Raw genomic sequence first — 144,179 nt, forward strand, 5'->3', positions numbered from 1 at the left:
ATTTTATATGTTTCTATAAGATTCCCCCTCATCCTTCTAAACTCCAGTGAATACAAGCCTAGTCTTTTCAATCTTTCCTCATATGACAGTCCCGCCATCCCAGGGATCAATCTCCTGAACCTACGCTGCACTGCCTCAATCACAAGGATGTCCTTCCTCAAATTAGGAGACCAAAACTGTACACAATACTCCAGATGTGGTCTCACCATAGAGCCCTATTACTCCTCTACTGAAATCCTCTTGATACGAAGGCCAACATTCCATTAGTTCCTTCTTACAGCATGTGAACCGGGAGAGAAACAGGTTGCACGGGACTCCTTGGTGCAGTACCCTCCACCCCAGATCCCCGACGTAGAGGGGGTGAATCCCTACGTAGAGGGACCCCCATGGTGGACCAGGGTGAGGACGTACAGGGTGTGGAGGAGGAGCCCGTACAGGAAGGCGCTAGAAGCGTTATCACGGTTCACCTTCCTACCGACCCACTCACTCCTCACTGGGCCGAATCGCCTATCTCCGCACTGTATCTCTAAACATAAAAACCAAAAGATATTTTATTTTGCAGTGAATTTGCAATGAATTTACCAATCATTCTCATCTCCACAACATCAGAAAAACTTAATGTGTTGAACTGTTCCATGAGTTTTTTGAAAATCAGATCTGTATCACTTCCTTTAATCATCCAGCTAGCAATACTTTTGGGAAGTATCCAACACATAGGCCAAATAGTGTTCATTCTTAAGCTGGCAGGCAACCAATATTGCCAAACATACTGACGCATGTTCCTACAAGTAATCTGTTCCAAATGACAAGCCCTTACTACATAACTTGTATAACCTTCATACTTCAGTGCAGTGACTTGTGCTGATCGCTGTCCATTTAATAGAGATAAACATACATTCTCACTAATGATAAACAGCTTAGACTTGCACAAAAAATGTAAAAAAAATACTGTAGTCGCTGGAAACTTCAAAGTGCTGGAAATACTTAGCAAGTCAGGCGGCATCTGTGAAGAGAGAAATGGTTAATGATCTTCCATTAGAAGTGCTTCGAAAGAGTGTAAGGTGCAGAGAAACGCAGGGGACGGACAAGGACTCGCCGATTGTTTTGTTGAACACTTACGTTCAGTCTGTCGAGGCCTACTAGATCTCATGGTTGCCAACCATTTCAACTCCCCTTCCCGACCCGAAACGTCCCCCATTCTTTCTCTCCAGAGATGCTGCCTGTCCCTCTGAGTTACTCCAGCTGCTTGTGTCAATCTTCGGATAGTAGGGGGATACGGGCCAAATGCAGGAAAGGTGGGACTAAAGTAGATGTGACATGTTGGTCAGCATGGGCAAGTTGGTATGAAGAGGCTGTTTCCACACTGTGTAACTCTACGATTCTATGAATCTATGTGGAGTTGCAGGAAAGGTGAATACTGGCAGCTGTTGTCAAATGTCTCCAGTTCAGGTTGGAAAAGGCAGTGAAGAAAATCATCAGCGTGCTGGAAGAGATGGGGGAGCGGACTTTAATAGATTAGATTAGATTAGATTAGATAGCGTTTATTGTCATTCAGACCGAAGTCTGAACGAAATTGCAGCAGTCATACATACAATACAATACAATAAAAAACAACAATAAACACATATTAACATCCACCACAGTGAGTCCACCCAACATCTCCTCACTGTGATGGAGGCAAAAGTCTTTAGGTCTGCAGTCTCTTCCCTCCTCTTCTCCCTCTGCGCTGAGGCGATCCCCCACCGGGCGATGTTAAAACTGTCCCGCGGCTCAATCACCGCGCCCCGGGGTGGTCGAAGCTGCCGCCCACCAGTCCTGCTGACGCAGCTGCTGGCCCGCGGCCGAACCCCGGACTCAGGCCACCACCGCCAGAACACCGTCCCAGCCACCCTCACGTGAGTATCGTGCCGTCTTCAGCCTCGGGCTGGGCCGCCCACGACATGGGCGCCGTACCTCCCTCGGGCTGGGCCGCCCCGACATGGGCGCCGTACCTCCCTCGGGCTGGGCCGCCCCCGACATGGGCGCCGTACCTCCCTCGGGGTGGGCCGCCCCCGACATGGGCGCCGTACCTCCCTCGGGCTGGGCCGCCCCGACTTGGGCGTCGCTTCTTCCCCGGGCCGGGCCGCCCCGACATGGGCGCCGCTCCACCTTCGGGCTGGGCCGCCCCGACATGGGCGCCGCTCCTCCCTCGGGCTGGGAACGCCATACCTCCCCGAGCTCGGCCACTCCGACGGGAGCACCGTTCCTTCCTCGGGCCAGGCCGCCCTCCCGGGAGCGTCACAGCCCCTCACGGAAGCACTGTTCCAGCCCCGAGCTGGGCCGCCCTCACGGGAGCGAGCTCAGGGCGAGTCCTGGCGGGCTCTGCCTCCTGAGCCTCGTGGTCGCCAGCTCCGCCATTAGGCCTCAGCGCAGACGGAGGCAGAGAAGGGGAATACGACAAAAAAGTCGCATTTCCCCGCAGGGAGAGACAGCAAGCCCCGTTTCAACCCCCGCCCCCCAAACACAAACTAAAAACCAAAACTAGACTAACCAAAAACGAAATAAACAACACAAAAAACACAAAACAAACAAACAAACAAACAGGACTGCCGGTGAGCCGCTGCAGCCAGAGCCGCGCCGCCACTCCGAAGTAAGATCTGGAACTCCGTGAAGGTGCTGGATTCCTGAGCAAAACACAAAAAGCTGGAGTAACTCAGCAGGTCAGGCAGCATCTGTGGAGGGAATGGATAGGCGATGTTTCAGATTGGAAACCCCACGCGAACTCCACAGATTACTTCCCTGATTCTGTAGAAAACGTAGTGTGGATCCAAAGATAGACACAACAACATGCTGGAGTCATTCAGCAGGTCAGGCAGCATCTCCGGAGAAAATGGATGGGTGATGTTTTTGGTCGGGGCCCTTCTTCAAACTTTGTGGGGATGGGGGAGGGGTGGAGGGGGGTGGGTGGCAACAGATGCCCTCATGCAGGGAGGTTCCCTGATAGGCTGATAATTGGCTTGGGATGGTGTGATCCCAAGAGGGATACATCATTGCTAACTGTGGAACTTGTAGTGGAAGGGTGGCGGGGGAAAGGGGGAACAGAAGGAAGAACAGAGGGGGGAGGGTGGAGGAAGCGAGGGGAGGGGGTAGGGGAGTACTGAGGAACTATGTCGATTCCAATGCCGACAGCTTTTACACTGCAAATGTAAACACAGGTGAAAGGAAAATTGTTCAATGTTGGGATGTTTAGCCTGGCAAAGAAATGCTATTTCTTATTTCAAGTACATGCCGATTTTTGCTCAGGTGTGATTGATGAATTGCCTGTTGAATCCAGAATGTCAACTCCAAAAGATTGCGAGGAGCCCGGTTAAATAATGAGCTGCTGCTGTTTGACCTCCCACCAAATATCGAAGGCATCGCGGAGAAGGTGCTCCCCTGGTTGACGATTTAGTTTAGTTTAGTTTAGACACACAGCACGGAAACAGTCCCTTCGGCCCACTGAGAGTCACTTGCCCCACCGAGAAAACCCACGCGTCACAGGGTGAACGTATAAATTCTGTACAGACAGCACCTGTAGTCAGGACCGGACACGGGTCTCTGGCGCTGTAAAGAGGCAACTCTGCCGCTGCACCACCGTGCTGCCCCCTGATATGACAACTCTCTCGCAGTGCCACTGTGACAATAGACAATAGACAATAGGTGCAGGAGTAGGCCATTTGGCCCTTCGAGCCAGCACCGCCATTCAATGTGATCATGGCTGATCATCCCCAATCAGTACCCCGTTCCTGCCTGCTCCCCATATCCCCTGACTCCGCTATTTTGAAGAGCTCTATCCAGCTCTCTCTTGAAAGCATCCAGAGAACCTCCCTCCACCGCCCTCTGAGGCAGAGAATTCCACAGACTCACCACTCTCTGTGAGAAAAAGTGTTTCCTCGTCTCTGTTCTAAATGGCTTACTCCTTATTCTTAAACTGCGGCCCCTGGTTCTAGACTCCCCCCAACATCGGGAACATGTTTCCTGCCTCTAGTGCGTCCAAGTATGGCCCAAGTGTGCCAAATTGGTCAACATGAACAAAGGGCCTGTTTCCGTGCTGCACTGCTGTGACACTGGATTCTAATGCTGGGACTGTGGACAGTCTGGGACTGTGATTCTAAGATCTGGAGCCGTGTGAGATTGGCCACACCCAATCACTCAGTCATTAACAAGTAAATACACTTTGACGGAACAGTCCGTGCCACCTTGCAACGCCCTGCTGAAGATCAAGAGCAGACTGATTCACCCTAATTGTTCATCCTGGATTTCGCCAACGTTTTGTGAACAGGACATATTGGGCAATTTTTCAACATTGTCAGTGGATGCCAAATTGTAAGTGTACAGGAAATAAATTAGCAGGAGTTGCGGACAAGTTTTCAGAACGACAGCTGGAAGCTTGCCTGGTCTCAGAACCCTTGCTGGATCCAGTAACTTTTCTTGACATCGCACGCAGTGAATCACCGAACTGGATGAAGATAGGCTTATAGAGTCATACAGCGTGGAAACAGGCCCTTCGGCCCATCGTGCCCACTCTGACCAACATGCCCCATCTACAGTAGTCCCACCTGCCTGCATTTGGCCCATATCCCTCTAAACCCGTCCTATCCATGCACCTGTCTAAATGTTTCTTAAACATTGCAATAGTCCCTGCCTCAACTACCTCCTCCGGCAGTACACTGCAAGGGCCAGGAAGCGAGCGGGTAAGATCATCTCTGACCCCTCTCACCCTGGCCACAAACTCTTTGAAGCACTTCCCTCTGGAAGGCGACTCCAGTCTGCCAAATCCGCCACAGCCAGGCATAAATGCTGCTTTTATTCCACGAGCAGTAGCTCTTCTCAACAGCCAAAAGCCTGTAGCCCCTTTTAACTCTGGTACTTTATTTCCACATACTTAAATTATAATGTTTTAATTTTAATTGTCTGCTATATGTCGTGTTTTTATCCCTTTACGAGCAAAGCACCAAGGCAAATTCCTCGCTTGTATACATGGCTCATAAATGTTTACTCATTCTTTATCCATTCAGTCATTAGTTGAGACCTCAAGATGGATCCACAGAGCTGCAAGTGGTTGCAAGTGCCTTATCTTGTAGAGGGTGATCGGTTTGCAAGTGCAGGTTTGTAGGTGATTGGCTTCGGTACAATTGTCCCCTTGTGGGGTTGTATAATAGTAGGATAGAACTCGTCTACGGGTGATCACTGGTGACGTGGACTTGGTGGGTTGAAGGGCATGTCTCCACATGGTATCTCTAAACTAAGCTAAACTGTAAGGAAGTGTACAGCCCAAATACAATGCTCCAATTACATGATTATCCAATGTATTGTAGATGCATCTGCCATTGCACCACAAATTGGATAGGGGGGGGGTGGGTGGTTGCAGAGGGTGATCAGTTTGCCAGTGTGTGGGTGAAACATAGGAACATAGAAAACAGGTGCAGGAGTAGGCCATTTGGCCCCTCGAGCCGATACCGCCATTCAAGGTGATCATGGCTGATCATCCAAAATCAGTACCTCATTCCTGCTCTCTCCCCATATCCCTTCATTCCATTAGCCCGAAGAGCTCTATCTAACACTCTCTTGAAAACATCCAGTGAATTGGCCTCCACTGCCTTCTGTGGCAGAGAATTCCACAGATTCAAAACCCTCTGGGAGAATAAGCTTTTCTACATCTCAGTGCTACATGGCCTACCCCTTATTCTTAAACTGTGACCCCCTGGTTCTGGACTCCCCCAACATCGGGAGCATTTTTCGTGCTGGTGGAAACGAGTGCGTGTCAGACTGAAAGACTGTTAAGTTGTGGGAGGAGACGAGTTTCTCGCTGAGGTGCCTGCGTGCTGTGGGTCGAGGTGTTCTGGTGAATGTCACACCATGCACTTGTTTTTGACACCGCTTCCTCTCGTGCCTTCTGCCGTAAGCGATAGCCCCCTCTTCCCCTTGCCACAGACCACTACCCTTCGCGATAGCCCCCTCTTCCCCTTGCCACAGACCACTACCCTTCGGAAGTGAGCCTCATCCTCCACAATTCTGAGGCCACAAGTCAGCCAAGAAAAGCTCCCTCCTCTCTTGTAATACGAAGGAACTTCAGTTGCTGATTTATACCAAAGGTAGACACAAAGTGCTGGAGTAACCCAGCGGGTCAGGCAGCATCTCTGGAGAAAATGGATAGGTGACGTTTTAGGTTGAGATACCTCCTCAGAACCTTTCAGTCATCATCTTCCCAGCTGTTATCAGGCAACTGAACCATCCTACCATCAACTAAAGAGCAGTCCTGAGCTACTATCTACCTCATTGGAGACACTCGGACTATCTTTGATCAGACTGTACTGGACTTTATCTTGTACTAAACATTATTCATAGTATTCCTTTTATCATGTGTCTGTACACTGTGGACGGCTCGATTGTAATCAAGTATTGACTTTCTGCTAACCGGTTAGCACGCAACAAAAGCTTTTCACTGTACCTCAGTACACATGACAATAAACTAAACTCAATTCAACCTATCCATTTTCTCCAGAGATAATGCCTGACACGGTGAGTTACTCCAGCACCTTATGTCTATCTCCATCCTCCCATGACATATGATGAAAGAATGGGTCGACTGGGCTTGTATTTACTGGAATTTAGAAGGATGAGAGGGTATCTTATAGAACATATAAAACCCTTAAAGGATTGGACAGGCAAGATGCAGGAAAAATGTTCCCGATGTTGGAGGAGTCCAGAACCAGGGGTCACAGTTTAAGAATAAGGGGTAGGCCATGTAGCACTGAGATGAGGAAAAACATTTTCACCCAGAGAGTTGTGAATCTGTAGAATTCTCTGCCACAGAAGGCAGTGGAGGCCAATTCACTGGATGTTTTCAAGAGAGTGTTAGATTTAGCTCGTTGAGCTGTAGGAATCAAGCGGTATGGGGGGAAAAGCAGGAACGGTACTGATTTTAGATGATCAGCCATGATCATATTGAATGGCGGTGCAGGCTTGAAGGGCCGAATGGCCTATTCCTGCAACTATTTTTCAATGTTTCTCCCTTTTTCTCAATGATAATCTTGCTGCCCTCGTTCGGTAGCCTTGGCTATTGTTAATGTGCAATTCTAATGGGCTGAACAGCTGTTTTCAGAGCAGGTAAATTCCAGCAGTTCTGAAGAAGGGTCTCGACCTGAAACATCGCCTATTCCTTTTCCCTGGAGATGCTGTCTGACCCGCTGAGTTACTCCAGCTTTTTGTGTCTATCTTTGGTGTAAACCAGCATCTGCAGTTCCTTCCTACAAATCCTGTCAATGGTTATTTGATTTATGCTAAATCTCCTTGTGCTAAAATGGCAGTTTCCTCTATTTTATATTGAATGATTACCCAGTCTTTGGAAGGCCTAGTCAATGAACGTTGGAACATTTCCGTCACTTCACATTTTCCTTTATCCTTAACCTTCACAATTTACATTTCTTAGAACTACAACAGCTCGTACATTGGAATGAAACTAGTACTTTCCCCTCTTGTTAACCCTTCACATGTTCTCTCCACCAGTAACGAATAGTCTCGCAACTGAGATAGACACGTAAATGCTGAACTGGGCGGGTCAGGCAGCATCTCGGGAGAAAAGGAATAGGTGACGTCCATGGTCAAGCCCCTTCTTCAGACTGAGAGTCAGGAGAGAGGGAAACTAGAAGCATGAAAGCATACAAAGAACATACAAAGAATGAAAGGTATGCAAATCAAAGCCAGCGACGATGATCGAGGATAAGGTGGAGCCCACAATGGTCCATTGTTGGCTGTGGGAAAGGTGATAACGAGCGGATACAAACAGTGAAATTAAGCAGGACATGAGTGAAACTGGTAGGATGACTAGGGTGGGGGAGGGACGGAGATAGAGGGGATGCTAGGGTTACTTGAAGTTAGAGAAATCAATATTCATACCACTGGGATATAAGCTGCCCAAGCGAAATATACATACTTGTTGCATTCATTTGCTCTTTGTACCTTTTTATATCTCTAGTTTCCCTCTCCCCTGATGCTCTGAGCCTCAACCCAAAACGTCACCTATTCCTTTTCTCCAGAGATGCTGCCCGACTTGTTGAGCTACTCCAGCATTTTGTGTCTATCATTTGGTGCAAACCAGCATCTGCAGTTCCTTCCAGCACTTGTAGTATACAAACCTGCACGTCTTTGGAATGTGGGAGGAAACCAGAGCACCCGGAGAAAACCCACAGGGTCACAGGCGTGCAAACTCCGTACGGACAAAGCACCAGTAGTCAGGATCAAACCCGGGTCTCTGGCGCTGTGAGGTTGCAGCTCTACCGCTGCGCCAACGTGCCTCTTCATTGTAGCTAATCTCCCTTATTCATGGTGCCTTAGATTCATAGAGTCATGGAGCATGGAAACAGGCCCCCTCATCCCTGCTGACCAAGATGTCCCATATGCAGTTCCTTCCTACACATTCAGGCTAACACTTACATTGGGCAAAAGAAAGAAACATTGCCAAGTTATCATCCTTGCCTTCCATCACCCTCAATAAAGCCACTTGCATGGCAGTCCATGCACTGACTTGCGATCTAAATAGGTCAGCCCAATGAAACTCATTTTGTTGCTGAAGTGGGTGCTAAATAAGAACATGAGCTGGGTTAACGAATAACCCATGTTTATCTCCTAGTTACCCATTCTACCCACATCCTACCCTTGAGTAGACAAGGCACGCTCTGTCACCTCATCACATCAACCCTGGATCATCAGAACACAAAGTGGTGGAGTAGCTCAGCCTGTCAGGCAGCATTGCTGGAAGGAATGGGCAGGCGACCTTCCATTCCCGCCATAGATGTTGACTGATCTAGCCAAGTTCCTCCAACACTTTGTGTTTTGCCCAAGACTCCAGTGTCTGCAGTTCCTAGAGAACTCTCTCCGACCCCGGGAGAGCAGAGCGGGACCGGCCATTTGGGGAAGGGTGGGGGGCACTGAGAGAACAAAGGGGGATCCACCATGGGGGGGGGGGGGGGGGTCGATGAGAACTTAGAAGGACCATCGGGATTATAAGGAATACTTTTGTAACTTTGTCAGCACCCAATAGTTTACTTTAGTTTAGTTTATTGTTTACTGAGGTACAGTGAAAAGCTTGAGTTGCCTGCTGCTCCCCATCAGCAGAAAGACAATACATGATTACAATCAATCCATGATAAGGGAATAACGTTCAGTGCAAGGTAAAGTCAGCAAAGTCCGATCGAGGATAGTCCGAGGGTCACCAATGAGGTAGATAGTAGTTCAGCACTACTCTCTAGTTGTGGTGGGATGATTCAGCTGCCTGATAACAGCGTGACTCTTTGCATACTTTGTGTATTGTATACAAAACAATGATTTCACTGTTCTTACGATGCATGTGACAATAAAGTGTGATCATCATCATCATCATAGTGTCTCCAAGCCTGGATGGTCACTTGATTTAGTCTGTTTGAACTGTTTTGACTATTTTACTGTTGTAATGTTCTTTTTACAAACCATGTTCTCGGGGTATCTAAATCTAAAACTAAATTTTATTAGTTATTTAAGTTATGACATCGGATGGTAGCTGCATTCCAAATCTCGTTGCACTTATCTTCAATGACAATAAAATATATTATTATTATTATTATTATTGGGTTACCTTGGAGGTGGCTGCTGCAGTTCTCCACCTTTCCAACTGTTATAGGGTGAGCTAAATGTATCCCCTTCCGTGAACAGTACAAGAACCTTAGTGATAATGCCATTGCCGTTCATGTCTTAGCTTTAGCAAGCTGTAACCCATGTGAATCCCTCCAAGATACCATGCTGGCTGCCCGACACCATTCAGAATCACCGACTTAATGTGTTGGCACTTGCAATTAAAAATGTACACTCTGGAAACTGTTTCTTGATGTTTAATCTTGAAATGCATACAGAAGCTGAAATGGAAATGCAATAGATCTTCAGCATTGATTGGTCAGTTAATGATCATGATGAGAAACAATGACAAATGATTTCTGTTATCTGAAGTGCCCTAATCCTATCCCCCTCTCTCCATCCCTCCCCCACCCTAGTCGCCCTGCTAGTTTCACTGTTCATACCCCTTCATAATCACCTCCTCCACGGCCACATTGGACCATTGTGGGCTCCTTGGTCATCAGTGCCGGCTTCGCTTTGCTCTGAACCTTTTCAAACCTCTAATTTCCCTCTCTTTTTCGACCCGAAACGTCACCTATTCCTTTTCTCCAGAGTTGCTGCCTGACCCGCTGACTTACTCAGGCTGTATAATGTTCCAGTGAAGTAATTGAAAACACAGAACTACACTTGTTTTGTCTTTTGATTTTGACTTGTTTAACTTCGTAACCTGCTTCCAGCAATGAAACATTCATTTATAATTCAACATGGGCATTTGATACATTCCAGACACACTGAGAACATAGAAAACAGCACTGGACCAGGTCTGTTGGCCAAGTGTCTGTGCCTACCCTGAAGCCAGATTGAAGTATTCCCACCTGTTGGGACATAGTCCATATCCCTCTATTCCCTGTATGCCTGTCTAAACCACTCTTAAACTTTGTTTTTGTACTTTCTTCAAACACCTCCCCTGGCCGTGCACTCCAGGCACCCACCACTCTCTGTAAAATGTTGGTCTTGTAAATTTCCTTTAAACTCCCCCCCCCCCCATCTCATCTTAACACCCCCCCCCCTCCCACACCTCATCTTAACCAAATGCCTTCTTGCATTGGGCATTTGCACTGTGGGAATATGGCAGGCAGCATCAATGCAAAACATGGATAGGTAACGTTTCGGGTCGGGATCCTTCTTCAGACTGATTGTAGGGGGTCGGAAAGAAGAGCTGCAAAAGAGGAGTGGCGGGATAGAAACATAGAAACATAGAAAATAGGTGCAGGAGTAGGCCATTCGGCCATTCGAGCCTGCACCGCCATTCGATATGATCATGGCTGATCATCCAACTCAGTATCCCATCCCTGCCTTCTCTCCATACCCCCTGATCCCTTTAGCCACAAGGGCCACATCTAACTCCCTCTTAAATATAGCCAATGAACTGGCCTCAACTACCTTCTGTGGCAGAGAATAGTAAGATTAAACGAGAACTTACCAGTTTGAAGTTTGATCTTTATTTTATGAGTAGTAACGTTGAGGGAATACGTGAAGAACCCCGCCAGGACGCATGCGTGTCATTCTTCAAAGCAGCGGTGTGAAATCACAGATAACTGTAATGAATAAACATAGTAAGATTAGAGAAGAGATACCAGTTCAGGATATGATCAAGGGTGGGAGCGGAGGGCACGTATTCCCTCAACGTTACTCCTCATAAAATAAGGATCAAACTTCAAACTGGTAAGTTCTCATTTAATCTTACTATTTTACTTCGGAGTCACGTGAGTGACTACGTGAAGATTTTAAAGCTCTGTGATTTCATGCCGTGGAACGAGTCCATGCATCACATCTGCCTTGATTATGCGGAGAATAGAGTTAACATCATTAGACATCAATACGATATTGAAACCCAACGGTAAAAATATTAACACCAATTATTGCCCCTATTTATGGGGTAAATTATTTTACAGAACTTAAAGTTGTTTCTGCAAATGTTCCAGGTTCAATGACTGGTTTGTTATAAAGTCGTTGGAAAGTTTCCTCCGTTGACCATCCTGCTGTCTTGAGGATTTGGTCCATAGGTACATCCAACTTCATAGCTGCCGATGTAGCTGCAGCCCTGGTGGAGTGAGATTTAAAATGCTAGTGTCCACTCCAGCCTTTGTTAGGACCTGTTTTAGCCATCTAGAGATGGTCTGGTCTGTCACTGTTTTGAGTGGCTGTTAGTAGCTGATTAAAGTGACATTTCTTCCCTCTGATGATCTTAGTATTCTTCATATATGATAGTAAGTGTGTTACAATACAGAGACGACCATCTGTAGGGTAGGCCCTGAATTCTGTTTTTTTAGGCCTGCTGACCCCTGTCTGTTCTGTATGACTATTACATTGATGTGAAAAGTTAAATTTCCAGATGAAATAATCATGTTGTCCAACCTTATCTTCTGTAGTGACTGGACCCTTTGTGCCGTGACCAAGGCCATCATGATGACTGTTTTCATAGTCAGTTTCTGTAGGGACAGAGCTGTAGCTGAAGACCAGTTTGTTAACATGGTCAGTACAATGCTCACATCCCATATTTGGGAGTACCTGGTTCTTGGGGATTAATATTAAAATGCCCCTCATGAGTTTGGTTACCAGGGTGTGTCCCAACAGAATGCCACTCTGTTCCTTGCCACAGGTATGTTGACAGAGCACTTCTGGCACAGTTGATGGTACTATGACTGAGCCTCTCATCATAATGGAGGCTTGCCAGGAATTCCAGAACAGACAGGATGTTCATAGATCTGTGGGTGATGATTATTGTTGTGACAGTACTTCCCATTCTTGATGACACCAAGTACTGATTTAGGTGGACTGTCTGTGGCCCGCTGAAATAATTCCGCATTCGGTCCGTCAGTCCCAGGTGTAGAAGAGGTGCTTTCAACTCTAAAAATTAATAGGTTAATATATAATTGTGACATAGGTAACTCCCCTTGTAGCGGGAAGAACCAGTAAGTTAGGTCTATGATGGATGGTGATGTATGGTTCTAAAACCATGTTGATATCACCAGGACCCATGGTTGAGTAGGCCAATCAGGTATTATCAAAATACGAGACGCGGAGTCTATAGTTTCTTCCTAAATACCCGACTGATGAGGCAGAAGGAGGGATGCATAAATGATCCCCCAAGCAGCGAAGATACATCTGAACCACTGCCCCAGGTTCTGGTTCCCAAGAACATAATTTGATAACTGGTAAGAGTATGGATGTGAACAGGTCGTTATCTGGTGTTCCATACCGTGCTGTTCCAGCAATACATATTTTATCCAACATCCATACAGTGTTTCTAGTCTTAGCGTGACCTGTTGTCTGCCACTAAATTCAGTTCTCTGGTAAGTTGGTAGCTGATATCCAAATATCTATCTGGATACACTATTACCAAATAGTGTTGGCCAGATAGTCACATGATGTCGATATGTTTCTACCCATATGGTTGACATATGCTACCCCGGTGGTGTAGTCAATTAGTAGTCTAACATACTGGTGATATAACCCAGAACAATATGACTTAAGCCATGTCATGCACTCACTTCCCCAGGTATTTATGCCCAACGTTAGTAATGATGCCTCCTGTGCATTCCATCTCCCCCACAGCTGGAGATGGAATTAGTAGCATCCCAATCTAAGGCCCATCAGTATGTGGTTCCATAGACGGGTAACTGTTAATGTTTGGATTGGAACAATGCCTAATGTTATGTTTCCACCATTTTTGTACCATAGTGGCCTCTGCTGGTAGCTTCATTGGTCTGTCAGAATGAACCCCCCCCATAAATTTTTGAGTGACGCATGTTTGCGCTCAGTAATTTGATTATGTAAAGGTCCGATTTATGTGGCTGGTACACAGCCACTAATGCCAATTATTCTACTACCAGTCTGATGGATGGTTTCGTTTCCTGCAAGCCTCCATTAAGGTTGTTCCCTTCTTACGGCAAGTCACTGCCATGTGAACTGTGTTAAGGGTGAACCGCAGATGATCTGTTGTGTTAAATACATCTGTGGGCACCTCCAATGAGTACTATATAGCAAGCATATATTAATACGATGCTTGCCATGTAGTACCCTAGGATCAATACCTTTGCAGCAACAAAGGTTCCCATCTAGTAATGAATATAAAGACGAATGTATTCAAATTAGTCAAATCTATGATGAAGTGGCAACCACCTCTATATTATGATAAGGATTTTTAGGACACGAATTCCTGTGATTCGTGTTGGATGTCCTTCATCACTCCTTTTTTATTTGGGCACTGTAGTTCAGTATGCGCTTTTGTTTCTTTTCCTGTAAGCATGAACATTCAGTTCGGTACATGCTGAACTGGAGGATAATGTTATGAATAATTCTAAGGTATACCCCTATACTTCTGAAATTTAAGTGTCGGTAGTAATAATTCTCTGCATCCAGATAGAACTGTTATCTCCCACCAACCTCGTAAGGAGCCAAACCCACCTTCCTCCATGGTTACTATTAGTAGGTTTGTTACTATTTCGGCATCCTCCGTGGTCGTTGAGGTGCCGGTGTCTGTGATGAGGGTTAGCGCATTTTCCAGGAAGTAGTTTTTAGACGTTGCTTAATGTGCCCCAGAGTTTCCCTCTATGTGAAGTTCTTACCTGTTAAGATAAGATGCCTCCAAATTTTTATATTGGAGGTTAGGAGGTTCCAGTTTGCATATAAGGCCAGTGTATCCTGGTGATCTAGTGTCATGTCTTTTTGTTTATAGTGCGGTCGACCCCGACCCGCTGTTTAAGACTTTAGAACTTTCTTTCGTTTCAATTCCCTGCCCTACCATGTTTTCAATTACACTGGTTGATACTGGGAACATTCAGTGTTTTGCAGTTCCCTGATGGTAAGAGTCTTCCAATAGGTTATCTGCACCCTATGTGTACTAGGGGTATGTTCTGCTCCCCTGTTCAAGTGCAGCGCAGAATTGACCCCCTATACTCCCCTCTGATGAGGGAGAACACTGTGCAGCCCTACAAGAGGTACTGCTGTAGGACTTACTAGCTGTCCCTCTGTGACTAGTCTCCATGTCATGGAGCCTGCCACTTACCTGCTCCAACAGCCGCTCCAGCTGGCTCCGATGCTCTCGGGCACCCAAACGGCTCCAATGCACATGGTCACTGGCCATCGCGGCTGCTCCTGAAGCCGCTACTCCTGAGGCTGCTACTGCTCCAGTTCCTGCAGCCACTCCATCCGGCTCCAATGCTCACGGGCACTGGCCGTCGCGGCTGCTCCTGAAGCCTCTCCTGCTCCAGCTCCTGCAGCCAGCCCAGGATTGACGCTCGGTGTTCCCCTCTGATGAGGGAGAAACACTGTGCAGCCCTACAAGAGGTACTGCTGTGGGGCTTACTACCTGCCCACTGTGGCTAGCCTCCATCTCCTGCCACTTTGGGGTATTTCCTCCAGCAGCCGTTCCAACTGGCTCTTATGCTCTCGGGCATAGGCCACTCCCGGCTGCTGTTGATCCATCCTGCAGCCGCTCCAACCGGCTCCCGTGCTCTCGGGCACTGGTCGCTCGCGGCTGCTTTGTTCCTCCTGCAGCCGCTCCAACCGACCCCCATGCACACGGGCACCGGTCACTCGCGGCTGCATTGTTCCCCGCTCCCAGCCGCTCCAACCGGCTCCCGTGCGCACGGGCACCGGCCGCTTGCGGCTGCTCCTAAAGCCGCTCAAACCGACCCCCATGCACACGGGCACTGGCCGCTCACGGCTATTCAGAGTCGGACTCCTCGGAGTCAACGACTCTGTTAGTTGCTTACCTCTACCGACTGGCCGGGGCCGGCGCGGGAGCGAAGTCGGGCAGAGCTCTTCCCATTACGGGAGATTAGCGTGCCTTTGGCTGCTGCTGCCGGCTGCCCGCAACTCCGCGGTTCTCCCCCGCCAGCTTTCCCGCAGCCTTCATGGATCCGGTCCATGTCTCCACCTAAAAGGTAAGTGGAAGGAACGCAGAGTCTCCTTACCTGCTGTTCCCGGCTTTCAAATTTTGTCGCTAAGGGAACGACGTTCCCCCCCTGCTGTGACTCGTTGCAATGCGTGTAGCGATATGACACGCATGCGTCCTGGCGGGGTTCTTACGTAGTCACTCACGTGACTCCGAAGTAAAATCCACAGATTCACCACTCTGTGTAAAAAATGTTTTTCTCATCTTAGTCACCATTTAGTCTTATCCTTAAACTGTGACCCTAGTTCTGGACTTCCCCAACATCGGGAATAATTTTCCTGCATCTAGCCTGTCCAAACCCTTAAGAATTTTGTAAGTTTCTATAAGATCCCCCCTCAATCTTCTAAATTCTAGCGAGTACAAGCCAAGTCTATCCAGTCTTTCTTCATATGAAAGTCCTGCCATCACAGGAATCAGTCTGGTGAACCTTCTCTGTACTCCCTCTATGGCAAGAATGTTTTTCCTCAGATTAGGAAACCAAAACTGTACACAATACTCCAGGTGTGGTCTCACCAAGACCCTGTACAACTGCAGTAGAACCTCCCTGCTCTTATACTCAAATCCTTTTGTTATGAATGCTAACATACCATTTGCTTTCTTCACTGCCTGCTGCACCTGCATTCCTACTTTCAATGACTGGTGTACCATGACACCCAGGTCTCGTTGCATCTCCCCTTTTCCTAATCGGCCACCATTCAGATAATAGTCTACTTTCCTGTTTTTGCCACCAAAGTGGATAACCTCACATTTATCCACATTATACTGCATCTGCCATGCATTTGCCCACTCACACAACCTATCCAAGTCACCTTGCAGCCTCCTAGCATCCTCCTCACACCTAACACTGCCCCCCAGCTTTGTGTCATCCGCAAACTTGGAGATGTTGCATTCAATTCCCTCATCCAGATCATTAATATATATTGTAAATAGCTGGGGTCCCAGCACTGAGCCTTGCGGTACCCCACTAGTCACTGCCTGCCATTCTGAAAAGGACCCGTTTACTCCTACTCTTTGCTTCCTGTCTGCCAGCCAGTTCTCTATCCACATCAATACTGAACCCCCAATACCGTGTGCTTTAAGTTTGTATACTAATCTCTTATGTGGAACCTTGTTGAAAGTCTTCTGAAAGTCCAGATATAACACATCCACTGGTTCTCCCTTATCCACTCTACTAGTTACATAGAGCATGGCCGGTAATAGGTGAAGACAGTCGAGAGGGTTTGTAGAGATGGGCAGATTGTTGGACAAAGGCCAGAGATGAAAAGGCTGCTATAATCCCAAAAAAGGATAAAGAGTTGTGAATTGTTAAGATCTGGGATAGAAAAGTTATGGACTGGTGCAAGCACAGCCAGGGGATGGGGGGAGGGAAAGAATGGTCAGAGGAGGTCTTGGAGGAGAAAGAGAAAGGGGAAGGGAGCTGTTTGTGGGTTAGAAATTGTCTTTCTTCTCTGAGTTATGTATCCAGCGCCCTGACAGATGAAGGCAAACATGCTGTATGCTTTCTTTACCATGCTATCCAGTCAGGGTTCTTTCAGGTACTTGTGGACTTGCACTCCAAGATCCCTCTGTGCATCAATGCTCCTAAGGGTCCTGTCATTTTCTATATACTTTCCTCTTGTATTTGACCTCTCAATATTCAACATTTCATTTAGTTTAGTTAAATTTAGTTAAATTTAGAGAAGTAGGCCCTTCGGTCCACTGAGTCTGCGCTGACCAGCAGTTCCCCTTACACCAGTGCTATCCTGAACACTAGGGACAATTTACATAAGCCAATTCGTTTAGTTTAGTTACAAACCTGCATGTCTTTGCAACTGGGATGAAACCAGAGCACCCGGAGAAAACCCACGTGGTCACAGGGAAACCGTACAGACTGCACCCATAGTCAGGATTGAACCCAGGTCTCTGGCACTGTAAGGCCACTCTACTGCTGCGCCACTTTTGATGATGAGTTACCTTTGTATTCCTTGACACGCTTCATTCTATTCAAGACCTCTTATTCTATAGTGAGCCCTCTTCGCTTTTTCATTAAACAAGTGTTTTGAAAGAATGGGGTTATTTGCAGGTGTCAGTCTTCCTAGTCGTCAGTTGAAACGCTCCATACTTTGAGGTGGAGGATAGTATAGGACCAGCCCAACGTAATAATTCGAGCAGGTGCAGACTTGATGGGCTGAATGGCCTCTGCCAGTGCTGTGACCATTCTGTATTCAATCCTCACCCACCTATCTCACTGACTCCTCTACACCCCAGCTCCACACTGCTCTACTGCCTGAATAATCTGTTTCTCCAACTAACCCACATTCGTGGCTCCTGCCCAAAAATAAAATCGACTCCTACCAAAATATTTTCTTCCCTTGTACCAAATCTATTTAGTTTAATTTAATTTAGAGATACAGCTTGGAAACAAGCCCTTCAGCCCACCGAGTCCACGCCGACCAGCAATCGCCCCTACACTAATTCAAAGGTTTCAAAGGTCTTTTATTGTCACATACCAATTAAGGAGGAGGACCCGGAAGAAACAGGGAGTACATACAAACTCTACTGAAACAGCACCTGGGGACAGGAACGAACCCAAATCTCTGGCACCGCGAGGCAGCAGCTCCACCCGCTGTGCCACTGAGCTGCCTTTCTATTCCTCAAGATTATGCATCTCTCACAGCCCCCACTCCACAATAAACCCTAGTAACTGGTCCCAGCCTGTTTGTTACCTACCCAACTCTTTGGAGATATCTTGATCCTCTTGCTTTGAGCTTTAAAGTCCATGCTCCCCCCCCAACGCTCACCCAGGGGTCCTTCTTCCCACTCCGGTCCTTCCCTTTGAGTCTTAGACCCAATGTTGTGGACATGGAGAGGATGTTCCCAACAGTGGAAGAGTCTAGGATCAGAGGGCACAGCCTCCGAGTAAAAGGAAGTACCTTTAGAAAGGAGATGAGGAGGAATTCCTTTAATCAGAGGGTGGTGAATCTGTGGAATTCTTTCCCACAGAAGGTTGTGGAGGCCAAGTCATTGGGTATTTTTAAGGCAGAGACTGGCATATTCTTGATTAGTACTGGTGTTAGGGGTTATAGGGTGAAGGCAGGAGAATGGGGTTAAGAGGGAAAGAAAGATCAGCCATAATTGAATGGCGGAGTAGACCTGATGGGCCGAATGGTCTAATTATGTTCCTAGAACTTATGAATATGCTCCAAGTTGCTCTCCCCTCTCTTTCATCTCTTCCTCCCAAGTACCCCAGTTTTCCCACTGGTACTTCCTCTCACCGTCGGTGTAAGACACGTGGACAACTGAACTCTTGAAATCCCTGGTCCCTGCCCTTACATCCTGAATTCTCCCATTCCCTCGGTGCTCCAAATCCTCAATCTATCTCAGGTCCATCTTTCTCTGGATTCTCTCTCTCCCGTCTCCTTCCCTTGTTGTCCCTTGTCTCAGGGATCGTCCCTGAAGATTCGCCGATCCTTGGCACTCTTCGTCTGACCCCCTGCATTCCCGCGTCACATTCCGACGGTCCAGTTAATACAAAAAGCCCTGCCTCTTCTCGGTAGCGTCCCGGCCAACTAGGCACCTGTGGCAGCAATAGACCGCTTTCAGGCGCGCTTGGAACACTGGGCTATTACCTCCTCCATACCTTTCGGAGAGCAGCGAAAGGAGGAAGAAAGAGAGAGAGTGAGAGAGGCAGATAGAGGAAGAAGAAAAAGGGTGGGCGGACTGAGAGAGAACAAAACATTCAGGAAGAGGTCAGAGAGAGACAGACACAGAGAGAGAGATAGAGAGAGGGGTAAAGAACAGCAAGCGAGCGTTTTGATCTCCAGGCGAAGTGGTGGCGCTGGGGAGATTGAACATTGACATCCATCCTCTCCTGCATATCTGCCCAAAGCCGCTGGCGAGATTGAAGTTGCTGGAGTATTAAAGGAAGGTTGAGGACTTGCAGGGCGAGGGGATAATCGGAGAATCAGGGAGCTGAGAGAGAGAGAGGAGAGAGGAGAGAGGAGAGAGAGGAGAGGGGGGAAAAAGGAACCAGCGTCTTATGGTCGAGGAACGTCAGCAATCGACCGTGCCTGCTGGCTGCTGCAAGATGACCACAGGTCAGGAGCAGAAGCGGCCGGAGAAAGATGGCAGAATTGCAGAATTGGAGCCGGGCGCGGAGGATCTGACACCCAACTTGGACAGAGGGGTGCTGAAGGTAACGAATATGCACCGCGGTTTAATGACGTTTCAAAAAGTAAACTTTATTCTGAAGGAAAATACATCCGAAACATAAAACTGTGCAAAAAAACCCCACTACTTTTCATATATTGTCAGTGGCTATACGTGTTTTATTTCCAAAAGTAAACTTCATTCAAAATAATACATGTGGTACTAAATCTGCAAATAAAAACTTTTCATACATTGTTCGTGCCTATATATAGTATCTTTATTTCCAAAATTAAACTTTATTCAGAATTTATATTTATATATATATATATATTGTTATCTTGTTTTATATATATCCCTGATATATTAATTGTAGACGCTGAGAATGTCTAATTTGCACTGTTCTCTTGTTTTATATATATATATATCTTGTTATGTGTCTTAAATATATATATATATTTACGACATATAACAAGATATATATATATAAAACAAGAGAACAGAGAAATATATGCATATATATATATTTCTTTCTTTCTTTTTAAATCTTTTAAAATCTTTTTATTGTTTTTTTTCCAAAAATACTAAAATAAAACATAAAGAAATAAAATTATGTTTTATTTTTGTATTTCTTATATATCTATATATTTCTTATATAGATATATAACTATTCTTCTATATATAACAAGAACAGTGCAAAAACTCTTCATACATTCTCAGCGTCTATTCATTAATTAGAGTCATATTCAGTAGTGTTCGCCCCCTATCATTGAACCAAGCACCTTTCCTTCCCCTGTTTGACGGGTGCTGCAGATCGTGTCAAATGGCAACACCGCGCAAACACAGCGAGCTCACCCTTCACCTGCAACTCGACTAATGTTAAAGGATGCGAACTCTCCACATGCCGCTCCGAGATATTGACGACCAGAGAGATATTTCTCTCAAACTGCCTTTCTACCCCACCTCCCCTCCCGCTCAAACCGTTTGTATCCTCCATGCCTCGGGTGCATTGGGAATGTATTTATGCATACTTGCTTGTTTTGGTTGTGTAACTCTGTTTTTAAGATTACAATCGGCCATACTTTTACATCACATGTAACTAAACACAAGTTGACTAAACTTACACGAGTCGGCAGGACAAACTGTGAAGTGCAGAAAGCGTTTGCATTCCCCAATGTTATTTGGGGATGTTGTTTTCATTCACTTTACCAGGCGCCTTCAATTGGAGTTGTGTGATCGATCCATAGTCAAACTCCAATCACCGGCTGGAACTTCCACGGTGCTTGTACTATCTACAGCGTTGTAGATATGGGTTGGTGGGGTTAATGTCAGCATCGGCTGCCGCTGGTGCACCGTTTCCACTCAGGGACAGCAGCAACTTGTGATGCCGCCCCGGCGATCAAAACATACCAGAGGTCATTACTCATCAGTAACGCGGGCAGGCAGCGAGGGCTCGTCCCCACAAACAAACACGCCACAACGCTCGCCATTGCAAATCAAGACACTCTGACAACTGTGTCGGAAGGGACTGCAGATGCTGGTTTAAACCGAAGATAGAGACAAAATGCTGGAGTAACTCAGCGGGACGGGCAGCGTGTATGACTCTGAAATAGGATCTCGACCCGAAACGCCGCATATTCCTTCTCTCCAGAGATGCTGCCTGACCCGCTAAGTTACTTTTGTGTCTATCTTCACTCTGACAACTGATATTTATGCCCCGATTCTACTACCTGAACACAAAATGTTGACTTTAAAATCTTACTGCTGGACTTAATTGAGAGTCTCACTTCTTGGAAGCAGCAATGTTTACATATTCAGTTGTGCTGCTGCAAGTAGGAAAATCATCGTTCTATCTGGGACATGTGACAATAAAACACGACTCTTAAAAATCAGAGGGGGGGGGGGGGACAATTTGAAATTTCAGCATCAAGGCTGAGCTGTAACTGCCCCACTCCTCCCTTCCCCTCCCCTCACCCCCTGCCTCCCCCCCATCACCCCCTCCCCTCACCCCCCCTCCCCTCACCCCCCGCCCCCTTCCCCTCCCCTCACTCCCCTCACCCCCCCTCCCCTCACCCTCCCCCCCATCACCCCCCCTCCCCTCACCCCCCACCCTCACCCCCCCTCCCCTCACCCGCCCACCCCTCATCCCCCCCCACCCCTTACCCTCCCCTCCCCTTACCCTCCCCTCACCTCGCCTCCCCTCACCTCGCCTCACCTCGCCTCCCCTCAACCACCCCTCCCCTCAACCCCCCCTCCCTCAACCACCCCTCCCCTCACCCACCACTCCCCTCACTGCCCCTCCCCTTAACCCCCCCCACCCCCTCCCCTCCCCAGTCCAGTCACACACCCCCCCTCAAATTGTTCCAATCGCTCCAAGTCACACTTCCTCGCACAGGGTTAAACGTAGAGGGTTGCAGGTTGAAGGGAATTAGTCAATCAGAAAGGTCAGATGTCAACACAGCAAAAGGGTATGTTTGCTCGCCGAGACCAAGCGCAGGTTCGGTGATCGATTCGCTGACAACCTCTGATCTTCCAGTTGCTAAACACTTTAACGCTCCCCTTCCATTCCCACGCTGACCTTTCTGTCAGAGTGAGGCCCAGCGCAAATTGGAGGAACATCACCTCATATTTCGCTCGGGTAGCTTACACTCCAGCAGTATGAACATTGACTTCTCTAACTTCAAGTAACCCTTGTTTTTTCTCTCTCTTCATCCCATCCCCCTTCCCAGTTCTCCGATCAGTCTTACTGTCTCCGACTTCGTTTTATCTCTGTTTGCTTTGTTGTCAACTTCTCCCAGCTAACACTGATCTATTCTACATTTTCCTTGATCTCCATTCCCTTTGTCCTGTTTTCACACCTTACACTTCCTTATCTATGTATGTTCCTCTTCAGTCTGAAGAAGGGTCTCGACCCGAAACGTCACCCATTCCTTCTCTCTAAAGATGGTGCCTGTCCCGCTGAGTTACTCCAGCATTTTGTGTCTATAAAAGGGTGTGTTTGTTGATATTCCCCGACAAAGGCGGAGTTAGTTAATTGAGTCAATAGCAAGGGTTAAGAGTGTTTAATTCTCATATGTACTGACATGGGAGCACTAGAGTTCTTACTTGCAGTAGGTTAACCAGCCTGTTCAAACATAGTGTACTCACAGACAATATACAATAAACCAAAGAAAAATCAATAAATTAGTAATCCCATTAATAGAGCAGCCAAAAAATTGTCCATAGTTAAGGTTAGTGTAAGTAGGAACTGCAGATGCTGGTTTACACCATAGATAGACACAAAATGCTGGAGTAACTCAGCGGTTCAGGCAGCATCTTCAGAGAAAAGACCCTTCTTCAGACCTGAGAATTACTCTGAAGAAGGGTCTTGACCTGAAACATCACCTATTCCTTTTCTCCGGGGATGCTGCCTGATCCACTGAGTTATTCCAGCCATTTGTATCGATCTTTGAGGTTAGTCTGTTGTGTTCAAGAGCCTGATGGTTGTTGGGAAGAAGCTGCTCTTGAAACTGGTGGTCACAGTTTTCAGTCGCTAGGATTGTTCCCCCCCATCTTTACACATTGTTTCTCTTGAGATCAAACCTTGCCTAGTCAACAATGGACCTACCAGCCCTTGCCTGAGATTATTTATGGCTGGCTCTGTTTTGTCCTGGTCTTTTCTTGCTTGCAGCATCTCTGGAGAAAAAGGATGGGTGACGTTTCGTGTCAGAACACTTATTCAGACAGGATTGTGGCTGAGTTACTGCAGCACTTTGTGTCTATCTTTGGTAATTTTTCAGAATTGTTGTTTGGTCACAATTAGTGGCTGTAATGTTCTGTACTTCCAGTGTGGGTATGTGTACATTATTGGGTCCTCTCCAGTTAATATAACAGTTTCATTGTGAAATATGCCTCGTTGTTATTGCACATTTAAAATTTTAAAAGCAAGTTACTAATATTTCCTCAGATTGTAGATAGTTTGTATATTGTCTACAGCACTGAAAGGTACCCTTCCATCATTATCCTGTATCTGTGCACTCTGGACGCCTTCATTGTATTTATATATCGTCTTTTCCTTGACTGGATGACATGCAAACAAAAGGTTTTCACTGTATCTCGGTACATGTGTGTGTACTAAACGAAACTAAACCATGTTCAAGGTGACCATCCATTATTCTTTTACGCTAATTCCAATTTATTTTGCCACATTTCCATCAAATACCCCCCCCCCCCCCCCCCATATTCATATTCTAGCATTCACCTACACACTGGGGATAGTTTAGTGGCTAATTAACCTACTGACCAACATATCTTTGGGATCTGAGTGTAAACCAGGGCACCTACTGAGAATATGCAAACTCTAGGATAGCCAGCACCAGCGGTTACAAGCCGAGTGTGAAAGGGGACTCAAGAGGGAGGAGGGCCGCCAAGAGCAACCTATGTGGGGGGCTGCTGAGAACGATGGGGGGGGGGGGGGGGCCCAGCGGGGGAGCCGCAGAGACCGATTGGGGGTTCCGCCAGAAGGTCGCCAAGATTGAAGGGGGATTCGGTGGGGGGGCTGCCTGCCCCCAGGTGCGGTGGCAGACCTGGTTTGCCACTACGAGACGAAGATAAGACTATTTGATAAACCTTTTGTAACATTGCCGGCGCCAGAAACGTGGCGACTCTTTGTGCATGGCCTAGCTGAGGCCTGCCTTTTGATTTTACCCGATTGGATGCAGAACAATGAATTTCACAGTACCTAGGTACATGTGACAATAAAGTGTAATTGAAGCATCATTGAATGAAATTGAACCTTGGCCACTGGTTCTATGAGGCAACAATTCTCCTAGCTTTTAGTTTAATTTAGTTTAGGTTAGAGATACAGTGCGGAAACAGGCCCTTCGGCCCATCGAGCCCGCTCCGGCCAGCGATCCCCTTACACTAGCACAATATATAACCATATAACAATTACAGCACGGAAATAGGCCATCTCGACCCTTCTAGTCCGTGCCGAACACTTATTCTCCCCTAGTCCCATCTACCTGCACTCAGACCATAACCCTCCATTGCTTTCCATCCATATACCTATCCAATTTATTTTTAAATGATAAAATCGAACCTGCCTCCACCACTTCCATTGGAAGCTCATTCTGGGACAATTTACAATCTTTGCTAAAGTCGATTGTTCTACAAACCTGTCTTTAGAGGTTGGGAAGAAACGCGATCTCCCGGAGAAAACCCATGCAGGTCACGGGGAGAACGCACAACTGAGGTCAGGATCGAACCCGTGTCTCTGGCGCTGTAAGGCAGCAACTCTACCACTGCGCCACCGTGCCGCCCTGATGCTGTATCACTCCGATTTGTATCTTGCTATGTGACCGAGCAAGGAGGCAGTTACTTCTTTTAATCTCCCTGGGAAATGTGCCCCATTCCCAAAGGTACTTGAATAATGCAGCACACAACATCCAATGTCCGACTGGTTTGCTTTTCCATGCTCCCGGCCAAGCATGTGAGCACCACATTCTATAACAAAGGTACACCCATTTTAAATGTGACTGCCTATTGTTCTTGTTATGTATCAGTTGCATTCTAAGAAATGATTTGACTTCGAACAATATTTTCCTTCATAGCTTTCTTTTGTAAGTTTTCATGTATGTAATCATGTATTGTCTTTCCGCTGACTGGTTAGCATGCAAAAAAAAGCTTTTCACTGTACCTCGGTACACGTGACAATAAACTAAACTGAACTGCACTGAGCTGAACTGATCTGCTGGTCCGCACAGACTCAGTGGGCCGAAGGGCCTGTTTCCGCAGTGTGTCTCTAAACTATAAACTAAAACAGCCTGGTATAAATCGCAAAAAAACAGCATCCATTCTCCTTACTTGCATTGCAGGCAAATTAAAATTGGGTGGCTTGTAGGACTTATTCTTTCTGCGTCATTAGTACTTTGTGCCATTGTAATTGGTGCAAGAGTTCACAATGCATTTGCTTAATTGTTAATCTCATCTCTTTTTGGACTTTTGTTCCCAAGGTTTTGTTGTTGGAGTTAATGAAAGATTAGACCTGTGTTAGACAGGTATTGCCTTGTTTTGTGGATTGTGGATTTCATAGACTGCATGAATTTCCATGGACCCTGACATCCATTGAATAATTGTTCAAAAGGATATTGTTTTGACGGAGAAATGGGAGGGTACTTTGGAATTGGCAAAAAGCAATGAGACGGAGATGTATAGATAATGTTAATATTTGCAACATACTACACACAGGGCGGCACGATGGCATAGTGGTAGAATGGTAGAGCTACAGCCTTACAGCACCAGAGACCCCGGTTTGATCCTGACTACAGGTGCTGTCTGGACGGAATTTGTACGTTCTCCCCATGACCTGAGTGGGTTTTCTCCGCGATCTCCGGTTTCCTCCCACACTCCAAAGACGTACAGGTTTGTAGGGTTCATTGTCTTGGTGTAAAATGTAAAAATTGTCCCTAGTGTGTGTAGGATAGTGTTAGTGTGCAGAGATCGCTGGTTGGGCCGAAGGGCTTGTTTCCGCGCTGTGTCTCTAAACTGAACTGAACTAAACAATGACAAAGTTGTAAAGAATGTAAACAAGAACAGAGCCACCATGAACTGCAGATGCTGGAATCTTGACTGAAACAAAAGTGCTGGAGTAACTCAGTAGATCAGGCAGCATCTGTGGAAGGAATGGATCGGTGACATTTCTGGTTGGGACCCTTCTTCAGACTGATTATAGTAGGTTTAGGTTTAATATTGGAATAGGAAAGAGAGGGGGAAGGGGTGTGTTACTTACAACCGAGAGTTGGTGTTAGGTAAATACATAATCTTGATTTTACTTCGGAGTCACGTGAGTGACTACGTGAAGAACCCGCTCAGCACGCATGCGCGGCATTACGCCAGCAGTGCAACAAGCGGCTACAGCGGGAGTCATGCGCTCCCGCTGCAATTTAAAAGACGGACCGTCAGGTAAGTGAACTGAGGTCGGCTTTACTTACCAAAGAAGAGCCGGCTGATTTCTCTTTCAGAATGAGTACACCAAAGAAAAGGCTCTCAAAGAAATCTGTCCCCCGTTCGACTCCACCAGAGGAGCGTTCCATCAGGGGGGGGGGGCAGCAACAGGCGGTAGGAATGCTAACCGAGCGCTCCGCTATCCGCGACTCCGTGCCGAGCCCAGCCCCGCTAGCGCCTGAGCAGCGGGCTGGAGGTAAAGCTACTAGGAAAAGCGTCCGGCCGGTGGTTTCCGACACGTCGGATGGGGACGTCTCTCCACCCGGGCGGGGGAGAGACAGCCGCCTGAGCCACATGGAGCGGCTCCTGGAGCAGGTGCTCCAGCGAGGTGCGCCCCAGGAGGGGCGCTCTCGCAGAGGGAGGTCAGGCACTCCCTCCACAGTGCCTTGTGCACTGTCCATTGCTTCCTCCTTACCCGAGGGTAGCTTTGGTGACCAGGACTGGGCTGGTCAAGAAGAGGGGACGATGGCTGAAGATCTCGGGAGTATGCAAGGGGTGCAGGAACAGGAAGAGCTGCTTGGTGTAGTGGACCGCTACGTGGCAACCCCACGTGCAGGAAGACCGTTAGAAGCCAAACTAGCGGCCAGCATCAACCACCTCTCCAACAGGGCTCTACAGGAGCAGGTGGTCAATGATGCTTTAGAAACATATACAGCGCCTGAGAACTGTGAGTCCCTCAAAGTGCCAGCTGTAAACAGCCAAATCTGGGGGCACGTTGGGACAAACATCCGACACCACGAGCTAAAACTGCAGCGGATCCTCAGGCTCCTGACGTCAGCCATCACTTCGTTTGCTCGTTCCGTGGACAACACCGAGATGACCACCACTCAACAGGACACTCTCGCGCTGTTGTGTAATACGCAATTTGAGATTAACAATCTGCGTAAAGAAATAATAAAACCTGCCATCAATCCTAAATTTACGGGGTTGTGCAAAACCCCAGCCTCTGAGCCAGACATACTGCTCTTTGGCAATGACCTCCCTAAGCGAATGAAGGATATGGCCGAGGCCTCAAAAACTTTTGGTCTCATGAAGGCAGGGCACGGGATGAGCAAACCTAGAGCAATAAACACCAAGTGGCAGCACCCCGTCGCGTCCACCAGTCGACGTCCACCAGTCGACGTCCACCATGTAGGACTGGTGAAAGCTCGGGATCCGCATTCTATCACCGTAAGTCTTTTTTAGACCAGGGCCCAGAGCGGACCCCATGGAAAATGCGCCACCCCCCAACGTCAACGCCACATCAGACAACACGCAAGCCTCGTGGGACCGGCGGGAACCAGAGGAAATACCCATAACCATGGAGGTAGGTGGGTCTGGTTCCTACCAGCATATAGAAAGAAGGGGCTTAATACTAACAGGGGGGAGATTACACCAGTTTAAAGAAGCATGGGAGTCTATCATGAGTGATCAGTATACTCAATGGCATTAGTGGATACAAAATACAATTCATAACAGGTAAATTGCCACCAGTTCAACATTTACCCCAAAGGGTATTTTCCCTCTCAGTGAAAGAAAAACGAGAGGGACAAGTTGAACTGATGAGACTAATTACAAAGGGTATCATTGAAAAAACAAAACATGAACCCTTGGAATTTGTATCAAATATATTCACTAAAACCAAAAAAGATGGTGGATGTCGCATCATCATTGACTTAACATCACTAAATATGTTTGTTAAGTATATACAGTTCAAAATGGAAACGTTTGTTACTGCCAAACAACTAATTTCCAAAGGATACTACATGGCAAGCATTGATCTTAAAGATGCTTACTATTCAGTACCTATTCACAAGGATCATCGCAGATACCTGATGTTTACCTGGATGGGGCAATAATGGCAGTTTAAAGCGTTACCCAATGGATTAACATCAGCTCCAAGATTATTCACCAAGATACTAAAACCAGCCTTGGCAATATTAAGAAGACAAAAACATATTGTCATGGCATATCTTGATGATATCTTAATAGTAGGCAAAACCATGGAATTGACTATGTCAGCTGTATCAGCTACCAAACAGTTGTTCGAAACCTTGGGATTTGTCGTACATCCAGATAAATCTAAGTTGAAGCCATCCACAACTATGGACTACTTGGGCTTCACAATTAATTCAGTCCATATGACTGTAACTTTGCCAAGAGACAAAACAGTTGCATTGGCACAATCATGCAACAATCTAATGGTCAACGAACGACCAACTATTCGACAAGTAGCAAGAGTAATTGGGAAAATGGTAGCAGCATTTCCGGCTACGCAATTCGGACCTTTGCACTATCAAAACTTACAAAGAGCAAAGGTACAGGCACTAAAACGACATACAGGTCATTATGATCGTGTCATGAAGTTACCCACTGAAGCAATATCAGAACTACAGTGGTGGGCAAAAAACGTTTGGCATAGTTTCAGCCCTATTATCATCACTAACCCTACGCTAGTTATCCAAACAGATGCCAGTGCTCAAGGCTGGGGAGCAACTAACGCCATATCCAGCACAGGTGGTAGATGGACTAACCCTGAGTCGTCATTAGTACTTACACTGGGCATAAATTATCTAGAGATGTTGGTGCCTTCTATGGTTTAAAAGCATATGCATCAAATATGCATCACTTGCATGTTCGGTTACAAATAGATAATACTACGGTGGTGGCCTACATTAACCATATGGGCGGCATAAAATCGTTATCATGCGACAAGTTGGTTAACACAATTTGGCAATGGTGTGTCGAAAGACATATTTGGCTATCAGCAACTTATCTACCAGGTAAGCTAAATACAGTGGCAGACACCAGGTCACGTAAATTTAATGACAACATCGAATGGATGTTAAACCCCAAAATAATTGCAAAAATTGTCAAGCAATATGGCACGCCAGATATCGATTTATTCGCATCAAGGCTAAATCACCAGGTACCTATGTATGTCGCCTGGGAACCAGACCCTGAGGCAGCAGCGGTAGATGCGTTCGCGCTGGATTGGGGAAATTTCTTCTTCTATGCATTTCCTCCCTTCTGCCTCATTAGTCGGGTACTACGCAAAATACAAATGGACTCTGCTTCAGGTATTTTGATAGTACCCGACTGGTTCCCGATACTCCATGACATGGTTGTTGGAACTCCGATGACATTTCCCAGTGACCCAGAATTATTAAAACACCCAGTGTCAGGCATAAGCCACCCATGCCATGAAAAAATCAAATTCCTGGGTTGCAGATTCTGAACAGACCATTGCTGGGACTGGGATTATCAGAACAAACTGTCGACACCATGTCAGCATCCCTCCGGACATCCACTAAAAAACAGTACTTGACCAATATAAAAAAATGGGAAAAGTGCTGCCTGGATACAGGGACCACCTACACAACTGCATCAGCCAACGTACTGGAATTCCTGGCCAAACTTCACTACGAAGAAGGACTCAGCTACAGTGCCATCAACACAGTGAGAAGTGCCCTGTCTGCCTACTTAACACTAGCACCAGGACAACAGGCCATGGGATCTCACCCACTGGTGGTAAAATTAATGAAATGCATTTACAATACCAACCCCCCTAGACCAAGGTACACCCATATATGGGATGTCAGTGAGGTCCTGACTTACCTCAGGGGATGGCCACCAGCCAGATCCCTCAGCCTGGAACAATTGACACTCAAAACGCTCATGTTAATGGCACTTGTATCCACACAGAGGGTCCAGTCTCTACCTCGGTTACGACTGGACAACATGATTACAGCTCCAGACCAGATCTCGTATATGATCCAGGGACTGATCAAACAGAGCAGGCCAGGAACGCCAAGTCCAGTCGTGGTCTTCCGGGCTTACCCACCAGAACCACGGTTATGTGTCATGACCCACCTACTATCTTATATAGACACAACTAACAATATTCGAGGGAGTGAAAACGCCTTGTTTGTCAGTCATAAAAAACCTCATGCTCGGGTGACGAGCCAAACCATTTCGAGATGGCTCAAGCAGGTGCTAAAAGCTGCGGGGATTGACACTAACTTGTATAAATCTCACTCCACCAGGGCAGCATCCGCGTCAACGGCGGAAAGAATGAACGTGCCGATGGACCATATCCTGGCTACAGCAGGATGGGCAAGGGAAACCATGTTCAGGACTTTTTATCACAAGCCGTTGGCAAAACCTGTGTTATATGCAGAAACAATTTTACAGTCTGCAAATATTTAATTTAAGCCCGGGGGAGCAATTTTCTTTTTTGTTGTTATTGTCAATAAATACCGTTTTGTTTTTCATAAACAGATTCATTGGTTGATTACGATAACACACTTCCTCCCTCAAAGACTTCGGCAGTGATGTAGTAATTACTGTTACACGGTTTGAAATCACAGAGCTTTGAAATCTTCACGTAGTCACTCACGTGACTCCGAAGTAAAATAGTAAGATTAAACGAGAACTTACCAGTTTGAAGTTTGTATTTTATGAGGAGTTACGATGAGGGATTACGTGCCCTCCACTCCCACCCTCAATAATATGGGTCAAATTCATAAACTGATGTCTCCTTGTCTTTACTATGTTTACTTCAATAACTGTGTCTATCTGTGATTCCACACCGCTGCTTTGAAGTATGCCACGCATGCGCGCTGAGCGGGTTCTTCACGTAATCCCTCATCGTAACTCCTCATAAAATACAGATCAAACTTCAAACTGGTAAGTTCTCGTTTAATCTTACTATTAGATAGCACTTAGGCCATTATGTTCCTTGTGGTCTCCATATCACAAACAGTTTACCGAGACACAGAAACAAGTACAGAAAGGATATATATAAGAATTCTACCAATGTTGGGAAGGATTAAGCAGACTTGGACATTTCCAATAGGGGTTTTTAAGAGATATGAAGGACATTTATATGGTAAATGTAGAGAATAATTTCACCTCAAAGTTTGCATATGTTTAACACAGAGAGAGGATAAATATAAAGGGAACTGAAGGGGGATTTCTTCACATATATAGTATATGTGGAAAGGTTGAAACGGATGGTGTGTGTGTGCATTTAAGAGGCAGCTCGACAGATATGTGTGGGGACAGAGGGATGTTAGCACAGACTGGGAGAAATAACTGGAGTGAGGACGATTACACGTAAATACCAGTGTGAACCATAGGTTTATGGTGAGGGGGGAAAGATATAATAGGAATTCGAGTGGTGACGTTTTCACACAAACGGTGGTGGGTGCATGGAATTAGTTAGCGGGAGACAGGAAACAAGTTAGGTGAGAGGGAACCGAGAGATATGAGAAGTAACATACAACAAATTAATGAAAGGAAGGCAAAAAGACAGCAACAATGGTCAAGGAAAGGTGGAGCCCACAATGGTCCATTGTTGGCTGTGGGAGAGGTAATAACGAGTAATCCAGACAGCAGCAGGACGACTGGTTCAGAGGGGTGTGGGCCAAGCGCAGGCAAGCGGGACTAATGTAGATGGGACATGTTGGTTGGGGTGGGCAAGTTGGGTCGAAGGGCCTGTTTCCACACTGTATGAATCTAGGACTCTATGAGGCAGTTGGTTAGATTAGAAACCGACTTGTACGTTATGCAATATTGCATTGAGAACCACCTGTGATGTTATCTCAGTTCCAACTCCTCCAGTACACAGAGTACATTGTGGTTTCCTGTCTATACACGGCAATGTCCATTTCCTGTTTATACTTGTTATCTGCTCAGAATACATCTGTACTCTGGCAATTGCTATTGGGAATGGCCATTAGCAACGCTTGAGTTTTATGAGCAAAGATCTCTCTAGGTGCCTTTTCTTGTGGAGAAATACTTGCAAACAGAAGATGGTAGTAGTTAAGGCTGTTCAATGCGAAAACAGCATTTAAAAGACTTAAGATAGACACAAAGTGTTGGAGTAGCTCAGCGGGTCAGGCAGCATCTCTGGAGACCCTTCTTCTGAGAGTCAGGGGGGAGGGAAACTAGAGGTATGAAAGGGTTCAGAACAAATCAGAGCCTGGCACTGATGACCAAGGACAGGTGGAGCCCACAATGGTCCATTGTTGGCCGTGGAAGAGGTGATGACGAAGGGATACGAACAGTGAAACTAGCAGGACGGCCGGTACAGAGGAGAGACGGAGAGAGAGGGAATGCAAGAATGCAAGAATCCATATTCATACCGCTGGGTTGTAGGCTGTCTGTGCAGAGTTTGTACATACTCCCCGTGACTGCATGGGGTTTTTTCCGGCTGCTCCGGTTTCCTCCCACATTCCAAAGATGTGCATTTATGTAGATTAAACATGTCGGAAGGAACTGCAGATGCTAGCTTATACCGAAGACACAAAATGCTGGAGTAACTCAGTGGGTCAGGCAGCATCTCTGGAGAAAAGGAATAGGTGACGTTTCGGGTTGGAACCCTGCTTCGGAGTCTGAAGAAGGGTTCCGACTCAAAACGTCACCCATTCCTTTTCTCCAGAGATGCTACCTCACCTTCTGAGTTACACCAGCATGTTGCTTCTTCTACCTTCAGGTTTATAGATTATTTGGCTTCTGTGAACTGCCTCTAGTGTGTAGGACATAGAACTAGGGTGATCAATTGTCGGCACGGACTCGATGGGCCAAAGGGTCTGTTTCTACGCTGTATCTCCAAACTAGACCAAGTGTGCTTTATATTTGGGAGACAAGTCTTGAAGAAGCTCCACAGTCATGCCTTCCATCCAATTGACTGAAATATCTACAGATAAGGAGGTTTGTGGGGACTTAGTCAATGTAAAAACATATTTCTTGCTGAGGAACATGTTCACCTACACATTGTTCTAACTATTTGTGAAACCGCTCAACAGATCCCTAAATGCTTTTAACCGTAAATGTATTAAAAAAGAATCAGTGCTATTTACCTGGCACTTTTTGGAAAGCTGCTTTTATGATAATGAAGAAAATATGTCACTGAGGTCGATATCCAAAGGCGAGGTGTGGGAGCATCAAAACAGTAGAAGGGTTCCAACCCGAAAACGTCACCTATTCTTCTCCAGCATTTCAATATATCTCTGCACATGTGACAATGGTAATACTAAATTCAGACTATACACAAAAAACATAAATTCTGCAGAAATTACACAACTTCAGTAAGGCAGTAAAATAAAGACAACAAAGGCAAAGAAGAAATCAAGACGTTGATGCAAACCACACTTAGAAAAAAACAGCAAGTCTATGGTTGTGCAAGCGGTGATCTGTAGCGTGCCGTTAGAAACATAGAAAATAGGTTGCAGGAGTAGGCCATTCGGCCCTTCGAGCCAGCACCTTGTATCTTGTACCTTGTACCTTCCGAAGAGTCCACCAGGGACTATACTGGAAGTTGGACAATTTTATACTGGATATATATATTTTTTTTTACATTTATCAAGCCAATTAATCAATTTAAGCCTACAAAAATTCAGCACATAAATGAGATTAATTAAACAAGCGTGTTATTTTAAAAACACAAAAAGCAAATACGCGAGATGCCTGTAATTAATTTTATGTTCTTTTAACTTTGATCATCCCTTTGCCTTCACTTTTTGGAAGGAAACAGTAAACATTCATATCTTTCCTTGTATCTTCGACCATATCATGCAACATCTGATCACATCACCCAACATCCTCACGACGTTCAGAAAACATTTGGACAAGTACATGGATAGAATATGTTTAGAGAGACACAAAAGGCTGGAGGAACTCAGCAGGTTAGGCTGCATCTCTGGAGAAAAGGAACAGGTGACATTTCGGGTCAGGACCCTTTTGCAGACTGAGTGGCAGGGGAGAGGGAACTGGGAGATACAGTATGAAAACGTACATGGAACAAATGAATGAAAGGTATGAGAGCAAAGAGTCAGATCAAAGGTACAATGATCAAGGATAGGTGGAGCCCACAACGGTCCCTTGTTGGCTGTGGGAAAGGTGAAGATGAGTAATGCAAACAATGAAATTCAGCAGGACGACAGGTTTAAAGGGGTATGGGCAAAATACAGGCTAGTGCGTTTGATGTAGATGGGGCATGTTGGTGGCCGTGGGCAAGTTGGGCTGAAGGGCCTGTCTCCATGCTGTATTGACAATGACTATGACATACTGCTCTATTTGGCCAAAGTTTTGAATATTTAAATTCTCTACATTTCAGATATTTTAAAAAGATTTCAGTGACGTAAGAATTCTGTTCTAACGCGCACTTGTTGGGTCAGTTTCAGTTCCAGTTCCAGTGACATCTGACGCATGCAAATTTAACGGTGGTAGGTAGGTGGGGGATTCAGCCGCAGTCAGCATGGAACGTGGCTTGTTGTGAGTATTCTGGGAGGCACAAGAGACTGCAGATGCTGGAATCTGGAACAAATTATTGGAGGAAATCAGTGGCCCGGGCAGCATCTGTGGAGGGAAAGGAACGGTCGATGTTCGGGTCGATAAGATACGTTACGATAGAACTTTATTTATCCCAGGAGAGAAATTGGTCAAATTTCATCAGGGTCGAGACACTGCATCAGCACTGAGAGTGTGGAGGGGAGATAACCAGTATGGAGAAGTGAGGGGTGGGGGGGAAGAGGCAGGAGCTGGGAGAAGGTAGGTGGTTCAGAAGAAGGGGTTCTAGTGGCCATTTGGCTTGTTTTGTGTGTCATTAATGATGGCGTGTGTCTTTACATTTTACACTGCCCGTTATATTGTGGGTGGGATTCATGACGTAATTTAACATAGAAAATAGGTGCAGTAGGAGGCCATTCGGCCCTTCGAGCCTACACTCGGCCCTTCGAGCCAGCACGTGTTGAGGGCGTGTTTGGAGCTAAGTTTCTCGCGCAGAAGCTTAGTTTTTAGTTTAGTTTAGGACCAGGTAGGGGAAGGTTTACCCTTTGACCATGCGAAGCGTAACGGAGACACGAGGGGTTTTCTAACCTTTAAAGCGATGAGTTGGAGTTCGATGGAGATTATACTGTATGTCGGAAGAATTTTGGATGTACCCTATTGTTTTTCATCAACAATAAATAATTTATTAATCAAAGGACTGTGTTTTGAAGATTTATCTGTGAAGAAGCTCTGAAGGTCCCCGACGGTGAGCTTGCATGCATACGAAGACATTCCCCTTAACCATGTAGTCCATTTAGCAGCTAGAGGGAGTCATCTCTTGAACGATATAAAAATCCCCCGCTACAGGAGTCCATCCTGAGATGTTACCTATTCATTTTTTTAAGATCAGAGAGGTCCATGACGTCAGTTAGTCGTGAAACTACCACCCTAGTCGTACTAGTTTCACTGTGTTCCTGTTGAGTTTCATTGTCTGTTTAACACCATCCACAGATTCACAACCCTCTGTGTGAAAAAGGTTTTCCTCATCTCCGTTCTAAATGGTTTACCCCTTATTCTTAAACTGTGGCCCCAGGTTCTGGACTCCCCCAACATTGGGAACAAGTGGGTAGTGTGTGGGTGATAAAATAATTGGAACCATTTTGGGGGGGGTGGGGGGGGGTAAAGAAACTGGGTAACAGGGAGTTGGGGTGAAGATGGTATTGGAAAGAAAAGAAGAGAGATGCAGGATAGAAACAGGCCCTTCAGCCCACTAGTCCAACCCAACCCTCTACACTATTGCAGAAATTGCAGAGCCCAGACCATCACGCAAACCAACCTCCCTTCCATTGACTCTATCTACACTTCACGCTGCCTCGGCAAGGCCACCAGCATAATCAAGGACCAGTCTCACCCCGGTCACTCCCTCTTCTCCCCTCAGGCAAAAGGAACAGGTTTGATAACGCACACCTCCAGATTCAGGGACAATTACATCCCATTTGTTATCAGGCAACTGAACCATCCTACCACCAACTAGAGATCGGTCCTGACCTCCCATCTACCTCATTGGAGACCCTTTGACTATCTTTAATTGGACTTTACTGGGCTTTATCTTGGACTAAACGTTATTACGTTGATCCAGTATCTGTACACTGTGGATGGCTTGATATTAATCATGTAAAGTCTTTCCACTGACTGGATAGCGTACAGCTTTTCATCGTACCTTGGTACATCTGACAATAATAAACAAGACTAAACCAAACACTGACCCAACATTAATCCCACAATCCCATCAACGAATATGAGTGAGTGTGTGAGAGGCTCTGGGTGGATCAGAACAAGAGAAGAAGGAACAGAGGGGGTGCAGCTCATCCGAAATTGGAGAATTCGACCTTTGGGCTGCAGACTACGTGGGCGGAATAGGAGATGCCGTTTCTATAGCTTACCTGTAGCCTCACCCTGGTGGGGCCTGGATCACCGCTCTGTTGCACTATTGCACGGATGCAGTGGAAGTAGGACCTACAGTACATTACATGATGACCAGGACCTTACTACTCTTCCGTGGTCACGTGACCAACTTCTCCATGATCATGTGACCGGTGGCTCGCCGTCACGTGACCTGCTTCCCCTTGATCACGTGGTTGACTTCTCTGTGATCATGTGACTGATGTCTCCTTGATCATGTGACTGGACTGGAGTCTCGCGGTTACGTGACTGGCATCACCTTGATCGCTTGGCCGACTTCTCTGTGATCACACATAGATGCATAGGCAATAGGTGCAGGAGTAGGCCATTCGGCCCTTCGAGCCAGCACCGCCATTCAACGTGATCATGGCTGATCATCCACAATCAGTACCACGTTCCTGCCTTCACCCCATATCCCTTGATTCCTTTAGCCCTTAGAGCTCTATCTAACTCTCTTTTGCATGCATCCAGTGAATCGGCTTCCACTGCCTTCTGAGGCAGAGAATTCCACAAATTCACAACTCTCCATTCTTAAACTGCGGCCCCTGGTTCATGTGACTGACGTCTCCACGATCACCTCTGTGATCGCGTGACTGGCATCTCTGTGATCATGTGACAGACCTCTCTGCGATCACGTGATCAAACATGTGACCACATGACCAACTTACCTGCGACATGACCAGCCTCTCTGTGACCACGTGAGCAGCTTCATGTGATGACTACGTCCTTGTTACTCCTCGGCGTGGAGTGAGAGGAGAATCATGAACGTGTGTTGTGCCTGTCCCCCAGCTGTGTTGATTCTATACATTCATGACTAGTTCCTGCTGCTAATGAGCCTTGAACTTCCCCAGTTTTCTTTTTTAACTGTGAACTGTTTCATCCAGGAAGGATGGTCGGGGAAACCTCCAGTGAATTGTTTGAAGAAATGCCATGAATAAAGGTTCCGGGACGTTCCACGTTTTTCCAGTGCGTGGATGGAGGCTGGGGAATATCGGAATTAGATTCCAAAATTATCTGATACAAAATGCCTTTTGCTGCCCTTTGTTTGTGCTTAATTTTCAAGTAATTACGAAACAGAAAATTGAACAGCGTCTAATTAACATTGTTTGATTTGTTATTACCTTCTCCCAGCTACCAACAATCTATTCTACATCTTTCTTGATCCGCATCCACTTTGTTCCTGTTTTCACACCTTACATTTCCTTATCTATGTATCTCCCTCTTCCTGGACTTTAGTCTGAAGAAGGGTCTTGACCCAAAATGTCACCCACTCCTTCTCCCCAGAGATGCTGCCTGTCCCGCTGAGCATTTTGTGTCTATTCTAAATTTCCACCCTCTGTGAAATACACTGTGATGTTTTGTTTAAATACTGTCCCCTTGAATTCTCTGGGCGTATGAAATGATTGTGTGATCCCCTGTTTTAACATTAAGAAATTTAGGTTAAAGGGGCGGTCCCACTTGGGCGACCTAATTGGCGAGTTTAGAAGAGTTTGAAAAAATGTCATGTTGAAAACCTCCTTCGACTATGTAGAAGACCTCCTTTGACCTCCTTCGATTATGTTGAAGACCAGCTTCGACTAGCTACGACTAACTTCGGGAAAATTGGACACCGAATAGTGGAGAGTAGGACGACCTCCTTCGATCTCCTTCGACCTCCCTTCGACCTCCCTTTGACTATGATGAAGACAATCTTCGACTACCTTCGACTACCCTCGATTACCTACGACCTAGGAGTAACAAAAATATCGATTTTTTCCATGGCAACCTTTTTTTAACATATCGAAAAAAACGCTGCGACTAGCTACGACTAACTTCGGGAAAATTGGACACTAGCTGCGGCCTCGAGTACGCGGAGACCACTCTCGAGCATGAAGGAGTTACGAAGACCTCCTACGACCTCGTGTCGACCATGCTACGAGTATGAGTCGAGGGCAAACTCGCCACAACTCGTGGATTAGGTCGCCCAAGTGGGACAGGCCCTTAACTAATTTATATTTGGATGCCCTCGTTGTGTACAGCTCATTGCCTGACAGTGAACTTGAGCAACTGCAGCAGGGTAAATATTTATGCCAACAAATACTCTCTCCTGAGTTTATTTGGTGGGTATCATTTCAGTGACTAATTTGTCAATGCGTGCAAAACCACTGTTCCCATAAATGTTTGTATATGTGGCTCAGGATCTTTAACAGACCAAACCAGAAGGACTGCAGTTTGTAGGTTGATTGTCCTCTGCATATTGCATAGTGTAGAGAGTGGATGTGAACATGGGACTACATAGAACTGTTATGAATGGGTAATTAATGGCTAGCATGAATTGTGTGGGCCGAAGGGCTTCTCTCCATGCTGTATCTCTATGTCTAAAACCATGGCCAGGAATGAGGTGCACATGAGGAGCTCTGCTCCTGGCCAGCATTGTTGTCCATGTAATGCGTGCCTATCTCAAAGTCAACAGTGAATGTTGAGGGCCTTGGGAAAATGTCTAATGGTGGACCACTGATGAATGATTTGCCGGGCTATGATCTTGGGGCATCAACTTCATCCCGAACCACAAATTGCACAAACTGCAGGGGCACGGCCGTGTTTAAGGTTGGGCGCAGCGGTAGAGTTGCTACCCGGATTCCATCTTGACCACGGGTGCTGGCGGTACGGAATTTGCACGTTCTCTCCGTGACCTGCGTGGGTCTTTCTCAGGGATCTCCGGTTTCCTCCCACACTCTACAGACGTACAGGTTTGCCGGCTAATTGGCTTTGGCAAAATCGTAAATTGTCCCTAGTGTGTAGGATAGCGTCAGCATGGCTGGTCGTCACGGACTCGGAGGGCCGAAGGGCCTGTTTCCGTGCTGTATCTCCAAACTAAACTAAAGGTTTCTCTTCACTAACAGCGCGGAGGAGCATAATTCTTGATTTTCTTGGCAGTACTACACCACAACATGTTTTCCTCGCACAGGGCGGTTTTATTTAGAGTTTGCAATGTCATTGTTGTCCTTGTCAGTGTAGGCTGTTGAAGGCTGGCAGCACAATCTCCATTTGGCTTACTGTTATCACAGGCAGCTCGGAAGGTCGTGTAAGTTCCCTGGGATCGAGGGTAAAGCTGCTGAAACAGGCGACGTCTGCCTTCAGTCAGAGCTGTGTGGGACGGAACTGCAGACGCTGGTTTACACCGAAGATGGACACAAAAATGCTGGAGTAACTCAGCGGGTCATGCAGTGGAGAGATGGAATGGGTGACGATTCGGGCCGAGACCCTTCTTCAGACTGAGAGTCAGGGGAGAGGGTGTCTAGAGATGTGGAAGGGTAAGGTGTGAAAAGGACAGATCAAAGCAGACAACGATATGGACGATGTGGATATAGAATGGTCCATTGTTGGTCGAGAGGGAGGTCACAAGGAGGCACACAAACAGAAAAACTAATCAGAGGGACCGTGAAACTAGTCGGAGAACTAGAGTGGGGGGTTCACTGACCTTCTGATCACTTGTATGCCTCCTTGTCACCTTCCCCTCAGCTAACAATGAACGATTTTGTTCAGCCACAGCCCTCTCCACAGTCAAAACAAGATTCTCAAGTCTTAAGTCACAGGTATGCAAAGATTCAGATGAGGGGGCAAGATATTAAGGGAGGCAGAAGAAGTCTCTCTAAGTTAATGCCAGCATTGCGGATGAGATAAACTATATGCTGTACTGTTTACTGGAGACAGGACCTTTATTGATGTGTTTGACAGTCCCCATTTATGCAGCAAAGGATCACACAGATCGGAACCTCACTTCCGTACATTTGCATATCTGTAAAGATCTATTGGACTTTATGTCAGTCGTCCAATATAAATTCCAATCTGGGGACTCTTTGTCAAATCTGTCTTAAGACTAAGTAAACCCTTTAATCAATGAAGGCTTTGTGGTGTTTACCAGCAGAGGGAGAGTGCAGGACACCATTCTAGAGGCAGATTCATTTATGAATGTGGTCATAGGGATTTATAAAAGCAAGGACAGAATGTACGTTTGCAAATCAGGCTCTAAGTTAGGTCAATGTTTGCCGGTTTTCTTATCTTATTTGAGAACTAACTTGCCGTTATGTGTAAGGATAAAGAGGGTGGCGCAGCGGTGGAGTTGCTGCCTTGCAACGCTTGCAGCGCAGGAGACCCGGGTTCGATCCCGACTAAGGGTGCTGTCTGTACGGAGTATGTTCTCTGTACCCCTGTATCTCCGGGATCTCCGGCTTCCTCCCACTGTCCACAGGCGTACAGTCACGTAGGCGAACACTTTACACCTTACACAGGCATAGGGTGATTGGCCTGGTGTAAGTGTAAATTGTCCCTAGTGTGAGTAGGGTAATGTGCTGGGATCGCTGGTCGGCGCGGATACGGTGGGCTGAAGGGCCTGTCTCCGCGCTGTATCTAAACTAAACTAAACTAAATCAGATGGGGTTGGGGGGGGGGGGGGGAAGGGGAGGTGGTCTTATCTTCCGCGCCCTCAAGGTCGGCTGTGGGAGGCGGCCCCCCCCCCCCCCCACGTGAAACAAGCGCTGAAGATGGCCGGGCAACGTGAGGGACGACGGGTTTGCGGGACGACTGGAACGGAGGCAACGGCTGCAACGGGCCTTTGAGGACAACTGTAGCTGGGACGGTACAATGGAGTCAAAATGATGCCTCTTGCATAGAGACTCAGTGGGCTGTGCTGTACATTCAGTACTAACCGGGGGGTTGGGCTTTTATGTATGGTGATAGTCTTGCTGATCTGTATACAAATAAAAATGTCACTGCACCTTGCTATACATGATAATAAAGATATCATTGAACCATAGGGAAATAAGAATATTGGCCACCATCTGTGAATATTTAACACACCTGGCAATTCTTACACCTGTAAGGGCCAGACTTAAAACTAGCATAAGATAGACACAAAAAGCTGGAGTAACTCAGCTGGTCAGGCAGCATCTCTGGAGAGAAGGAATGGGTGACGTTTCGGGGTCGAGACCCCGAAACGTCACCCATTCCTTCTCTCCAGAGATGCTGCCTGACCAGCTGAGTTACTCCAGCTTTTTGTGTCTATCTTCGGTTTAAACCAGCATCCGCAGTTCCTTCTTACACATTACAACTAGCATAGTTGCACATGACCGAGTCAAGCATATTATGCACTGATCTGGGAAATCCTATCTATAGTGTGTGGGATGGAACTGCAGATGCTGGTTTACACCAAAGATAGACACAAAATAGAAACATAGAAATTAGGTGCAGGAGTAAGCCATTCGGCCCTTCGAGCCTGCACCGCCATTCAATATGATCATGGCTGATCATCCAACTCAGTATCCCGTACCTGCCTTCTCTCCATACCCTCTGATCCCCTTAGCCACAAGGGCCACATCTAACTCCCTCTTAAACATAGCCAATGAACTGGCCTCGACTACCCTCTGTGGCAGGGAGTTCCAGAGATTCACCACTCTCTGTGTGAAAAAAGTTCTTCTCATCTCGGTTTTAATGCTGGGGTAACTCAGCGGGTCAGACAGTATCTCTGGAGAAAAAGGAATAGGTGACATTTCGGGTCGAGGTCCTTCTTCTGACTGAGAGTCGGTTTCAGAAGGGAAACTAGAGATATAACGAGCTAGAAAGAACAAATGAATGAAAGTTATGCAAAAGGGCACATCAAAGCCAGCAACGAAGATCAAGGAAAGGTGGAGCCCACAATGGTCCATGGGTGGGTTTTCTCCGGGTTCTCCGGTTTCCTCCCATACTCCAAAGACGTACATGTTGGTAGGCTAATTGGCTTGGTAAAATTATAAATTGTGCTTAGTGTGTGTTGGATAGTGTTCATGTGCGGGGATCGCTGGGTTGGCGCGGACCCGGTGGGCCGAAGGGCCTGTTTTCGTGCGGTATCTCCGAGCTAAACTAAGTAACGAAGATTAACAGGGAACCTTCGCCTCCAAACAATAGACGTCGTCCTCTGAGGTTTGCAATCGTGAGAGAATTGTTTGTGTTCTGGAGCAAGGTGCCTGAACACCGACAGTGAAACTGACACCAACTGTGCGACATGGACAAACATGGGCTGGGGTGGCCGTGTGGGTTCGTGGAACTAAACCGGAGACTTGCAGCGATGATTCACAAATATTGCTTCAATCCCACTGTGGTCTCTGCGGAATTTAATTAATCAAATAGATCTGGAATTTTTTTTAAAAGCTTCAGCAATGTGACCTTCAAGGTAATTCTTCACCAGGCTTCTCAATGTCATCAAGGATCTGAGCCAATTTGGAGAGCAGCCCATTGACAAGTCACATACACAGCCGTATATCATTCAGCCGAGAGTGTGAAATTCGGTCTCTGATAATGGCAGTTCACAGTGCGACGCTGTCCACCATTGACTTTGTTTAGTTTAGAAATGCAACATAAAATACAGGCCTTTCGGCGCGCCCACTCCACGCCGGTCATCCACCGTCCGTCCGTTCACACTAGTTTAGTTTAGTTTAGTTTAGTTTAGAGGTACAGCGTGGAAACAGGCCCATCGACCCTCCGAGTCCGCACTGACCAGCGATCCCCGTACACTAGCATTAAGCTACACACTAGGGACAACTTGCTACTGAAACCACAATCAACTCTGTAATTCTTTGGAGTGTGGGAGGAAACCGGAGCACCGGGAGAAAACCCACGTGGTCACGGGGAGATCGTGCAAACTCCGTACCGACAGCACTCATAGTGAGGATGGAACGTAGGTCTCTGGCGCAGTAAGGCGCGCCACCGTGTCACCCTATTTCTATGAAATCCCACTTTCGCACCCACTCCCAACATACTAAGGGGGCCATTTGCAGAGGCCAATTAACCAACAAACCCGCACGTCTTTGGGAAGTGGGAGGAAACGGGAGCACCCGGAGGAAATCCATCTGATCACAGGGAGAACGTGCAAACTCCGCACAAACAGCAACTGAGGTCAGGATTGAACTCGGGTCTCTGGTGCTGCAAGTAAAGGCAGCAGCTCAGCCAACCATCCCCATGGTGAAGCGCATGGTTCGCCATTGAGCTCCAAAGATAGACACAAAGTGCTGGAGTAACTCAGCCGGGTCAGGCAGCATCTCTGGAGAAAATGGACAGGTGACGTTTCAGGTCAGAACTTCTTCAGACGAAAGGTCCAGACCCGTGGTTCTAACCTGAAACGTCACTTATTCCGTTCTCCAGAGATGCTGCCTGACCCGCTGAGTTACTCCAGCACTTTGCGTCTAATCTTTGGTGTAAACCAGCATCCGCAGGTCCTTGTTTCTGACATTGGACCCCATGTGGGCAGATTAGACCGTACGTTAAAATATACTGGGATCCCAGTGCAGAGGTCACCCCTAGCCTTTCTCATTGCATTCACAACATATACGCTGAACATGGTATCATCAGTGTTCTTGCTCTCTTTGCCACAGCATGTTCAGCATAAATGTTGTGGATGATGGAAATGATGGGAATGTTTTCAGGGCCAGCATAGACTCTGTGGGCCAAATGGTCTCCTTCTGCGAAAGAAAATGGATAAAGCTTTGCTGTTGTGTAGCCATTTTGCACAGGGTCTTTGTTACTCTTTTTGCCACATCTTTAGATTTCCATTGATTCATGTTTCCCATTGTCTTCCTAGATTGTCAAGAAGGCAGGAACCGATGGTGAGACTCCCATGATCGGTGACAAAGTATTTGTCCATTACACTGGCACCCTGCCGGATGGAAGAAAATTTGATTCAAGTAAAGACAGAAATGAGCAGTTTGTTTTTGATCTGGGGAAAGGTAAGTGATTTCGCAAATCGGTCCTTGCTGGAAAAAGCAAAATGTAGATTCAAGAGTGCAAGCATTATTTAATTTTTGCCGTTTATAGTCTGATGCAAAGCTTGCGTCTGCCCAGCTTCACACAGTAGCAAACAAAGTGCTGGAGGAACTCAGCAAGTCAGGCAGCATCTGGGGAGGGAATAGACAGGTATGAGGGATATGGGCCAAGCTCAGGCAAGTGGGACTAGTGTAGATGGGACATGTTGGTCGGGGTGGGCAAGTTGGACCGCAGCGCGTGTTTCTACGCTATATGACTAATAAAGCAGATGAAGGTAGAATATGGACATACGCTATCATAGCTGTCAATGAAACAGGGCATAAAGAATGATGCAAATGCAGCTCCACTTTCCTATTTGGCAGAGTTTTTAAATGGGCGGGATTTAAAAACAAAAGCAGGCTAGGATTACAGCATTGGAAAAGGAAATAATTATGATTGTGAAGAGGCAAGTGTGTTAGCGGTATCTACAAATGAGGCCATTTGGGCTGTGGTCCATCACACTGTTAGGGATGCACTATGACCCATGAACAGTCAAATGTCAGCACTAAGATGCCGGCAAAAAAAAAAGTGATTTAGAAGCTGCTACTTAATCGTGCCTCAGTGTCCAACAAGTGGGAGATTCTCAAAGAGCCACCAGAACAAGTATGGACACCAGCAAAATCAAGGACCAGTCTTGCCCCGGCCACTCCCTCTTCTCCCCTCTCCCATCAGGCAAAAGGTTCGGAAGTTTGAAAACACACACCTCCAGATTCAGGGACAATTGCTTCCCAGCTGTTATCAGGCAACTGAACCATCGTATCACCAACTAGAGAGTTGTCCTGAGCTACCATCTACCTCTCCGGAGACCCTCGGACTATCTTTACTCGGACTTTACTGGACTTTATCTTGCACTGCACATTATTCCCTTTATTCTGGATCCGCACACTGTGGATGGCTCAATTGTAATCATGCAATCTTTCCGCGGACTGGATAGCACGCAACAAAAATCCTTTTCACCGAACCTTGGTACGCATGATAATAAGCTAAAGTATACTGTAAGCTAAACTAAACTAAACTAGACTCAACTACACCAAACTAGTGCTGGTGTAAGTGTAGGCTCGAAGGGCCGAATGGCCTACTCCTGCACCTATTTTCTATGTATCTATGTAACTAGGATGGAAAGCATGGAAAAAGAGGGTAAACATTGGAAGGGACATTGGAAATTTACTTGAGGGAATTAATGTCAATGATTCAGTACGTTCTGCGCATATTGAATGAAGTTCAGGGATTTGATTCTCTTCCCAGTCTAAGACCCAGCATAGCCACTGATAAGTCATCTATGTGAGTGCAGAATGATGGCAACAATAAATGCGATACTCTCCAAAGGATTTACTTGCTGACAGACGTGTTTCTGCATGGAAGTGCGTTGCACGGCCAAGCTACAGATAGCTGCACAGATCTGGGATAACCTGACTCCTTGGGCAGTTACCAACTCACCATCTAGTTTCTTTGGCGGCTATTATCCCAACATCTAGTTTTTCTTTTGTGCGTCATTGAGCACTTAAGACCATTTGACCTATAACGCCCAATGCCAGACCATTGATCACGCTATCCATTTCCTCTGTTCCTTCCGTATAATCTTACAAAGAGTTCTGTTTCAATATTTCCCTTTTGGATGTTGCAACTGAATTTGATTCCTAGATCCCTTCAGGCATTCCAGATCAAGACTATTTGTTGAAAAAATTAGGTCCAAGTTGCTGTTATCCTGTGGGCAATCTTCTTAACTCTGTGATTTCTGATTTCACCCTGCCACTGGAAGGAGTTTTCTCTCTTGTCAATTCCTTGATATAATCAAATTCTTACATTGCGGGGACAATCGCAATGTTTAAGAAGCAATTTGGCAGGTACGTGGATTGGACAGGTTTAGAGGGATACGGGCCAAACGCAGGCAAGCGGGACTAGTGTAGATGGGACATGTTGGTCGGTGTGGGTAAGTTGGGCCAAAGGGCCTGTTTCCACACTGTGTGATTGTATGTCTATGTGTGTGCTTGTGTTTACACGAAAGCAAGTGTGGATTTTCATATTCAGCGATTTGTTCTCCCTCTAACCCCATCTCTCTCCTCATCTCCATTCCATGCAGTGTTTCACCTCATCTTCTACCTGTGCATGGTGCAGTCCTCCAGACTCAATATCACATTCTCTAACTTTAGATATCATCATCCTTGTTCCTATCTATGGAGTTGGGCCGAAGGTCCTGTTTCCACACTGTGTGACTCTATGACTCTCTGTAGAAACATAGAAACATAGAAAATAGGTGCAGGAGTAGGCCATTCGGCCCTTCGAGCCTGCACCGCCATTCAATATGATCATGGCTGATCATCCAACTCAGTATCCTGTACCTGCCTTCTCTCCATACCCCCTGATCCCTTTATCCACAAGGGCCACATCTAACTCCCTCTTAAATATAGCCAATGAACTCAACTACCTCAACTACCTTCTGTGGCAGAGAGTTCCAGAGACTCACCACTCTCTGTGTGAAAAATGTTTTTCTCATCTCGGTCCTAAAGGATTTCCCCTTTATTCTTAAACTGTGACCCCTTGTTCTGGACTTCCCCAACATCGGGAACAATCTTCCTGCATCTAGCTTGTCCAACCGCTTAAGAATTTTGTAAGTTTCTATAAGATCCCCCCTCAATCTTCTAAATTCTAGCGAGTACAAGCCGAGTCTATCCTGTCTTCCTTCATATGAAAGTCCTGACATCCCAGGAATCAGTCTGGCGAACCTTCTCTGTACTCCCTCTATGGCAAGAATGTCTTTCCTCAGATTAGGAGTCCAAAACTGTACGCAATACTCCAGGTGTGGTCTCACCAAGACCCTGTACAACTCTATGACTCATTGACTCTACCTTTTCCATGATGCAAAATGCGTTTCCACTCTGGGTGGAGGTCAGAAGGTCCTTGAAAACTACGCCACTGATTCCCACCATGACCTTCAACTCCCCTTGTGATTCTTTGCGTTTTCTTTCAATAGGAACAATTTACGATAGCCAATTAATCTGCCAACATTCCTTTACAATGTGTGAGGAAACCAGAGAAACCCACAGCATCACAGGGAGAACATGTAAACTCTGCACATAAAACATGCAAGGTCAGGATTGAACCAGGGACTCTGGAGCAGCAGTGCTCACCACTGTGCCACTGTGTCACTTTGTACACTGACTCCTCAAGGCCTCTATGTTCCATTCTATGTTGTGGGGATCAAGCACCTAATGTGCAACTGTTCGACTTGGACCTCAGATGCTGTCTGTGTGGAGTTTGCACGTTCTCCCTGTGACCGCGTGGGTTTCCTTTGAGTGCTCTGGTTTCCTCTGTAAATTGCCCTTCGTGTATCGGGAGTGATTGAAAAAGTGGTTTAAGATAGAACTAGTTTAGAGATGCAATGCGGAACCAGGCCCTTCGTCCCACTGAGCCTGCGCCAACCAGCGATCCCTGCACACCAACGCTATCCTACACACCCTAAGGACAATTTACAATTTTGCTGAAGCCAATTAGCCTACAAACCTGCACGTCTTTCGAGTGTGGGAGGAAACCGGAGCACCTGGAGAAAACCCAAGCAGTCACCGGGATAACGTGTAAACTCCGTACCTGAGACACCACCCGTAGTCAGGATCGAACCCAGGAACGATTTACATTTATTTACATTGATACCGAGCCAATTAACCTTCAAATCTGTTCAAGAAGGAACTGCAGATGCTGGAAATCGAAGGTACACAAAAATGCTGGAGAAACTCAGCGGGTGCAGCAGCATCTATGGAGGGAAGGAAATAGGTGACGTTTCGGGCCGAAACCCTTCTTCAGGTTTCGGCCCGAAACGTCACCTATTTCCTTTGCTCCATAGATGCTGCTGCACCCGCTGAGTTTCTCCAGCATTTTTGTGAACCTTCAAATCTGTATGTCTTTGGAGTGTGGGAGGATTCCGAAGATCTCGGAGGAAACCTACGCAGGTCACGGGGAGAACGTACAAACTCCGTACAGACAGCACCCGTAGTCAGTATCGAACCCGGGTCTCTGGCGCCATAAGGCAGCAACTCTACCGCTGCGCCACCGTGCTGCCCAAGTATGGAGATCAAAATCGCCTCCTGAAATATATGACTTTGTTTCAGAAAGAAAACGCTCTGTGAAGAAATAGAATGAAATTGGTGGAAGTTCAGACTTGGGAGCAGTGTTCAACAATATCATGGCATCTAAAACACTTTAAATTCAGACCGTATGCTGCCCATTCACTGCTGTTGAATTGAACAAAAAAACTCACTGTTTAAACATTATTAACTCCATGCTCCAGTTTGAAATGCTGGAATCATGTAACGTCCAGAGGTCACCAACACCATAAAAGCCGATTTTCATTCAATTTGTTTTGCTTCATTTGATATAATTGGGGGAAAAAATAAATACTGGGATCAATGGTGCCTGACAACGTCCTGGCTACGATACTGTAGATGATATGCAGCCCACAACTCACCGCACTTGTAATCAGTCTCTCCTGTAATGCGGAAACTTTGCCAGGCCTGTCCTGACCACAAGGCCCAGGAGAATTCCAACATGGACAATAACTTGGTGGTGTAGCGGTAGAGTTGCTGCCTTACAGCGCCAGGGACCCAGGTTTGATCCTGACTACCTCCAGGTGCGGTCTGTACGGAGTTTGTACACTCTCCCTGTGACCGCGTGGATTTTGTGTACAGATTTATAGGATAATAATTGGCTTCGATAGAAGTGTAAACTGTCCCTAGTGGGTAGGATAATGTTAGAGGGTGGGGATCGCTGGTCGGCACGGACTTGGTGGGCCGAAGGGCCTGTTTACACAGTGTATCTCCTAGAGTCATAGACATAGAAACATAGAAAATAGGTGCAGGAGTAGGCCATTCGGCCCTTTGAGCCTGCACCACCATTCAATATGATCATGGCTGATCATCCAACTCAGTATCCAGTACCTGCCTTCGATCCATACCCCCTGATCCCTTTAGCCACAAGGGCCACATCCAACTCCCTCTTAAATATAGCCAATGAACTGGCCTCAACTACCTTCTGTGGCAGAGAATTCCACAGATTCATCATTCTCTGTGTAATAAATGATTTTCTCATCTCGGTCCCAAAAGACTTCCCTCTTATCCTTAAACTGTGACCCCTAGTTCTGGACTTCCCCAACATCGGGAATAATCTTCCTGCATCTAGCCTGTCCAACCCCTTAAGAATTTTGTAAGTTTCTATAAGATCCCCCCTCAATCTTCTAAATTCTAGCGAGTACAAGCCGAGTCTATCCGAGTCATAGCGTCATAGAGTGATCTAGTGGCGGCGCGGCTCTGGCTGCAGCGGCTCTCCGGCAGTCCTGTTTGTTTTGTGTTTTTTGGGTTGTTTATTTTCGTTTTGGTTAGTCTAGTTTTGGTTTTTAGTTTGTGTTTTGGGGGGGGGGGGGGGGGTTGAAACGGGGCTTGCTGTCTCTCCCTGCGGGGGAATGCGACTTTTTTGTCGTATTCCCCTTCTCTGCCTCCGTCTGCGCTGAGGCCTAATGGCGGAGCTGGCGACCTCGAGGCTCAGGAGGCAGAGCCCGCCAGGACTCGCACTGAGCTCGCTCCCGTGAGGACGGCCCGGCTCGGGGCTGGAACAGGGCTTTCGTGAGGGGCTGTGACGGCACGGCCCGAGGACAGGAACGGTGCTCCCCGTCGGAGTGGCCGAGCTTCGGGGCAGGTACGGCGCTTCCCAGCACGAGGGAGAAGCGGCGCCGTTCGGTGCGGCCAAGAATGAGGCGATAGGAGAGGTGCCCGGTCGGCGGCGGACAGTATGAGGGAGGAGAGGTGTGTGCCGTCGGGTCGGCCAAGCATGAGGGAGGAGAGCAGGCGAACGGTAGGGGGCAGGCCTGGCGAGATGGGAGGAGCGGCGCACGGCGTGGGGCGGACCAGCCTGAGGGAGGAGCGGTGCCCCGGTCGGGGCGGCCTGCGCGAGGAGGAGCGGCGGCCTGGCGCTGAGGCTGAGACGGTGCAAGTACTCAACGTGAGGGCGATCCGGCTCGGGGCTGGAACGATGCTCGGGGGCTGGGACGGCCAGTTATGGAGGCAGGTGGGCCTGAGACCGGGGGTTCGGCGCGGGCCAGAGGCTGCGGCAAGCAGGTCTGGTGAGCGGCAGCTTCGACTACCCCGGGCCGCGGTGTTTGAGCCGCAGGACAGGTTTTAACATCGCCCGGGGGGTATCGCCTCAGCGCAGAAGGAGAAGAGGAGGGAAGAGACTGCAGCCCTAAGACTTTTGCCTCCATCACAGTGAAGAGATGTTGGGTGGACTCACTGTGGTGGATGTTAATATGTGTTTATTGTTGTTTTTTATTGTATTGTATTATATGTATGACTGCTTAAATTTCGTTCAGACTTCGGTCTGGATGACAATAAAAGGCTATTCTATTCTATTCTATTCTATTCTACAGTGTGGAAACAGGCCCTTCGGCCCAACATGTCCCAGCTACACTAGTCCCACTAGCCCGCGCTTGGTCCATATCCTACCAAACCTGTCCTATGCATGTATCTCTAAGTTAAACTAAACTAACCGTGCTTTCGAAATTATATATTTAAAAAGAGTGCAGACAAAAATATACATTTCATTTTACAGGCCAGGTGTTAAAAGCATGGGACCTGGGTGTGGCCTCGATGAAGAAAGGGGAGATCTGTCAATTGATTTGTAAACCAAACTATGCCTATGGAACCGCTGGAAGTCCGCCTGAAGTCCCTTCAAACTCAACGTTACTCTTTGAGGTAGGTCTGCCTTGTTCTTCAACTTGCATCTCAGGGTGGATATGAGCTTGCTACAATACCTTACAAGGCAGCACGGGCCACAGTGGTAGAGTTGCTGCCTCACAGCGCCAGAGACCCAGGTTCGATCCTGACCACGGGTACTGTCTGTACGGAGTTTGTACGTTCTCCCCTTGACCTGCGTGGGTTTTCTCCAGGGATCTCCGGTTTCCCCCCCACACTCCAAAGATGTACAGGTTTGTCGGCTGATTGGCTTTGGTAAAATTGTAAATTATCCCTGATGTGCAGGATCGTGTTAGTGTACGGGGATCGCTGGTCGACATGGACTCGGTGGGCCGAAGGGCCTGTTTACACGCTGTATCTCTAAGTTAGAGATAACTTAATTAAACTAAATTAAACAAGCTTGTTCTTGAACTTGCATCTCAGGATTAATATGAGCTTGCTGCAATACCTTACAATGTAGCACAATGGCGCAGTGGTAGATTGGTTGGGCAAGGCCCAGAGATCAAAAGACCAAATGTTTGAGATAAGATTAGAAGAGGCGTGAAATGTGAAGACAGTGGAAGGAATACAGGTGGATGTGTCTGAAGAAGGGTTCCGACCCAAAACGTCACCCATTCTTTTTCTCCAGAGATGGTGCCTGACCCATTGTGACTTCAGTACTTTGTGTCTATCTTGGGTATAAACCAGCATCTGCAGTTCCTTCCTCCACTTATAGGTGGAAGGAGACAAGGGGAAGTGGCAAGGGATAAATGGGTGCGCATTCAGGTGGGGCATTGGGAAGGGAGGGGGAGAAAATAATGGGGAGTAAAGGAGTTGGGGGGGGGGATTGTTTGCAGGTTATTATAAGTGATAGGAGAAGAATTAGGCCATTTGGCCCATCAAATCTACTCCACCATTCAATCATATCAGGTATATCTCTCCCCCTAACCCCATTCTCTTGCCTTCTCCCCTATAACCCCTGACACCCGTAGTAATGAAGAATCTATCTATCTTTGCCTTCAGGTTGTTGATCTAAAATCGGAGAATTAACAAACCCCTCCATCCTGCCCCCACTTTTTTCCCCTTCACTTCCCACTAGGGATTGGTTTAGATGGGGCACCTTGGTTGGCATGGACAACTTGGGCCGAAGGGCCTGTTTCTGTGCAGTGCGACTCTATAATGAAGGAAGGCAGAGAGAACGGGGAGCGAAAGGGGAGAATTAGGATGAGAGGAAAAGCTGATAGAAGACAGAATTTACCTGCGTCTTGGAGTATGAAGGTTATGGGGGGGAGGGGGAGAGTTAATTTCCACAGCGTGTGGGGAGTCTGGCCCGGATCAGCACGGCCTGGGCTGCACAAAGTAGTAAACTTGGCTTGGTCGCCAGGGGTAAAGTTGCGGGGAGGGCAGGAGCGTTGGGAAGGAGGGGGTCGGGGATCAGGCCAGCAACTCACTCACTCACTCACTCACGGCTGCCGTGGCGCTCTGGGTGCGGAGCCACCGCATTATGGCCGGGGAGGGAACGGACAGCGGAACCGGCCGCCTCCTCGCCGCCTTCTGCCGGCCCACCCGCCAGCCACAGTGTCCTTCGGCACAGGCGCAACCGGTGGAGGTGGTGGGGATGCGTCTTCATTGCCGGGAAATACGGTAACTTTTGTTTCATAATAATGGTTCAATGGTTCAGGGGACCTCATTGAAACTTACCGAAGAGTGAAAGGCCTGGATAGAGTGGATGTGGAGAGGATGTTATCACTAGTGGGAGAGTCTTGGACCAGAGGCCAACGTCTCAGAATAAAAGGACGTGCCTTTAGAAAGGAGATGAAGAGGGATTTCTTTAGTCCAACAGTGATGAATCTGTGGAATTCATTGCCACATAGGGGTTTTTATCTTTAAAGTGGAAATTCTTGATTAGTTAGGGTGTCGGGTTATGGGGGGAAGGCAGGAGAATGGGGTTGAGAGGGAAAGATAGATCAGGCATGACTGAATGGCGGAGTAGACTTGATGGGCCGAATGGCCCAATTCTGCTCCTCGAACTTGTGAACATGAAAGTCCTTTTGCATAGCTCACACATGCAAGAATGACAATTTACTGGTCAAATTTACAAAAGTCTAAAGCCCGGTCCAAGTACTCGATGTACTACGATGCAGGTAAATCCCAGGCTGCTGCAAGGATTGTTATCCATGTTTGCTTCTTAATATTGAAGATACCTTTCCCAAAAATGAATACATTTGAAAGGCCTGGATTGAGTGAATGCGGAGAGGATGTTTCCACTAGTGGGAGCATCTAGGACCAGAGGGCACAGCCTCAGAAATAAAAGGATGTGCCTTCACAAAGGAGATGAGAAGGAATTTCTTGAGTCAGAGGGTGGTGCATCTGTGGAATTCATTGTCCACTGAACAGCACGGTGGCGCAGCGGTGGAGTTGCTGCCTTACAGCGCCAGAGACCCGGGTTCAATCCAGACAACGGGTGCTGTCTGTGCAGAGTTTGCACGTTCTCTCTGTGACGGCGTGGATTTTCTCTGGGTGCTCCGGATTCATAGAAACATAGAAACATAGAAAGTAGGTGCGAGAGTAGACCACCAGGTCCGTCGAGCCCGCACCGCCATTCGCTCATGGCTGAACACTAAACAGACACACTTACCCACAAACAGTAGACACAAGACACAGAACACAAGACACTACCCTCCCCTTTATACCGCTATCACCCCTCTCCACCCCAAGAACCGCGTGATCTCCTGGGGGAGGCAAAAAAACGGATAAAAACCCAGGTCCAATTCGGGGAAAAAAATCCGGGAAATTCCTCTCCGACCCCAATCGCTGGTTCTGTCCGATGAAGTCATCCCACATTTCAAAAACATGCGGGTTTGTAGGTTAATAGGCCTCTATAAATTGCCCCTCGTGTGTAGGTGTTCAGCCCACCAGGTCCCCACCGGCCGACAATCACATTTACACTAGTTCTATGTCCTACACACATGTGGCAACAAAGTATTCATTCATTCATTTATACAAGGCCGGAGAATGGGGTTGAGAGGGAAAGATAGATCAGCCATGACTGAATGGTAGAGAAGACTGGATGGGCCGAATGGCCTAAATCACTTGTGAACTTATGAAATCTGGCATGCACCCTTGATTTCATCCTATCACATACTCAAATAATTCCCCTTGTAAACACCCATGTTCTTCTCAACAACCTGTTTTCGTAGCAGCATGTTCCAAATTCCAATCACACTTCAGGGTAAAGAAATTCAGCATGAGTTATTGACATTATTAATAATAACTAGCTCTTGTGACGTTAGTTGTGCCTACGCCCACAGTGGAAATATATTCACCGTGGCCAACCTACCAAATCCTCAGCTTGGTCCCTGAGGTTTTGCAATTAAGTCTATTGAGATGAATCCTATGGTATTCAGCTTGAATCGTTGAACATCGCTGCCCAATTGTTGAAAGACCATTTAAAAAAGCAAATAAGCAAGTATTACCAGAAAGATTAAATCAAAGATGAAACAAATCTGCGGCACGGTGGCGCATCAGCCGAGTTGCTGCCTTACAGCGCCAGAGACCTGGGTTCGATCCTGACTATGGGTCGTGTCTGTGCAGAGTTTGTACTTTCTCCCCGTGACTGCGTTGGTTTTCTCCGGGTGATTTTAGACATTACTTTAGAGATACAGCGCGGATTCGCGTGGATTTTCTCCGAGATCTTCGGCTTCCCCCCCCACACTCCAAAGACGTACAGGTTTGTAGGCTAATTGGCATTGGTATAAAAGTAAAATTGTCCCGAGTGTGTGTAGGATCGTATTAATGTGCGGACTTGGTGGGCCGAAGGGCCTGTTTCCGCGCTGTATCTCTCAACTCAGCTAAACTAAACTAAAATAATACACTGTCCTTGAATAAGTCCTTAATTGAGCATCATCGTGGGTCTGCTTCAGTCCATCAATCATTCAATGATTCAATGATCCGTTATTGTCACATGTACCTCAGTACAATGAAATGCTTTGTTTTGTATACAACCCGATAAAACCGTACAGCAGACCTCACCTATGCAGTGCACAAGTGTCGCCATGTTTCTGGTGCCGACATAGTTACAAACGTTCACCGATCAGTCCCATCGTCTGCTTGCCGCTGCACGTGGCATCAGTCCCAACACCCCCTCCCGCTGGGTCCCCCTTTGTTCCCAGCAGCCCCAGCCAGGTCCCCCCTTCGTTCTGTGCGGCGAGGGTCCCCCAATGCTCTCGATGGTACACCTCGCTCTAACGGCGGTCCACCTCTCTTACAAAGGTCCACATCTCTCCCTCGATGGTCCACCAATCTCTCGATGATGCACCTCTTCCTCAATCATCTACCTCTCTCTCGATGGTCCACCTCTTCCTCGATGGTCCACCTCTCTCTCGCCATTCCACCTCGCCCGCGGGTCCCTCCTCGTTCTCGGCGGGTGGGGTGGGGGTCCCGTCGATGCCTGTGGCTCGGGACCGAGTTCGGAGCCCGCGGTGGACGAGTCAAGCCGCGTCTAACGGCGGGTCCTGCATCTTCGGACCCTGGCGGCAGGCGAGTCCCAGATCCGCGGTGGACAACCTGGGCCTGCTGGTGGGCTTGGCCGCAGCTTACCGGGACACTACCAGCGTGCAGCTTGTGTGGCTATGTCCGAGAAATGTTTCAAAATAAGGTCATAAGATTGATAAGTGGCAGGGAAGACAGAGAGAACATTGCACAGGAAAATACACGTTTATAGGGGATTTATTTGTTGTTTTTTAGTCGAATGAAAGGCATAAATTCAGACCAGATGGATAGTTGAAGGAAGAAAGATCACAGGTGCAGAGAATTAGGTTAGAAGTCAGAAGCTGTTTCTTTTCCAGACGTTTGTGGAGCAAGGTGCTGGCCGGTTCCAGGATTACTGACTCGGTTGCTGAGAATGGCAAACGTAACTATCGGTACATGTAACCCTTGTTATAAAAGAAGATAGACACAAAAAGCTGGAGTAACGACAGCCTCTCTGGAGAAAAGGAATAGGTGATGTTCCTTTTTCTCCACAGATGCTGCCTGTCCTGCTGAGTTACTCCAGCTTTTTGGGCCTAACTTCAGTTGAAACCAGCATCTGCAGTTCCTACTTACACCCGCATTAAAAAGGACTATGGAGGGGTGGGAGATTACAACCTTCACGTGGTCCGCCCTGTTTTGACAAATGCAATCAACGTGGCGTCGACGATCAAATAGAACAAATTGCCCTACAACTTTAGGCAGTGCACGCCATACGCAAGAAGAAGTGGGACTATGGAGGGGGGAAATGGTCATAAGGAACAGGAGTAGAATTAGGCCATTTGGCCCATCAAGTCTACTCCGCCATTCAATCTTTCCCTCCTAATCCCAATCTCCTGCCGTCTTCCCATAACCTCTGACACCCATACTAAACAAGAATCTATCTATCTCTTAAAGGTCCACATCTCTCCCTCGATGGTCCACCTCTTCCTCGAAAAATATCCACTGACATGGCCTCCACACCCTTCTGTGGCAGTGAATTCCACAGATTCACCACCCTCTGACTAAAGAAGTAAAGGTGTCCGTTAGTGGTGATTGTACGCTATACCCAGTACAGCGGGCAAGTTGGGCCGAAAGGCCTGTTTCCACGCTGTGAGACTCTATGACTCTATTGGAAGAACAGCCAATAAACATATACTAAACACAATAAACTGGAGAGGACACAAAATACATTATACTATAACACTATAAATAATTTAAAAAACTTAACATAATGTTACTTTGGTCACTCCGTGAAAGAATGAACAATGAACCTGTGTTCCCGATACCATGAGGGGCCACACGGTGGCGCAGCGATAGAGTTGCTGCCTTACAGCATGGGTGTCGTCTGTACAGAGTTTGTACATTCTCCCTGTGACTGCGTGGGTTTTCTCCGGGTGGTCCGGTTTCCTCCCACACTCCAAAGACGTACAGGTTTGTAGGTTATTTGGCTACAGACATTGTAAGTTGTCCTTAGTGTGTAGGATAGTGCCAGTTTATGGGGTGATTGTTGGTCAGCACGGACTCAGTGGGCCGAAGGGCCTATTTCCGCGCTGTATCTCTAAAGCCTAAAGAAGTTGCTGTCAAATCTTGCTTTGTTTCAACTTTAATGGAGATTTCTCTTTATTCCAGATTGAACTAATAGACTTCAAGGGGGAGGATTTAACGGACTGTGTGGATGGGGGGATCATCCGTAGGATTAAAAAGAAAGGCCAAGGGTATTCCACCCCTAATGAAGGAGCTACAGTGGAAGGTAAGGTCTAAGCCATCGTGCTGAGTGATAACAATCCAATGGTTCCATGGTGTTTATTGTCACATGTGCGAAGTGCCAACGCAGTGAAATAAGTTTTCATAGAAACAGTTCCTTAGAATATTGCTTCACACCCGATCCTCGATTAGTAAGTGTACAGATATAGTCTACTGAGCCCGCATGCAGGTGCCGTTTTCAAAGTCCACGTTCCAGTTCCAGGCGAGTCCCAGGCTGCTGCCGGGCCTCCAGCCATCTCCTTCCTTTGACACCACGTTCCTCTCCTCCACCCACCTTTGTTCCCTGGGGTTGGAGGGGGGGGCGGGGGAGTGCCTCCAGCAGCTGACCACGAGGACACAGTAGGCCAGATCCCGGTTCCCTTTTTTCGAAGGGCGGTCACGGTGGTGCAACGGTAGATTTGCTGCCTTACAGTGCTTGCAGCGCCAGAGACCCAGGTTCGATCCCGACTACGGGTGCTGTCCGTACGGAGTTTCTACGTTCTCCCCATGACCTGCGTGGGTTTTCTCCGAGATCTTTGGTTTCCTCCCACACTCCAAAGACGTACAGGTTTGTAGGCTAATTGGCTTGGGTTTGTATACTTGGTATAAGTGTAAATTGTCCGGAATGTGTGTCGGCTTGTGTTAATGTATGGGCATCGCTGGTCGGCACAGACTCGATGAGTCGAATGGCCTGTTTCTGCACTTTATCGGAACACTAAGCTAAACTTAGGTATGTTGCAAAACCTACCTTCAGCGTCGCTGCAGATCTGTAGCTGCCCGTGTACGCGATTTTGGCGCCTTTGAGAGGGGGGCGGGTTTAAAACGCGATTTTCTCTCAGCTATTCAAATCGAGGTTGTTCAGCCTACTTAGTTGCTGACGAAAAATCGCTGCGAGGTTCGTTCGCTGCAGCTATTGTTAAACTTAAATGGTTAATTTAATTGTTATAGTAAGTTAAAAATCATCTTCTAAACCCGCGACCGCCGACAACGGGACAGATCTCATGCAGGGGACAACGGAAGGTAGGTTGTTTATTTTTTCATTTAAAAAGCGCTTCTTAAGATCCCTTTATACAAAGTTTTATGTTGCGAGTAGCTAATTTGGGGCCCCATTAAATGCCGCAGTATTTTTCTGGGCATATGGGGTACAAATCCACCGCAATGGGAACTTTCCAAACCAGCGCGTTCCACAGAGTTCCACAGGATCCCACTCGAAAGCTGATTTAAATGGCCATTAATTTACAGCAATTGAACACTAAATTCCTTCCATTTGGCCTATTAATTAATGTTAATGAGATTTAAAAATCATGTTTTATTTTGAATTCTTTGTGAATGTTATTTGAACACTTAGGCTATTTAAAAATGTTAACCTTTTCTTAAGAAATGGATAGATGTTTAGATCTAGTAATTGAAGTTTGGAATTAGCTACAATTGGGTAACTAACTAATTATATGCTTTAATTTCAGGTCATCCAAGTAAGATTGTTTCATATTTGTTTCAGAATGCTTCAATCTATAATAACTGAACATTTCTTTCAGTTCTCTTAATTTTTAATAAGGTTATGGCCATTTCACTGTCCTCGATCACAGCTTTTGTGTTAAGTCAATGGAAAAGCAATAGGGAACAAGATGCTCATTTCCGAGTATGAAAATGGCCATAACTTTTTTAATACTGAAGATATGAAAGTGAATTAGGTGTCAAATTAAACTTATTTTTGTGCTTCATCTGATGGGATAAATTGCAGACTTGATTTTTATAATCTCAAAATGTTGTAACATTGCTACTAAACTAAACTAAACTTTCTGAATACTTTACTGGGACATATGACAAGTCACAGTGATACTCTTTGTTTTGCACACACAAGGTATGCAAAGAGTCACCACAGGGCGGTGACAAAGGTTACAAAGTTACATGCCGGGTCCCCCTTTTGTTCTAGCCCCCCTCGTCGGCGTTTCCCCGTCGCTGGGTCCCCTCTCCTCTCCCCTACCGGCCTCGCTCTTCATCGCCGGCTCCATCCACAGGGACGGGTCCTCATCTCGGTCGTCTTTGGCTCTGGTCTTCGGGTGATGAGCAGGGGCTGGCATGGCGGCTTCTCCCACACAGCCCGGCGGTCCACCAGGTCCAAGGAGCAGGGGAACGGCTCGGCAGCTTTTTCCTGCAGGGCCCCTCCATTCGTCTGTGGGGGACCGGCTCAGCGGGCTCGCCCTGAAGCCACAATCCGCCGGGTTCTGAGTTCACCCATGCAATGGGCACAGCCTCCTGGGAAGATGAGCCGCGCGCGATTTTGTAAGGGTTGTGCGTGGCTTTTTGGTTTAGTATAGAGATACAGCACGGAAACAGGTCCTTCCAAGTATACAAACCCAAACTAATTAACTTGGATACCTGTACGTCTTTGGAGTGTGGGAGGAAACCGAAGGTCTCGGAGAAAATCCACGCAGTGAACGTACAAACTCTGTACAGACAGCACCCATAGTCGGAACCGAACCCGGGTCTCTGGCGCTGCAAGCAATGTAAGGCAGCAACTCTACCGCTGCGCCACCGTGCCACCCACCTGTGCCAGCGGGTCGGGCAGCATCTCTAGCGAACATTGACAGATGATGTTTCGGGTCAAGAGCCTTCTTCAGACTTGTTTCCACATGTCCTTCCTCTTTCTCTGATACTGAACAGTTTACACACACAAATCAAACACAGAAAAGTGAATAAACATGATGAAAACCAGATACTAATGTAAAAGGGCTCATATTGCATGTACTTCTATCACAGGAAAGATGTGGAGGCATTGTAGACGGTGCAGAGGCGGCTTACCAGAATGGTGCCTGGACTAGAGGGTTTCAGCTACAGGGAGAAGTTGGATAGACTTGGATTGTTTTCTCGGGAACATGGGAGATTGGAGGAAGATTTAATAGAAGTATATGACGCTATGAGAGACATAGATAGACAGTCAGAACCTTTTTCCCAGCAATCATCCATTCACTAGTTCTGTCCTACACACTAGGGACAATTTACAGTAGCCAATTAACCTAAAAACCTGTATGTCTTTGGAGTGTGGGAGGAAACCGGAGCACCCGGAGAAAACCCACACGGTCACAGGGAGAACGTGCAAACTCCGCACAGACAGCACCCCTAGTCAGGATTGAACTTGGGTCTTTGGCGCCGTAAGGCAGCAACTCCACCGTGTATCTGACCATTCGGACATCCCGAAGGTGCAGCATTTGACTCACCAAGTGATGTTTGTCATTCTCTGGGGCCCTTGATCTTGTGTTCCCGTTCCACTCGCCCATTTTACTCTTTCCTCTCCTGCTCTCCGGCGCCCCAGTTCCCGCTCTCCCTCGAAGGTTATTTGGTTCATTGGATTATACCGTGGAACATCAAATAAAACTGGGCACAGAGTGTTGGAGTAACTCAGCGGGTCAGGCAGCATCTCTAGAGAACATGCATAGGTGATCTTTCAGGTCAAGACCATTCTTCAGACTCTTGTTTTCACATAGTAAAAAAACACAGTTGGTCTAATAATAGAAATAACATCCAATAGTCTGGAAAATCCACTCGTTCGGTATCACCAAATTCTGCAGCGTGCCAGAATATTGGAGTTTTACTTGTATCAGAAGGGTGCTGGGATCTTTTATAATGTACGCGAATGATTTGGATATATGGGCACAACGGGGCAAAGGTTGATGGTAGAACCGCAGATGAATTACATAGTTGAGAAAGCAAACGTATGCTGAGTGCCACAGCGGTAGATGCGGGTTCGATCCCAACAACGGGTGCTGTCTGAACAGGGTTTGCACGTTCTCCCCATTACCTGTGTGGGGTTTTCTCAGAGATCTTCGATTTCCTCCCATACTCCAAAGAAAACGTACAGGTTTTTGTAGGTTAATTATCTTGGTATAAATGTAAGACTGTCCCTAGTGTGTGTAGGATAGAGTTAACGTGCGGTGATCACTGGACGGCATGGACTCGATGGGCTGAAGGGCCTGTTTCCGCGCTGTATCTCTAAACTAAACTAAACTAAAAGGGTTCAGATGAAAGGCAGCGTGTAATTCAAAATCGCGTAAGTCTGATCGCTTAATAAAAGGGAACTGCAGATGCTTGTTTATATAAGATAGATGCAACTCAACGGGTCAGGCAGCAACTCTGAAGAAAGGGACTAGGTGACATTTCGACTTGACTCTGAAGAAGGGTTCCGACCCGAAATGTCACCCATCCTCTTTCTCAAGAGATGCTGCCTGAACTGCTGAGTTACTCCAGCATTGTGTGTCTCTCCACTTCCGTGTTCAGTTACATGTTCGCCCGAGTAAAAGTCTGGCTGAAACTTTCTGAACACAAGGATAACAACACCCCCCTGTTTTAATTACACTTCTGCATCGTAAATCTGTGGCTCCTTGAATGATAGATGGTTTGCTTTTGAATTAACATTAAGCGATATAAACAATGGAAGTTAAAACAGGACTTCTGTTGTTTCTTTGAAGGATATTATTTTTTTGCCTACTGCACAGCAGTGGGTGATTTAAGTCAGAATGTACAGAATGTTCTGTTTGGGCTCTTTATTCCAGACTCCTTGCCAATCTTCCTCAGTACAGTATGTTCTGGCCAGCATACGTACCTCCAGGCAAAACTTAAACAAACTTGCTGAGATGGGGATAAGAAAACATGTAAAAATAAAAGCTGTGTTCTAATTTCTTCTTTACTAAATATGTCTCTGTATATTTTTTTCACAGTTTAGGTGAGATACATTCAATGTACTCATTTCTCCATTCTTTTATCTTCAAACTTTCAACAAATGTTTAGTTTAGATGTAGAGCAAGAGAACAGGCCCTTCAGCCCATCGAGTCCATGTTGACCCATGATCACCTGCACACTAGTTCTATCCTACACACTAGGAACAATTTACAGAAGTCAATTAACCTACAAACCTGTACGTCTTAGAATAAAGGGGAGGCCATTTAAGACTGAGGTGAGAAAAGAATGTTTTCACCCAGAGAGTTGTGAATTTGTGGAATTCCCTGCCACAGAGGGCAGTGGAGGCCAAATCACTGGATGGATTTAAGAGAGAGTTAGATAGAGATTTAGGGGCTAGTGGAATCAAGGGATATGGGGAGAAGGCAGGCACGGGTTATTGATTGGGGACGATCAGCCATGATCGCAATGAATGGCGATGCTGGCTCGAAGGGCCGAATGGCCTCCTCCTGCACCTATTTTCTATGTTTCTAAGTGGAAGGAAACAGGAGCACCCGGGGTCACTGGGAGAATGTACAAACTCCGTACAGGCAATACCCGTAGTCAGGATCAAACCCTGGTCTCTGGGTCTATAAGGCAGCAACTCTATCACTGCGCCACCGTGCCATTAGAGCACCTGTTCATAGACACAAAATGCTGGAGTAACTCAGCGGGTCAGGTAGTATCTCTGGAGAAAAGAAATAGGAGACGTTTCGGGTCGAGACCCTTCTTAAGATTGTTCTTCAGATTACCTGTTCAGCTAGTTCCGTGTTATCCCACACTCTCATCCACTCAAGAGTTAAAGGAGTCGAATGTCGTAAATCATAACAATGAAATGTTCACTTGCTGTAGCAGCACAACAGGTTTGTAAGCACAGTGCTGAATAGAGAATATAATAAGCAAACTGGAAAAAAATTACTCAATATAATACAAAAACAAGACAAAGCTCAAAGGCATTAGTTCACCCCAGGCAGTTCATTGTTCGGAGCTTAGTTAGAGTTCCTAGTGTTCAATTGCCTTATGGTTGTTGGGAAGAAGCTGTTCCTGCCAACACGCTGAGGGCATTTTGTACAGAGGCACGGTGGTGCAACAGTAGAGTCACTGCCTTACAGCGCCAGAGACATGGTTTGATCCTGACTACAGGTGCTGCCCTGTATGGAGTTTGTGCATTCTCCCTGTGACCGAGTGGGATTTCTCCAGGTGCTCTGTCACTCCAAAGACCTACAGGTTTGTAGGTTAATTGGCTTCGGTAAATTGGCCTTCTAGGGTGTAGGATAGTGTTAATGTAGAGGGTGAACGCTGGATGGCCCGGACTCGGTAGGCCAAAGTGCTTGTTTCCGCGCTGTATCTCTACAGCCTATCGTAAATTAACCTACAAACCTGCACATCCTTGGGATGGGAAGAAATTGGAGCACCCGGAGAAAACCCACATGGTCACAGGGAGAATGTACAAATTCCATACAGACAGCACCTTATACTCAGGATCAAACTCGGGTCCCTGGTGCTGTAAGACAGCAACTACCACTGCACCACTATACTGCCTAGCATCAGTCCTTATCTAAACTAGTCCAATTCACTTGAATTTGGTCCACAGCATTTTTTGCCTTGGCAATTAAAGTGCTGGACTTGGCATATGTTCATCGGGGTTCCCAAATGCTCACAAATAATAGAGGCCATCTGTGTTGTCTATTGTTTTAGTTTAGATTGCAATACAACATGGAAACAGGCCCTTCGGCCCACCAAGCCCATACTGACCATCAGTCACCCATTCGCACGAGTTCTATGTTATCACGCTTTCATATCCACTCCCTACACATTAGGGGCACTTTACACTTTACCTTCAAAGCTGCACATCTTTGGGAGCTTGGAAGGAAAGCAGAGCACCCAGAGGAAACCCACGCGGTTACAGGGATTATGTGCAAACTCCGCACAAACAGCACCCGCGGTCAGGATCGAACCGGGGTCTCTGGCGTCGTGAGGCAGCAGCTCAGCCAGCTGTGCCACCCCTATCTGAAGCCTTGTGTCTCAGGCTCTTTTACTATAACGTGCTTGTGACCCACTTCTGTACAGAAGGAACTTCCAGTTGCTATTAAAACAGCAGGAAAATTAATTTTAATGCCATATTAAAGTTTAACTAGTGACCTTCAGGAGAACCTGAGGGGCAACTGTTTTTACACAGAGGGTGGTAGGTATATGGAATGAACTGCTAGAGGATTTAATAGGCACCAGAGGGGCAATGTCTTTATACAGAACTGTGGTGCCGACTACTCACCTCACCGTCGCGGGGCTGGCCGAGTCCGGAGTGGGTGGAGCTGTGGTGGACGCTGCTGCGGCCCGACCCCCGGAGTTTCGGTGGCTGCAACTGCGGGTCTGGCGGACAGTGACACCGGGAGCCCGCGGGTCCCTGGAGGGAGACCGCTTTTCCGGGCTCCCGCAACGGCGACTTCTCCCGCCCGAGTTGCGGGGTTGAAGAGCTCCTGGAGCGGGGCCTTACACCATCGCCCCGCGCGGCTTGGAATGGTCGCGGGACTGCGAGCGCGCGCCGGGGGCTCTAACACCAAGACCCGGTGTGCGACCTTGCATCACCCGGCGTGGCTTTAATGGCCACGGGACAATTCGCCATCGCCCGCCGGGGGCTTTGACTTTGACTCTGACATCGGGGGGGGGAGTGCAGTGGAGAGAAAAACATTTTTGGCCTTCCATCACAGCAATGTGATGGATGTTTATGTAAATTATGTTGTGTCTTGGGTCTATTTGTTTGTAGAAACGACATTTCGTTTGGACCTCAAGGGGTCCAAATGACAATAAATTGAATTGAATTGAATTGAATTGAAGGGACATGGAACGAGGTAGTTGAGGCAGGTACTTTCACAATATTTAAAATACATTTGGACAGGTACATGGATAGGATAGGGTTGGAAGGATATGTAGCAATGTTACAAAATTTTGAGATTTTAAAAATCAAGTCTGTAATTTATCCCATCAGATAAAGCATAAAAATAAGTTTAATTTGACACCTAATTCACTTTCATATCTCAAGTATTAAAAAAGTTATGGCCATTTTCATACTCGGAAATGAGCATCTTGTTCCCTATTGATTTTCTATGGACATAACAAAAAAGTTGTGATCGTGAACAGTCAAAAGCCCATAACTTTCTTAAAAATTAAGAGAACTGAATGAAATTTTCAGTTATCATAGATTGAAGCATTCTGAAACAAATATAAAATAATCTTACTTGGATGACCTGAAATTAAAGCATATAATTAGTTAGTTACCTAATTGTAGCTAATTTCAGACTTCAATTACTAGATCTAAACATCTATCCATTTCTTAATAAATGATTAACATTTTTAAATAGCCTAAATGTCCAAATAATATTCACAAATAATTCACAATAAAACATGATTTTTAAATCTCATTTACATTAATTTATAGGCCAAATGGAAGTGTTCAATTGCTGTAAATAAATGCCCATTTTAAATCAGCTTTCCAGTGGGTCCCTGTGGAACGCGCTGGTTTAGAACGTTCACATTGCGGTAGATTTGTGCCCCAAATGCCCAGAAAAATACTGCGCGATATAATGGGCCCAAAATGAGCTACTCGCAATATTAAACTTTGTATAAAGGGATCTTTAGAAGCCCTTTTTAATGTAAAAATATACAACCTACCTTCTATGGTTTGCTTTATGAGACCCTGCGGTTGCTGGCGGTCGCGGGTTTAGAGATTGATTTTTAAACTGCTATAACTATTTTACGAGGCCTTTAAACCTAATAATAGCTTTTGCGACGGGGTCTTCCAGCGATTTTTCGTTAATAATTAACTAGGCTGAACATCTTCGATTTGAACAGCCTAGAGAAAATCGCGTTTTAAACCCGCCCCCTCTAAACGGCGCCAAAATCGCGCACACCCTCAGCGACAGATTTTCAAAGACGCTTCAGGTAGGCTTTGCAACATACCTAGGATATGGGCCAAACACAAGCAGGTGGGACTAGAGTAGATGTGCATGTTGGTTGGGATTGGCAAGTTGGGCCGAAGGGCCTGTTTCCATGCTGGATGACTCTTTAACTATTGATTAGTACGGGTGTCAGGGGCTATGGGGAGAAGGCAGGAGAATGGTGTTTGGAGGGAGAGATAGATCAGCCATGATTGAATGGCGGCGTGCACTTAATGGGCAGATTCAGCCCCCATTGTCAGGGTCGCTGGCGTTGTAAGGCAGCAACTCTACCATTGCGCCACAGATTCACCACTCGCTGGCTAAAGACATTTGCTCCTCATCTCCATTCCAGAACCATTAGAGGCTGGTCCTTGAAGACTTCCCTGGTCCTTCCAGCGAAGCCCCTCTGCCGACATGAGTTTTCAATGCCCACACGTTGGGCAAGGTACAAGCCTGCTCTTTCTGTCCCTCTGGGCTGAAGGAAGCGTGCAGGAGTCTAATCTTGTTGGGTGGCATCACCAACGCAGCAGAGAACTGATCTCAACACCAAGGGAAATGCAGTGGTACAGCTGGAATTCCTGCTGTCTCACTGCTCCAAAAAACCCACCAGAGGCGATGGAATATTAAGAGACCAATATTTTGACAGGTGATACGACGCCTTGAAACACGTACGAAGCCATTCTGTCGCACACAAAGCCAATTTTCAACTCCAATGGCACCATTTTCTTTGGAGATGAAGAAGTATACCGCAGCCTTATGCCCCTGGCCCACTTAGGAAACCTGAACGGAAACCTCTGGAGACTTTGTGCCCCACCCAAGGTTTCCGTGCGGTTCCCGGAGGTTCCTGGAGGTTTTTGTCAGTCTCCCTACCTGCTTCCACTACCTGCAACCTCCGGCAACCACCTGAAACCTCCGGGAACCGCACGGAAACCTTGGGTGGGGCGCAAAGTCTCCAGAGGTTTCCGTTCAGGTTCCCTAAGTGGGACAGGGGCATTAAGCTTTTCTGAGATATTCAAGGAAATAAATTGTGTGGCAAAATGTTCTTTGGATCGAACAAGAGGGAAGCAATGCTCCGACTATTGCTCAGAGGTTTCTCGTGATGATCAATAATTGGAATGGCATCTTTACAAAAAGCATTTGTTGAGTGGAGATGAGTGGTGGCACTAGATCGTGTATTTATATGGGCCCACACGATAGAACAAATAGATCCCCTTGGCTGGACACAGCAAGTATACAGAAACAGGAGAATGCTACTCAGCCCTTCAAGCCTGCTCAATAAGATTTAAATTAGTTTAGTTCCGTTCAGTTAAGTTCCATTTAGTTTAGTTTAGTTTACTTCAGTTCAGTTTAGTTTAGTTTAGTTTAGCTTAGAGATACAGTGTGGAAACATGCCTTTCGGCCCACCAAGTCCGCGATGACCAGCGATCACCCCCTACACACACACCGGGGACAATTTACAATCTTTACCGAAGCTAATGAACCTACAAATCTATCCATCTTTGGAGTGTGGGAGGAAACTGGAACACCTGGAGAAAACCCACGTGGTCACGGGGAGAACGTACAAACTGCATATAGACAGCAACCGCAGTCAGAATTTGAACCTGGGTCTGTGATGATGTAACAGAGAGTGGTGAACCTCTGGAATTCTCTGCCACAGAAGGTAGTTGAGGCCAGTTCATTGGCTATATTTAAGAGGGAGTTAGATGTGGCCCTTGTGGCTAAAGGGATCAGGGGGTATGGAGAGAAGGCAGGTACAGGATACTGAGTTGGATGATCAGCCATGATCATATTGAATGGCGGTGCAGGCTCGAAGGGCCGAATGGCCTACTCCTGCACCTATTTTCTATGTAAGGCAGCAGCTTTACCTGCTGCACCACCGTGGCACTAGACACTAGGTATTTGGGCACAACCCCTACAAGTTTCATCAAAGCAGACCGCATGCTCTTTAGAAAGGCATGTTTCTTCTTGAATGGCCACAACCTCAGCATTGCCCATAGCCACTTTCCATTCTGCATGTGCAGGCATCCTTCTACATTAACATAGCATTAACAAACATTACAGAGCAGCTGGAAGGAAAATTGCCCAACGCAGTAAGGAATTGATCCGTGTTATTGATCACAAGTGAAATTTATTGTGTGGCACACATCAACTGTGCATGAGACAAGAGCATTTCCTCGGCAATGTGTTCCATTGTGTTTCAGTTTAGTTTTCGGTAGTTTTAGAGACACTGCACGGGAAGAAGCCCTTCGGTCCACTGAGTCCACACTGACCATTGATCACCCGTTCACACTGGCTCCATGTTATCCTAATCTCTCAGCCACTCCCTGCACACTGGGGGCAATTTGCAGAGGCCAATGAGCCGACAAAGCCGCTCATCTTTGGGGGTGTGGAATGAAACAGAAGCACCCAGAGGAAACCCACGCAGCCACTGGGGGAACGTGCAAACTCCACACAGACAGCACCCCGTGTCGGGATGGAAGATGACTGGTGCTGTGAGGCAGCAGCCTTCTCTGCGGCATCTCTGAGCCACCTCTTGTAGTTGCTGGGCCCTATCTCCACAATTTGGTTGCTGCTATTTCCACATAACAATAGTGACACCTCGTTAAAAGGAATCATAGATTTGGACCTGCTTCAGCTCACTTTGGCCTACTTTAGCCTGGTCGAAGGTCCTACCAGCTTGTGAAGGTACACAAAAATGCTGGAGAAACTCAGCGGGTGCAGCAGCATCTATGGAGCTATTTCCTTCAATCCATAGATGCTGCTGCACCCGCTGAATTTCTCCAGCATTTTTGTGTACCTTCGATTTTCCAGCATCTGCAGTTCCTTCTTAAACACTACCAGCTTGCGGGCCAGACTTGCAGCCACCGTCTGTGCTCAGAATGGTTGGGTACTGAAGATATGCCAAGATTAAAGTTTTTTATTGCAAAGTGCGAACAGCAGGGAAGTTACAAGAATGATCCCAGCAATAGGGCAGCACGTTGGAGCAGCAACATAGTTGCCGCCTTACAGCACCGGAGGCCCGGGTTCAATCCTGCCTATGGGTGCTGTCTGTACGGAGTTTGTACGTCTCCGGGTGTTCCGGTTTCCTCCCACACGCAAAGGACGTGCAAGTTTGTAGGTTAATTGTCGCCGGTAAAACTGTAAATTGTCCCTCGTGTGTGTAGGCTAATGCTGGTGTACGGGGTGATCGCTGGTCAGTGCCGACTTGATGGGCCGAACGGCCTGTTTCCGCTCTGTATCTTTAAAGTCTAATGTCTACAGATAAATAAACGTCAAATTCAAGGGAAAGTGCAGGGAAAGCACGGTATTTATTTGGACCCGTTTCAGCTCACATTTGGCCTCGTCGAGGTCTTAGTAGCCTGTAAGCCAGACTTGTAGTCTCCGCCTGTGCCCAGGATGGGCGGGTGCTGAAGATATTCCAAGATTAAAGATTGTTATTGCAAAGTGCTAACAGAAGAGAAGTTGCAACAGCAATCACAGCATGTTGCATAATATCATGGCTCAGGGATCACACACATGAAGTGGAAGAGAATGCCATTTTATATGCCTGTGAATGTGACATTGGGAGCATCCAAGTGTGGGTATTGAGGTTTGAGCATCCCTGGGCCACGATCACTGTACAGAAGGGGCATTGGATATGGTATTGACAACCTCAAGTACACGGTATCCCCCTGTACGCAGCAGAGAGAGCGCGTCCCTTTCCAAATAATCCATCATAGGCTGGGGATCCACAAACATGTCTTCATCAATGGACCGGTGGTGGATGGAGTCACTGACTTCAAGTTCCTGGGCTTTTTTCTTTTTTCTCATATCTCTATTTATTTAGTTATTTGTATGGCGGGGCATACAAGACATCACAAACTACAGAGGCTGTGCCACAACGACAGAAGACCTGAGTGCGCCGCTGGCAGAGAAGCTAAATTGCTTCTTTTCCCGCTTTGAAACATCACAACAGCAGCACCCATCTGCTACAGCCCTGCTCCCACCCTCACCTGGCTCCTGTACTACTCCACTCACTGTAAGGGAGAACGATGTCAGACGGGTGCTCCTGGCAGTGAACCCCAAGAAGGCTGCCGGCCCGGATGGAGTGCCTGGTAGGGTGCTTAAAGCGTGTGCCCACCAGCTCACTGGCATCTTCACCAGAATCTTCAACCTCTCCCTGGACCAGGCAGTTATCCCGTCCTGCCTAAAATCAGCCACAATCGTCCCAGTGCCGAAGAAGTCTCCCATCACCAGCCTAAATGATTACCGTCCCGTGGCCCTCACTCCGGTAATCACGAAGTGCTTCGAGAGATTGGTCCTCCAGCACATCAAGGACTATCTCCCTCCAGACTTCGACCCCCACCAATTCGCCTATCGCCCAAACAGATCCACAGAAGACGCCATCACCGTAGCTCTCCACTCTGTGCTGAGCCACCTGGAGCAGGGGCAGAGCTACGTCCGGATGCTCTTTGTGGATTACAGCTCAGCTTTCAATACTATCATTCCGGACATTCTCATCGACAAACTGGTCACTCTCGGCCTCCCCACTCTCACATGTGCCTGGATAAAGGACTTCCTCACCAACCGGCCCCAGACTGTGAGACTCGGCCCCCATCTCTCCTCCACTCGCATGTTGAGTACCGGCTCCCCACAGGGCTGTGTGCTAAGCCCCCTCCTATACTGTCTCTACACCCACAACTGTAGTCCGGCCCACAACAACAACCGCATCGTCAAGTTTGCCGACGACACTACAGTAGTCGGACTCATCTCAAGGGGAGACGAGGCAGCCTATAGAGAGGAAGTCCTGAAGTTGACAGCCTGGTGCTCAGAAAACAACTTGGCTCTGAACACCAAGAAAACAAAAGAGCTCATTGTCGACTTCAGGAGGCACAGCACTGACTTAGTCCCCCTATACATCAACGGCGAGTGTGTGGAGAGGGTCTACACCTTCCGGTTTCTCGGCGTCCTCATCTCCGCTGACATCTCCTGGACAGACAACATCACAGCGTTAATCAAGAAGGCTCAGCAGCGGCTGCACTTCCTGAGGGTCCTCAGGAACCACAACCTGGACTCCAACCTGCTGCTGACCTTCTACCGCTCGTCCATCGAGAGCCTGCTGACATGCTGCATTACAGCATGGTACGGCAGCTGCACCATGGCAGACAGGGAGAGGCTTCAGAGGGTAGTTAGGGCAGCACAGAAGATCATTGGCTGCCCTCTCCCCTCCCTGAAGGACATTTACACCTCCTGCTGCCTCAGCAGAGCGAAGAACATCATCAAGGACAGCTCCCATCCTGCATTTGGCCTGTTCGACCTGCTGCCCTCAGGGAGGCGCTATAGGTGCATCAGAACAAGGACAAACAGACTCAAGAACAGTTGCTTTCCAAAAGCCATAACCTCCCTGAACTCACATATGCACTGACTTCACAGCCAAACCCCCGGACTTCCATCTATCCACCTACTGTAATTTGTACTGTAACTGTAATTTTTAATATGTGCAATAACCCATACTGTATATAGGAATCCTATTTATTCACTCTATTCACCCATTGTCTTTTTATAGATATGTCTATAGCGCCGCAGAACTGTGCACCTTACCCACCCCCCACCCCCCCCCCCCCCCCCACCCCTTTTGTTTTGTTTTTTTGTTTTTTGAACTAATTACATGTCTGCACTGAGTACGAGCTGCTTTTAATCTCATTGTACATGTGTATAGTGACAATAAAATGGCATTCTATTCTATTCTATTCTATTCTATTCTATTTATTTGTTTATTTATTTATTTATTGTTATTAGAAGCAATTGTACAAAGATAAAACATTATACAATTATTGTACAGCTTCATTTTTAACATAAACTATAAAAATGCAAAAAAAGAAAAGAAAAAGAAAACAAGAAAGGAAAAATAAAAAGTGAAATGATAGATCTAAAAAAGAACGAAAGAAAGACCCCTAAACTACCAAAGTTGTGTGGCAGAAAGATATAGAAATAAGAAAAAAGAAAAAGAAAGGTGGAGATATACCTTGCCCCTCGTCCCCCTGCGCACCTCACCCAACCCAACGTCGGATTTAAATTTAAATTTAAATTTGTGTTGCACCAATGCTATTGTTGTAAGAATTCGGTGAAGGGGGTCCATGTCTTGAGAAATTGATCTGGTTTTTCCGCCAAGACAAGCCTAATGTTTTCTAAATGTAGTGTCTCGGACATGTTTGTGATCTACATCTTCACTGTAGGGACTGTTGTACATATCTTTTAGTTATGAGATACAGCGCAGAAACAGGCCCTTCGGCCCACCGAGTCTGCACCCACCTGTGATCCCAGCACACTAACACTATCCTACACACATCAGGGACGATTTACACTTATATCAAGCCAATGTACCTACATACCTGTACGTCTTTGGAGTGTGGGAGGAAACCGAAGATCTTGGTGAAAAGCCACGCGGTCACGGGGAGATGGTACAAACTACGTACAGACAGCATCCGTAGTCGGGATCGAACCCGGGCCTCTGGCACGGCAAGCGCTGTAAGGCAACAACTCTACTGCTGCGCCACCATAACAGGACATATCTCTGAAGATCTGTCCTGGACCCAGCACTTTGATGCAAGCACAAAGGAAGCCCATCAACGCCTCTACTTCGTCAGAAGATTGCGGAGATTCGGTATGTCGGTGAACACTCTCTTAAACTTCTACAGGTGTATGGTACGGAACATATTGACTGGTCGCATCACGGTCTGGTTCGGCAACTCGAACGCCCAAGAACGAAGGAGATTACAAAAGGAAGTCTATCGTGGGTAGACCTCCCCATCATCGAAGGGATATAGAGGAGGCGTTGCCTCAAAAGGGCAGCCAGTATCATCAAGGACCCACAACACCCTGACAAATTTCTCATTTGAAGAAGGGACAGGTGTCTGAAACATCCAGGTTCAGAAGCAGCTTCTTCTCAACAGCCATCTGAACACTACGGACTCCAACTAGTCAAGTCAAGTCAAGTTTATTCGTCACATACACATACGAGATGAGCAGTGAAATGAAAAGTGGCAATGCTCGCGGACTTTGTGCAAAAAGACAAACAAACAAACAACCAAACAAACTACAAACAGAATGGAACAGAATCACATATTCTTTTACATATTAAATATTGTGGGCGGAAGGAAAAAGGGAAAAAAACAGCGATTTTAAAAAAAAGCAGTAGAGTGGTTCAGTAAAGTTAGTCCCTGGTGAGATAGGAGTTTACAGTCCTAATGGTCTCTGGGAAGAAACTCCTTCTCAACCTCTCCGTTCTCACAGCATGGCAACGAACTGACTGGGTTGCATGAGGGACATTGGGCTTTGATTATTTTTGCACCACATTTGTTTTTTATTATATTATCTATTGGGAACAGTGCGTATACAAACCTGGTATTCTGCTGCTGCCGGTAGGAATTTCATTATTCAGCTTTGGGACATATGACATTTAAAATACTCTTGCTTCTCTCTTGACACTTGACAGGGAAAGAGGGAAGGATTTAATGTTTCAAGACAAGTAAAGAGTCAAGTCAAGAGTGTTTAATTGTCATATGTACCGACAACGGAACAATGAAATTCTTACTTGCTGCAACTTAGTAGGCTCATAAAAGCAATAAAAGAACAGATAAACATAGAATGATGCAAAGGACATTAACAACCATTCATTGGTGCTTACACATTCTCTCCAATCTTCCAGACACTTTAACGGCCCAACTTTAAATGCTGGGCCCAGTAAGTAGAGCCGGGGAGAGGGGAGGGGAGGGGAGGGGGGAACTTACCTTCCCGTTCTCAAGGTCGGCTGTGGGAGGCGCTCCCCTCCCCCTTCTCCCCCTACCCCTTCTCCCCTGGGGAACGAGGGCTGAAGAGGGCTGCGTGAGGAGAGGGATGACAGTTTGCAGGACGACCGGAATGGAGGCGATGGCTGCAACGGGCCTTAGCTGGGACTGTAAAATGCCGCCAAAATGGCGCCTCTTGCATATAGACTCCGTGGGCCGTTCAGTACATTCAGTGTACCATCGGGGATTGTGTTTATAGTTTTAATTTAGTTTAGAGATACAGTACGGAAACAGGCCCTTTGGCCCACAGAGTCCACGCTGACCAGCGATCCCCGCACACTAGTGCTATCCCACACGCTAGAGACAATTTACGAGCTTTATCAAAGCCAATTGACGTACAAACCTGTACTGCTTTGGGGTGTGGGATGAAACCGGAGATCCCGGGGAAAACCCACGCAGGTCACGGGGAGAACGTACAAACTCCGTACAGGCATCACCCGTAGTCAGGTTCGAACCTGGGTCTCTGGCGCTGTAAGTAGGTATGTTACAATACTTACCTTCAGCGGCACTGCAATTCTGCCACTGGCCGTGTGCGCGATTTTGGCGCGTTTGAGGGGGGGGTTAAAATGCTTTTTTTTCCGACCTGGTCCTGGATTATATTTGTTGGAGTGCAAGTTGTTGCCGAAGAATCGTTCCGACGGGCGTTCTATGTGTTTTTTTTTTAAATTCGCCCGACAAGTTAATTGCTGGAGTGATTTTAAAATCAGCTTCTGAAGCTGTCAATGCCGACAACGGGGCCGGATTTTACGTAGGGGACAGGTAAAAGAAAGTAGTTTATTTTTATGTATAAAAGTGTTTCTTAAGATGCATTTAATTCACATTTTAAGTTGCGAAACGGTGATTTTTTCCCCCGAATGAACCGGCAGTGTTTTTGCTGCCGATATGGGGACTAAATCACCACAATTGCAACGTTCCAAATGGTCGCGTTCCAGAAAAACCCACTCGCAAGCTGATTTTAATGGCCATTAATTTACAGGTATTAAACATTAAATTCCTTCCATTTGGCCTATAAACCCATGACAATGAGATTTAAAAATGATGTTATATTGCGAATTCTTGTGTGAATGTTATTTGGACACTTAGGCTGTTTAAAAATGTTAATCTATTCTTAAGAAATGGATAGATGTTTAGATCTAGTAATTGAATTTTGTAATTAGCTACAATTAGGTAACTAACTAATTATATGCTTTAATTTCAAGTCATCTAAGTAAGATTGTATCATATTTGTTTCAGAATGCTTCAATCTACAATAACTGAACATTTCTTTCAGTTCTCTTAATTTTTAAGAAAGTTATGGGCTTTTGACTGTTCTCGATCACAGCTTTTGTGTTAAGTCAATGAAAAAGCAATAGGGAACAAGATGCTAATTTCCGAGTATGAAAATGGCCATAACTATTTTAATACTGAAGATATGAAAGTGAATTAGGTGTCAAATTAAACTTCTTTTTATGCTTTATCTGATGGGATAAATTACAGACTTGATTTTTAAAATCTCAAAATGTTGTAACATTGCTACTGTAAGGCACTAACTCTACTGCTGCGCCACCGTGCAGCCCCAAGAAATTAAAGCTGGTACCAATGTATGTTTAGAATTAAGTATGGTGATAGTCTCGATGAGCAGTATGCAAAAAAAATATTTTACTGTACCTTGATACATGTGGCAATAAAGAAACCATTGAACCATTGAGCCCTGACCAATCCACAATGTTTCTGTGAATTTAAAATAAATTACCCGACCCTCCGTGTTATTTGAAATGACAGAGTTTCTTGTGGAGAATGACAAGAAGGAATGTACGGAGAGTTGCTGCAGTGATCTTTCTTTTGTCTACCTGCAGTGTACGTGGAAGGGCGGTGCAATGGCGCCCTGTTCGACCGGCGTGAGGTTCGGATCGTTGTCGGAGAAGGGGAAGATCAAGATATTCCCATCGGTGTCGACAAAGGTTTGGAGAAAATGCAGAAGGGAGAGCATTGCATTCTTCACCTGAAGCCAAAGTAAGTGTGGAAACCGGGGTTACGTCATGGTCATGTGTAGAAAGGAAATGCAGACGCCTGTTTATACCGAAGATAGACACAAAAAGCTGGGGTATCTCTGGAGAAAAAAGATGGGCGATGTTTCGGGTTGGGACCCTTCTTCAGACTGCATGCGGATGTGTTCCCTCTACTTTCTACTTTCCTCTCTACATTCTCTAAACCCCTCTACTTTCAGTCTGGTTTAGTTTAGTTTAGTGACAGCATGATAACAGGCCCTTCGGCCCACTGAGTCGGTACCAACCAATGATCACTACTTCTGTCCTACACATATAGGGACGATTTTACAGAACCCAATTAACCTACAAACCTGCACATCTTTGGAATTTAGTTTTTTCGTTTAGTTTAGAGATATAGAGTGGAAACAGGCCCTTCGGCCCACCGAGCCCGCACCAAACAGCGATCCCCGCACACCAACACTATCCAACACACACCAGGGTCAATTTACAATTATACTGAAGCCAATTAGCCTATGAACCAGTACGTCTTTGGAGTGTGGGAGGAAACAACAGCACCCGGAGAAAATCCCCGCGGTCGCGGGGAGAACGTATAAATTTTGTGTCGACAGTAGGTGTAGTCAGGATCGAACCCGAGACTTTGGCGCTGTGAGGCGGCTACTCTACCGCTGCGCCATCGTGCCGCGTCTAAACCCTGCTCGTGGTACAACCTTGAGATCTTTAAGCTCCTGTAAAAAATCATTTTGTTTGTTGTTTTTTGATTGTTTTGAATCTATACCTACAACTCCAAACCAAGATATTCAATCTAAAATATGAATGAGCATCATTATTGCTCATCACCTCATGTTTGCTCGTTTCCCTTGTACCACCCTCATCGTAACCATCTCCCCCACCCTCCCCAACCCTCACAGCCTTACAGCCTTCCAAACCCCTTCCATTATCGTGGCCAAACTTGCAACTGGACGCCAGGAGAAGCTTTGGTCATCCCCCCCCCCACCCTCCCCCCCCCCCCTCCTCTTCCCCTCCTCAATCATTCTGCTTCATGCAGTTAAACGGGGTGGAAGATTGCAACCTTCATGTGGTCCGCCCTGTTTCGACTAATGCAATCAACTCGACGTGCACAAACGGAAGACCAAATAGAACAAGTTGTCCAACAACTTTAGGCTGTGCACGCCACACGAAAGAAGAAGTGCAGTTAAACAGCAACATGTTTAACTGTTTAAAAAAATTCTCACTCAGGCATGTGGTTTCATTTTTCTTTCAACGCTTCTTGTCAGGTAACTGGGCGCAGAGTGCAAATATTGCCAGCTGCAAGGGATTATTTGTCATACTTGGGACGGTATTTACTTCGGGGGATTGAGGGAGAGAGTACTCGACATTCTGTACACACTGGACCCTGCAAACCTTTCATCTCCAACCCAACTATTTACACGCTCCGATCCTGGCCCTGCAAGAGCGGAAAGGCAGTCTCCACGACATCCAACAATATCATGAAGGATCGGGCCGGAGGAATGTTCTGGCGTGGGACTTGTCACGTCTGATGGGAAGAAGTTGACAAACGTTTCCCTCGACACCTACGCTTGGTCCGCCGAGTCCGAATCGATCTCCCGCTTTTCCAACTATTTCAACTCCCCTTCCCCATTCCCACACTGACCTTTCTTGTCCTGGGCCTCCTCCATTGCCAGAGGGAGGCCACATGCAAATTCTAGGAACAGCACCTCATATTTCGCTTGGGCAGCTTACACCCCAGCGGTGTGAATCAAAGATCCTATAGCGAGCAAGATAGATCACTTGACGAAAAAGTCGTAGTACGGTCTTGGGCAGATTCATGGGTAATTTTCGGCCCCATTTCTGTAACCAGCTTCCGTCTCCGCACCAAAGATCCCATAGCGGAGCAAAGATAACTAGTGCGGAAACGGAAGCCGATTACGGAAACATCCACGTAAAAATAAAAGTTATTTGGCAAAAATCTTCTACTCATTTTCAGAATTATAATTTATTAACACAAACTGTTCCCCCGCAACGTTGATTACACGGGTCGGGTTACTGAAATGGATGAAAAAAAGGCCCACGTTCCGCTCCATTGCGTACTACACGTCAGCCCATTGCATTTAGAAGGAGTGATCTATCTTGCTCCGCTATAGGATCTTTGGTGTGAATGTTGAATTCTTTAATTTTAAGTAACTTCTACCTACACTCCCCTCCCCTCCCCTGCCCCCTCCCTCCACCCAAGTTGTTTAGCCGGTTCTAAGGTTCTCTTCATTGTATCCCTCCTGAGATCACATCTTACCTAGTCCAACAATGGGCCTACCAGGACACCACGCTGCCTGTGGTCATTTGTGACGGGCCTTGATTAGTCCTCATCTTGTCTCACCTCCAGCTCATCAATTCCCCCCCTCCCCTCCCCCTCCCCCAATTCCCCACTTTCAGTTGTCTGAAGAATGGTCCCATCCCGAAACGTCACCCATCCTTTATCTCCAGAGATGCTGCCTGACCCACTGAGTTTAACTTTAGAAATACAGTGCAGATCAGGCTCTTTGACCCACCGAGAATGCGCCGACCTGTGATCACTTTGTACACTAACACTTTCCTACACAGTAGGGACAATTTACAATCTTTACCGAAGCCAATCAAACTACAAATCAATACGTCTTTGGAGTGTGGGACAAATCCGGAGTGCCCGGGGAAAACCCACGAGGTCACAGGGAGAATGTACAAACTCCGTACAGACAGCACCCATAGTTAGTATCGAACCTGGGTCACTCGTGCTGTAAGGCAGCAACTCTACCACTGCGCCACCGTGCCATCCGTAATTTCAGAGAGTTACTCTTGCACTTTGTGTCCATCTTGGTGTATAAACCAGCATCTGCAATTCTTTGTTTCTAAGCTTGCGGCATTAAAATAAAAATAAAAATGGCTTAAATTGTTTGTTGTAGATATGGGTTTGGAGATCTCGGAAAACCGGGCTTCAACATTCCACCCAACGCGGAGTTGGACTATGAGGTCCTGCTGAAGAACTTCGAGAAGGTGAGAGGATAAGGCAGATAGATCTAAACTAAAGCAAACTATAGCAGGCAGAAACGTGAGTGGTTCACATGGTAGAGATGGTGAATGAGCACTGAGGCTTGGTCCGCCAAGGTCTGCTGGATCTCCTTAATCGCTTAGGAAAGGCCACCTTTACTTAGTCTGACCTGCGTCTGACCCCAGACCCACTTCATGTGGCCGACTCTCAAAAACCTCCTAAAGTTACCGAGCAAGCAGCAAAGTGTGGTACCCTTACACTTCAATGGAGACTGGACTGTATCAGTTCACCTTCTGAAGGGCAGTGAGGATGGTTGACAAATATTGGCCTTATGGACACCTAGATTCCAACATCGCATAGGTATAGATATCACCATATAGGTATCACCATAATCCTGGACTGCTACACACTAAAGATAGACACAAAGTACTGAAGTAACTCAGCGGATCAGGCAGCATCTTTGGAGAGAAGGAATAGATGACGTTTCAGTTCGGGACCTTTCTTTCAGACCCAGTCACCCATCCTTTCTCTCTAGAGATGCTGCCTGACCCGCTGAGTTACTCCAGCATTTTATGTCCATCTTTGGTATGAACCAGCACCTGCAGTTTGTTTTTATTACTGCGGTACACTAGGTTTGCAAGGAGATTCTGTTGTGCATCTTTTGATTTGCATGGATCTGGTGGTCTCTCTAGAATAACAGGACACCGACTGCAAGCTGAACCCTGTCACAGACCCTGACCTCTGGCTAATGTCATCTACCGCGTGGTCTGCGATGCTTCTGCCAATGATGGAGGTGGGGGAAATAGGTCGATGATAGAATTGTAGCCGACTTGCTTCTTGCGAGTTAACCTGGTTTAGTTTAGTTTAGAGATACAGCGCCAATACAGGCCCTTCGGCCCGCCGAGTCTGCGCCGACCATCAATCCCCGCACGCTAACTCTGTCCTACGCACACTAGGGACAACTTTACATTTTATACCAGGCCAATTAACCTACAAATTTGCATGTCTTTGGTGTGGGGGGGGGGGGGGGAACCGAAGATCTTGGAGAAAACCCACACAGGTCATGGGTAGAATGTACAAACTCAGTACAGACAAGCACCTATAGTCAGGATCAAACCTGAGTCCCTGGCGCTGTAAGGTGGCAGCTCTACCGCTGCGCCACCATGCCACCCTGGTGGAGACTGGGAGCGGGCACACACACACGCGCGCGTGTTTGTTTTAAAAATGTGCAGACTGGACTGCTCCTTTTTACCACACAGGCAAAAGAATCCTGGGAAATGGATACCCGTGAGAAGCTGGAGCAAGCTGTTATCGTCAAGGAGAAGGGAACGTTCTACTTTAAGGTATTTCTGCTCTGAGGTTCTCCTCTAGGGAAACTCCATCCGTCGTTAGTAATACGCTGACTTCAAAGAACATATAACAGTACAGCATAGGAACAATGCCACATGGCCCACAATGTCCATAACAAACTCAATGCCAAGTTCAACTAATTGTTCAAAAGGGAACTGCAGATGCTGGAATATCGAAGGTACACAAAATTGCTGGAGGAACTCAGCGGGTGCAGCAGCATCTATGGAGTCTGAAGAAGGGTTTCGGCCCGAAACGTCGCCTATTTCCTTCGCTCCATAGATGCTGCTGCACCCGCTGAGTTCCTCCAGCAATTTTGTGTACCTGCCAAGTTCAACTATCTTCTGCCTGCATGTGATCCATAGCCCTCCATTCCTTGCATGTCCTGCATCTTAATTTTAGTTTAGTTTAGTCTAGTTGACAGATACAGCGCGGAGACAGACTCTTCGGCCCACCGTGTCTGTGCCGACCAGCCATCCCCGCACACTTACACTATCCTACACACACTAGGGGCAAGTTACATTTCAATCAAGCCAATTAACCTACAAACCTGTACATCTTTGGAGATGCCACAATCATATGTGCCTCCACCACCACCCCCGTGAGGGTGTTGCAAGCACGCACGCAATACACCCTCTGTAAGGGTCTTGCCCAGCACATCTCCTTAAATGTTGCCCCCTCTCACCTTGAAGCTGCACGCTCTAGCCTTTGACATTTCCACCCAGGGGAGAAACGGTTCTGACTGTCCACCCATTCTTTCCTCTCATAATCTTATATACATCTTCGGCAAGGCCACCAACATATTCAAGGATGAGTCTCCCCTCTCCCATCAGGCAAGCGGTACAGAAGTGTGAATTCGCACACCTCCAAATTCAGGGATAGATTCTTCCCAGCTGTTATCAGTCAACTGAACCATCCTATCATCAATTAGAGAACGGTCCTGACCCACCACCCACCTCTTTGGAGATCCTTGGAATATCTTTCATTGGACTTTATGATGTTACTAAACATGACTCCCTTCATCCTGTATCTGTACACAATGGGCGGCTTGATTGTACTCACGACCATACAGGCGACACCCTGGCGCCATGTAGCGGGTGTCGTGTGGTGTCACCCACGACATGCCGCCAGTGACACCCAGTGACACAGTGACACATGTCGCCAGGGTGTCACCTGTATGGTCGTGAGTAGTCTCCTAGACACCCCAAGAGTTGTAGCGTCTTTCTGGTCGCCGCTGAATTTTCAACATGTTGAAAATTTTTGGCGACCTATGGCGGGTGCCGGCAGTCGCAGAAAATGTTGTGTAAGTGGGACAGGCCCTTAAGGCAGCAGCCCTACCACTGCTCCACGGTGCCGCCTTGGATCATAAGTCATAGGAGCAGGATTAGGCCATTTAGCCCATCGAGTCTGCTCTGAGGATGGGTCACAGAAGTCATTAATAAGACGAAGGGCTTGTGAGGTGTCTTGGACATAGGTCGGGAGGGATTGGACAGAGTCAAGGTACGTGGAAATGATTTCAGTGGGGCAGGAGCAGGCAGAAACAATGGATCTGCCAGGAAGGGTCTCGACCGGAAACGTCACCTATTCCTTCTCTCCAGAGATGCTGCCTGACCCGCTGAGTTACTCCAGCATTTTGTGTCTATCTTCGGTGTGGGTCTAATTAGTGGTTTAAATATCCTGCACGAAAGGGTGGTGAATCTGTGGAATTCATTGCCACAGAAGGCTGTGGAGGCCAAGTCAATGGATATTTTTAAGGTGGAGAATGATAGGTTCTCAATTAACAAGGGTGTTAAGGGTTATGGGGAGAAGGCCAGGAGAATGGGTTTCAGAGGGGAAGATAGATCAGCCATGGTGGACTTGATGGGACGAATGGCCTAATTATGCTCCTACAACTTATGAATATGAATTTATGAATGTTTGTAACATTGACTGAGTGTATATGCGGCTGCCCTCAGTGAATGGTTGAGTTTAACTTCTGTGTCTATTAATGTATTGGGGTAAAAAGACACTCCACTCCATTAAGACAGTCCCACGTAAGAGCAATGGCCATGCATCACATTCAAAAGAACATCTCAACTAAAACCATGTGATCTCCTGGAGGATGCGTTGGGAGGGCAGCACAGTGGCGCTGTGGTAGAGTTGCTGCCTTACAGCGGCAGAGACACGGGTTCAATCCTGACCTGGGTGCTGTCTGTACGGAGAGTGCACGTTCTCCCTGTGACCGCGTGGGTTTTCTCCGGGTGCTCCGGATCCTCCCACACTCCAAAGACGTACAGGGTTTGTAGGTTAATTGGCTTCTGGAAATTGTAAATTGTCCCCAGTGTGTAGAATAGTGCTAGTGTATGGGGTGTCATCATGGCTGGCACGAACCCAGTGGGCCGAAGGGACTGTTTTCACGCAGTTTTGCTTTACAGCTTTTTGCTATCAAGCTTTTCACTGTGCCTCGGGACACGTGACAATAAACTAAACTGAACTAAACTGAACTAAACGAAACTGAACCACATTCGACTGTTTTGGAAATTATTAAATTATGCAAAAAAACTCCTTCTGAATTATTTTCTGTGTCAGGGTTTTGGTGCTGATGTAAGTTAGCCTGGTTCTAAATGTGTCCTTACCCCTGGATTTTTTTTCCTCTCACAATCAGCATGGCAAATATAAACAGGCTCAGATCCAGTACAGGAAGATCGTGGTGTGGTTGCACCAGGAACACTGCCGGAGGGAAGAGGACAGTCAGAGTGCCAAGGCCCTGGTTCTGGCGGCACATTTAAACGTGGCAATGTGCTACCTCAAACTGAACGAGTATCCAAAGGCTGTGGAGAGCTGTGACAAGGTGAGCACCTTTGGACTTAATGGACTTGTTGCCTCAAATACATTCTTAGTGAGGTGGTTCAATGGTTCCTTTATTATCACCTGTAATAAGGTACAGTGAGATTCTTTTTTTGCATCCAGATCAGTGAGATGATTGCCATACATAAGCCATACAGTAGCTCTACCTCTGCCCCACCATGATGATTGATTAATGATTTATTGATTCTTGGTTCTTGGTTTCTTGATCCTCCCAAATATTCCAAATGGAATTTAAACTGGAGTTGGTGAAGGGAGGGCTTGAAAGATATATTGAAAGATATACTTGGAAACGGGCCCTTCGGCCCACTGATTCCATGATGTCCGTTTGCACTTGTTCTATGTTAAACCATTTTCCAATCCACTCCCTAAAAACGAAGAGGTGGTAAATTTTACCGAGTCCAATTAACCTATAAACCCAAGAAGTCGGCTATGGGAAAGGATTTGCTGGCTAAGGCTGGGCTGGAGTTCCAGGGCACCGGCCGCAGGGGGTCAAATTCGTCCCGCCGATCGGCCGCAGAAGTCCCGATGAGGGCGAGATCGACCGCCTCACCCGGCATAGGCGTCTCATTTGCGGGGGGACTTCCGGGAGGGATTTCAAGTGCGCTCTGGTGACATTTTGTCCGGATTGAAGGAGGTGCCGGAAAATCGGTGGGGGATTCGTACTGCACATTTTTCAGCGGGGTTTAAAACTCAACTTTCTTTTCCATTCATGTCCAGGCGTTGGAGATGGACAGAGTGAATGAGAAGGCGCTGTACAGACGCGGGGAGGCCAGGCTCTGCGTCAACGAGTTTGATCTGGCAAAGGCTGACTTCCAGAGGGTGCTGCAGGTCAACCCCGAAAACAAGGCTGCAAAGACTCAGCTCATCGTGTGCCAGAAGAGAATGAAGGAACATCATGAGAAGAACAAGAAGATTTATGCTAATATGTTCCAAAAATTTGCAGACAGAGACTTAAAGGTGTGTGAAATGGGGGACAGGAGAAATGGCCAAAGGAAAACACATGGAGTTGTACATGACCTTCTTGACATCTCAAAGCACTTTACAGTTCATTAACAACTTATCAGGTGCAGTTATTCTTCTAATTTCAGATGAATGCAGTGATTAGTTTAGTTTAGTTTGGAACATAGACTCATGGAGTCATGCTGTGTGGAAACAGGCCCTTCGGCCCAACTTGCCCACACTGGCCAACATGTCTCATCTACACAAGTCCCTCCTGCCTGTGTTTGGCCCATATCCCCCCCCCAAACCTGTCCTATCCATGTACCTGTCTAAATGTTTCTTAAACGCTGCCTCAACTGCTTCCTCCGGCAGCTCTCAAGTTCACAGGTTATAGGAGTAGAATTAAGCCATTCGGCCCATCAAGTCTACTCTGCCGTTCAATCACGGCTGAACTCTGCCACCCAATCCCATTTTCCTGCCTTCTCCCCATAACTCTTGACACCCGTTCTACTCAAGAACATGTCTATCTCTGCCTTAAAAATTATCCACTGACTTGGCCTCCACAGCCCTCTGTGGCAATGTGTTCCACAGACTAACTACCCTCTGACTAAAGAAGTTCCTCCTCACCTTTTTAAAAGAGCGCCCTTTAATTCTGAGACTATGACCTCTGGTCCTAGACTCCCCCACTAGTGGAAACATCCTTTCCATATCCACTCTATCTATGCCTTTCACTATTCTGTATGTTTCAATGAGGTCCCCCCTCAACCTTCTAAACCCCAGTGATTAGAGGCCCAGTGCTGTCAAAGGGCTTGTTCCATGCACCCACCACTCTGTGTGAAAAAGTCCTCCCTCACCTTAAGTTTAGTTTAGTTTATTATTGTCATATGTACTGAGGTACAGTGAAAAAATTGTTGTTATGTGCTATCCAGTCAGCAAAAAGATTATAGATGATTGCAATCCAGCCATCCACAGAGTACAGATACAGGATAAAGGGTGGAACATTTAATGCAAGATAAAGTTCTGTAAAGGCCGGTTAAAGATAGTTCGAAGGTTTATATAGTGTGGAAACAGGCTCTTCGGCCATCCGAGTTCATGTCGACCATAATCACTCCCACACTAGCTCCATCCTACACACAATATAACCGACACACCTGCAGCTCCTTAGAATGTGGGAGAAAAATTGGGCACCCAGAATAGCTCACGTGGTCACAGGGAGAATATACAAGCTCTGTTCAGACAAAGGTTCAAAGGTTCAAAGGTTATTTTATTGGTCACATACACCTAGGTGTAGTGAAATGCTTCTTGCCATGCAGCACATAAAGAAATAATACAGACATAACATTAATAAGAGTTTTAAACATAAAAACACCCCCCCACAATGGTTCCCATTATGAGGGAAGGCGCAAAGTCCAGTCCCCAACCCCAGTCCACCCATAGTCGGGCCTATTGAGGCCTCCACAGTTGCCTCCATTGAGGCCCGATGTTCCAGGCCGTTCTCGCCGGGTGATGATGCTCCGGCGTCAGGAGAATCCTCACAGCGGCATGGGATACCTGGAACGGCCGCTTCCGTACTGGAGGCTGCGGCTTCCGAAGCCAACAAGGCCGCGCCGGATGGAGCTCCACAACTGGTGATCTCGCTGAGAGATCCCAGGCTCTCGATGAAATGTCAGCGCCGCCACCCGCAGCTGGCCGCTCCGCAGCACCCGTAGCCAAGTTCGAAGCCGGATCTCTGGCGCTGTCAGGCAGCAACTCTACCACTCGGCCACTATGACACCCTTGTGCTGATTACCTTGCTCTTGTAGACTCCTTCATTACAAATGTGGCCAAATGTAATGATTATTCTTTCATGAGTCAACCAAGGCTTGGATAATTCCATTAGAGCATAGAGCGTAGAAAGGGTACAGCACAGGAACGGGCCCTTCGGCCCACAATGTTTGTGCTGAACATGATGCCCAGTGAAACTGATCTCACATGCCTGTACATGATGAACAGAAGATAGACAAAAGTGCTGGAGAAACTCAGTGGGTGCGGCAGCATCTATGGATCAAAGGAAATGGGCAACGTTTCGGGCCGAAACCCTTCCTCAGACTGATCAGATACCGGTATACCAGAACCAAACACAATTAGTCAATGTGAAAAAATATGTACAAACCAGAATCAACAAATTTACCCACTGGGTAGGTGAAATTTACCCCCCTGGGGGTAAATCTACCCTAGGTTGGGAACCCTTGCTCTAGCTGATGGGAGGACGGTTCAGTTGCCTGATAATAGGTGTGAAGAAACTGCCCCTGGATCTGGAGGTAAGTTTCTTTCAACCTTTGCTCGCTCTTGCCTGATGGCAGAGACTCATGCTCGATTATTCTGCCGGCCTTGCCCGAGGCATCGTGAAGTGAAGCCCAAATAGCGTCTTCTGACCCACCCTCTCCTTGTTCATTTTGCAGGGACGAAATGGCAAGTCTTCCAGGGGGAGAGGAAGCGTTATATTTAAGGAGGAGGAAAAAGATTCACCAGAAGAAAAAAAACCACGAGAGGCAGCATGAAGCGGAAAAGTGTGCGTGCCTGAAGAGTGAAACAGTTGGCGCCCTGGCAGGCCGCAAATCGCACCCCAGCTACACTGCGCTGGGAGGTTCACCATTTTTAAGAGTGCAAGGAGCTATTTACTGCCTGAATGAAAGGAGCAAAAGGACTATTGTCCTTGGAGAACTCTACAAGTGCAATGTGAGCTGTTAGCCACAGACTTCCCTGAAAGCCACGGTAGATCTTTATAATCTGGAGTGAAAATATTTTTCCGAATTTTGAGCATTCCAGAATCAAGCACAAATAAATGTTATTATCCTCCTCCTCTGGTCTTTGATATTAGTCCTTGAACGAAGCACTCAGACAGCCAAAAGATTAAGTTCTGATAGAGTCATAGAGCCTTACAGCGTGGAAACAGGCCCCTAGGTCCCACTCGCTCACACCGACCAACATGTCCCATCTACACTAGTCCCACCTGCCCGTGTTTGGCCCATGTCCCTCTAAACCTGCCTTATGCATGTACCCATCTAAATGTTGCGATAGTCCCTGTCCCTGCCTCAACTACCTCCTCCGGCAGCTCATTCAATGTACCCACCACCCTTTGCATGAAAAAGTCACCCCTCAGGTTCCTATTAAATCTTTCGCCCCCTCACCTTAAACCTATGTCCTCTGCTTCTCGATTCCCCTTCTTGTTATGGTGCATCGATCCTGCAAAGAGTTCAGTCTCAAGTCAAGTTCCCCAGAGAAAAGGAGTAACCTTCTGATTCAGGTGGGCAGCATATTACTGTTGTCGCTCATTCCATAAGGTTTCTCAAAAACTCTTCTTTATAAACGGACTATTTGCTTCATCACTGCCCCCCTCCTTCCAACAGTTTTGTCTGAAGCACACCCCCCCCCCCCCCCCCCCCCCCCCCGAATGGACCCAGTACCACAATGTTTAGTAATGTGAAGGATATTAGTGTTATACAGCATGGAAACAGGCCCTTCGGCCCAACTTGCCCATGCCGACCAACATGTCCCATCTGCATTAGTCCCGCCTGCCTGTGTTTGGCCCATATCCTTCTTGAACCTTTCCTATCCATGTACCTATCCAAATGTCTTAAATATTGTGATCGTACCTGCCTCAACCACCACCTCTGGCAGCTCGTTCCATTTACCCACCACCCTTTGTGTGAAAAAGTTGTCCCTCTGGTTCCTATTAAATCTTTCTCCTCTCATCTTAAACCTACATCCTCTGGTTGTTGGTTCCCCTACCCTGGGGCAAATACTCCCTGCACCTCCCCTCTCTATTCCCCTCAGGTCACCCCTCATCCTGCTGCACTCCAAGGAATAAAGTACAAGCCTGCTCGACCTCTCCCTATAGCCTCGGGTCCTCGAGTCCTGCCAACATCCTCGTAAACTGCAATGGTTGTCCTTACAGTGCCCATGCGGTGGTTTCAGTGTGTCCTTTCAACTGTATTTGTAACAAGCAGGGTCAGTGGGAATCCAAGAAGCAATGTTTGGTACAATGTCTGAGGACCTATTGCTTTTAAGTCTTTGCTTGAGTATTGTTTTAGGATTCTTAATAAAAAGCTTGTTTCGTACTGAAAGCTGTCCAAAGCAGTATCGGAAAATTCTTCCATCAGCTTATGCTCCTGCAAGGTTCCGCTGCATATGGATTGTTTGCTTCTTATTGAGATCGCAGAGGAGACTCTGGGAATAATCATGTGTTCTAGTTAGTCGCCAATGAAAGTGTAACCAAATTATCCAATATTGCGTTAATAGGCCTTTAGATGGGCACACGCAGGGAATAGAGGGATATGGATCATGTTCTTTAGACGTTACACTTTAGAGATACAGCGTGGAGACAGGCCCTTCAGCCCACCGAGCCCGTGCTGTACACTGGCACGATCCTACAAACGCTAGGGACAATTTACAATCCACAGAAGCCAAATAACCTACAAACATGTACATATGTCTTTGGAATGTGGGAGGAAATCGGAGCAACTGGAGAAAACCCATGCGGTCACGGGGAGAACGTATAAACTCCTTACAGGCAGAACCCGTAATCAGGATCGAACACGGGTCTCCATCGCTGTGAGGCAGCAACTCTACGCCACTGTGCTGCCCCCTGCTGTTGTCTCTATTGTGATGCAGAGGAGACTGGGAATAATACTGTGTTCAAGTTCAAGTGAGTTTATTGTCATGTGTCCCTGTATAGGACAATGAAATTCTTGCTTTGCTTCAGCACACAGAACATAGTAGGCATTTACTACAAAGCAGATCAGTGTGTCCATAGACCATAATATAAATATATACACACATGAATAAATAAACTGATAAAGTGCAAATAACAGAAAATGGGTTATTGATAATCAGAGTTTTGTCCGAGCCAGGTTTAATAGCCTGATGGCTGTGGGGAAGTAGCTATTCCTGAACCTGGTTGTTGCAGTCTTCAGGCTCCTGTACCTTCTACCTGAAGGTAGCAGGGAGATGAGTCTGTGGCCGGGATGGTGTGGGTCTTTGATGATACTGCCAGCCTTTTTGAGGCAGCGACTGCGATAAATCCCCTCGATGGAAGGAGGGTCAGAGCCGATGATGGACTGGGCAGTGTTTACTACTTTTTGTAGTCTTTTCCTCTCCAGGGGGCTCAAATTGCCGAACCAAGCCACGGTGCAACCGGTCAGCATGCTCTCTACTGTGGGTACACAAAATTGCTGGGGAAACTCAGCGGGTGCAGCAGCATCTATGGAGCGAAGGAAATAGGCGACGTTTCGGGCCGAAACCCTTCTTCGGACTGATGGGGGGTGGGATAAAGAAGGAAAAGGGGAGGAGGGGGAGGAGCCCGAGGGCGGGCAGATGGGAGGGTGGGAGGAGACAGCTAGAGGGTTAAGGAAGGGGAGGAGACAGCAAGGGCTAGCAAAATTGGGAGAATTCAATGTTAATGCCATACGGACGCAAGGTCCCCAGACGGAATATGAGGTGCTGTTCCTCCAATTTCCGCTGTTGCTCACTCTGGCAATGGAGGAGACCCAGGACAGAGAGGTCGGATTGGGAATGGGAGGGGGAGTTGAAGTGCTGAGCCACCGGGAGTTCAGGTAGGTTATTGCGGACTGAGCGGAGGTGTTCGGCGAAACGATCGCCCAACCTACGCTTGGTCTCCCCGATGTAAATCAGCTGACATCTAGAGCAGCGGATGCAGTAGATGAGGTTGGAGGAGATACAGGTGAACCTTTGTCGCACCTGGAACGACTGCTTGGGTCCTTGAATGGAGTCGAGGGGGGAGGTGAAGGGACAGGTGTTGCATTTCTTGCGGTTGCAACGGAAAGTGCCCGGGGAGGGGGTGGTGCGGGAGGGAAGGGAAGAATTGACGAGGGAGTTGTACTCTCTACTGTGGTCTAGTTAGTGGCCAATGAAAGTATAACTAAAATCAACCAGTACAGATCCGTGAGGCTTTTAGATTGGCACATGGACGTGCAGGGAATAGAGGAACATGGATCATGTACAGGCGGATGAGATCAGTTTCACTGGGCATCATGTTCGGCACAAACATTGTGGGCCGAAGGGCCCGTTCCTGTGCTGTATTGTTCTATGTTCTAATATGTAAGTTGTAAAGGCAGCATCTAGTATCTAGTACTAGGGGCAATTTACAGAAGCCAATTAGTTTAGTTTAGTTTAGAGATGCAGTGTGGAAACAGGTCTTTATGTCCAATGAGTTTGCGCTGACCAGCGATCACCCTGTACACTAGTTCTATCCTGTACACCACGAGCAATTTGCAGAAGCCAATTCATCTACAGACCCGCACGTTATTTGGGAAGTGGGAGGAAACCGGAGCTCCGGGAGAAATCCCAAGCGGTCACAGAGGGAGCGTGAAAACTCCGGCCAGGATCGAACGGGGTTGGGAGGGAGAAGGGTAGATCAGCCATGATTGAATGGCGGAGTAGACTTGATGAGCCATACGGCCTTATACTGCTCCGAGAACATCTGAACCCGGGTTCTTGGTTCTTGGTTTCTTGGTCCTCCAAAATATTCCAAATGGAATTTAAACCGGAGGGTGTCTGACGCAGTAACGCAGCAACTCCACCGCTGTGCCACGATGCCTCCGAACTGCAACTTTGCGATCATTAAAAAAAAAAAAAACGAAAAGAAAAGAAGTGACAATGGATTTGAATTTAGTTCCATTTATCTCAGTAGCACAACAGGGAACAGATGCGGGGAAGGCATCCTGTATCACAGGGAAAGGAAACGGTTGCTAAGATGTGTACTCCCAGCTCTTTGTCACCGTGGATTAAAATGTCATCGATGCCTCTGTTGACTGGTTGCAAGCATGTTTACTGGCCAGATTACAAGTATAATCTGTAATAGTTGCTAGGAGACACCAGCAGCTACAAAACACTGTGTACACTTTATTGTGGACAAGCAAGAATTAAATGAGCGCTCTCATCGTGTGATGTTGGTGTTGAGCAACTTGTACTCGTGACTCATGTAGATACTTACTTCAAAATATGCCACGGGTCTCAGAACAGAGCAGCCGTTGTATTCAGTCACGACAGTGACATGCGAACTTCAGCTACACCAGCAAGCGGTAGAGTTGCTGCCTTACAGCGCCAAAGACCCACCCGGGTTCGATCCTGATCACGGGTGCATGTCTGTACGGAGTTTGTACCTTCTCCCAGTGACCCGCGTGGGTTTTCTCCAGGAGTTCCGGTTTTCACCCACATTCCAAAGAGGTGCGGGCTTGTAGGCTAATTGGCTTTGGTAGAATTGCAAACTGTCCCTAGTTTGTGTAGGAGAGCGTACGTGTGCAGGGATCGCTGGTCGGTGCAGACTGGATGGGCTGAATGGGCCTGCTTCCGCGCTGTATCTCTAAACTAAACCTCTCAGCTAAACTAAAGCAAAGCAGAACTCATGGACTTCATCAACTTCACCACCAATTTTCATCCTGCACTCAAATTTACTTGGACCATCTCCGACACCTCTCTCCCCTTTCTTGATATTACAGTCTCCATCACAGGAAATAAACTATTGACTGACATCTATATAAAACCCACCACAGTATCTTGACTACACTTCTCCCCACACTGCTTCCTGCAAAGACTCTTATCACCTACTCCCAATTCCTCCGTCTACGCCGCATCTGCGCCCAAGGTGAGGTGTTCCATACTAGAACATCCGAGATGTCCTCATTCTTTAGGGAACATGGGTTCCCCTCTCCCATCATAGATGAGGCCCTCACTCGTGTCTCCTCGGTACCTCGCAGCCCCCGCCCTTGCTCCCCATCCCCCTAGTCGCAACAGAGACAGAGTCCCCCTAGCCCTTACCTTCCACCCCATCAGCCGTCGCATAATACAATCCTCCGAAATTTCCACCACCTCCAATGGGGTCCCACCACCACTAGCCACATTTTCCCATCTCCACCCCTTTCCGCCTTCCGCAGAGGCCGTTCCCTCCGCAACTCCCTGGTTAACTCACCCCTAACCACCCCCTCCCCAGGTACTTTCCCCTGCAACCGCAGGATATGCAACACCTGTCCCTATACCTCCTCCCTCGACCCTGTCCAAGGACCCCGACAGTCCGTTCAGGTTAGGCAGAGGTTCACTTGCACCTCCTCCAACATCTACTGTATATGTTCTTCAAGTCGGCGAGACCAAACACAGACTGGGCGATCGTTTCACGGAACACCTTCACCCAGCCCATGTGAACCAACCTGATCTCCCGGTTGCTGGACACTTTAATTCTCCTTCCCATTCCTACACAGACTTTTCTGTCCTAGGTCTCCTCCATTGTCAGAGTGAGGCTAAATGCAAACTGGAGGAACAGCATCTCATATTTTGCTTGGGCAGCTTACAGCCCAGTGGTATGATATTGATTTATCTCACTTCAGGTAGCCCCGGCATTCCCCCTCTCTCTCTATCCCCCCCCCCCCCCCCCACCAAGTCGCACTAGCTTCTCATTTTCACCCTACAAACCACTTACATAGTCAGGTTCGAACCTGGGTCCCTGGCGCTATAAGGCAGTAACACTCCCACTACACCACTGTGCCGCCCATTTATCCCTCTTGGGCTCACACCTACTATATTTGGTCTATGCCCAACAATCTGCCTAGCAGAGAACCTCATCGCCTGAGGTCATCTTGACATATGAGGAAAGGTTAAGTAAGCTGGGACTCTACTCTTTGGAGTTTAGAAGAATGAGAGGCGATCTCATTGAAACGTATAAGATCGTAAGGGGCCTTGATCGGGTGGATGCACCGAGGATGTTCCCAATGATCGGGGAGGCTAGAACTAGGGGACATAGTTGCAGAGTGAGGGGGGGCTCTTTTAAAACTGAGATGAGGAAGAACTTCTTCACCCAGAGGGTGGTTAGTTTGTGGAATTCACTGCCCCAGGGAGCAGTGGAAGCAGAAACGTTAAATATATTTAAGTCAAAAATAGATGGTTTTTTAGCTGCCAAGGGGATAAGGGGCTACGGGGAGAGGGCAGGGATATGGACCTAGGTATGGTTAGTATAGTAGACCTGAGTGATCTCCTGGACAAGTGTCGATCGCCTGGATTGGGGTCGGAGAGGAATTTCCCGGATTTTTTTCCCGAATTGGACCTGGGTTTTTATCCGGTTTTTTGCCTCCCCCAGGAGATCACGCGGTTCTTGGGGTGGAGAGGGGTGATAGCGGTATAAAGGGGAGGGTAGTGTCTTGTGTTCTGTGTCTTGTGTCTACTGTTTGTGGGTAAGTGTGTCTGTTTAGTGTTCAGCCATGAGTGAATGGCGGTGCGGGCTCGACGGACCTGGTGGTCTACTCTCGCACCTACTTTCTATGATTCTATGATCTGTTGCCGGCCATGGTTTGCCCTGCATCTTTCCCAGCCCCCCCCCCCCGACTACAATCAGTCTGAAGAAGCGTCCCAACCCCAAAAAATCACCTACCCATTTTCTCCAGAGATTTTGCATTATTAGGGTTAGGGTTTAGCATTATTCCAGCATTTTGTGTCTATCTTTGATGTAAACCAACATCATCAGTTCCTTTTCAGTACAATGCGACAACAAGGTTACTATCAAACATCAATTGGCCATGCACTGGGCTTCATGCATGGAAGTCATCGAGTCAGAGTCATAGTAGAATATTTCAGCAAACCCTTGTTATAATGGATCATGCGGGGGGGGAGGGGGGGGGGGGGGGTTGGTGCAATGAGTTGGTGCAATGATTGCCCGCTATAACCAAGTTAGGGATTATCATTGTATAAGCAGCAGAAAGAAACCACAGTAGTTGCTGGTCAACGCACCAAAGTACACACAGTGTTGGAGTAACTCAGGCAGTATCACTGGAGAACATGGATAGGTGACTATTTCGGGTGGAGACCCTTCTTCGGACTCTCGGTCTGGAACTGGGCCTGGAATCCAGGTGAGTTGACGGTCCCGGCCTGCTGGTGACTGGGGTGGAGGGAGGGGAAATTGGCAGAGTCATTGGTCGTGGCCTTCAGGCAGGAAGGAGTCAGCGGTGGAGGCAGGAAGGAGTCAGCGGTGGAGGCAGGTGTGGAGTGGAAGCTGCCCGTGGAGGTGGCACAGATCGGGCGTGGCATCGACAGCCCGGCCTGGCAGTGAAGATAGACACAAAATGCAGGGGTAACTCAGCGGGACAGGCAGCAAGTCTGGAGAGAAGGAATGGGTGACGCTTCAGGTCGAGACCCTTCTTCAACAGTGAAGGCCAATAGATCAGTCCGCTAAAAGCAAAATCCGTTATAAAGAGGTCTGTAAACGCGAGGGTTTACTTCATGCAGTACATTCTTTCCTTTATGCAGCAAGAAAACTTTCTTAAAAGTTCATAAGTTCTAAGAGCAGAATTAGGCCATTCGATCCATCAAGTCTATCAGCAGAATTAGGCCATTCGATCCATCAAGTCTACCGTTCAATCATGGCTGATCTATCTTTCCCTCTCAACCCCATTCTTCTGCCTTCTTCCCATAACCCCTAACAACATCAAAACATGCCACCATCAGAACCTTTTTCCAAATCTAATCTAATCCTCCTAGAAAAGGAGGAAATTGCTTTGTCCCTTTGAGCTATTTCTATTTCAAAGTCTATCATTTAGGATTCTGGCCTTGCTTTAGTAACAGCTGTTCTAAATCAGTGCATCAAGGCTATTTTGTAATAGCCTGAATAAAATTATGCTTGAATACATTTACAAACGCCTGATCAACAGAACTCAACTTGCACGAGAAGACTAGGCGACTATTCTAAAAAATATTCTAATTGGCTGCAGTTAAAAAAAAAATAGAGTCCTTGTTTTTTACCATTTATCATTCTCAAGAAACATCGAGAACATTGTGTCCTGACACCTTGATCGCGGAGAGGATGATTAATGGGTGCGGAACAGAGCATTTATTATATTGCTGTCGAGGACTTTGTCAACATTCATGGCCTCTTCCTCTCCCTGAGTAAATATCATGCTTGGACTGAATGGGAACAGTGCGGGGCGGGGGGGAGAGGGGTGTGGGTGGGTGCAATGAGTTATGACCTGACGTGAAAGGATGGTGGGCGGTGGGTGGGGGGGGGGGGGGGGGGGGGGGGGGACACAGTCAATAATGAATTTCCAACTGCAATTAGACTCTTGTTTGAAAAGGAAATCATTTATGGGGTTGGAGGAAATGAGGCGAGGGCTGAGGATCAGTTGGACATTTCAGAGGCATCCCAGCCGTGGGTTTTCTCCCAGATCTTTGGTTTCCTCCAAAGACTTAGAGGTTTGTAGGCTAATTGGCTTGGTATAAATGTCAAATTGGTCCCTAGTGTGTGTAGGATAGCGTTTGTGTGCAGGGATCGCACGTCGGCGGGGACTCAGTGGGCCGAAGGGCCTGTTTCCGCGCTGTATCTCTAAAACTAAACTAAACTAAACAGCACATCTTGTTACATCCTGTCTGAATCACGCACGTCAGGCACTCTTCCTCTCACCTTGTCTGGTAGCCTCTTCAGCCTCCTGCCTCATGGACTGAGAGACCAGAATCTGTCTCACTGTGTTGGTTGTCTGAAGGTCAGTATCCATGACACCTATTCTGCTGTCAGATGCATGCACATCTCCATCTCAGTCCCATCTCTCTCCCACCCCCACCCCCCACCCCCCACCCCCTCAGAAAATTGGAGTTTGCACGTTCACCCTGTGAGGAGTTTGCACGTTCTCCCTGTGACCATATGGGTTTTCTCCGGGGGCTCCGGTTTCCTCCCACATTCTAAAGATGTGCAGGTTTGCAAGGTTAATTGGCCTCTGTAAATTGTCCTCAGTGTGTAGGATAGAACCAGTTTGGCCACCGCGGACTAGGTGGGCCGAAGGGCCTGTCTCTAAACTAAATTAAAGCTCATCTGAGCAGAAACAAAACCTTACATTTTATACCTTCACCCTCACAAAACATTCTCCGCAACCCTTTGGTTCTCAATGGAAGGGCTCAGCAACAGTGATTTCATACAGTTTGTAATCACTGTGCTCAACTTACAAAATTCTTAAGGGGTTGGACAGGCTAGATGCAGGAAGATTATTCCCGATGTTGGGGAAGTCCAGAACTAGGGGTCACAGTTTAAGGATAGGGAAATCTTTTAGGACCGACATTTTTCACACAGAAAGTGGTGAATCTCTGGAATTCTCTGCCACAGAAGGTAGTTGAGGCCAGTTTATTGGCTATATTTAAGAGGGAGTTAGATGTGGAAACTAGTCCTTCGACCCAACTTGCCCACACTGACCAACATGTCCCAACTATACGAGGCACACCTGCCTGCCTTTGGCCCATATCACTCAAAATCTGTCCTATCCATGTACTTGTCCAAATATTTTTTAAACATTGATACAGCATCTGCCTCAACTACCTCCTCTGGCAGCACGATCCATATACCTCTTGCCCTTTGTGTAATAAAGTTGCCCCTCAGGTTCCTATTAAGTCTCCCCGCTCACCTTAAACATATATCCTCTGGTTCTTTAAGGATAAGGGGGAAGTCTTTTAGGACCGAGATGAGAAAAACATTTTTCACACAGAGAGTGGTGAATCTGTGGAATTCTCTGCCACAGAAGGTAGTTGAGGCCAGTTCATTGGCTATATTTAAGAGGGGGTTAGATGTGGCCCTTGTGGCTAAAGGGATCAGGGGGTATGGAGAGAAGGTAGGTACAGGATACTGAGTTGGATGATCAGCCATGATCATATCGAATGGCGGTGCAGGCTCGAAGGGCCGAATGGCCTACTCCTGCACCTATTTTCTATGTTTCTATGTTTCTATGTGCACTTCTCCTGTAAGTACTTTGTGAAAACTCCTGCAGAACTCCAAAGCACCACACTAACTATTTCCTTCTCAGTTTCCCTGTGTCTGGCTCGGAAAAAGGAGGAACTTGCTCAGATGGCGCGATGAAACAGCCCTATTTCCATGCTGTGTCTCTAAATTAAAACTAAAAGATAGATGAAAACTAAGGTTCTGTGCCACAGAAAGCAGTGGAGGCCGCTTCACAGGATGTTTTCAAGAGAGAGTTAGATATAGCTCCTACGGCTAACGGAATCAAGGGATATGGGGAGAAAGCAGGAACGGGGGTACTGATTTTGGATATTGAATAGCGGTATTTGCTCGAAGGGCTGAATGGCCTACTCCTGCACCTATTTTCTATGTTTCTGTGACATACGACAGGAAATGGTGCATTCCCTCAAACATCCATAGAGCCCAACATCTCCTTCACTGCCCCGACTTTGGTGCATTATCATCATTGCAATAGACAGACAATAGACAATAGTTGCAGGAGTAGGCCATTCGGCCCTTCGAGCCAGCACTGCCATTTAATATGATCATGGTTGATCATCCACAATCAGTATCCCGTTCTGGCCTCCACCGCCCTCTGAGGCAGAGAATTCCACAGACATCATCTCACTGATCTTCCATTCCTGCTCTTAACATTTCCAGCCAAGCTTTGGGGGTGGATATACCATAAGACATAGGAGCAGAATTAGGCCATTCGGCCCATCGAGTCTCTTCCGCCATTCGATCATGTCTGAATCTCCCCTCTCAAACACATTAGAAACATAGAAACATAGAAAATAGGTGCAGGAGTAGCATAGGTGCATTCAATATGATCATGGCTGATCATCCAACTCAGTATCCCATCCATCCCATCTCCATACCCTGATCCCTTTAGCCACAAGGGCCACATCTAACTCCCTCTTAAATATAGCCAATGAACTGGCCTCAACTCCATTCTGTGGCAGAGAATTCCAGAGATTCACCACTCTCTGTGTAAAAAATGTTTTTCTCATCTCGGTCCTAAAAGATTTCCCCTTTATCTTTAAACTGTGACCCCTTGTTCTGGACTTCCCCAACATCGGGAACAATCTTCCTGCATCTAGCCTGTCCAACCCCATTCTCTATCTTCTCCCCGTAATCTTTGACGCCTTTACTAATCAAGAATACATATACATCTTTACACAGAAGATAAACGCAAAATACTGCAGTAACTCATCGGGTCAGGTAGCATCTCTGGAGAAAAAGAATAGGTGACATTTTGTGTCGCAACCCATTCTTCAGGCTCTTTACACATCTATATACACTATTTTTAAAGCATCAATTCAATCATAAGCCATTCCCTCTGCTGGTCTCCCAGATCTCATAAATAATCAATCTCTAATCAAACAGTCCTTAAAGACCACAACTATATTTATCTGCTGACAATCTTTACTCTGTTCAGAAAGTATTTAAACATTCTCCCTGGCCCTGGTTACTTATCATGCACTCGTAACAGCTAACTGTTTCATTTCTGGGTATTCAAGAAGGAACTGCAGATGCTGGAAATATCGAAGGTACACAAAAATGCTGGAGAAACTCTGCGGGTGCAGCAGCATCTATGGAGCGAAGGAAATAGGTAACGTTTCGGGCCGAAACCCTTCTTCAGACAGTTTACTTTAATTTAAAGAAACAGTGCGGAAACAGGCCCTTCGGCCCACTGAGCCTGCACAGACCAGCGATCCCTGCAGACTAACACCACCCTACACCCACTAGGGACAATGTACAATTATACCAAGCCAATTAACCTACAAACATGTACGTCTTTGGAGTGCGGGAGGAAACTGAAGATCTTGGAGAAAACCCACGCAGGTCACGGGGAGAACGTACAAACTCTGTACAGAGAAGCACCCGTAGTCGGGATCGAACCCGGGTCTCCGATGCTGCAAGCGCTGTAAGGCAGCAACTCTACCGCTGCGCCACCGTGCAGTGTGCTTCATCCTACATTCTCAATGTCTCTGTTAATTTAACGCATGGTGCAAATATCTCACCCTTTCATCAAGAGACAACAATGCCCCCTGTCAGTGGCAGACTGGGTCTAAAAATATTGGCTGCCAGGAGATAAAGGGGGCCCACTTCATCATGGGCCCACTTGATATAGGGGGCCCACTTCATCATGGGCCCACTTGATAAAGGGGGCCCACTTCATCAGGGGCCCACTTGATATAGGGGGCCCACTTCATCATGGGCCCACTTGATATAGGGGGCCCACTTCATCATGGGCCCACTTGATATAGGGGGCCCACTTCATCATGGGCCCACTTGATATAGGGGGCCCACTTCATCATGGGCCCACTTGATATAGGGGGCCCACTTCATCAGGGGCCCACTTGATATAGGGGGCCCACTTCATCAGGGGCCCACTTGATATAGGGGGCCCACTTCATCAGGGGCCCACTTGATATATGGGGCCAACTTCATCAGGGGCCCACTTGATATAGGGGGCCCACTTCATCAGGGTGACACCCTGGCCAGTCCGCCACTGCCCCCTGTCTATTATCTGGCTCAGATTTAGCGACCATCGCAGCCTTAATATACAATGCAAATTCCTCCTTCCCATTTTCTCGAGGCAAGTTACTTACTTGGAAGTCCAGAGGCGTGGACAAATTCATTGTGTAGTCAGTCTAGTTTAGTTTAGTTTAGGGATACAGCACGGAAACAGGCCTTTGGCCCACTGAGTCCGCGCCGACCAGCGACCCCCCGCACACTAGCGCTATCCTACATACCGGGGACAATTTATTGTTTTTACCGAAGCCAATTCACCTACAAACATGTACATTTTTGGAGTGTGGGAGGAAACCGGAGCACCCGGGGAAAACTCACACGGTGACGGGGAGAACGTACAATGTCCGAGCCGACGGCACCCGTGGTCAGGATCGAACCCGGGTCCCTGGCGCTGCAAGGCAGCAACTCTACCGCTGCACCTCCGTGCCGCCACATGATCGCTTGGCTGAATCACCAGTTGCTGGATGTACAGACGTGTGCTTTCAAGTCAAGTCAAGTCAAGTCAAGTCAAGTCAAGTTTATTTGTCACATACACATACGAGATGTGCAGTGAAATGAAAGTGGCAATGCTCGCGGACCTTTGTGCAAAAGACAAACAACCAAACAACCAAACAAACTATAAACACAATCATAACACACACATTCTTTTACATAATAAATAATGGAAGGAAAAACGTTCAGTAGAGTTAGTCCCTGGTGAGATAGGCGTTTACAGTCCGAATGGCCTCTGGAAAGAAACTCCTTCTCAACCTCTCCGTTCTCACCGCATGGCAACGGAGGCGTTTGCCTGACCGTAGCAGCTGGAACAGTCCGTTGCAGGGGTGGAAGGGGTCTCTCATGATATTGTTGGCTCTGGAGTTGCACCTCCTGATGTATAGTTCCTGCAGGGGGGCAAGTGAAGTTTCCATAGTGCGTTCGGCCGAACGCACTACTCTCTGCAGAGCCTTCTTGTCCTTGGCAGAGCAATTCCCAAACCAGATGGTAATGTTCCCGGACAAGATGCTTTCCACCGCCGCTGCGTAGAAGCACTGGAGGATCCTCGGAGACACTCTGAATTTCCTCAATTGCCTGAGGTGGTAAAGGCGCTGCCTTGCCTTACTCATGAGTGCTGAGGCGTGTGATGCCCATGTCATATCCTCGGAGATGTGGACTCCCAGATATTTAAAACAGTTCACCCTATCCACAGGATCCCCATTTATCCTCAATGGAGTGTACGTCCTCGGATGATGTGCCCTCCTAAAGTCCATGATCAGCTCCTTCGTTTTTTTGATGTTCAAGAGGAGGCTGTTATCCTGGCACCAGAGTGCTAGACCAGCCACCTCCTCCCGGTAGGCCTTCTCATCGTTGTCTGAGATCAGGCCCACCACCACAGTGTCATCAGCAAACTTAATTATTGAGTTGGAGCTGAACCTAGCCACACAGTCATGTGTGTACAGGGAGTACAATAGGGGGCTGAGGATGCAACCCTGGGGCGATCCTGTGCTCAGGGTGAGGGACTTCGATGTATTCCCTCCCATCTTGACTACTTGGGGCCTGGCGGTGAGAAAGTCCAGGACCCAGGCACACAGGGAGGTGTTGAGCCCCAATTCCATTAGCTTCCCGGCCCGTCTGGTGGGGACTATCGTGTTGAAGGCTGAACTGTAGTCTATGAACAGCATCCTCACCTGGCCCCCCTTCTGGCTGTCCAGATGGGAGAGAGCGGTGTGCAAGACCTGGGAGACCGCATCGTCCGTGGACACACTCCTTTCACACTCAGGAAAGGATCCCACCCGGGCTTTGTAACTCCAGCTCAGGCGTTATCAACCAGCACTGCTGGCAATATGTCGCTGTAACTCCCTCGCTCATTCTCCAAGACAAAGAAATCTATTAGTTTATAAACTAGCACTTCACTGATGAAGATACGCACAAAGCTGGAGTAACTCAGCGGGTCAGACAGCATCCCTGGAGAAAAGGAACAGGTGAGATTTCGGGTCGAGACCCTTCTTCAGACTGAGAGTCAGGGGAAAGGGAAACGGGAGATATAGACGGTGATGTAGTGAGATATAGAATAAATGAATGAAAGATATGCAAAAAAGTACCGGTGATGAAGGAAACAGGCCATTGTTAACTGTGTGCTAGGTGAAGACGAGTTACAGACAATGACACTAAACAAGATGACTTTGAAGCTGGTACAGCAACGGGTGGGGGAGGGACAGAGAGCGAGGGGATGCAAGGGTTACTTGAAGTTAGAGAAATCAATATTCCCGCTGGGTTGTAAGGAGCTGAGTTCAGTTTGGTTTATTGTCACGTGTACCGAGGTACAGTGAAAAGCTTTTGCTGCGTGCTAACCAGTCAACAGAAAGACAATACATGATTACAATCAAGCCATTTACATGATAAGGGAATAATAATTAGTGCAAGGTAAAGCCAGTAAAGTCTGATCAAGGATAGTCCGAGGGTCACCGATGAGGTAGATAGTAGTTCAGGACTGCTCTCTAGTTGTGGTGGGATGCAGTACATTGCCAGCCAGATTTATTTACCGCAATGTTCAAGCTCACCACTTGGTGCCAAACTAACCAGTAGCTAGTCACAAAATGCACTCTATAACATGTGCGAGAATTTTGTGAGGTTGTGGTTTATAATAATCTGTTTCTGATCCGACAATCAAGGAAATTGCTTCATTGCACAATTAGCAACAGGAACAAACAGCTTAGTCCATATATCACAAAGTGACGATAAACCAAACAGATCTAATAATATCACCGATAAAGGATTACAACATTCTTGGTGCCTCCTGCATCATACTACAACATTCGAGGAATGATTATTTGTTATGTTTTGACGTTACATGCAGCACATATATTTCAAGAGCTATCTCCCTGACCAAGGAGTGTAGGAAGGAACTGCAAATCCTGCCTTTACACCGAAGATAGACGCAAATTGCTGAAATAGCTCAGCGGGTCAGGCAGCACCTCTGGAGAAAAGGAAAAGGTGACGTTTCGTGTCTGAAGAAGGGTCTCGACCCGAAACATCAAATATTCTTTATTTTCCAGAGATGCTGCTGAGGTACACCAGCATTATGTGTCTATCTTCGGTGTAAACCAGTGTCTGCAGTTGCTTCTTGCAGAAAAATGCTGGAGTAACTCAGTTGGTCAGGCAGCTTGTCTGGATGGGTGATGCTGCCTAACCCACTGGGTCACTCCAGCATTTTGTGTCTAACTTCCCTGATTACCGATTACTTATTTTTTGATTTGATGTTAAGTTTTGCCAGACAACGCTCCGCTGAAAAATCTTGGAATATCTTACTTTGAGAAATATGTTTCCTGTAAAAAATAATTTCCTGATGTTATGTTAGTTGCAGATCTGAATTCCTATTACACAACCACAGTGCAATGGCAGGGGTGTTTGTTGGTCTTGAATCACAGCATATAATTACTTCTAAAGGTGGGGACTTCACATGGGCTAGCATTAATTACACAGCTGAACAAATAGCAGGAAGCCTACAGTGAAATGATATCCTCTCCTCTGAAGCATGGTGCAGTTGGCATGGTGGCACAGTGGGAGAGTCGCTGCCTTACAACACCAGAGACCTGGGTTCGATCCCAATCACAGGTGCTGTCTGTATGGAGTTTGTATGGCATTGGGCTGCCGTAGTGGCGACTGTGGAGGCCACAATGGGCCCGACTATGGGTGAACAGGGGACGGGACTGAACTTTGCTGCCTTCCCCCACAGTGGGAACCATTGTGGGGGGATGTTTTTATGTTTGTCGCTAAATTCTTTATTGTTGTGTCTTATCTTTATTCGTGTGCTGCAATGGCAATGCAAATTTCACGACACCATTGGTGCATGCGATAATAAATGGCCTTTGTATCCTTTGTATCACACAGAGAGTGGTGAATCTCTGGAACTCTCTGCCACAGAAGGTAGTTGAGGCCAGTTCATTGGCTATATTTAAGAGGGAGTTAGATGTGGCCCTTGTGGCTAAAGGGATCAGGGGGTATGGAGAGAAGGCAGGTACAGGATACTGAGTTGGATGATCAGCCATGATCATATTGAATGGCGGTGCAGGCTCGAAGGGCTGAATGGCCTACTCCTGCACCTATTTTCTATGTTTCTATGTTTCTATGTATCCCTTTGTTGTACGTTCTCCCCATGGCCGCGTGGGTTTTCTCTGAGATCTTCAGTTTCCCCCCACACTCCAAAGACGTACAGGTTTGTAGGTTAATTGGCTTTGGTATGAATGTAAAATTGTCCCCAGTGTGCGCAGGGTAGTATTAGTCTGCGGGGATACAATCCAAGATTCAAGATTCAAGATTCAAGAGAGTTTATTGTCATTAGTCCCAGATAGGACAATGAAATTCTTGCTTTGCTTCAGCACAAGAGAATATAGTAGGCATGAATACAGAACAGATCAGTGTGTCCATATACCATTACATAAATATATACACACATGAATAAATAAACAGATAAAGTGCAAATAAACAGATAATGATCTATTAATGTTTCAGAGTTTTGTTTGAGTTGAGTTTAATAGTAAGATTAAACGAGAACTTACCAGTTTGAAGTTTGATCGTTATTTTATGAGGAGTAACGTCGAGGGTATACGTGAAGAAGCCCGCCAGGACGCATGCGTGTCATTCTTCAAAGCAGCGGTGTGAAATCACAGATAACTGTAATGACTAAACATAGTAAGATTAGAGAAGAGATACCAGTTGAGTATATGATCAAGGGTGGGAGCGGAGGGCACGTAATCCCTCAACGTTACTCCTCATAAAATAACGATCAAACTTCAAACTGGTAAGTTCTCGTTTAATCTTACTATTTTACTTCGGAGTCACATGAGTGACTACGTGAAGATTTTAAAGCTCTGTGATTTCATGCCGTGGAAACGAGTCCATGCATCACATCTGCCTTGATTATGGGGAGAATAGTGTTAACATCATTAGACATCAATACGATATTGAAAACCCAACGATAAATATATTAACACCAAATTATAGCCCCTATTTATGGGGTAAATTATATTACAGAACTTAAAATTGTTTCTGCAAATGTTCCAAGTTCAAGGGCTGGTTTGTTATAAAATCGTTGGAAAGTTTTCTCCGTTGACCATCCTGCTGTCTTGAGGATTTGGTCCATAGGAACATCCAACTTCATAGCTGCCGATGTAGCTGCAGCCCTGGTGGAGTGAGATTTAAAAATGCTAGTGTCTACTCCAGCCTTTATTAGGACCTGTTTTAGCCATCTAGAGATGGTCTGGACTGTCACTGTTTTGAGTGGCTGTTTGTAGCTGATTAAAAGTGACAATTCTTTCCCTCTGATGATCTTAGTATACTCCATATATAATAGTAAGTGTGTTACAATACAGAGACGATCATCTGTCGGGTAGGCCCTGAATTCTGTTTTTAGGCCTGCTGAATCCTGTCTGTTTTGTTTGACTAATTCATTGATGTGAAAAGTTAAATTTCCAGATGAAATAGTCATGTTGGCCAGCCTTAGTTTCTGTAGTGACTGGACCCTTTGTGCCGTGACCAAGGCCATCAGCATGACTGTTTTCATAGTCAGTTTCTGTAGGGACAGAGCTGTAGCTGGAGACCAGTTTCTTAACATGGTCAGTACAATGCTCACATCCCATATTTGGGAATGCCTGGTTCTTGGGGGATTAACATTAAAAATGCCCCTCATGAGTTTGGTTACCAGGGTGTGTCCCAACAGAATGCCGCTCTGTTCCTTGCCACAGGTGGTATGTTGACAGAGCACTTCTGGCGCAGTTGATGGCACTATGACTGAGCCTCTCATCGTAATGGAGGCTTGCCAGGAATTCCAGAACAGACGGGATGTTCATAGATCTGTGGGTGATGTTTATTGTTGTGACAGTACTTCCCGTTTCTTGATGACACCAAGTACTGTTTTTTGGTGGACTGTCTGTGGGCCGCTGAAATAATATCCACTGTTCGGTCCGTCAGTCCCAGGTGTAGTAGAGGTGCTTTCAAACTCTACAAATTAATAGGTTTATATAATTATGACATGGGTAACTTCCCCTTGTTGCGGGATGAACCAGTAAATTAGGTCTATGATGGATGGTGATGCATGGTTCTAATACCATGTCGAGTATCACCGGGACCCATGGTTGAGTAGGCCAATCGGGTACTATCAAAATACCAGACGCGGAGTCTTGCTGTATATTCCTAAATACCTGACTGATGAGGCAGAAAGGAGGGAATGCATAAATAAACAATCCCCCAATGCAGCGAAAATGCATCTGTTGGCACTGCCCCAGGTTCTGGTTCCCATGAACATAATTCGATAGCTGGTGTGAGCCTGGATGCGAATAGGTCGATATCTGGTGTTCCATACCGTGCTGTAATTTCAGCAAATACATTTTTATCCAACATCCATTCAGTGTTTTCATTGAATTTGCGTGACCTGTTGTCTGACACTAAATTTAGTTTACCTGGTAAGTAGGTAGCTGATATCCAAATGTCTCTCTCTGGATACACTATTGCCGAATTGTGTTGGCCAGATTGTCACATAATGTCGATTTGTTTCCACCCATATTGGTGATATATGCTACCACGGTGGCATTGTCAATTTGTAGTCTAACATGCTGGTGATATAACCCAGAACGATATGACTTAAGGCCATGGAATGCACTTAACATTCCCAGGTAGTTTATGCCCAGTGTTTGTAATAATGATGCCTCCTGTGCATTCCATCTCCCCCACAGCTGGAGATGGAATTGGTAGCATCCCATCCAAGTGCACTGGCATCAGTTTGTAGTTCCATAGACGGGTAGCTGATAATGTTTGGATTGGAACAATGCCTAATGTTATCTTTCCACCATTTTAGTTCCATTATGGCCTCTGTTGGTAGCTTCATTGGTCTGTCAAAATGACCACCATCATTTTTGAGTGCTCGTATTTTAGCCCTCTGTAATATTTGATAATGTAAAGGTCCGATTTTGTGGCTGGAAACGCAGTCACTATAATGCCAATTATTCTTGCTACCAGTCTGATGGATGGTTATGTGATGTCAATGATTTTGCTGCAAGCCTCCATGAAGGCTGTAACCTTTTCGTTCGGCAAAGTCACTGACATGTGAACTGCGTTAAGGGTGAACCCCAGATGATCCATTGTGTTAAATAACATCTGTGGTCACCTCTAATGGGTACTGTATAGTAAGCATCTTTTAACGATGCTTGCCATGTAGTAACCTAGGAAATCAATTGCTTAGCAGTAACAAAGGTTTCCATCTAGTAATGAATATATAGTACGAAAGTATTCAAATTAGTCAATTCTATGATGATGCGGCAACCACCATCTTGTTTATGATAAAGATTTTGGACTCGAATTCCTGTGATTCGTGTTGGGTTTCCTCCATTACTCCTTTTTTATATGGCCACTGTAGTTCAGCATGCGCTCTTGATTTTTCTTTGCATGTAAGCATGAACATTCGGTTCGGTACATGCTGATCTGGAGGATTATGTTTTTGTATAAATTCTATGGTATAACCCTATACTTCTGAAAATATAAGTGTCGGTAGTTAATTTATTTCATGCATCCAGATAGAATTGTAATCTCCCACCAACCTCGTAAGGAACCAGACCCACCTACCTCCATGGTTACTATTGGTAGGTTTGTTACTTTTTCGGCATCCACCGTGGACGTTGAGGCGCCGGTGTCTGGATCTGTAGTTGGGTCGGTGTTGAGGGTTAGCGCATTCCCCAGGAAGGCCGGTCTGGGCCATGGCCTAAAAAGACCGATGTTGAGTGTTCCTGGCCTTTGAGCTTTCACTAGTTTGTCTTGGCCGACTGGTGGTGCGTAGGGGTGCTTTTTCCTGGCCGAAGTACTTTTTAGACGTTGCTTTAATGAGCCCCAGGGTTTTACCCTCTTCGTCAAGTTCTTTTACCTGTTTTGATAAGTTGCCTCCAAATAGTAATATTGGTGGTTTGGAGGTTCCAGGTTTGCATAGGCCTGCAAATTAAGGTCTAAAGCCGGTTGGATGGCACTTCTTCCTAATGCTGTTTACTCTTATTGGTAGTTGCAAAATAAAGCCAGTGCATCCTGGTGATCTTGTGTCATGTCTTTTTCGTTTATTGTGCGGGCGAAAACCGTAATTCCCGCTGTTAGGACTTTCAGAACTTTCTGTAGTTTCAAGTCCCTGGCTCTGATTGAGGCTCCGACATGTTTTCAAATACACTGGTTGACACTGGGAACATTCAGTGTTTTGCAGTTCCCTGGTGGTAAGTGTCTTGCTGTGGTGTCCAATAATGCCTTTCCTTATAGCTGGTTGAATGACAAGTAGTCGATACTTGCAGCTATTTTAGGTTTCAGGTTTTGGCCAGTTTGGTCGGGTTGAATAAACTGGGACACCATATCCAATAGGTTTTCTTGCACCCCATGTGCACTAGGGGTATGTTCTGCATCCCTCTTCAGGGTCAGCCCAGAATTGACCCCCTGTACTCCCCTCTGATGAGGGAGAAACACTGTGCAGCCCTACAAGAGGTACTGCTGTAGGACTTACTAGCTGCCCACTGTGACTAGTCTCCATCTCCCGGAGCCTGTCACTTTGGAGTACTTGCTCCAACAGCCGCTCCAACTGGCTCCAATGCTCTCGGGCACTGGCCACTCGCGGCTGCTCCAGTTCCTGCAGCCGCTCCAACCGGCTCCAATGTTCACGGGCACTGGCCGTTGCGGCTGCTCCTGAAGTCGCTCCTGCTCCAGTTCCTGCAGCCGCTCCAACCGGCTCCAATGCTCATGGGCACTGGCCATCGCGGCTGCTCCTGAAGTCGCTCCTGCTCCAGTTCCTGCAGCCGCTCCAACCGGCTTCAATGCTCACGGGCACTGGCCGTCGCGGCTGCTCTTGTTCCCCGCTCCTAGCCGCTCCAACCGGCTCCAATGCTCTCGGGCACTGGCCGCTCGCGGCTGCTCCTGAAGCCGCTCCAACCGGCCCCAATGCTCACGGGCACTGGCCGCTCGCGGCTATTCAGAGTCGGACTCATCGGAGTCAACGACTCTGTTAGTTTTTTGCTTCGCTCTACCGCCCGGCCGTGGCCGGTGCGGGAGCGAAGTCGGGCACAGCTGTTCCCATTTCGGGAGATTGGCGTGCCGTTGGCTGCTGCTGCTGGCTGCCCGCAACTCCGCGGTTCTCCCCCGCCAGCTTTTTCGCAGCCTTCGTGGATCTGGTCCATGTCTCCACCTGTAAGGTAAGTGGAAGGAACGCAGAGTCTCCTTACCTGCTGTTCCCGGCTTTCAAATTCTGCCGCTAAGGGGAACGTCGTTCCCCCTGCTGTGACTCGTTGCAATGCGTGTAGCGATATGACACGCATGCGTCCTGGCGGGGTTCTTCACGTAGTCACTCACTGTGGCTGTGGGGAATAAGCTATTCCTGAACCTGGACGTTGCAGTCTTCAGGCTCCTGTACCTTCTACCTGAAGGTAGCGGGGAGTTGAGTATGTGGCCAGGATGATGTGGGTCCTTGATGATGCTACCAGCCTTTTTGAGGCAGCAACTGCGATAGATCCCCTCGATGGAAGGGAGGTCAGAGCCGATGATAGACTGGGCAGTGTTTACTACTTTTTGTAGTCTTTTCCGCTCCTGGGCGCTCAAGTTGCCGAACCAAGCCACGATGCAACCGGTCAGCATGCTCTCTACTGTGCACCTGTAGAAGTTAGAGAGAGTCCTCCTAGACTCCGTGTGTTAATGCGCGGGTATTGCTGGTCGGCTTGGACTCGGTGGGCCGAAGGGCCTGTCTCCTGTATCTCTAAAACTAAATCTCCGCTTTATATCCATCCAGCTCAAAACACATTAATTTCACTTCAGCTGACGGTGCACTTTGAGAATCAATGCTTTCACTTACGTCAAATCAGAAGCAGTTTAAAACTAAGAAACATTTGGAGACGGGCCGAATTCAATCGTCATGGCAACCACCAAGGGGCTTTCAGCCCATTATTCTCGGCTGGTTTTAAACCCACTGTGTGCCAGGACAGTGCGCTGACCTTTTGTGTTTTACAATAACATCCTTTGTTCAGCAACAGCCTACTCAAAATATTTCACCTTTGGGATTTTGTGACATTTCCTACATTGCTGAGTCAGTGTCGCTTTGCAGCAAAATCTATCTTCAACACACTCATTGTTGTTCATGTCTGGGTCTGCAGGAGAAACTCTGGTCATTAATGTTTGCAAAGTATAATAGGCTACTCCCCCAGATTGCCACCAGGACTGCAGCAATGTACTCACATGACCCTCTGACCGCTACTTACTCTGTGTCGAAATCTCATCTTAATTTATAGAGTATAGAACAGTACAACACAGGAACAGGCCCCACAATGTCTAGCTTTAGTTTACTTAGAAACATAGAAACATAGAAAATAGGTGCAGGAGTAGGCCATTCGGCCCTTCGAGCCTGCACCGCCATTCAATATGATCATGGCTGATCATCCAACTCAGTATCCTGTACCTGCTTTCTCTCCATACCCCCTGATCCCTTTAGCCTCAAGGGCCACATCTAACTCCCTCTTAAATATAGCCAATGAACTGGCCTCAACTACCTTCTGTGGCAGAGAGTTCCAGAGATTCACCACTCTCTGTGTGAAAAAATGTTTTTCTCATCTCCGTCCTAAAGGATTTCCCCTTTATCCTTAAACTGTGACCCCTTGTTCTGGACTTCTCCAACATCGGGAGCAATCTTCCTGCATCTAGCCTGTCCAACCCCTTAAGAAGATCCCCCCTCGATCTTCTAAATTTATTATTGTCACATTAAGGGTGGCACGGTGGCGCAGCGGTAGAGTTGCTGCCTTATACCGCCGGAGATCTGGGTTTGATCTCGGCCACGGGCGCTGTCTGTACTGAGTTTTTACGTTCTCCTCGTGTTTGCGTGGGCTTTCCCTGTGTGCTCCGGTTTCCTCCCACTCTCCAAAGACTTACAGGCTTGTAGGTTAAATGGTAAATTGTCCCTAGTGTGTAGGTTAGTATGAGTGTGCGAAGTTTGCTGAACATTTCCACGCTGCATCTCTAAACTAAACTAAACTAGCTTTATCTTGCACTCAACGTTATTCCCTTTTCATGTATCCTTTTTTTTAGTTTAAAAGAGAAACAGCGCGGAAACAGGCCCTTCGACACACCGAGTCCGAGCCGACCCGCGATCCCCGCACATTAACACTATCCTACACCCACCAGGGACAATTTTTTTACATTTACCAAGCCAATTAACCTACAAACCTGTGAATCTGTGGAATTCTCTGCCACAGAAGGCAGTGGAGGCCAATTCACTGGATGTTTTCAAAAGAGAGTTAGATTTAGCTCTTTGGGCTAAAGGAATCAAGGGATATGGGGAGAAAGCAGGAACGGGGTACTGGTTTTATAGATCAGCCATGATCATATTGAATGGCGGTGCTGGTTCGAAGGGCTGAATGGCCTACTCCTGCACCTATTTTTCTATGTTTCTATGTTTCTACACAGGAGAATAGGCCCTTCAGCCAGCAATGTCTGCCCCACACAATCAATGAAGATGGCAAGACCAACTCTATCAGCCTGCACATAATCCATTTCCCTCCATTCCCTGCATAATCCATGCGTTTATCCAAAAGTCTCTTAAATGCCACTATCTTATCTCCCTCGACCACCACCCCAAGCAGCGCGTTCCAGGCACACGCCACTTTCTGAGTAAAAAAACTTGTTTCACGTATCTCCAATAAACGTTTCTCCTCTGACCTTAAAACTGTGCTTTCTGGTATTTGTATTTTCCACGTTGGGACTAAAGTTCTAACTGTCTATCGTATCAATGCCTCTTATAATTTTACTTCGGAGTCACGTGAGTGACTACGTGAAGAACCCCGCCACGACGCATGCGTGTCATATCGCTTCACGCTTGCGAAACGACAGGCGGGGTGGAGCGTTCCCCCGCAGCGGTAAGTTTGAAACCGCGACCTGCAGGTAAGTGATTTACTCTGCGGTAGTTTTTTGTCCCCGCGCTGTTTTTACACAGGGGGGGAAGCTGGACAAAATAGTGTCCACAAGTGCTGCGAGTAAAGCTGGCTGGGGAGGACCGCGAAGTTGCGGGAGCCAGCAGCAGCTGAAGGCACAAGCCCCGTAAGGGATCAGCTGTGCCGACTTTTGGTCCCACGCCGGCCAGAACACCACGGCCGGGCGGGAGACTATTCAAATGGGGCCGTCGACTTTTTGGACAAGTCGAAAACGGCAGGAGGCGGGGTGGAATGACGTTCCCCCATAGCGACAATTTAAACCTGGACCTGCAGGTAAGAGCTGCGGTCTTTTTGTGTTTTACCATGCTAATTACAGGTGGAGAAACCAACGGGCTGCGACAAAGCTGGTGGGCTAGATGGGATCAGCTGTGCCCGATGTCGCCTCCGCACCGGCCAGATCCACTCCACGGCAGTAAGGACAAAGCTGGTAAGGGAGGTCCGTGGAGCAGCGGGCAGCCAGCAGCAGCCAGCGGCACTTGAATCACCTATAATGGGATCAGCTGTGCCCGATGTCGCCTCCGCACCGGCCAGATCCACGCAGCCGGGCGGAAAGGCTAGACACAAAAACAAACAAGGTCGTGGACTCAGAGGAGTCCGACTTTGAACAACCGCGGGCGGCCAGCGACCGAGAGTGCTGGAGCCGGATGAAGCGGTGTGTGGAGCATTTGCTCCAATGTGACAGACTCCGGGAGATGGAGTCGGGTCACTGTGGGCCCTATGATAAACCCACAGCAGTACCTCTTGAAGGGCTGCACAGTGCTTCTACCTCATCAGAGGGGAGCACTGCGGGTCAGTTCTGGGCTGACCTGGAAGAGGGGTCCGCAGAAGGAAAGACAAGTGTGCAAGGGGTGCAGGAACAAGAGAACCTACTGGACTAATAAAATGGACTCCAACAAACACTACAGCCAAAGACAGCACCCCTACGCACCCACCAGCAGAACTGGTGAAAGCTCGAAGGCCCGGTATTCAAAACATGAGTCTTTTTAGGCCATGGCCCAGGCCGGCCTTCTTGGAAGATGCGGGGACCTCCAACGCCAACCAAACCGAAAATCCAGACACCAGCGCAACAACAGCAGCGAAGAACCTACAAAAAGAAGTAAACCTGCCACTGGTAACTATGGAGGTAGGTGGGTCTGGTTCCCTACAAAATACAGGGAGCATGGAGGTTGGGGGGAGACTACACTCTTTTCTGAATGCATGGAGCATGTTAACAACCGATACTTACATCTTAAGCAGTATCCAGGGATATACAATAGAGTTTATACACAAGTATAGCCCTCCAATTCAACATATACCGAACCGAATGTTCGTGCCTTCTGATAAAGAAAAATCAAAAGCGCAAGCTGAACTGGAGCGGCTTTACATAAAAGGTGTAATTGAGAAAACTCAACACGAACCATTAGAATTCGTGTCCAATATATTTATCAAAAACAAAAAAGATGGTGGTTGTCGCATCACCATAGATCTGACAAAATGGATACCTTTGTTACTGCTAAACAATTAATTTCCAAAGGTTACTTCATGGCCAGCATCGATTTAAAAGATGCTTACTATTCAGTGCCTATACGAGGTGACCACAGATGTTACTTAAAATTCAACTGGATGGGCAACCCTGGCAGTATAAAGCACTGCCAAATGGGTCATCAGCCCCAGGCTGTTCACAAAAATTTTGAAACCAGCCCTAGCGTTTCTACGTAAACGTAAATACATGGTCATGGCATATTTAGATGACATACTCATTGTGGGCAAAACTTTGGAATTGGCCAAACAAACTGTAACAGCCACAAAACAGTTATTTGAAAAACTGGGATTTATTATCCATCCAGTTAAATCTAAACTAATGCCTTCCACTACTATGGACTATTTGGGGTTCACCATTGACTCAGTTCACATGTCGGTGACTCTGCCTAAGGGAAAGGCTAGAGATTTAATAGAGGCTTGCATAACCTCATTGACATCAGCAAACCATCCATCAGATTGGTAGCAAAAGTAATTGGCAAATGGTGGCTGCCTTTCCAGCCACACAATTTAGACCTCTACATTACCAAAACTTACAGAGAGCAAAAATACAAGCACTCTAAATTAATGCAGGTCACTTTGACAGACCTATGAAACTACCAATCAAGCTAAAATGGAATAAAATGGTGGATAGATAACATCTGGCTTTGTTCCAATCCAATCATTGTCAGTAACCTTTCCATGGTACTACAAACTGATGCCAGTGCACTTGGGTGGGGAGCCACCAATACCATCACCAGCTGTGGAGGTAGATGGACTGCTCAGGAGGCATCATTATTACTCACACTGGGCATAAACTACCTGGAAATGTTGGGTGCATTCCATGGCCTAAAGTCATATTGTACTGGATCATATCACCAGCATGTTAGACTACAGATAGACAATACCACCGTGGTAGCATACATTAACCACATGGGTGGAGACAAATCGACATCATGTGACAATCTGGCTAATACAATTTGGCAATGGTGTATCCAGAGAGATATTTGGATATCAGCCACTTACCTACCAGGAAAACTAAATTTAGTGGCAGACACCAGGTCACGCAAATTTAATGAAAACACCGAATGGATGTTGAATAAAAAAGTATTTGCTGATATTACAGCAAAATATGGAACACCAGATATCGATCTATTCGCATCCAGACTTAACCACCAGTTATCAAATTATGTTTCATGGGAACCAGACCCTGGGGCAGCGGCGACAGATGCATTTTCGCTGCATTGGGGGGGGAAATTGTTTATTTACGCATTCCCTCCTTCCTGCCTCATCAGTCGGGTATTAAGGAAAATACAACAAGACTCTGCGTCTGGTATTGGTAGTACCCGATTGGCCTACTCAACCATGGTTCCCAGTGTTATTAAACATGGTATTAGAACCATGTATCACCATCCCACATAGACCAGATTTATTGCTACATCCCGTAACAAGGGATAGCCACCCATGCCATAAGCATTTGAACTTATTAATTTGTAGAGTTTTAAAAACACCTCTACTACAACTGGGACTGACGGACCGAACAGTGAACATGATCTCGGCGGCCCAAAGACAGTCAACCAAAAAACAGTATCTGGTCTATATCAGGAAGTGGGCGATGCACTGCCATAAAAACAACATCACCTACAGAGACATGAACATCCCGTCTGTTCTGGAATATCTGTCAGGCCTCCACTATGATGAGGGGCTCAGTTACAGTGCCATCAACTGCGCCAGAAGTGCCCTATCGACTTACCTACGGCAGGGGACAGAGCGTTACTCTGTTGGGACTCACCCACTGGTAACAAAACTTATGAGGGGAATTTTTAATACTAATCCCCCAAGAACCAGGTACTCCCAAATATGGGATGTAAGTATTGTCCTGAAGATGCTCAGGAATTGGTCTCCAGCAACAGCTCTGTCCCTACACAGACTGACATTAAAAACAGTCATGCTAATGGCATTGGTCACGGCACAGAGGGTACAGTCACTGCATAAACTAAGACTGGACAACATGACTTCCTCAACAGAAAATATTACGTTTCATATCTATGAGTTAGTAAAGCAGAACAGACAGGGATCAGCAGGCCTCAATATACAATTTAGGTCATACCCAACAGATGACCATCTGTGTATAATAAGACATCTGTCGTTATACATGGAGAAAACGAAAATCCTAAGAGGCAATGAGAAGGCACTTCTGGTCAGCCACTAGCAACCACACAAAAGAGTGACGGTCCAGACCATCTCAAGATGGCTGAAACAGGTGCTAACACAGGCTGGGGTGGATACTAATATTTTAAAATCTCATTCCACCAGGGCTGCAGCTACATCGGCAGCGATACAGTTGGATGTACCAATGGACCAAATCCTCAAGGCAGCAGGATGGTCTGGTGAAAAAACATTACAATTATTTTACAATAAACCAGTATTGAAACCTGGAACGTTTGCAGAAACAAATTTAAGTTCTGTAAATTAATTTAAACCCATAAAAAGGGGTTATAAATTTGTGTTAATAAATTTTATGATTTCAATGTCGAATTCATGTCCAAATTATGTTAACACAATTCCTCCTACAGTCATCAAGGCAGACGTGATGCATGGACTCGTTTCAACGGCGTGAAATCACAGAACTTTAAAATCTTCACGTAGTCACTCACGTGACTCCGAAGTAAAATAGTAAGATTAAACGAGAACTTACCAGTTTGAAGTTTGATCTGTATTTTATGAGGAGTCACGATGAGGGATTACGTGCCCTCCGCTCCCACCCTGATCATATACTTAACTGGTATCTCTTCTCTAATCTTACTATGTTTAGTCATTACAGTTATCTGTGATTTCACACCGCTGCTTTGAAGAATGACACGCATGCGTCCTGGCAGGGTTCTTCACGTAATCCCTCATCGTAACTCCTCATAAAATACAGATCAAACTTCAAACTGGTAAGTTCTCGTTTAATCTTACTATTTCATATACTTCGACCAGATTCCCCCCCCCCCCCCCCCCCCCCCCCCACCAACTTCCGGCATTCCCGAGAAAAATATCCCAGTCCTGCCAAACTCACCCTGTAGTTAACGCCTCTTAATCCAAGCAGCATTCTGGTAAACCTCCTCTGCGCCCCTTCCAAAACCTCCAAATCTTTCCTATAAGCGGGTGACCAGAACTGCACGAAATATTCCAAATGTGGCGTAAAGCAAAGCTGCATTAGTGCTACAGTGTCAAATGTGATAAGGATGACTCACACCAAGGGTGGGCGGCACTACACCTAAACCTAAACCTAAACCGGCGGCACGGTGGCGCTGCAGTAGAGCTGCTGCCTTACAGCGCCAGGGACCCAGACTACGGGGGCCTGTCTGTACGGAGTTTGTACGTTCTCCCCATGACCTGCGGGGATTTTCTCCGAGATCTTCAATTTCCTACCATACTGCAAAGACGTACAGGTTTGCAGGTTAATTGGCTCGGTATAAATGTAAAATTGTCCCTAGTGTGTGTAGGGTAGTGTTAATGTGCGGGGATCGCTGGTCGGTGCGGACTTAGTGGTGAGATTCCGTCGGTATCTCTAAACATCAGGATAAATGAACAGGTTTTAAATATACTAGTGACAGCTCCTCTCCTCTTTGCCATAAAACTCTGGAGGTCAGTCCAACAAAACTCAGCATCCTTTCCCTCCCAGTATCTTCCAACTATTTATTGCAGGATTAGCATTCTTGTCACTGGCTGTGTTGCCAATTGCCTTCCATTAGTGTCCGTTTGTTACTTATAGTGTTGCCAATGGAAACAGTCTCTGCCTTTCTCCTCTATCACAATCTAATTTTGAACATTCCCATTAACACGGTCCTTAGAGTTTTTTTTCTGGTCTATGGAAAATTCAGCGCCTCCAATCTCCCCACACAAGAAGAGCTGCTGCCTCATAGCGCCGGACACCCATGTTTGAGCACCACCTTGGGTGCTGTCTGTGTGGAGTTTGCACGGTCTCTCTGTGACTGCGTGGGTTTTCTCCAGGTGCCCCGGTTTCCTCCCACTTCCCAACGACGTGAAGATTTGTTGATTTATTGGCCTCTGTGAATTGCCTCTAGTGTATAGGGAGTGGATGAGAAAGTGGGATAACATAGAACTAGTGCGATGTTCGGCGTGGTGTCAGTGAGCTAAGCGGCATCTTTCTAAAGGGCTGTATCTTTCTTTCTTTCTTTATTTCTATTTCTTTCTCTCTTTTTTTCGTTCTGTCAATTAATCGGGGCGGCACGGGTGCGCTGCGGTAGAGTTGCTACCTTACAGCTGGCAGCGCCAGAGAACCGAGTTCGACCCTGGCGACGGGCGCTGTCTGTACGGAGTTTGTTCGTTCTCACCGTGACCTGCATACATTTCCTCTGAGATCTCCGGTTTCCTACCACACTCCAAGGACGTGCTGGTTTGAAGGTTCATTGGCTTGGTATAAGCGTAAATTGTCCATAGTGTGCGTAGGATAGTGTTACTGTGCAGGGATCGCTGGTCGGCGCAGACTCGGTGGGCCGGAGGGCCTGTTTCCACGCTGTATCTCTAAACTAAACTAAACATTCAATCAATCAAACTGAACCAGTGCATTGGGACAAGGGTCAACAGTCTCAGGTAACAGAGGACCACAGACAAGGAGAATTGTTTCTTCTGGTGAATCCTCTTCCTTTCTACCCCAGTGTTTGTCAGGTTCACATTCCTTGTGATCGCCATTAAGAATCGCAGGCAACTGCCACTGCTTGGAACACCTCTAGACACGAGATGCAGATCATTACACCAAAGTCTTGGACAATGGACAATGGACGATAGACAATAGGTGCAGGAGTAGGCCATTCGGCCCTTCGAGCCAGCACCGCCATTCAATGTGATCATGGCTGATCATCCCCAATCAGTACCCCGTTCCTGCCTTCTCCCCATATCCTCTGACTCCGCTATCTTTAAGAGCTCTATCTAGCTCTCTCTTGAAAATATCCAGAGAACCGGCCTCCACCGCCCTCTGAGGCAGAGAATTCCACAGACTCACCACTCTCTGTGAGAAAAAGTGTTTCCTCGTCTCTGTTCTAAATGGCTTACCCCTTATTCTTAAACTGTGGCCCCTGGTTCTGGAATCCCCCAACATCGGGAATATGTTTCTTGCCTCTAGCGTGTCAAAACCCTTAACAATCTTATATGTTTCAATAAGATTCCCTCTCATCCTTTTAAACTCCTGGTCTTCAGGTCAACTGATTCAATCCTAAATTCATAGGTCCTTAAGTCAGAGGAGCAGAATTAGGCCCTTCGGCCCGTTTGCAATCTTTTTTGTTCCAAGTGAATCTTCACCATGTGTACATTATATATTGTGAGGAATGTATCGCTGAGTACATCAAGTCATTTTGTGAATTTCCAGCAAATTGTGAATCTCACTATACGGCTGCCAAGCCATCAGTAAAAAGGAATTCCACACAATCAGCACATTCACATCACTCTGGTTCACTTAACCACTGTTACGTAGACACAGGCACAAGGCAGCATAGTTTACCAGCTGAGCGAGAAATGCTCAAACCCCATTGTGTATCTTTGATGATTTGAATTCTGTTTATAAAAGAATTCTGCACACTTAAGCTTATCATGGAGAACCATACTGCATGGAAACAGGCCCTTCACCACAACATGCCCATGCCGACCAAGATGCCCCATATACACTAGTCCCTCCTGCCCGTGTTTAGTATAGTGTATAGTATAGTATAGAATTGTATAGTATAGTATTCCCTAGTATAGTATAATATAGTGTAATATGGTATTGTATATTATAGTGCAGTATAGTATAGTATTGTATAGAATGGCACATTCAAAATACTTTTCAAGTACAGGGCGGCACAGTGGCGCAGCGGTAGAGTTGCTGCCTTACGGCGCTGGAGACCTGTGTTTGATCCTGATTACGGGCGCTGTCTGTACGGAGTTTGTACGTTCTCCCCGTGACCTGCGTGGGTTTTCTCTGAGAGCTCCGGTTTCCTCCCACACTCCAAAGATGTACTTGTTTGTAGGATAATTGACTTGGTAAAATTGTAAATTGTCCCTAATGTGTGTAGGATTGTGTTAATGTGCAGGGATCTCTAGTTGGCGTGGACTCGGTTGACCGATGGGGCGGTTTTTGCGGTGTATTTCTAAACTAAATTAAACTAAACTAACCTAAACTAAACCAAACTATCGTCTAGTATAGTTAGTATAGTTTAATTTATTGCCACATGTACCGAGGTACAGTAAAAAGCTTTTTTGTTGCACGCTATCCAGTCAGCGGAAATCCTAAACATAATTACAATTGAGCCGTCCACAGTGTACAGATACATGACAAAGGGAATAACATATAGTACAAGATATGGTTCAATAAAGTCCGATTGAAGATAGTTTGGCCCATATCTCTCTAAACATTTCCTATCCAATAAATACCATGGAATTGACCAAGGGGCAATTGGATTGTCCATGAACCTAAATGGATTGGTAAAAACCTTTGACAAAGATCTCTGAAAACCTTCTTCAGGCAAGCCCGCAACAATCCTCCAACCGTCAACATGGTTGAGAAAGGCTTTCAGTTGCAAGAAGCCATTACCCCAGTTCAAAAAGGATCAACACCATCTTCTAAGGAGAGCTGGAGTTGCGAACTACATTGACATCTGGAAAATGGAAGATGGAAAATATTAAAAGTGCCACGTATTTTGCGTGCAAAAAAATCTAAAAGGATGCACTGGGATGAGTGATGAAATGGCCTGCGTTTGTTGGTTTTGATTGAAGAATGTTGGCCGGGACATGAGGAGTACTACTTGTTCTTCTTTGAAGAGTGCCATGGGATCCTTAACTCCCCCCCACACACAACAAAAGCTCGCAGACAGCCTTGGTTAATCAAGAAGATTCCATTCAATTGCCTTGGATCACTGGCTGAGATGACTAGCTCAAACTCCAGCTGTGAGGCTCAGCTCGTACAACCTCCCGACCCCAGAGGGAGATATACTGCTCTCCACGCCAAGAAAACACAGTGCTTGGGATAGAGTCTCCCGAATGATTCACATCCGGCTCTGTGAAGACCTTGGACAATGACGTTTCTTCAATTCCAAGTAACTCTTGCATTCTCTCTCTCTCTCTGCCCCTCCCTCACCCTAGTCATCCTGCTAGTTCCACTGTCCACATCCATATATTCCTTCATCGTCATCTCTTCCACAGCCAACAATGGGTAATTGTGGGCTCCATGTTTACGAGAGAAGTGCAGATGCTGGTTAAATCGAAGGTAGGCACAAAATGCTGGAGTAACTCAGCGGGCGAGGCAGCATTTGTGGAGAGAAGGAATTGGCGACGTTTCGGGTCAAGACCCTTACTTCAGACTAGTCAGGGGAGGGGCTGGGACAAAGAAAAAATGTAGACAGAGACAGTAAGACTAGTCGGAGAACTGGGAAGGGGGATGGAGAGAGAAAGAAGGGACTACCTGAAATTGGAGAAGTCATTGTTCATACCGCTGGGGTGTAAACTACCCAAGCGAAATATGAGATGCTGTTCCTCCAATTTGTGCTGGGCCTCACTCTGATAACAGAGGAGGCCCCAGATTGGGAATGGGAGGGGGAGTTGAAGTTCAGGTTGGGAATTGGAGGGGGAGTTGAAGTGCTGAGCAACCGGGAGATCAGCTTGGTTAATGCGGACTGAGCGGAGGTGTCAAAGCGAAACCTCTCATACCTCTAGTTTCCTGACTCTCTCTGTCTGAAGAAGGGTCTCGACCCGAAATGTCACCTGTTCCTTTTCTCCAGAGATGCTGCCTGACCCACAGAGTTACTCCAGCAATTCACAGAAAAAGTCTGTGTCATTTCTTCCAACCTTTAGATCGTAGACCTAGAACATAGAACAATACAGCACAGGAACAGTCCCTTCGGCCCGACTGTCTGTGCCAAGCATGATAGGGTCATAGAGTCATACAGCATGGAAACAGGCCATTTGGCCCAACTTACCCATGCCAACCAAGACAGCCCATCTAGTCTAGTTCCACCTACCTGCATTTGACCCATATCTTTCTAAAGCTTTCCTATCCATGCACCTGTCCCAATGTCTTTTAAATTATGCTAAGGCAAACTCTTATCTGCCTGTTCTTAATCCATATCTCTTCCCTGCATGTTATTGGGCCTACCAAGAAGCCTCTTGGACTTCACTATCATATCTGGCTCCACAATAATCCCTGGCAGGGTGTTCTAGGTACCCAGCCAGCCCTTATGTACAAAAACACTTGCCCCATACATCTCCTTTAAACTGGGAAAAGAGGTTTCTTCAGATATGATGAAGGGTCTCGACCCAAAACATCATCCAAGCATCATTTTCCCATCTCGTGGCATTATTAAAACCAGCATTGCCAGTACTAATTGCTTGCTGTGGTTGGTGGGGAGCTGCCTACTTTAGACTTTACTTTAGACTTTAGAAATACACCATGGAAGCTAGCCGTTTGGCCATCTGAGTCCTGAGAGTGACCAGCCCGTATGCCAGCACTATCCTACACACCGGGGACAACTTACAATTTACAGATGGCAATTAACCTACAGACCTGTGCGTCTTTGGAGTGTGGGAGGAAACGGGGCACCCGGAGAAAACCCACGTGGTCCCAGGGAGAACGTACAAACTCAGTACAGGTAGCGCCCATAGTTAGGATCTAACCCAGGTCTCTGGTGCTGTAAGGCAGCAACTCACCATGCTGTACTCGAACCGTTTGATGACGGTATTTCATAATATATTTGGGGAAGGCATTCCTGAAAAATGATGCAGGAATACATATATTCCCAAGTCAGAATGCTTTTGAGAGTGTGCGCTCGTATATTAGTCCCTGCCCAAATGTGTCTGTTAGCACATTGGCCTTAAATCAGTCAGGGAATTGAATATAAAAGTTGGGAGATCATGTAACTGTTGTATTAGACCAAATTTAGAATATTGTGTTCTGCGTTGCTGACCATCTAATGGGAAATACATTGTCAGGCTGCCTAGAGTAGGGGAACCAAGAACCAGACAACTTAGCTTTAATGTGAATTTGAGTTTAGTTTATTGTCACGTGTACCGAGGTACAGTGAAAAGCTTTTGTTGCATGCTAACTAGTCAGTGGAAAGACAATACATGATTACAATCCAGCCATCCACAGTGTACAGATACCTGATAAAGGGAATAAAGTGAATAACATTTAGTACAAGATAACGTCCAGTAAAGTCCGATCAAAGATAGTCCGCGGGTCTCTGAGGAGGTAGATGGTAGCTCAGGACTGCTCTCTCGTTGTTGGTTCAGTTGCCTGATAACAACTGGGAAGAGATGAGGGGGGAAAGATTTAATAAGAACCTGAAGGGTAATTTTTTTGCATAAAGGGTGGTGAGTATTGGGAACGAGCTGCCAGAGCAGGTAGTTGAGGCAGATGCTATCATACGAGTCAATTGGACAGGTACATGGATTTAGGACAGGTTTAGAGAGATGTGCCAAATGGGGGGTGTTGGGACTATTGTAGACGGGGCATGTTGGTTGGCGTGGGTAAGCTGGGCTGAACAGCCTGTATCCGTGCTGTATGACTCTATGTGTCATTGGACCTCGGCACCTCTATGTGTGTGTTTGTGTTTACATGAAATAATGTGTGAATTTTCATATTCAGAGATTTGCTCTCCCTCCAATCCCAACTTTCTGTCCATCCCCCATCCCATGCAGTGTGTTTTGTATTTCCCTGCCCCATCCTCTAACCCCCATCTCTCTCCCCTTTTCCATTTAATCGATAATGTTTAATGTTTTATGTGTCATTCCTAACTGCCACTGTATGTCATGATGTCACTTGCGGGCGGAGCACCAAGGCAAATTCCTTGTATGTGAATACTTGGCCAATAAACTTATTCATTCATTTATTTATTCATGTAGTATTTCACCTCGTCTTGCACTTCGACTCACTGGAGTATAGAAGGAAGAGGTGGGGTGGGGGGGGCTCATTGAAGTTCTGCAGTAGTAGCCAGCATGGTGTTGTAGTTTGCTAAACACTTTAACTCCCCCTCCTATTCCCACACTGACCTTTCTGTCCTGGGCCTCCTCCACTGTCAGAGTGAGGCTCAGGGCAAATTGGAGGAACAGCAACTCGTATTTCGCTTGAGCAGCTTACAACCCAGCGGTATGACTATTGATTTCTCTAACTTGAAGTAACCCTTACTTCCCCTCTCTCTCCATCCCTGCCCTGTCCTAGTTCTCTGACTAGCTTCACTGTCCTCCTGATTAAATTTTACTGATTGTATGCCTCGTTGTCACCTTCCCCCTCAACTAACAATGAATCATTCTACAGTTTCCTTGGGCAGCGTCTCCTTCGATTAGTGTTTTCACACCTGACCCTTCCATATCTCTATGTCTGACTCTCAGTCTGAAGAAACATCTCGTCTCGAAACTTCACCCATTCCTTCTCTCCAGAGATGCTGCCTGTCCCGCTGAGTTACTCTAGCACAGGGGTGGGGAACCCGCATGCGGCCTTCTAGGCCATTAAGTGTGGCCTTTTGAATGAATCCAAATTTTGTAGAACAAATTCTTTTATTTTTACTTAAGAAGGGACTGGAAAATGCTGGAAAATCGAAGGTAGACAAAATGCTGGAGAAACTCAGAGGGTGAGGCGGCATCTATGGAGCGAAGGAAATAGGCGACATCTATGGAGCGAAGGAAACGTCGCCTATTTCCTTCACTCCATAGACGCTGCCTCACCCGCTGAGTTTCTCCAGCATTTTTGTCTACCTTTTATTTTTATTAATATGTTTTTGTACGTCTTTTATTATTTTTATTTTAATCTTAAAATGAACGTATTTAAAATACCAACGAGTAAAAGAAGATTCAACAAAATAATCCTCCCCGACTGACGGCCACAATTAAAACATTAGTAAGTCATGAAGGCTATTTTTTTTTTTTTAATATTTTATTTATTAGAACTGAGTACAATGCATTGGTACAAAAACGATGTTAACATATTACATTCTCTGTACAACTTCACTTTTTTTTTAAAGAGAGAAGTGAGAAAGGAGAGAAGAAAAACAGGTTGTGAAAAGTGAAGAATAGATTAGTGAGCGTGCGTGAAAAACCAATAAAGAAAAAGTGAAAGAGAAGGAATAAGTGACGAAGGAAAGCAGGAGGGAGATTATTCCATTGCCACAGTGAGATGTGTTTTTTTTAATATTCTAAATCATCTTTCACCCATACCTGAAACTGTTGGTTTTCATGATACTATATCACCACATGAATCCAAGAAATCAATAAATGGGGACCAACTCCTTAAGAATAGGTCTTGTTTGTCTATTAGGAATGATATTTAAAATACCAACGAGTAAAAGAAGATTCAACGAAATAATCCTCCCCAGACTGACGGCCACAATTAAAACATTAGTAAGTCATGAAGGCTATTTTAACAAAATAATGTACATTTTGAAGTATATCTAATTGAAGTTTCTTGGATGTGGCCTTATTAGATTACAGCTAACTTAATGTGGCATTCCAACATGGAAAGGTTCCCAACCCCTGCTCTGACATTTCGTGCCTATCTATCGTGTTGTAGGAATCGTACATGTGTGAAGCACCATCTGCTGGTCATGATAGTGCACAGCAGGTTATTAAATGATTTGGTCTTTATCAACTTCAGTACTGACTGCATTTGTTTTGATACACATGACCACTTCCACTTGTTTTACTTTATTTATTTTTCAAGATCTTTGAGAGTGTTTAGGAAAGAACTGCAGATGCTGGTTTAAATGAAAGGTAGACACAAAATGCTGGAGTAACTCAGCGGGACAGGCAGCATCTCTGGAGAGAAGGTACACAAAATTGCTGGGGAAACTCAGCGGGTGCAGCAGCATCTATGGAGTGAAGGAAATAGGCGACGTTTCGGGCCGAAACCCTTCTTCAGACTGATGGGGGGTGGGAAAGAAAGAAGGAAAAGGGGAGGAGGAGGAGGAGCCCGAGGGCGGGCGGATGGGAGGGTGGGAGGAGACAGCTAGAGGGTTAAGGAAGGGGAGGAGACAGCAAGGGCTAGCCAAATTGGGAGAATTCAATGTTAATGCCATAAGGACGCAAGGTCCCCAGACGGAATATGAGGTGCTGTTCCTCCAATTTCCGCTGTTGCTCACTCTGGCAATGGAGGAGACCCAGGACAGAGAGGTCGGATTGGGAATGGGAGGGGGAGTTGAAGTGCTGAGCCACCGGGAGGTCAGGTAGGTTATTGCGGACTGAGCGGAGGTGTTCGGCGAAACAATCGCCCAACCTACGCTTGGTCTCACCGATGTAAATCAGCTGACATCTAGAGCAGCGGATGCAGTAGATGAGGTTGGAGGAGATACAGGTGAACCTTTGTCGCACCTGGAACGACTGCTTGGGACCTTGAATGGAGTCGAGGGGGGAGGTGAAGGGACAGGTGTTGCATTTCTTGCGGTTGCAACGGAAAGTGCCCGGGGAGGGGGTGGTGCGGGAGGGAAGGGAAGAATTGACGAGGGAGTTGCGGAGGGAGCGGTCTTTGCGGAAGGCAGACATGGGGGGAGATGGGAAGATGTGGCGAGTGGTGGGGTCACGTTGGAGGTGGCGGAAATGGCGGAGGATTATGTGTTGTATTTGCCGGCTGGTGGGGTGAAAGGTGAGGACCAGAGGGACTCTGCCCTTGTTGCATGTGCGGGGATGGGGAGAGAGAGCAGTGTTACGGGGTATGGATGAGACCCTGGTGTGAGCCTCATCTATGGTGGCGGAGGGGAATCCCCGTTCCCTGAAGAACGAGGACATTTCCGATGCCCTGGTATGAAAAGGAATGGGTGACGTTTCAGGTCGAGACTCTTCTTCAGACTGATGTCAGGGGAGTGGGGGGGACAGAGATAGAATGTAGTCAGAGACAAAGATCCTATAGCGAGCAAGATAGTGTTACATTTGTTTGTGTTACATTTTTATTGTGGTTGTGTGTTCTTTATTATTGTATCGCTGCTGACAACCCAAAATTGCCCCTCGGGGACGAATAAAGTACTTTGAATTGAATTGAATTGAGATAGATCACTCGACGAAAAACACGTAGTACGGTCATGGGCAGATTCATGGGTAATTTTCGGCCCATTTCTGTAACCGGCTTCCGTCTCCGCACCAAAGATCCCATAGCGGAGCAAAGATAACTGGTGCAGAGACGGAAGCCGGTTACGGAAACATCCTCGTAAAAATAAAAGTTCTTTGGTAAAAATCTTCTCCTCATTTTCAGAATTATAATTTATTAACACAAACTGTTCCCCCACAACGTTGATTACACTGCGGGTGTTGCCCAACATCAATCGTGACATTAAAGACTCAAAACTTTCTTGCATGAAGATCATAAGGTAATAAGATCATAAGGGATAGGAGTAGAATTAGGCCACTCAACCCATCGTCTACTCCGTCATTCAATCATGGCTGATCTATCTCTCCTTCCTAACCCCATTCTTCTGCCTTCTCCCCATAACCTCTGACACCTGTACTAAACGTGAATCTATCTACCTCTGCCATAAAAATATCCACTAACTTGGCCTCCACAGCCTTCTGTGACAAAGAATTCCACAGATTCCTCTGACTAAAGAAATGTCTCCTCATCTCCTTCCTAAAAGAATGTCCTTTAATTCGGAGGCTATGACCTCTATTCCTAGACTCTAGTGGACACTAGTGGAAACATCCTCTCCACATCCACTCTATCCATGCCTTTCACTATTCTGTACGTTGACACTGATACATGGCCCAAAACCATGGTGGGTGAAGCCCACCATGTAATAATCTTTAGTAATAATCTTTCAAAACTCTTTAGATTCTGGAGTAGTTCCTGAGGATTGGCGGGTAGCAAACGTAACCCCACTTTTTAAGAAGGGAGGGAGAGAGAAAACGGGGAATTACAGACCAGTTCGTCTAACATCGGTAGTGGGGAAACTACTAGAGTCAGTTATTAAAGATGGGATAGCAGCACATTTGGAAAGTGGTGAAATCATTGGACAAAGTCAGCATGGATTTACAAAAGGTAAATCATGTCTGACGAATCTTATAGAATTTTTCGAGGATGTAACTAGTAGCGTGGATAGGGGAGAACCAGTGGATGTGGTGTATCTGGACTTCCAGAAGGCTTTCGACAAGGTCCCACATAAGAGATTAGTTTACAAACTTAAAGCACACGGCATTGGGGGTTCAGTATTGATGTGGATAGAGAACTGGCTGGCAAACAGGAAGCAAAGAGTAGGAGTAAACGGGTCCTTTTCACAATGGCAGGCAGTGACTAGTGGGGTACCGCAAGGCTCAGTGCTGGGACCCCAGCTATTTACAATATATATTAATGATCTGGATGAGGGAATTGAAGGCAATATCTCCAAGTTTGCGGATGACACTAAGCTGGGGGGCAGTGTTAGCTGTGAGGAGGATGCTAGGAGACTGCAAGGTGACTTGGATAGGCTGGGTGAGTGGGCAAATGTTTGGCAGATGCAGTATAATGTGGATAAATGTGAGGTTATCCATTTTGGTGGCAAAAACAGGAAAGCAGACTATTATCTAAATGGTGGCCGACTAGGAAAAGGGGAGATGCAGCGAGACCTGGGTGTCATGGTACACCAGTCATTGAAAGTGGGCATGCAGGTGCAGCAGGCAGTGAAGAAAGCGAATGGTATGTTAGCTTTCATAGCAAAAGGATTTGAGTATAGGAGCAGGGAGGTTCTACTGCAGTTGTACAGGGTCTTGGTGAGACCACACCTGGAGTATTGCGTACAGTTTTGGTCTCCAAATCTGAGGAAGGACATTATTGCCATAGAGGGAGTGCAGAGAAGGTTCACCAGACTGATTCCTGGGATGTCAGGACTGTCTTATGAAGAAAGACTGGATAGACTTGGTTTATACTCTCTAGAATTTAGGAGATTGAGAGGGGATCTTATAGAAACTTACAAAATTCTTAAGGGGTTGGACAGGCTAGATGCAGGAAGATTGCTCCCGATGTTGGGGAAGTCCAGGACAAGGGGTCACAGCTTAAGGATAAGGGGGAAATCCTTTAAAACCGAGATGAGAAGAACTTTTTTCACACAGAGAGTGGTGAATCTCTGGAACTCCCTGCCACAGAGGGTAGTCGAGGCCAGTTCATTGGCTATATTTAAGAGGGAGTTAGATGTGGCCCTTGTGGCTAAGGGGATCAGAGGGTATGGAGAGAAGGCAGGTACGGGATACTGAGTTGGATGATCAGCCATGATCATATTGAATGGCGGTGCAGGCTCGAAGGGCCGAATGGCCTACTCCTGCACCTAATTTCTATGTTTCTATGTTTCTATGTTAAGCCATGGGTTGGTGAAACATGAGGTCAGAATTATCTACAAAGGCTATCTCAGAGAGGTAGATCGATAGGGCCGAATGGCCTATTCCTGCACCAATTGTCTATTGTCTATTGTCTATTGATATGCCAAGGACTTACTCTGAATAATGCACATTTCTGGAGAGGTTCACTAACTCAGGTAGCTCAGAAGGTCAGAAGCAGAATGGGCCTGAGCTATAGGGAGAGGTTGATCAAACTAGGACTCTATTCCTTGGAGCACAGGAGGATGAGGGGGTGGGTCTTATACAGGTGTACAAAATCATGAGAGGAATAGATTGTCTAACCTTCTTGTTGGAAGACTGAAAAGATCAGAGGTGAGGCTCTAATTTTTGTCTCCTGTGAATGCTAGGAAAAAGTTAGAAAAAGACACAAGGTGCTGGAGGAACTCAGTAGGTCAAACAGCATCTCTGGGGAACATGGAGAGGTGATGTTTCAGGGCAGGAGCTTTATTGAGTCTGCAGTTCCTCGTGGCCGTTAGAGGAAAGATGTTTTCAAGCTTGAAAGGGTTCTGAGAAGATTTACCGGGATGTTGCCAGGACTCGAGGGCCTGAGCTACAGGGAGAGGTATTGCAGGTTGGGTCTCTATTCCATGGAGTGCAGGAGGATGATGGGTGATCTTATAGAGGTGTATAAAATTATGGGAGGAATAGAGTCTTTTGTCCAGAGTTTAGAGTCTTTTGTCCAGAGGAAGGGAATTCATAACCAGAAGACCTAGCTTTAAGTTGGTTGGGAAATGGTTTAATAGGAACCTGAGGGGTAACTTTTTTGCACAATGGGTGGTGAGTGTATGGAGTGTGCTGTCGGAGGAGGTAGTTGAGGCAGGTACTACCACAACGTTTAAGAAACATTGAGACAGGTACATGGATGGGATAGGTTTAGAGGGATGTGGGCCAAAGGCAGGCAGGTGGGACGAGTGCAAATGGGGCTCGAAGGACATTTTCCACGCTGTATGACTCTGTGACTCTAAATGAGATCCTAAACAGACCTTGATTGTCATCTTGGGAAATGGAAGCCCATGAATGCACAGCACAGCAGTCTTCCCCTGGACCTGAGAGGTGGATTCTTGCATCCGCTAACTGTTAAACCCTTCACACACATACTCACTGAATGTGGTGGCACGGTGGCCCAACGGTAGAGTTGCCGCCTTACGAGTTCGATCCTGACTACGGATGCTGTCTGTATGGAGTTTGCACGTTCTCCCCATGTCTCTGGCGCTGTAAGGCAGCAACTATACCACCTATCTGTTCTAGACGGGTGTCGTTTTACATTCAATACTTTCTGAGAGGCTGTAAATTGCACTGAGGAGGCCCATTAATGGAAAAGACTCAAAGACACTGCCCGGAGGTTGCTGGTGCTATCCAACAACTGCTGGCTCCGTTATCACCACTGCTGCCACGAAGCCGCAAGGCTGTAAGGTTAAATATTTTCCTGGGAACTTAAGTGTAAATTCCAGAATTGCACTTCAGCACAACGTATCAAGTGCAGATGTAAAAGATTCTATTTCAAAGAGAAGTATTGTCCAGTATATGGGAAATATATATGATGCTTATTGCTCAATTAATGTCATTAAAAATAGATTATTTGGTTCTTGATCTAGTGTTTTATTGTGATTTGTAGAGAGTTTGTAGAGGCGCAGCAGTAGAGTTGCTGCTTTACACCGCCAGAGACACAGGTTCGATCCTGACTACGGGTGCTGTCTGTATGGAGTTTGTACGTTTCCTCCCACACTCCAAAGATGTGCAGAATTGTAGGCTAATTGGCTTGGTATAATTGTAAATTGCCCCTAATGTGTGGAGGATAGTGTAAGTGTGCAGGGATCGATGGTTGGCGTCGACTCGATGGGCCGAAGAGCCAGTTTTTGTGCTGGATCTCTAAACTAAACTAACATTTACAATGCATAAATTGGTTATTTTGTTTCCTGCATTGCAATAATGACTGCACGTATTCATTGAATGTCAAATGTTCTCAGGATTGAAAGATTTTAATAGAAATGCAAGTATTGGTTTCAATCGCCCTTTCTCTCTCTTGTCTCTCTGTCTGTTTCACAATTTTTCTCTCTCCCGTTGTCTGTCTATCTCACACACCACTCATCCCCTCGATCTACCCCTTCTTTAGGTTTCGTTTAGTTTGGTCTCGAGGTACGGCGCGGAAACAGGCCATTTGTTCCACCGAGTCCGCATCAAACCATCGATCCCCGCGCACTTGTACGTCTTTGAAGTGTGGGAATTACTGTAGGCATACTGTTTAGTTTAGAGATACAGCGTGTGGAAACAGGCCCTGCAGCCCACCGAGTCTACGTCCACCAGCGATCCCCGTACACTAGCACTATCCTACACATACTAGGGACATTTTACCGAAGCCAATAAACCTACAAATCTGTACGTCTTTGGAGTGTGGGAGAAAGCCCACGCGGTCACGGGGAGAACGCACAAACTCCATACAGACAGCACCCATAGTCAGGATCGAAGCCGGGTCTCTGGCGCTCGAATGCAGCAACTCTACCGCTGCGCCACCGTGCTGACCTTACTGTTTATGAAGATCAAGGAAAGTCTAAGCAAGGGAAGAAGGACTCCATGTACAGATGGTGCCAAAGCACCAATAATATAAGCAACATTGAAAGGTAGACATGTCTCGTTGTATTCTTGCCAAGCTTCAAGGATCAGGCTCTAATTAGTCTTGAAATGGTAGTAAAATGCCAATGAAATCACTTAATGCGGAAAGCTGTTAATTTAGAGAAAGAATCTAACCTTAAGTAGGCTGTGTGAATTTTTATCCTGTGATAAATGGAACCCATTTGCAGAGCTACAAGGAACCAACTGATATAACCGCTTGTCTATGATCGGTATCTATCAAGCACTTGGTGTACTCCTTAAATTTACGATCAAGTTATCACGGATATCTTATTAAAACAAGGATAGGCCAGGAATCGGGACAATGTATTTCATAAATCCAGCAAGATGTTAGAGAACTTGCGCTAGTGTGATGTAATGCTGCAATTCCTAGGGAGTGAGGGAGAGTAGCAGAGAAAATTAAAGAGGAAAAGATGGGAATAAAGGGTACAGGAGGAATAAACAAGGAGATAACGAGACTGGTGCGGAATGGTGGTGCAGCGGTAGAGTTGCTGCCTTACAGCGCCAGAAACCAAGGTTCGATCCTGACTATCGGTGCTGTCTGTACGGAGTTTGTACATTCTCTCTGTGACATGCGTGGGGTTTCTCCGGTTTCCTCCCACATTGCAAAGATTTGGATAGGTTTGTAGGTTAAGTGGCTTCAGTAAATTGCCCCGAGTGTGTATGATGTGAAACTGAGATAAAATAAAATGAGTGTATTGGTGATTGTTGGTCCTTGCAGACTCGGTGGTCTATGGAGCCTGTTTACACGCTGTGTCTTTAGATTTTAAACTTTAGAGAAATACAGCGTGGAAACAGGCCCTTCGGCCCAGCGAGTCCGTGCCGAGCAGCAATAACCCTCTACACGAGCACTGGCCGACACACTTTTACTGCACAATCCTACACAATTTACCAAACTTTCCCAAAGCCAATTAACCTACAAGCCTGTACGTCTTTGGAGTGTGGGAGGAACCCGGAGCGCCCGGAGATGACCCACGCGGTTGCAGTGAGAACGTACAAACTGCATAGAGACAGCACCCGGAGTCAGAACGGGTCCCTGGCGCTGTAAGACTGCAACTCTACCGCTGTGTCACTAAAGAGCAACAGAGGTGCAAGAAGTGCGAGGACGGAAGCACGAGTAATTGAGGTCTAGGAAACAGGAATATGAAGAGGAACGGTGACTTGTGCCCCTGTCCCACTTAGGAAACCTGAACGGAAACCTCTGGAGACTTTGCGCCCAACCCAAGGTTTCCGTGCGGTTCCCGGAGGTTGCAGGTGGTTGCCGGAGGTTGCAGGTAGTGGAAGCAGGTGGGGAGACTGAGAAAAACCTCCGGGAACCGCACGGAAGCCTTGGGTGGGGTGCAAAGTCTCCTGAGGTTTCCGTTCAGGTTTCCTAAGTGCGACCGGGGCATTAGGCCCACCGAGTCCGCACCGACCAGCGATCCCCGCACATTAACACTATCCTACACGCACAAGGGACAATTTACACTTATAACAAGCCAAATAACCTACAAACCTGTACGTCTTGGGTGTGTGGGAGGAAACCGAAGACCTCGGAGAAATCCCACGCAGGTCACGGGGAGAACGTACAAACTCTGTACAGACAGCACCCGTGGTCCCGGGTCTCCGGCGCTGCAAGCACTGTAAGGCAGCAATTCTAACCCTGGTTCACCGTGCCACCCAGAATGCAACACCTCACATTTCTGTGTGTTAAATTCCATCAACCATTCCACTGCCCACATGCCCAACCGATCAAGATCAAGAAAACTCCAGTAAAGGAAGACTTGCTATTTTTTGCAAACTGTTTTTTTCCTTTCCCCTCCGACCTCCAGCTTGCCTGCCACAGGGCCCTCTCTCAGATTGAGTGAAGTTGCCTTGGTGTCTGCAGCAGCCCTCGTTTGAAATACCGATATATCCGGTCGGACAGATGTTATAATTTTAGTTTTACATAAAATGAAGAAAGCTGAGAGCCTCGTGGTCAGGTGCAAAGCTCAGTCTGCAAGAAGAATATCGATATCAAGGCATTAAAACTTGCTGACATCCCTTGTTCTTTGGAGACTTCAAAAAACTGGCTTTGGATGAAAGAAATCCCTTGGGATGAAAAGCAAAGATTTCAAGTTCCAGCAAATGCATTCAATTTGAAGGTGAATCCCAAAATCACACAGCACCAAAAATCATCCTGACTAACCATCCAGTAGGCGGCATGGAAGCGCAACAGTAGATTTGCTGCTTTACAGCGCCTGAGACGCGGGTTCGATCCTGACTATGGGTGCTGATTGTACGGAGTTGTACATTCTCCCTGTGACCGTGTGGGTTTTCACTGGGTTCTCTGGCTTCGGTCCACATGCTAAAGACATACAGGTTTGTGGGTCAATTGGCTTCGGTATAATTGTAAATTGTCCCTAGTGTGTGTAGGATGGTGTTAGTGTGCAGTGATCGCTGGTCAGTGCAGACTCGATGGGCCGAAGGGCCTGTTTCTGCGCTGAATCTCCAAACTAAGCTAAACTAAACAATCATGATCGGTGCCATATCTATGCAGCTGGTTCCTTTCTCCTGGTTTTTCCCCGTGGCCCTGAAAATACTGTACGTTCCTTTGGAATTACTATTATAAATACCCTTTTGAAATTAATGACCAAATTAGCTTTCCTCACCCTTCCTGCCATTGCTATCCTAATTGCAATTACTATTGCCATCCCCTCACCTCCCCTCTGGATCATGTTCCATTATAGAGTCAGAATCATACAGCATGGGAACTAGCCCTTCGACCCAACTTGCCCACACTGACCAACATGTCCCAACTATACGAGGCACACCTGCCTGCCTTTGGCCCATATCACTCAAAATCTGTCCTATCCATGTACTTGTCCAAATGTCTTTTAAACGTTGATACAGCACCTGCCTCAACTACCTCCTCTGGCAGCACGATCCATATACCTCTTGCCCTTTGTGTAATAAAGTTGCCCCTCAGGTTCCTATTAAATCTCCCCCACCCACCCCCCCACCCCCCCGCTCACCTTAAACATATATCCTCTGATTCTTTAAGGATAAGGGGGAAGTCTTTTAGGACCGAGATGAGAAAAACATTTTTCACACAGAGAGTGGTGAATCTGTGGAATTCTCTGCCACAGAAGGTAGTTGAGGCCAGTTCATTGGCTATATTTAAGAGGGAGTTAGATGTGGCCCTTGTGGCTAAAGGGATCAGGGGGTATGGAGAGAAGGCAGGTACAGGATACTGAGTTGGATGATCAGCCATGATCATATTGAATGGCGGTGCAGGGTCGAAGGGCCGAATGGCCTACTCCTGCACCTTTTTTCTATGTTTCTATGTTCTCGATTCCCCAACTCTGGACAAGGGACTGTGCATTTAGCTGATCTTTTCCTCCTATTATCTAGACGCCTCCAATCATTCTCTTGTGCTCCAAGGAATAAAGTCCTAGCCTGCTCAACCTACTCCTATAGCTCAGGGCCTCCAGTCTTGGCAACATCCTCCTACATTTTTCTTCTCTGCACTCTTTCCAGCTTAGAACTAGTCGTGGTCATAGGGTGACCAAGACTGAATGCAATACTCTAAATGCGGTCTCACCAATAACTTGTACAGCTGTAACATAACCTCCCAACGTCTATACCCAATACTCTGACTGACGCAGACCAATGTGCCGAAGGCAATTTTCTTCAACTCTGGCCTTCCCTTGGAACAATGGAAGGTCTCACTTTCAAGAGTTACGAAGGAGAAATTGAAGCCGTCAGATCTAAATGACCACTTGCCCGGCAATGGGTCGTGAGAATGAACCCTTTTGGCAAATCATATATTTACTCTTTATGAACATTGTCTGCGTGCTTTTCTTCGTTAGAGAGGAATTTACGAGAATCTAGGAGAATAGAAAAATGGGGATAACATCGGGTTAATGTAAAATGGGTGGTTGATGGTGAGTGTGGGATCGAACGGGCCGAAGGGCCTGTTTCCATGCTAGTGTCTGTCTATGACTCTATGACTAATCGTCATCTCTTGATGAAGATGATTTCTCCAGAATGTGTAGAAAGGAACTACAAGATGCTGGTTTATACCGGAAATAGACACAAATTGATGGACTAACTCAGCCGGTCAGGCAGCAAAAAGATAGGTGACCTTTTCAAAGGTTCAAAGGTCAGTTTATTGTCACTGGTAATTGTCACTTGCCAATTAAGGTACAGTGAGACTCGGATTAAAGAGTTCAGGCCGATTCTGAAGAAGGGCCCGAAATGTCAACTATCAAGCCCCCCACCCCTCCCCTTAAACCTGTTTCAAATTATTACCTGCCAGGCCTTGTCCTGTCCCTCCTCCCTTCCAGCTTTCTCCTTCTCACCTCCTACAATCAGTCTGAAGAAGGATCCCAACCCGAAATGTCACCCATCCTGAGATGCTGCCTGACATGTTGAGTTACTCCAGAACTTGATGCTGCTTCACCTGCTGAGAGTTTCCAGGTTTTCCTGCTTTTACTTCCAAAATTAATTTCCTCATCTGTGTAAATATGGCATACCAGGGACCAGGCTGAAGAAATTGGTTTTAAAAAACATTTAGACAATAGACAATAGACAATAGGTGCAGGAGTAGGCCATTGGGCCCTTCGAGCCAGCATCGCCATTCAATGTGATCATGGCTGACCATCCACATTCAGTACCCCTTTCCTGCCTTCTCCCCATATCCCCTGACTCCGCTATCTTTAAGAGCTCTATCTAACTCTCTCTTGAAAGCATCCTGAGAATCGGCCTCCACTGCCTTCAGAGGCAGAGAATTCCACAGATTCCCAACTCTCTGGGTGAAAAAGTTTTTCCTCATCTCCGTTCTAAATGGCCTACCCCTTATTCTTAAACTGTGGCCCCTGGTTCTGGACTCCCCCAACATCGGGAACATATTTCTTGCCTCTGGTGTATCCAATCCCTTAATAATCTTATACGTTTCAATAAGATATCCTCTCATCCTTCTAAATTCCGGAGTATACAAGCCCAGCCGCTCCATTCTATCAACATATGACAGTCCCGCCATTTGTGACAGTCCCAGCTTTTTGTGTCTATCTATGGAAGGGAGGTTGGTTTGCGTGACGGTCTGGGCTGAGTCCACAACTCTCTGCGATTTCTTGTGGTCTTGGAAGGGGCTGTTTCCAAACCAGGCTTACAGTGTATGTCTCTGATCACCGGCTGCCTAAAACCAACGGATGTGGATAGCTTGCATGTCTTAGCTGGTATTGCTCCACCAGGAATCCGCAGACCAGTCGCTGGTAGAACTGAACGAAGTCTGCAAGTTGGGGACACCCGCCATTCCTGTCACTCCCATCACCCAGCCCCAAAACGGCTGAAGTGGAGGAGGAGCTTCCTCCACACAGTCTAGCCACTGTCACAGTCTCCTCAAGCAACCAGACTAGCCTTGTGGGAAAAGAAACGCAGTGAAAACCACCACCATGTAAAGATGCCAATGAACAACCTAGGAACAGCCACCAACTGGTCACAGTGTGACTGGAAGACCTCAATAGGCTTCAGATTCAGATTCAATCTTTATTGTCATTGTGCAGTGTACAGTACAGAGACAACAAAATGCAGCCAGCATCTCCCTAGAAGAGCGAACACAGAATAATGAGCAATAAATATATATACGTACATACAGTGGCAGTGCAATTTTTCTGAGGGAAGGAGTGTCCGGGGGGGTGGGGGGGATGGTTACTGGCAATCACCAAGGTGCAGAGATAAATAATGTAACAGCCGCAGGGAAGAAGCTGTTCCTGGACCTGCTGGTCCGGCAACGGAGAGACCTGTAGCGCCTCCCGGATGGGAGGAGGGTAAACAGACTGTGGCCGGGGTGAGAGCAGTCCTTGATGATGCTGCGCGCCCTTCGCAGACATACAGGGATGGGCTGATGCAAGACCAATATGAGCAAATGGGACTATGCTGATGCGGCAGACACAGGATGTGAATGTGGAACATCTATACAATCCATGCCACACCTTCTAAGATGCCCACGTCTTAGTGAACAATGCTGCCGGGAAGATCTAGCCGTGGCAAACGGGAAGGATGTCCACTGTGCAAGAGCCTGGCCGAACATTTAAAACATAGATGATGGACACGAACGAAGAAGTGTATGTCTCTGAGTCCACATGCCAATTCATTGCATCCATCTTATTACAGGCTAGATGCAGGAAGATTGTTCCCGATGTTGGGGAAGTCCAGAACAAGGGGTCACAGTTTAAGGATAAGGGGGAAATCTTTTAGGACCGAGATGAGGAAAACATTTTTCACACAGAGAGTGGTGAATCTCTGGAATTCTCTGTCACAGAAGGTAGTTGAGGCCAGTTCATTGGCTATATTTAAGAGGGAGTTAGATGTGGCCCTTGTGGCTAAAGGGATCAGGGGGTATGGAGAGAAGGCAGGTACAGGATACTGAGTTGGATGATCAGCCATGATCATATTGAATGGTGGTGCAGGCTCGAAGGGCCGAATGGCCTACTCCTGCACCTATTTTCTATGTTTCTATGTTTCTATATATTGCAAATGTTTCACTGCTGGAACCCTCATTGACCTTTCAGTCCAGAAAATCTTCAATACTTTTAAATAGATTAGCCCCACATTTCTATTTTTGGGAACAATTTCCAGCCACACTGGACAGATTGAGATGTGATCTTCTGGCAAAACCACTTTTCATTTGCTGCCAATTTGTTTGCACTTTGCTAATGAAATCTCATTAGAGATTATCAGTTGCTCTGTTTATCAGACGTCTCCATCTGTGTGGAGATGTTGAGGCTTCTAGTCGCGTGGCACACAATTCTCTCGGGATGCCTCTTCAATCGGACACACTGCATGAAGTCTGGGCCTCGGAACTGTGAGTCCTTGCTAACATCTTTCTGCAGTTCAGTTTAGTTTAGAAATACAGCGCGGAAACAGGCCCTTCGGCCCACCGAGTCCGCACTGACCAGCGATCCCCGCACATTAGCTCTATCCTACACACACTAGGGACAATTTACACTTACACCAAGCCAATTAAACTACGAACCTGTACGTCTTTGGAGTGTGGGAGGAAACCGAAGATCTCAGAGAAAGCCCACGCGGGTCACAGGGAGAACGTACAAACTCCGTACAGACAGCACCCATAGTCGGGCTCGAACCCGGGTCTCCGGCGCTGGAAGCACTGTAAGGCAGCAACTCTACCGTTGCGTCACCGTGCCGCCCTCGAGTAGGTGAGAATGCTAATCTGCTGCTGATGTGAACTTGTTCAAAGTCACCTGCTTGAGATAAGATAAATGCAAGCGTTCGTTAAATGAGGAAGAGGTCAGGGCCATGGAGGAGCAGGGAGGCTCAAAGCTGGGTGACAAGAGCGATGGATAGAGAGGGTAAGCAGAATGGTGAAGCCACTCCTGCCTCCTGCCTCCTGCCATCGGGAGGAAGGTATCGGAGCCTGAAAACTGTAACATTCAGGAGCAGCTTCTTCCCTACAACCATCAGGCTATTAAACACCGTAACAGCACGGTGGCGCAGCGGTAGAGTTGGTGCTGTCTGTACGGAGGTTGTACATTCTCCCAGTGACCACGTGGGCTTTCCCTGGGTGCTCCAGTTTCTTCCCACATTCCAAAGACATACAGGTTTGTAGGTTAATTGGCTTTGTTAAAGATCATATATTGTAAATGATCCCAGTGTGTCGGATGGTGTTGGTGTGCAGGGATTGCAGGTCGGTGCGGACTCAGTGGGCCGAAGGGTCTGTTTCTGTGCTGTACCTCTAAACTAAACTAAACTAAACAAAACCTCCAACAAAGCTACGAACTATATACTTATATATGCTTATACCTATATGCTAATAGATACAGTATATATACATATCTATCTATATAATATTAAAACTCTGTGGCTGGCTGGCTGTGTGTGTTTCTGACTTGTGGCTGCCAGTCTCTGATTCGTTGCTACGCCAACGTCAGACCCAGAAACGGCGAGTTTTTTTTCCATTTCGGTAGAGATTTCACTTTTCATTCCAAGTATCCACTCCTCATTAAATTTTGTCGTGTTTATGTACACATTTTTAATAAACTCCTTCTCCCCCCCCCCCCCCCCCCCCCACTCACTCATTTTGTCGCCTCCTGCTGGCCAGTGACCATAACGGCTACTGGCGTCCGCATCTCGCCTCAAAGACGCCATTTAAAAACAGCCGCACTGCTGATTCCTGAGCCGCTTGAGTTGGAGGATCACGTCTCCCGTGGGGGCTATGGGTAGGGAACGGCTGCGTTGGGGGAGCTACTTGGTCTAGTATGTATATAAAGTTCTAATCCAGGCAGGATTCTGGAATGAGTTAACACAGTGGTGGTGATGGGCATGGATGAGAGGGAATATGGTGCAGGGGTACTGGGAAATAATGAGAGGAGGAATGGGTCTAATGGGATTGTTTTGAACTTTATCATGGACTCTATAGGCAGAATGGCTGCATACTCTATCAGGATAGTTACCAAATAAGTCATCCAGGCTGTTCAGTAGGAGAACCAATATATTATGGATGGAAAAGATGATCCCATACCAATAGTTCAGTTTAATGTTTAAGAAAGAACTGCAGATGCTGGAAAAATCGAAGGTAGATAAAAATGCTGGAGAAACTCAGCGGGTGAGGCAGCATCTATGGAGCGAAGGAATGGGTGACGTTTTGGGCAAGATCCTTCTTCAGACTTAATAGTTCAGATTAAGGTCAGCTATACCGCCATATCCAAGTGGGAAAATTGGTGAAAAATTAAGAGTGGAGAATCCGACGTGAATATCAAAAAGTGGACCAGGACCCAACACGAGTGTAAATATGACCACGGGCGCGAAGACAGAAGCAGAATCAGGTCATTTGGCCCAATCGAGACCATTTGATCATGGCCGATCTATTTTCCTCTCTCAACTCCATTCTCCTGCCTTCTCCCCGTCGCCTTTGACACCCTGACTAATCAAGAACCTTACAAGTTCATGTCATAGAAGCAGAATTAGGCCATTCAGCCCATCGATTCTACTCCGCATTTCAATCATGGCTGATCTATCTTTCCCACTCAACCCCATTCTCCTGCCTTCTCCCCATAACCCCTGACACCTGTACGAATCAAGAATCTATCAATCTCCATCTTAGAAATTACTTGGCCTCCACAGCCGTCTGCGGCAATGAAATCCACAGATTCACCACCCTCTGACAATAGAAATCCCTCCTCATCTTCCTTAAGGTACATCCTTCTACTCTGAGGCTATGACCTCGGGGCCTATACTCTCCCATGTGTGGAGACATCCTCTCCACATCCGCTCTTTCCAGGCCTTTCACTATTCGGTAAGTTTCACTTAGTTCCCTCTTCATCCTTCTAAACTCCAGCGAGAACAGGCCCAGTACAATCAAACGCTCATCATACGTTCAATGAGTTCCCACCCCCCCCCCCCCCCCCCCCCAAATGTAATCAACCTTGATCCAGAATTGCCAAGTGCATGATTAATCTCAGCCTTCTGAGGTCTTGTAGAAGACTGTGTTCTGTCATTTTGATTCGCTCCATCTGGTGAGACAAAGCAGCCAAGGACATTGAATACATCCAAGTCCCAGAGGACATGCTCTCCAGAACCATCTGTCCCTTTGGTCAGCCTGTTACAGTCCAACTCCAACATTGGCATTACAACCCAGCGGTAGAAATATTGACCTCTAACCTCACAAAACCCTTGCTTCCCCTCTCTCTCCATCCCTCCCCGACCCTAGTTTGACTAATTTGACGGTCCTCCTGATTAAATTTAACTTTGTACACCTTGATGTCACCTCCCCCTCGGCTAACAATGATCTAATCTACATTTTCCTTGAACTTAGTCCCCTTTGATCACTCGTTTTCACACCTTACTCTTCCGTATCTCTCGTTTCTCCCTCCCCCTTCTGGAGAAGGGTCTAGACCCGAAACGTCGCCCATTCCTTCTATCCAGAGATGCTGCCTGACCCGCTGAGTTACTCCAGCATTATGTGTCTATCTTCGGTGTAACCCAGCATCTGCAGTTCCTTCCTGTACCATTGGTAAGAACATTGATTTCTACAATTTGCATGTAATTCCGGTCGGCCGAAGGGCCTGTTTCCGTGCTGTATCTCTAAACTAAACTAAACTAAACTAAATGAAACCCACCAACCTGCACACCTTGGGAGTGTGGGATGAAATTGGAGCACCCAGAGGAAACTCATGCAGGTCACAGGGAGAACGTGCAAACTCCGTACAGACAGCACCCGTAGTCATGATCGAACCCTGGGTTTCTGGCGCTATAAGGCAGCAACTCTACGGTGCCGCCCCTGTGCCACGTGTCTGCGAAAGGGTTAAAGGGTTTGAGTTTTAGTTTGATGAACAGGAAGCTGCCCAGCAACGCGAGTATCTGAGAGAGCGAGCTGGTGTCATATTCTGCTGAATTCCCAGTGGATCGGATGAACTGCTCCAGCCCGTGTTGTCTCTCAGTGTTGAGTGGTGCTGATGTGGGCCACCAGTGGCTTTGGTCAGTGCCATGGCTGAAGCTCTGGCAGAGTACACAATCTTCTGGGCTAAGATCGTGGAGAACCCCAAGTCCCGGGTCCATGCCTTGGAGGAACCCTATTGTATTAGGGGCAACATGCTCGTCAATGATAGAGGGTAAGAGACCACAAGTTCTCCAAAAGATTATCTATTAGTAACTAATGCAGGAGTTTGTGGCTGCAGGAGTCAGTACTTTAGAATCTATCCTAAGACATGAAATATTTGACATCTTTACAAAATTAATTAAAATAAAACTGGTACCAAAACCAGAATGGATCATTTTTGGAATATCGGAAGGTAACCCTGAACTAAACGTGTTTCAGAAGAATTTACTCAATTACGGGCTAATAATGGGAAAAAAGCTCATACTTAAATTCTGGAAAAATGCGCCTACACCAACAATAAAAATGTGGATATCAAATGTGTTTGAAACACTACATCTGGAAGAGATGAGATTCCTCTTAGCAGGCAAAGCAGACCACTTCCAAAAGACGTGGTCTACGTTTTTGGAACTATTACAAGCATAAGGTGCAACAGTAATTTTAAAAATAAATAAATAAATAAATAAATAAATAAAAGGTACCAGGATCTGGCAACGGGGGTAAAAAAAACAAACAACAAAAACAGACTTGGTTGGTAGTCCCCTTCCTGCGGAGTTTAATGTTATAATAGAGCGATTGTTTCTCCTTTCTTTTCCCTTCTTTTCTAGGGTCTACTTTCTTTCTTTACTTCCTTCTCTAACTTCTTTTCTAAGGGGCTTTCTTTTCTCAACACTCTCCTGCACCTTCACGACTCTTGCGCACTTTCCTTACTTCCTTTACTTCTATCTTTTTTTTAAAGCTCAAAAAATGAAGCGGTACAAAAAATGTATTAAGACATATGTGTTGTGTATTATTGTAACTTACCGTACTTCTAATAAAAAATAAATAAAAAATAAAAAAAATAAACTATCTATCCTAAGACACCACATGTATAAATTCATTTGCAGGATAAATGACTCTAAAAATGTACTTATTGTGGCCTTATCAAACATAAGGGTTAGCACTACACGCTATGAATCCCAGCTGTGGAGACACTGGTATCGCTGTCTCGTTGTAGGACATTGATCATCTTTTAATCTGGATTTTTAACTTATGTATTGTGTTTTTTTTTAATATATAAATTATGATGTTTTTATAAGTGATATACCGAGATTTTATATGTATTTATGGTATTTGATATGCAATGCATTTTTAATGTAATGTTGCCCCTTGTCTGGACCTTGAGTCCGCAATAAAGTTTATTATTATTATTATTATTATTATTATTAATGGGCGTTAATCGATTACTTGTACTAAGCATCTTTGGTTATTTATAGTTTAGCTATACTTACCGTACAGAACGCCAAAGGAGATCCTTTTTCCCTGTGGCTATCAAACTGTAGAACTCCTCACCCTCCTGTTGTGAGGTGGACTGACTCCTCTCCCAACCCCCCCCCCCCCCCCCCCCCCCCTCCACTTCCAAAATTTTTACTCATCCCCAATCCTAGACTTTCCGCCCGTCACTTTAATTTCATGTTTCCTGCATCTTGTTGTGTTTTATGACTGTTGGCAGACCAATTTCCCTCCTGAGATGAATAAAGTTCTATAGTGTTGTATCATATCGTACAAATTAACAATCAGTTGTGTTTAATTAACTAACGATCACTGATTTTCAGTTTAGTTTATTGTCACGTTATTGTCACGTGTGTGAATTATCTTCTCCAGTGCAATAAATGTCTGTGATTCACTGATCGCAATGGTTGGATGTTCTTTATTGTCACTTTATGTACTGTTCCGTCCAGTTCTGCCTGAAATCTGCAACGTCCAGGTTCAGGAACAGCTGCTTCCCCTCAGCCATCAGGCTACTAAACTCAACTCAAACAAAAATCAGAACTTTAATAGCCTATTGCACTTCATCTGCTTATTTACAGTATGTGTGTATATATATATATATTCAATGGTATATGGACACACTGATCCGTTCTGTATTTATTTATGCCTACAATATTCTGTTGTGCTGAAGCAAAGCAAGAATTTCATTGTCCTATCTGAGACACACATGACAATAAACTCTCTCTCTCTCTCTCCCGCTCTCTCTCTTATTGTCACGTGTACTGAGATACAGCAAAAAGCTTGTGTTGCATGCTAATCAGCGGAAAGACACTACATGATTGCAATCGAGCCATTAACAGTGTATGGATAGAGGATAAGGGAATAGCGTTTAGTGCAAGGTAAAGCCAGTAAAGTCCGATCAAAGATAGTCCCAGGGTCACCAATGACATAGCTAGTAGTTCAGGACTGCTCTCTGGTTGTGGTAGGATGATTCAGTTGCCTGATAACAGCTGGGAAGAAACTGCCCCTGAATCTGAAGGTGTGCATTTTCACACTGCTATACCTTTTGCCCGATGGGAGAGGGGAGAAGAGAGAGGGGCCTTGGTGCAACTGTTGGTCACATTCATATACTAGCTGATCAACTGTAACTAATAGGTACACGTATTAATTACTGGAAGATAATGTACATTCAAACCCTGACACAGAGTGTTGGAGTAACTCAGTGGGTCAGGCTGTATTTCTGCAGGACATAGATAGGCGATGTTTCGGGTTGGGACGAGAGTGTGAAGAAGGGTACCTATTCGAAACGCCAGAGACGGAGCCAAAAGGAACTGCAGATGCTGGTTTACAAAAAAATAGACATGAAGCGCTGGA

The 144,179-nt window shown here is 46.6% G+C and overlaps 1 protein-coding gene across 1 annotated transcript; it reads left to right on the plus strand.

Annotated features, from left to right (window-relative positions):
• The first annotated feature begins 19,111 nt into the window (after positions 1-19,111).
• On the plus strand, positions 19,112-88,389 carry fkbp5 (FKBP prolyl isomerase 5). The gene is made up of 10 exons (XM_033042767.1): positions 19,112-19,742; positions 44,484-44,628; positions 51,296-51,438; positions 57,556-57,676; positions 75,979-76,135; positions 79,065-79,155; positions 80,410-80,493; positions 83,142-83,327; positions 84,062-84,301; positions 86,725-88,389. The coding sequence occupies exons 1-10, from the start codon at positions 19,587-19,589 to the stop codon at positions 86,821-86,823; spliced, it is 1,422 nt and encodes a 473-aa protein (XP_032898658.1). The 5' UTR covers positions 19,112-19,586; the 3' UTR covers positions 86,824-88,389.
• The last annotated feature ends 55,790 nt before the right edge of the window (positions 88,390-144,179 follow it).

The sequence above is a fragment of the Amblyraja radiata genome, chromosome 24 (genome assembly GCF_010909765.2).
Source record: "Amblyraja radiata isolate CabotCenter1 chromosome 24, sAmbRad1.1.pri, whole genome shotgun sequence".
NCBI lineage: Eukaryota > Metazoa > Chordata > Chondrichthyes > Rajiformes > Rajidae > Amblyraja > Amblyraja radiata.

Coding starts and splice junctions, on each gene's coding strand:
- fkbp5 (XM_033042767.1), top strand. CDS start 19,587: ATGGTCGAGGAACGTCAGCAATCGACCGTGCCTGCTGGCTGCTGCAAG. Junction 19,743..44,483: donor TGGACAGAGGGGTGCTGAAG/GTAACGAATATG, acceptor TTGTCTTCCTAG/ATTGTCAAGAAGGCAGGAAC. Junction 57,677..75,978: donor TGAAGGAGCTACAGTGGAAG/GTAAGGTCTAAG, acceptor GTCTACCTGCAG/TGTACGTGGAAGGGCGGTGC.